The following is a 144,179-nucleotide window of genomic DNA, read 5'->3' on the forward strand; positions in this document are numbered from 1 at the left end:
ACTGATTCCCACCAGATGGCGCTCTAGCTGTGTGCACCATCCTCCTCGTCTCAGGAGCAGGGGATGCAGTGACCACTGATTCCCACCAGATGGCGCTCTAGCTGTGTGCACCATCCTCCTCGTCTCAGGAGCAGGGGATGCAGTGACCACTGATTCCCACCAGATGGTGGTCTAGGTTAAATCACAATCTTCCTCTTCTCTAGACCAGGGGATGCAGTGACCACTGATTCCCAGCAGATGGCGCTCTAGCTGTGTGCACCATCCTCTTCTCAGGAGCAGGGGATGAAGTGACCACTGATTTCCACCAGCTGGTGCTCTAGGTTTCCGCACCATCCTCCTCAGGACCCCGGGCCCTCCCACAAGTCCTCCCCTGGACCATTGCCTTCCATGCTCTTGTCCCTCCTTTCTGATCTGCCCCTCCACAGCCTTGGCTCTGGACAGCACACTTCTGTGCTTTTGCCCTGCCCCTGTGGTACACTGCTCCTCCTCCTAGCCTGTAGCTGAAACTACTTGTCTATGACAAAGGAAAAAATTTGAGGCCCTGAGGAAGCGCCCAATGCCTCAGCACCCTGAGACAGACTGGCCTCTGTGTGGTCCTGCTCCAACTTCAGTGCCCCAAGCCCAGAGCAGTCTCGTCCCAGCTCTCACTGAATTCTCACCGTGTCAGCTCAGATCAGCAGTCAGGGCCAGCAGTGATCTGCTGGGTGCCAGGGAGGAGGTGAGGCCTCAGAGGAGCCACGAGGTCAACAGGGAGGTAGAGGCAGGAACCTTGTAATGGGTTGCGTTCCCAAAATACATGTATGGACTCCCATCATCCGGTACCTGTGAATGTGAGCTTACATGGAAATGGACTCTTGGCAGGCGATCATCTTCAGTTCCTGTTGTAAGGGTCATCCCTAGCCCACTATTATTGTGCCGCTATAATCTTCATGGAAGGCTAGTATACTGAAAATAATTTTACCTATATTGACATTTGAAATCAGGGACTTGAATCTTTTACACCAGAGCTCTATGACCTGAGCCACACATCCAGCACTTAGAATAGCTAAAATTATACTGACCAAGAATAAAAAATGGAATGAAGCATTCTAATTAACTTCAAGGTTTACATGTAAAACTGTTACTGGCAGAGACAAACTTCCAATGGAGTAGAAGAAGCCCAGAAGCAGACTCATAAGCACAATCAACTTGATTTTGCAAGGCATGAAAGCAATAAAACCAAGACAGTAAACAAATGGTGCTGGGGACCACTGGTCATTCATAGGTAAAAACCTCAATGTCAACCTAAATTTCCAAACTCATACGAAAAGGAAACCATAGATAGGCTATGTGCAGTTCTTAGACATGTCTGCCAAAACACAAAAGAACAAAAAAAATCAATGTTTCATTGTAATTTAAAAAAACCCTTTCATTCTATGAAGACAAGCTTCAAATTGGGAGGAAAACATTTTCAAACCACGTATTTCACAAAGGACTAATATAAAAAACCCAATCAAGACAATGTTGAAAGATATGGACAGACATCTCACTAAGAAGATATACAGATGTCAAATAAGCACACAAACATACTCAACTTCATTGGCCACTGGAAAAATGCAAATAAAAACCTCAGTGGCATCGCAGACAATTCAGAGTTAAAAAATAAGCCAAGTGCAAGCCAAGCGCCAGTGGCTCATACCTGTATAATCCTAGCTGCTCAGAAGGCTGAAACCTGAAATCATGATTCAAATATAGCCCAGGCAGGAAAGCCTACAAGACTCTTATTTCCAATGAGCTGCTAAGAAAGCTGGAAGTGGAGTTGTGGCTCAAGGACACTACCCAGGCCCTAAGTTCAAACCCCAGGACCACACATACACATACATATACACATACACAGAGAGAGAGAGGAGAGGGAGGGAGAGAGGGAGAGGGAAGGAGAGGAGAGAGGGAGGGAGGGAGGAAGGGAGGGAGAAACAAGAGTGAGCGTCATCAAATACAGTTGCTTGGGCCTGCAATCCTAGCTACTTGCGGGTAGGAGGATCGTGGTTCGAGAGTAGCCCTGGCAGTAAAAAGTAAAAGCTGGGCATGCTGGCACCTGGCTTAGTGACATGTAAGTAGAGGTATGGTCCAGGCTGGCCTGGCATTAAGCAATACCATATTCAAACACCAATGAATGCGAAGATGGCTGGGGGTACGGCTGGGCCCTGAAGTTCAAACCCTAGGGCAGCAAAAAATTTTAAATATGACAACACAAAATTTAAAATCTTGTTCCACAAAGTCAAGCTAAAAACTGGAATATTTTCAAACCCACAAACTGGACAAAGGACAGGAATGTGTAACACCAGCATGTTACCTTGTTGCTATAGATAAGCCCACTGCTGAAGTCAATTTTCTAGGACTATCACAATACCAGAAACTACTAATAAACACCACCACCTTCATTTCCTCATTCTTGGGGAGGCTGGAAGTCTAAGGTTAAAGTGTGGTAAATTGTGGTTTGCTGAGGCTGTAACCCCAGGCTTGCCAGATTCTGTCCACTTTACAAGGTGGACTCTGCACAGGGAACGGCCCCACCCATGGCTTCATTCGATTAACACAGACAGAATCCAGGGATGCAGGATTCCGCCTGTAAAAAAAAGAAAAAAATCTAGGAAAACTTGGTTGTATTTTAGACTTCTACAATGCATTAATCAAGTATTCATATAAAATTATGCAGCCAGGCACAGGTGTTTCACACTTGTAATCCTAGCTACCCAGGAGGATGAGATCTGAGGATCAGGATCAGAAGGCAATCAAAGCATGAAATTCCTTGAGACTTGTCTCCAATTAATCCAAGTAGAGCTGTAGAACAAAGGCTCTACGATCCCCACCCCAACAAAAAAGCAGTTTTTTGGCAACGAAATCAGGCACATCTTGAATATTTGTGTTTGATTTTGCTTTTGACTATGCAGTACCTGAACTTGTTAAAACAATTTAGCCTAGGCTTCTAGCAGTACAGGTACTATATTTGGTGTTATTACTTTGGGGGAGAATAAAAAACTTATTTCCCCTAAACATACATAATGACCTACTCTAACCTCAATGGTTAAAAATCTAACAGGTAGAGAAACTCTTTAGTAATGAATTTTTCAAAGCACGCCATCTTCAGAATGCTCTATATAGCACAATAGCTAGGAATCTTATCACAATAACTTCCAAACAACAGTAATTAATTTAGTATAAACCTGTGTGGTTTTCATAATATAAATGATAGAAATCCTAGGATATTTTACCTATATCATCCAGCTTAAGCTACAGACTGTCATGCAATGCAGATATTGTTACTTCAAGTACTCAATTTCCCTTCACTGTCATTTTCTGTAAGTTTGGATTTAATGCAGTGATGTACAAAAGCCACAAGGTACTAGTTCTGAGTCACGCAGCTTGCTGTGATAGCTTATACAAAGTGCTCAACACTAGGCTTGTCTCTACTGCTGCGGAGACCATAAGTTGTAACCCCACAGGTATTCTTAGGAGATGTCCTGGTTTTTACCTAATGGAGATATGTCCAAGGAGCTGGTGGGCATGACTGAACTGGTGAAAATATCAGGTACTAGGTTCAAGTCCCAGTGTAGGACCAAAAAAAAAAAAAAAATTGGAAATGTGGCATGGTAGTATTGTCTAGCGTGCATGAAGCTCTGGGTTCCTCAGTAACACATAAACAAAAAAAGCTGGAAGTGGCACTGTGGCTCAAGTGGTAGAGTGCTAGCCTTGAGCAAAAGCAGCTCAGGGTGTCCAAAACTTCTACAGATGGCTTTTTCTTGGGGGGGAGGGCGGTCAGTTGTGGGGCTTGAACTCTGGGCCTGGGCACTGTCCCTCAGCTCTTCAGCTCAAGGTGAGCACTCTACCACATAAGCCACAGTGCCACTTCCGTTTTTTTTTTTTTTTTTTTTTTTTTTTTTGTCGGTAGTGGGGCTTGAACTCTGGGCCTGGGCGCTGTCCCTCAGCTCTTCAGCTGAAGGTGAGCACTCTACCACTTGAGCTACAGCGCCACTTCCCACTTATGGTTTTCTGAGTGGTTAATTGGAGATAAGAGTCTCATGGACTTTTCTGCCCAGGGTTGGCTTTGAACCACGATCCTCAGATCTCAGCCTCCTGAGTAGTTAGGATGACAGGTGTGAGCCACTGGCACCGGCTAGATGGCTTTAAAATAAATATTGAACCTTTCTTAAATACAAGAGAAGCTAAAAGACAAAAATGTACACATTTCTCTAGTACAGGATTAGCTGTTGATGGGACTTAAGAGAAACAGCTAATAGCTTTGGATCTACTATCCTCCATACTATTTCAGTCAACCAGAGGTCAAAAGACACAGATCTGGGTGGTAATGAAGATCAGAACAGTAGTCGGCTTTGTGTTCAATTCTTACCATCTCTCTCTCTCTCTCTCTCTCTCTCTCTCTCTCTCTCATACACATACACACACACACACACACACACACACACAAATACATAGATGCAATGTTTCTTACTCTAGTAATCTGGTATTCTCTAAAGAGAAGTCAGTAAAAGATTTTTTGACTATGCACTTTAGAAAACTAAAAACATTTTTAATTTGTAAAACCATGACAATTTCTTCACAGCTATGCAAAAGATGCCTACAGCACCTTGTCTTGAAGACTACTCTTAACATGTTAATCCTCAAGGAACAATAGACTAAAAGACTTTAAATACAAATCTTCACTTTCAGAACCTTCCGAGTGATAAATTTCAGAAGACAGGGAGATATGTGTTGCAATTTAGACAAAAATGTCATCTCTTTCACTGAAAGTAGCAAGGCTAGATCAGTTTCAAAACCTTTTTGCTTTAGAGCATTTAAGAAAATGAAACAATGAATCTTGTTAAGATTGGTTTACTACAAAACATAGAGGGTACCAGTCTGACCAAGACACGACGTATCCAGACGGACAAGCCGAAATGAAAGGGGGCTTATAACTGACACCAGTGATAAAGGTCTGAGGGTCAGATCAGAGGTTTTTTGAGGGGCGGGGTGCTGGTGGGGGCAGTCTTGGGGCTTGAACTCAGGGCCTGTGCTCAGTCGTCGCTGAGCACCTCTGTGCTCAACGTAACGCACTAACACTTGAGCCACAGTGCCAGTTCCATGAGATACACTTACATTATACCACTGTGTGGTACTATGTATTGAACAGTTTCATACATCTTAGGCACTAACACTAAGCCACATTCCCAGCCCAGTGGCTCATTTCTGTAATCCTTGCTATTCACAAGGCATCTGTTCATCATGGTTTGAAGCCAGGCAGGGAACGAAAGTTGGAGACTCTTATCTCCAATTAACTACCAAGAGCTGGATGCGGACCTGTAGCTCAAATGGTAGATGACAAGCCCTGAGCAAAACTCGGGGACTGAACAGAGGCCCTGAATTTATGCCTCAAGACCAGCACCAAAGGGGCAGGGGGAATGTGAGGGGGGAAAAAACCTGAATTCAGATGAATTATTTGCATCTTTCTTAGTTAATACCAATAGGTAAAAGCAGTATGATTTTCTTTGCTTTCTCTTTTTGGTCTGTAGTAATAGTGCTATCAGGTTGTAAATATTACTTGAATTAGGGCTATCAGTACAGTATGGATTTCAGGGTGTAAATGTATTTTGATTAACAAGTTTCCATGTGCTTTCTCAAACTAGCACAGTAAACTGTACAGTTGCCCTACAAACAAGTCAGGGTTAATTACATGTCTGTCTCTCTCTCTCTCTCATACACATACACACACACACACACACACACACACACACACACACACACACACACACACACACAAAGATATGTTACATATGTCATTTAAAAGCTTGTGAACAACTAATCCATTTCTATAACAAACTTTGATTTTATACAAGTTTTCAGACACAGATCCATTGTTCCAGCAGATTTTTCATTCGCAGTTCTAAATTCCAGCTTCTTCCGAAGTATATGACTTATCTCAGCTTATAGTTTGAAAAGTATTATTTCTCCCTCATCTAATGCTTGAAATAGTTGTGTGTGTATGTTCTTGGCTGCGTTTAACAATGTCTGAAGGTAATTAAACCTTTAAAAAAGAAATTATTTCTACTGAATTTCAAATCACACACACAAAATAAGTGAGAAATTCTTTTATCATATTTAGAATCAAAATATCCCTTAAAATATTTACATTTTACAGTAAAAAGGATAGCAAAACACAAGATCATGTACAAGCTTAAGAATTCAAGTTTCTGAAGAGCCAAGAAGAAAAAAGAAAAAAATGGTCTATCACAAAGCTGTAGTATATAGTAGTAAATGCCTTCAATGAGTACAGATTAAAGCATTTAATATGGGCTTCTGAGTCTCAAAATTGTTCAACTAAGTGATTAGTATGATTATGAAGTTGCTTAGCTTTTTGTTCCTCTAAAGTTCAAGAACAGTGACGGATGAAAGAAATATACAGAGCACATGTTTACTCTCAAATTAGTCATCATATAAAGCACATTCACTGGAGGCAGTAAATATATTCCACAATTAACCGTATTTACCGATTAAGGAATAAAACTAAAATTTCTAAGTCTTTATTGCATATTAATAAAACAAATCTTTGAATATACAGCCATGTAAAACTTTTAAAAAATATTAAATTCCTATAACTAGGGATAGTTGGTATGAAGGGCTGAAGAACACTGGTACAGGGCACTCTGCACCAACACAGAGAATTTATTATTCTGAAAACTACCAACAGTAAAAATTTAAAAGATGGCACACTCCTAGCAGGCAATTTCACGAGGATTCACAAACGACAGTTACAGAAGGGTGCTCTTGAAGCAGCCTGCGGGCTTCACCTTTTGCTCTTGGCTTTGTCGGCGTGGTCCCTGTCTTTGTAGTATCTGTCCCTGTCCTTCTCGCCTTCTCGGTGTTTGCTTTTCTCGCGCTCTTTGTCCTTTTCGTAGTCTTCACTTTTAGACTTGTCGGGCTTCTTCTCCGCATTCCTGCCGTCTCTGCTTGTGGTCCCTTTATCGCCATGTGACAGCCGGGCCCTCTCTTTGTCCTTGTGCCCTTCCTCCCTGCCTTTTCTGTCCCTGTCCTTGTCTTGGCTTCGGTCTCTGCGTCTGTGCCTTTCCGATTCTGGATCCCACTCCTTTTCGTGTCTCTCTCTCTTTACGTGGTGTGAATCACTATAGAATCTCTGGCGGTCCCCTTTTCCTCTACTGAAGGCCCTATCCAGTGGCTGATCTTGCCTACCCCAAGGATCACTGTGGCGCCTTTCTGGTCTCCGAATGTCCTTAGCTTGGTAAAAGTTCTGAGGACCCATATACCTTGATGCTTGGGAGAGGGGGCCCATCATTCGCTGTGGCTGGCCTGGGAGATGAACCACTGGTGGCCAGGGGACCATTGGATTTTGGGTAAAACCAAAGCCCGGAGGGGAAAGTAATGGAGGTGGTAAATGTGGTGGAAATCCAAACATGTTTTGTGGAGGAAAGTTAGGAGGTCCTGCAAATGGGAAGCCAGAAGAGCTAGACTTGAGGTGCTGAAGGCCAGGCTGCTGCAGCCTGATGGGTGGGAAGTTTGCACCTGTCCTGGGGCTGGTACTTCTGGAGGTGAAGTTGATGTTTTTAGAAGGAAATTCTGACTGGCATGAATTTCCAATCTCAAAATGAGATGCCGCTGCAGACGACTCTCTTCTAAATGGGTGCACCGTTTCAATATTTTGTGTTAAAATACCTTCCTTCAAAGGCTCTGCTTGCTCTGTTTGAGAAGAATCTAGGTTTTCTACTGATGATGAGCTTTGTGCGGCGTTTGGATTATCATTGCGCTCAACGGAGGTGCCTTTCTCTACGGCAGTTGGCGTTTCCTCCACACTGACTGGCTCCGGTAGGTGCTCTTTGCTGTGTGGCAGGCCAGACAACGCTGTTCTCTCTCCATCCCGGCCACTGTCTCCATCTCTGCTTTCTGAAGCCGCGGTCTGCAGGCTTCGCCCAGCCGCTTGCCTAGGGTCTCTTTTCAGGTTGATAAACTGTGGGGACCGTGCTGCATTCCCAACAAGGCTCTCACCTGTATTTGCAGTACCATCTACGTTTCCTCTTCCTGTATTAGACACACAAGGAGAACTACCTGATGTCAGATTATCTTGCAAATTATTCTCTTGTTCTTGGACCTGTTGTCTTTTTAAATTTTTGTCTTTACTCTCCACAGTCTCCTCTTGTTGTGATAGAACTGATAAATTGGTTAGGAATGCTTCTGTTGAAACATCTTGTGGTTTACCTCTGAGACTAAGACTGGTCAAAGGCCCTGGAGAAATGGTAGATGGTCCCACTAGTGGCGTTTCTTCTCTTCCTCCTGAGTTACCTATAGATTCCATAACGTTGTCTACTTTAACTTTTGTCTCACTTGCGTCACCATCAGTTGCTTCCACTTTATCCATTTTTTCTGCTGATAGACTAGGTAAGACTAGGTTGGTTTGCTCAGTTATAAATGGAATTTCTTTATGAGTATTTTGCTCAGTCACTGGCTGAGCCTGCGCATATGCTTGACCAGTGGTACCTAAAAGACTTTGAAGAATATCATCTACAGGAAGAGGTTTATTTGCTAAGTCTAAAGTTGAAGGTTGATTTTCCCAGCCAATTAATACCCCAGGAAGGAATCTTAGAGGCTTTGGTGGTTCCTGTTTAGCAACTTCCATTACAGGTTCGATTGCTGTTTGAAAATCTTCCTGCAGAGTCTGATGAGGCTTATTTCTCTGCTTGTGTAACACAGTAGAGAAGGAATTGAAGAAGTCATTTTCCTCCTCTGGCGCCTCATCTGTGGGAGTTTCTGTCTTGCTCTTCTTGTCAGGTGGCAAGGCTACTGGTACACTCAGAGAGGCCTCAACAGTGTGACCACTGGCACTGGCACTGTGCTGCCGCCGCAGCTTCTGACGGATAATTAGCCCCAACAATAGATTAGGTCTGTGTAGTTCAAGCCCTGTATAAAATAAACACATCGAGTCACTTTCAATCACAGCCTAAAAGTTCCTTTCAAGCTCTTAAGTGGGTTTCTAGCTCTGCTAAGCCATCTCAACAGAGGCTTGGGTCCTAATGAGCAGCCATTCTCTAGACTATGGTCCCGCCCTCAATCTTCAATCTTATCCCGCTACCAAAACTTATACCTACCAGGTCCATCAAAAGGCACAAGAGGGTGTGGAATTTTATCTGCAGCACCCAAAGGAATAAGGTACATATCTTTAACTTGCTTCATGTTGTTAGCAGCTACTCCATAGCGCTTTCTGCTACTGAAGTATGCAAACAGCAAAGTGTAGGAAATTTGATCTTCTTCAGTCACTGGTGTGAAGCGAACCACACAAATTTCCTATTCAGGGAAATAACAAGGAGTTTTGTAAAATGGTAACCTGAAAAATGGTTTTAAATAGTAATTCTTAAGTATTAGTAATTTGTTAAATTTTATAACTGCTCCCAAATAACACAGTTTAACAACTTAAATACAGACGAGCATGTTAAAAGGAAACTTTTGAGATCTTTGTTGATATAGTGATGAGTTTTTCAAAAGGCTTTCCAAAGAGTTCCAACATAACTAAGGAATTTGTTCAAGATGATACCACCTGTTATTGTCAGATGACACTGAAACCACAAATTTATTCTATGTATACTACATCTTGATTTCCAATGCTACATCTTCCAAAGTACCCATGTTCTTAGCATATGGTAAACTAATAATACCACCAACCACCCATGCATGTACTACATAGCAATCCTCCCTTCTCTGAGTGTTACATTCCAAGATTCCCAGTGCAAACTTGAAACTGACGGAACTAACCTACATTTTTTTTCTCCACATACATACCTATGACAGTTAAATTATAAATTAGGCACAGGAAAAGATGAACAATTAACTAAAAATAGAATAAATCAAGAAAATTACTATTTATAATCTTGTGGGTTCTTTTGCTCAAAACCAGCGCTCTACCACTTGAGCCACAGCATCACTTCCAGCCTTTTCTGAGTTGTTTATTGGAGGTAAGAGTCTCATGGTCTTCCCTGCCTGGACTGCCTTCCAACCGCAATCCTCAAATCTCAGCCTCCTGAGTAGCTAGGATTACAGGTGTGAGGCACGGGTGCCCAGCTAATCTTGTGTTTTGAGGCCACTATTAAATGAATGGAGGGTTATGTGAATATAAGCACTGACATTCTATGGCAATCAATATGATTAAAAAAGAGGGGACTGTTAAACAACTAATAAGTAGTATTAGTAATGTGTACAGTTATTTGCTGTATACATTGGACAGAGGTAACAACACACTGGTGGCCCTGGAAGGATACGTTAACTTTCATCATGCTACTTAGAATGGCACAGAAGTTTGAACTTATGAATTATTGCCAGAGATTGTCATTTGTTGACCAATCCATCCATCCTTCTATCCATCCATCCATCCATCTGCAGTGCTAGGGTTTAAGCTCAGGGTCCTGAATTTTGCTAGCCAAGTTCTCTAATATTTAAGAGATACTTCTAGCCCTTTTTCCATTTAATATTTTTGTGCCACAGGTAACTACAACCTTAGAAAGTAAAACTGCAGATGGAATGGACATAATGTACAAACAGAAATTTGATCATCTAGTTTATAGGTATTCTTCTGGAATAGCGGGGACTAGGTATCACTTGACCATCTCAAGAGCTTTGTTGCCTGTCTCTGGAGAGTCATAATTTGGTATTTATTTGGCAGTGTTAGAAAATAGATGTATCGGGGCTGGGAAGGTGGCTCAGTGGTAGAGTGCTTGCCTTGCATGCATGAGACCCTGGGTTCAATTCCTCAGCACCACATAAGCAAAAAGAAAAAAGCCGGAAGTGGCACTGTGGCTCAAGTGGTAGAGCGCTAGCCTTGAGCTGAAGAGCTGAGGGACAGCGCCCAGGCCCAGAGTTCAGGCCCCACAACCACCCCCCCCCAAAAAAAAAAAAAAAGAAAATAGATGTTTCTAGCCAGGCGCTGGTGGCTCATGCCTGTATTCCTAGCTACTCAGATCTGAGGATAGCAGTGTAAAGCCAGCCCGGAGAAAAAAGTCCATGAGACTCTTATCTCCAATAAACCACTAGCAAACCAGAAGTGGCACTGTGGCTCAAGTGGTAGAGTGCTCACCTTGAGCTGAAGAGCTGAGGGACACTGTGTAGGCCCAGAGTTCAAGCCTCATGACCAACAAAAAAAAGATGTTTCTTCATAAAGGTAAACAGTAAAAACTTGTAAGAATAGATTTACTACAAAACCTAAAACTGATGCAAGCTTCCGGAGGAAACACATGTGAATGAACTGAAACACATCACTCCATCTCAAAAAATGACTATCATGCTGGGTTCTAGCAGCTCATGCCTATAATCCCAGGAAGCTGAGATCTGAGGATGGAGGTTCAAAGCCAGCTGGGGCAGCAAAGTCTGTGAGACGTTTATCTCCAATTAACCATAAATAAAGGAAGTGGAATTCTGCCTCAAAGTGGTAGAGTGCTAGCCTTGAGCAAAAGCAGCTCAGGGACAGTGCCCAGGCTCAAGCCCCAAGACCAACAACAAAACATTTTTAAAAAGACTATCGTGTAATCCTAGCTACTCAGGAGGCTGAGATCTTAGGATTGTAGTTCAAAACCAGCGCAGGCAGAAACATCTGTGAGACTCTAACTGATCACAAAAAAAAAACAAAAAACAAAAAAAACAGAAGTGAAGTTGTGCCTCAGTAGGTAAGAGTGCTAGACTTGAGCAAAAGAATGTCAGGGAAGTTAAGCCTCAAGACAGGCACACGCACATGCACATGCACACACACATGCACACACACACGTGCTCATGCACACGTGCGCGCGCACACAAACACACACACACACACACACACACACACACACACGAGCACGCGCGCACTTATTCACAAAGAGCCCAGGCCCAGAGTTCAAGCTCCATGACTGAACAAAAAAAAAAGATACTATCCTGGAAGTAGGACCTTAATCAGTTATTTCTAATACATCTGTGCACATAGCCTGAAGATGATTTTCTGTAATGTTGTCAGGGGACTTGTGTTTTGGCTAGAACCAGTCACATATGGTGATTTTTACATGTTGGTGCCCAAAGTTTCAGAATGGGCACTTTGTGACTAAGTTCTTACTCATAGAAATGACAGGTAATGAGTGTAGTTTCTGGGTATTTTTGCTAATTGTATAAGCCATTTTCATTTATTTCCATTTAGTGCTCTAAGTCAGCTTTGACTATGCTTGCCTGATGAAATTAACACTCTTGGCAATAACAAAATGTCAAAGAAGAACAAGTCTGATTCCTAAATGATCCTGTATGGCCCAGAGTGAACATAGTAATCAATGAACAAGTAATCAAACAGGAACAGAAAAACAGCTTCTGTATTGTCTGAGCCATTATATTTTAGAGCTTCTTTGTTGCAAAAGCTTAAGTGTGCATGTCTATAACTGAAAGTTGATTTACAAGGCAAATTCCAACACTTAGTCTAAAACACTTCTTACAAAATTTTAACAGGAGCCAGAGGAAGCATACCAGAGAGGAAAATAAAAGGGAATGCTGGACAGTCCTGAGCCTTAGTGAACAGCCTTACTTTAGTTCTGTGATATTTTCTTCCCAGAAAACCACAACTCTGCATAAAAACGGAAAAGTTTTTTTCCTGTGAACATGTGACCATGATATTTTTCCTCACCTTGGTTCCCGATGCTTTTATTTTTTCCACATAATCCCAAACTGTCTGAGGTGATATCCTCCCACCTACTTGAATACTGTCTGGCAGATCCTGTAGTTTAAAAAAAATAATAATGAAGCATTCAATATGCATAAAATATCCTTAATGAAATACTAGAAATTCATATAAATTTAACTGATCAACTTAAAATGGTAAAAAAAAAAAAAAAAATAAGTAAGTAAATAGGACTAGGACACAGTTCAGTTGTAGGGTGCTTATTAGCATGCATGAAGCCCCAAACAGCAAGCAGCATATGCTATGGTACAGAAAGACAGCAATTAGGCTTTGTCTCTCATGACTCCAAATGTATGTCTAAGATACCATTACTAAGAAAGACGGAGGTCAGATGGGTGTGTGCACAGCAAAGGGAATCAATGTCCCCTAGCAGTCCAGAGAAGGGCAAATGTATTTCAAAAACATTCACATATCCCATCTGTTGTTTGGGCTTTTTAAATTTGTTTTGTTTAAGTGATAGCAGACAGAGAAATAAATTGTTTAATCATTCACAGTTTAGCTTCAGAAGTCAGCACATTTAATCACAGTACATGTTTTTTAATGAAGGTAACACTAAAGTAATTTAAGACTGTGTGTGTGTGTGTGTGTGTGTGTGTGTGTGTGTGTGTGTGTGTGTGTGTGTGTGTGTGTGTGTGTGTGTGTGTGTGTGTGTGTGTGTGTGTGTGTGTGTGTGTGTGTGTGTGTGTGTGTGTGTGTGTGTGCGCGCACATGCGCGCTCATGCACACCTGTCCTGGGGCCTGGCTCTGTCTCTGAGCTTTATCTCTAACAGTTAGCACTCTACCATTTGAGCCACAGCGCCACTTCTGGCTTTTTTTGTGGTTAGTGAGACTTTCCTGCCTGTGCTGGCTTTGAACCATGACCCTGAAAGCTCAGCCTCCTGGGATCTGAAGCTAAGATTAGACAGGATGAGCTACCAGTGCTGAAGCTAAGATCAGAGGGTGTGAGCTACCAGTGCTGAAGCTAAGATCAGAGGGTGTGAGCTACCAGTGCTGAAGCTAAGATCAGAGGGTGTGAGCTACCAGTGCCTGGCTCACAACAGACTTTTAAAAGACACTCTGAAAAATAACTATACATAAAATTATTTTTAATCATTTAAAATTTAATTCGGCATATTCATTTTTTTCCTAGAAAGATGAACTGAAATTATGTTAGTATAATTAACTGATATTAACCTAAGTTTATTTTTGCTTTAGATATCCAAATTATAAATAATTAGAAAAAGCGGAGCTCTAGAAAGTAAGCCATACGAAGTGTCTCTTTACATATAAAATTAGCATTCATGCTGCTTATTTTCACAGACACAGCAAACAAACCTACATTTAATGAGCACTAGTACATTAGGTTAATTTCAGTCTCATCCAAAGAAAACTTGGTTAGCTTACAAAGAGCAGGTATATGAGTTAGACATTTAGAAATACTGAAAAAAATAATGGAAAAACTAAGTTTGACTTTAGTCAGTAGTCTGAGACTGTATCAGAATTGTAAATGTCACATATAAACATAGTTATCTGTGTGTTTATAGATATATACTGATTCAGTTTCCTTCTGCAACTCACATAAAAATATTCTTTGTTCAAGTCATACTTTCTCACTATGTCTAAAATTTTGGTGGTACTGTTTTTTATTTTCCACACATCCTACAATTTCCCCCTATTCCCTAAGGTATAAAAAACAACTAAAGAGACTAGCACCAGTGGGTCATGCCTATAATCTCAGCTACGAATTAGGCTGAGATCTGATCTTGGATCACCTTTCCAGATGAAGTTCAAAGCCAGCCCAGGAAGGAAGGTCTATAAGACTCTTATGAACAATTAAGCAGCAAAAAGCCTGAAGTAGAGCTGTAGCAAAAGTGGTAGAATACAAGTCCTGAATGAAAAACTAAGGGATACTGAACAGGCCCCAAGTTCAAGCCCCAGCCCCAGCCCCAGAATTTAAAAAAAAAAAAGGAACTAAAACCAGCAAGGGTAGCACTATAACAATATCATGAGATTCTCAACTACCTATAAAGCTCAAGCTCCATGTAGACATCTTATTTTCAGAAATAGGTAAGAATTACAGTCATAAACTATAAGCAGTGAGAGAATTAGAAGACTAGTCTAACAATGGAAAATATTCACATGGGCTAGCACTGAATGCTATAAGGATGTCCAGCAATCTCTTTTGACAGGTAGTATTGAGCTCAGGTCTCACTCAGCTTTTCCCTCTGCCACTTGAGTCCTGTCTCAAGTTTCAGCTTTTTGCTAGTTATTAGAGATGAATCTCTTGACTTTGTCTGCCCAGCTGTCTTTGAGCCTGGATCCTAATAACCCAGCCTTCTGAGTAACACAGATTACAGACATGAGGTTTCAACATCTGGCTCAAGTATGTCTAACTGTATATATTTAAAACCAAGTTCAGATATTCACATAGACACACTCTGATTTTTATTTCTGACACACTATCTAAAGCTTTCAGATGATAGTTCTCTACAACCCTCAAATACATTTGTGAGTGTCTACTTTCATTGACTGAGCTGTGAAAAGAAAGTTATTAATAAACATTTTATTACTAGCTGTTCACCGTGCGTGCGTGCGTGCGTGTGTGTGTGTGTGTGTGTGTGTGTGTGTGTGTGTGTGTGTGTGTGTGTGTGTGTGTGTGTGTGTGTGTGTGTGTGTGTGTCTCTCTCTCTCTCTCTCTCTCTCTCTCTCTCTACTGTTTTCTGGAACACCTGGGCCAAAGGTCAAAGGGGCAGGAAAGCTGACAGTACCTCTGTTAGGTATTCAGGGGAACCAGATACCGGGTAAGCTTTGGTAACAAATTTTGCCACCGAAGGCATGTTGATGAAGCCTTTCCAGATGAAGTTCAAGCGAGCCAGGAAGGTAGACTCAACTTCAACAGTTCCAGGCATCTCTGGACTAGAAAATGACATTAAAAAGATATTACCTAAAGGCCCATGAAAAGTCATCTACCTTGAACTTTATCATCAGTTACTGCTATTTTAAAATGTCAAGAAGGACAGCATACAAGCAAATTGTAAAAAGTTAACTATCCCAAACCTCCTGGAAGGAGTATAACTGTGTTCTTTTTGTTGTTTTGTTTTGTCTGTTGATTGTGGAGCTTGAACTCTGGGCCTGGGCGCTGTCCCTCAGCTCTTTAGCTCAAGGCGAGCGCTCCACCACTTGAGCCACAGCACCACTTCAGTTTTCTGGTGTTTAATTGGAGATAAAAAGAGTCTCACAGACTTTCCTGGCTAGGCTGGCTTTGAACCTTGATCCTCAAATCTCAGCCTCCTGAGTAGCTAGTATTACAGGCGTGAGCCACAGGTTACTGCCTAACTTAACTGTTTTAAGTCATATCTGTATCTAAGAAAAAAATTAAATATCATAGTCTTATTTTTTTATCTCAATTAGAATGTATGAAGACAGAGTTTCTCAAAATTCCTAAGAAATACATCACTTTTCTGTTTTTGAAGACTCTCAAAATGTAGCAGAAATCTATGATGACTGCTATAGAAACTTTAACTGCAAGTACTGTACCGTGGAGCAGGAGAAAATGTTGCTTTTGGAGAATCTTGTTTCTCCTCTTCAAAGAACTCAGAAGCCAAAATATTTGAAGTTGAAGATAATGCATCTGCTATACTTTCAGCTTCATTGTCTGAGTGTTTACGAGCAACTCCAATAACAATTTTCACTTTTTTTGGAGAAAGATCATCTACCGGTGGTGCCATTCGACCTAAAGCCAGAAGACACCAACATAAACCATAACTTAATCCCCTTTTACTTTCTGAAGCTGTTGCATTTCTTTGATTCATACTCCATCCTTCCATTCTCATAATGAGTCTTATAACACCTATACTTAAGTGTTCTCCCCACTGCCAATCCTCTCACATGTATAGAGAACTGAACTAATCTGAAATGCAAGGTACAGCACACTGTGCAGAGTTCTATCTGTACTGTATTATTCCTTTAAACATTATATTCATATTACCTCCTAAATGTAACACATGAGTAAAATATATGAATGATTTCATGTAAAACGTATGATTTCATGTAAAGTATATCAGCAATTTCATGATGTAATTCCTCTCTTACTGATATGAAAATAGCTCACCTGGTAGTATTTAAGAAATGTTCTAAATAAATGCTGGTGAAGATATGGGAGAAAAGGAACCCTATTGCATGGTTGGTTGCAATGTAAACTAGTGCAACCACTCTGGAAGGCGGTTTGGAGGTTCTTCAAAAAACTAAACATAGCTGGGGCACTGGTGGCTCAAAACTGTAATCCTAACTATTCAAGAAGCTGAGATCTAAGGATTGTGGTCCAAAGCCATCCCAGGCAGGAAAATCTGTGAGATTAACCACGAGAGCTGTGGCTCACAGTAGTAGAGCACTAGCCTTGAACAAATTCAGGCATAGCAACCAGACCCTGAGTTCTAGTCCTAAAACCGATACCCCCAGCCCCCAACCTGAAAAACAAAACAAAAAAACTACATTAAACATAGAACTTCACTCTGAACGCTTGGCCATCTACCCACATCATTAAAAGTCAGGATATAGTGAAGGACACTTGTTCGTTTTCACTGCTGCACACACACACACACACACACACAATGGAATTTTCTCGTGCACTAGAAAGAATAAGGTTCTATCTTCTATAGGGAAATGATTGGACCTAGACTAAATCATGCAGAGAAAGGTAACCCAAACTCAAAAAGACAAACAGCACATGTTTTCTCTCATATGTGGAAGCTAGATCTAAAACTGAAATGCACATAATAACTTACTAGCATTCACACATAGACCAAAGGCACATAATAACTTACTAGCATTCACACACAGACCAAAGGCAATGCGAAACACCAAGGTGTAACTTCTCTGAAGATTTAAGAGTATTTATAAAACTGAATTCTAGAAAATGGAAACATGGGTTGTTATTGATGGCTGTTCATTTTGTTTTTGCTTTGGGCTTTTTTTCCTTATTGGGGGGGGGGGGGGTGGGGAATGAGAGGCCAGAAAGGGAGGGAGGAAGGGTGAACAAAACAACCATATTATTTAGTACACACTATGTAACCTATGTAACTTATTGGCAGGGATGGGACTGGAAAGTGAAGAGGTGACATTGTCCAAAAAAAGAAATGTACTCATTACCCAACTTATGAAACAACCTAACAATACAATTATAATTTAAAATAGAAATATTCCTATGTGCCACTGTTAAATTTATGTGCTTGTCTGTGTATACGAAGTAGAAATAAAGTTTCATAAAAATCATCACTTTCTTTTTTTATTTTGGTGGGCTCTGGGGCTTGAACTCTGGGCCTGGTTGCTGTCCCTCAGCTCTTCAGCTCAAGGCTAGCGCGCTACCACTTTGAGCTACAGTGCCACTTCTGTTTTCTGGTGGTTAATTGAAGATAAGAATCTCATGACTTTCCTGCCTCGGCTGGCTTTGAACCATATCCTCAGACCTCAGCCTACTGAGTAGCTAGTATTATAGGTATAAGCCACCAGTGCATGGCTAATCATCACTTTCAATTATGAAATTTAGTGACATTTTCTATTATGATTTTGTTTTAAAATGCTGTTCACTACTTATTAAACTAATTTCAATGGTAGTACAGAATCATAACTTCTAGACTCAAAATCAATGGCTATAAAATGTAAATGTAAATCAAAAAATGTAAATGTAACCCCTCTGAACAGTATTTTTACAATAAAAATATATACAAAAAATCTAAAAATGTATCTTGTAAACAGACATTCCAAATATCTGTTCAACAACATGGTATACCCTTCTCTTCTTGAATTTAAATTCTGAGATGTTCTTGTACTCTTTGTAGGAACCAATCTTGAACTTCATATCTTGATTACATAATTCTTCAGCCAGACATCCCAGTGTAGGCTATATCTTCTTGCCATCTACACTTATAAAAACTGTATTTCTATAACTTTAATAATCATTTGTCTGCATTCACCACTAAATTATAGTTTCTCCTACACTCTGGACAATATCAGACATTTTACCACTATATTCCCTACAACCAGCCAAGTACCTGACAAAAAGAGTTCAATAAATATTTACTGAATAAATAATCAAGGAAAATATAAGAGAAAAGGTAATTTCTGAGTGAAAGTTCAAGACTAACAAATAGAATACAGAAGATCAAAGTCAGAGTACTGAGATTATGCTTCAAGATTTACAACAGAGCTGAAGTAATCAAAACACCTTCCTATTGGCAGAATAGAGAAACAGATTAACAAAACAAAGAGTCTAGAAATAGACTCACACAAATAAGTCAAGTGATCATAACAACAATACACTAGAACAAATACACCTTTTACAACAAACGGTACAGAAAAAACTCAAAATGCACATGGGAAATAGACACAGACTTTCTAACCAATACACAAATTACTAAAATACACACATATAAAACACATAGAAGACAACATAGGAGAGGATATAGGTGACCCTGCAGATAGCAATGACTTTTTGGGGAAACATCAAAGGCAAGGATCTAGAAAGAAGTGATGAGCTGGTTATTCTGATTTAACCCACAGACTAGGAGAAAATATTTGCTAAATATCTATCTAATAAAGAACTTGTATTACATATATAGTAATTCTTATCTATTTTACTGAACTCTAAGAACTTGTGGAACTCTTAAAGAACTCTTAAAACTGAACAGTTAAAAAGGAAGAAGTGTGCCGGGCGCTGGTGGCTCACGCCTGTAATCCTAGCTACTCAGGAGGCTGAGATCCGAGGATCGCGGTTCAAAGCCAGCCCGGTCAGGAGAGACCGTGAGACTCCTATCTCCAATAAACCACCAGAAAACTGGAAGTGGCGCTGTAGCTCAAGTGGTAGAGCGCTCGCCTTGAGCTGAAGAGCTGAGGGACAGCGCCCAGGCCCAGAGTTCAAGCCCAACGACCAACAAAAAAAAAAAAAAAAAAAAAAAAAAGGAAGAAGTGTGAAGCTGGGCCCCAGTGGCTCAAGTCTATTATGATCCTAGCTACTCAAGAGGCTGACATCTGGCGCTAGGAAGGCGACTCTGTGGTAGAGTGTTTGCCTCGCATGCATGAGGCCCTAGGTTCGATTTCTCAGCACCACAGAAGCAGAAAAAGCCGGAAGTGGCACTGTGGCTTAAGTGGTAGAGCACTAGCCTTGAGCTGAAGAGCAGAGGGACAGCACCTAGGCCTAGAGTTCAGGCCCCACCACACACACACACACACACACACACACACACACACACACACACTCACACACACACACACTCACACACACACACACACACACACACACACACACACACACACACACACACACACACACACCCATCCAAAGGATCATGCTTTGAACCTAAGCCTGGACAGAAAAGTGAGGAAAACTCCACCAAAATTACCAGCAAGAAGCTAGGCTATGGTACATACACCACTAGCCAAACAAACAAGCCAAGCAAGTACAAGGCCCTGAGTTCAAGTCACAATACTGGCTTCAGTTTCATGATTTCTTACAAAATTAAATATATCTCATACAATTCAGTAGTTGTCTTTTTTTTTTTTTGGTCGGTCGTGGGGCTTGAACTCTGGGCCTGGGCGCTGTCCCTCAGCTCTTCAGCTCAAGGCGAGTGCTCTACCACTTGAGCTACAGCGCTACTTCCGGTTTTCTGGTGGTTTATTGGAGATAGGAGTCTCACGGTCTCTCCTGCCCGGGCTGGCTTTGAACCTCGATTCTTAGATCTCAGCCTGCTGAGTAGCTAGGATTACAGGCGTGAGCCACCAGCGCCGGGCTACAATTCAGTAGTTGTAAACCTCAGTATGTTTTTTTTCCTTTTCCGGTCGTGGGGCTTGAACCAAAGAAGTTCAGGGACAGCAACAAGGCCAGTTATTCACAAAATAACCAACCAAACAACAACAACAACAAAACCATAAGGAACCTTAAACTTGTGTTACTTACTAGTAAAAGAAACCAGTCAGAAAGTGCTACATTTACATATAATGAAAAAGGCAAAATCTTGGAGACAGTAAAGGTCAGAGACTGCTAGGATCTGATGAGAAAGGTAGACAGGGATGAGTGGGCAGAGCAGTTAATATATGCTCTGTGGGATAGTATTAATGATAGACATATCATTTTATATTTTCTAAAACCCAGTTTATATGACATCAAAAGAGAATCTTAAAGAAAACCATGTACTTTGGGTGAGTGAGATGTGTCAATGTATTATAATTATCTGTAGCAACTATACCACTCTGGTGAAAGATACTGAAAAGGAAAGAGATAATGAATATCTACATAGAAAATACACAGGAAATTTCCTTTGTACCTTTCCCTTAGTTCTGATTTGAACATAACTCTAAAAATAAAATCTTAAAACATAATTTCAGAATCATTTTGTTATGAACTTTAATACAACCAACTGTAGAGAATATGACAAAAAATATAATAGTCAAAACTATTATACTTCAACCCTGAAAAAAAAGTCATACAGAAATCTGCTTTGGCTCAAAGAAATTTGTGTACCACATCACTGAGAAAACAGTATAGAAGCAATGAATAGGAAGCAAAATTTCCAACCTATGCAAATTTTGCAGTTAAGGTCAAAAAGATGTTGTCTGTGTTGACTAGTAGTATCTTTAGACATGGAGTCAGTCTCTTCCTTCTGTTTCTCAGATCCTTCTGGTTTCTCCAATGACTTACTACCTGAGGGTTCCTAATATAAAAAAGTAAAAATTAGGTTTAGGTTTAGATGGTAAGCTCGTTGGGCTAATCAAGACAGTTATACACTAATACATTTTAAAAGTGTAACAAAGTTCTTATTTTTTAAAAAAAGCGATTACTTCTTAAAATAGACTCAAATTTCTTCTTCAAAGATTTTAATAATTTTTTTTGATATTTGAAAATAAGAAAGGTACAACTAGCTCTCAAATTATTCTCCTAAATACAACTACAGATTTCTATGCCTACATTATAACAAGTTTAATAGATGCCTATAATGCAGATAATTCACACAATCTCTAAAGAGAAAGAGTAAGTCTCAAAAAAATAAAAGCCATTGAGCCAATAAAGTAGGTTGTATAAGAATTTTTTTTTTTTTTTTACTTTAAGAGCATTAGATTACTCTTTTCTGAATCCTCATGTTTTCAGTTGTAAAAATATGGTATTATTGGGATGGGAAGGTGGCTCAGTGGTAGAGCGCTTGCCTTGCATGCCTGAGGCCCTGGGTTCGATTCCTCAGCACCACATAAGCAAAAAGAAAAAAGCCAGAAGTGGCACTGTGGCTCAAGTGGTAGAGCGCTAGCCTTGAGCTGAAGAGCTGAGGGACAGCGCCCAGGCCCAGAGTTCAGGCCCCATAACCGGACCCCCCGCCCACCCCCCCCCCCAAAAACAAAAGGTATTATCTATTGCCTTACCTGAATCTCCATGGCCGCTTCTTGTTCTTTCATTGGAGCATCACTCTCAATTTCTATCTCACCTTTATGAGTAATTTTTGTGATTGGTCGTCTTTCCACTTCTCTCTGTTCTTTCTCAATCATCTCTATGGTCTAACAGGAAATAGTTAAAAGGAAACTAACTTCAAATATATATTTCCAAATAAAAAATTCATTGTTGTGTGCTTGTGCTAGTACTGGGGCTTTCACTCAAGATTGGTGTTCTTACCCCTGGAGCTACAGCACCACTTCTGGCTTTTTGCTGTTTAATTGGACATTAAGCATCTCAGAAAGTTTTTTATTGCCAAGGCTGGCTTTGAACCACGATCCTCAGATCTCAGCCTCCTGAGTAGCTACCAATGCTCAGCTCTAAATATTAACTTTAAATAATGAGAGCTTACTAAAAAATAAGCAAATCATCATACATGATATGGTCTGTTGTGGGGCATTATCCCTGAGCATTTTTGCTCAATGTTACTGTTCTACCACTTTGAACCACAGGTCCACGTCTAGGTTTCTGGTGATTAACTGGAGATAAAAGTCTCACAGATTTTTCTGCCCAAGCTGGTTTTGAAATCTGATCTTCAAATCTCAGCCTCTAGCAAAGCTAGGATTATAGGCATGAGCACCCAGCTCATAAATGATTTTTAATCTTTAGGTAGTATCTCATACCAAAAATGTAACAGAGAATAATGAGCTATATTGTATATATCATTTTTCTCTGAGAATCTAACTGCTGAAATGCACCAATTAAGACTCCATATCTCACTTGTGAGAAGTTCACATGTAATTTTAATAGGAGGCAACTGAAGTACAATACAATTTGCAAAGTACTGAAGTTGATGTGTACAATTTAATGGAAGACAACTGATATTTACATGTGAAATCAGTTTGCAAATACTGTTTAGCAACTGCCACAGAGAACTTTAATTCTTTTTTTTTTTGAGAACTTTAATTCTTAAATTATCTTGGTGTTAAGATTCCTAATTTGAAACCCCATAAGAACAATTAATTCAAAGATCAAAACGAATTCAACAGTCCCCTATTAGTTGTCTCTTGACTGAGCATTCTCAGTAACACAATTCACAGTTGAACAAGCTCAGCAATGAAATGTATTATTTAGCCAGTAGAGAAAGAAGTAAAAAGCAGCGGGGAGAACAACAGAGTAAGGAAGGTAAAGGTAGGTCTGCTCATTTATGGTAACTGTAAATCATTCTTAAAAAAAAAAAAAAAAGAAAAGAAAAGAAAAAGAGGGAAGGGAAAGGGAAAGGATAGGTTCAAAGAGAGGGAGGTGGGGAAAGTGGAAGGGGAAAGGGAAGAAATCTAGCCAGACTCCAGTGGCTCACAGCTGTAATGCTAGCTACTCAGGAGGCTGAAACTGGAGGATCAGGATTCAAAGCTAGCATGGGCAGGAAAGACTATGAAACTCTCCAATAAATTATCCAAAAAGTTGGAATTAGAGCTGTGGCTCAAGTGGGAGAATGCTAGCTTTGAACAAAAGAAGCTCAGGGACAGTACCCAGAGCTGGCGTTCAAGCCCCAGGAACAGCAAAAAAAAAAAAAGGAAATAACAGTCTGATCTCCAGTGAAAATGACAACTATGTCCAGTTTCAAAGTATAAAAGAATCATGTACATGTTTGGAACATGGAGGAAAATAACATGTTAAGATTATCTTCAAAATAAAAGAGAAATCATACAAAGTAAAAGTGAAAAAAATGAATAAATACAACAGACTATCTTGACCTTCATAAATACAAGATCTGTCAAGATCTATATAGATACTTAGTGCCTAAAATGCAAGTATTATGAACAAAGAGTAAGATAAAACATTCATTTTTAAAAGAAGGATGGTGCATTTACTACACAATGCTCCAGTTGAATGTGAGGCAACACACACAATAGACAGTATTAATGTGAATATACACATGCACACATGACAATGAAGGTCAGCAGGTCAGCTTTTAACAAACTAGTTACTAGGGATAAACCTTATTATTATTTTTTGGTTGGTCGTGGGTCTTGAACTCTGAGCTTAGGCGCTGTCCCTGCGCCCTTCAGCTCAAGGTAAGTGCTCTACCGCTTGAGCCACAGCGCCACTTCCAGTTTCCTGGTGGTTTATTGGAGATAAGAGTGGCACAGACTTTCCTGCCGGGGCTGTCTTTGAACTGCGATCCTCAGATCTCAGCCTCCTGAGTAGCTAGGATTACAGGCGTGAGCCACCGGCGCCTGGCTAAACCTTAATTTTTAAAGCCTTTTCTATTCGAAACTTTAAGTCAGGGATTATAAAATCATACAATTTTGTTTTAATTTGGACAATTCATCTGGTCCTACAAATTGCCAATACTGACAGTAGTGTGGCTCAATTGATAAAGTGCAAGGATGTGAGTATAAGCCCTAGTACTAGCACAAGAAAATAAGTTAATGTTTATAATTCTCTCGGACAATGTTTATAAAAAGTATATATGTAATTAGGATTTAGTCTAACTTTTTTTTTTTTTTTTTGTCAGTCATGGAGCTTGAACTCTGGGCCTGGGAGCTGTCCCTGAGCACTTCAGATCAAGGCAAGCACTCTACCGCTGGAGCCACAGCGCCACTTCTGGTTTCCTGGTGGTTTATTGGAGATAAGAGTGGCACAGATTTTCCTGCTGGGGCTGGCGTTGAAACTCGATCCTCAGATCTCAGCCTCGTGAGTAGCTAGGATGACAGGCTTGGGCCATCAGTGCCTGGCTTCTCCCTAATTTTTTATAGGGCCATTGTCAAACCACAATCCTTTCCATCAAAGCCTGCCAAGTAGAACTTGGATTACAGGCATAAGCCACTGCACCTGTATAAAACAGTATTATTAAAAAAACAGAAGGGCTGGGAAGGTGGCTCAGTGGTAGAGTGCTTGCCTCGCATGCATGAGGCTCTGGGTTCGATTTCTCAGTACCACATAAGCGGAAAAAGCCAGAAGTGGCACTGTGGCTCAGTGGTAGAGTGCTTGCCTCACATGCATGAGGCTCTGGGTTCGATTTCTCAGCACCACATAAGCAGAAAAAGCCAGAAGTGGCACTGTAGCTCAAGTGGTAGAGCGCTTGCCTTGAGTTGAAGAGCTGAGGGACAGCGCCCAGGCCCAGAGTTCAGGCCCCATAACCAACAAAAAACAAACAAACAAACAAAAAAACAAGAGGAAATTGGGCATGGTGGCATATGTTAGTAGTCTCAGACACTAGAAAGCTGAAGTAGGAGGGTCACATCAGTCCAGTCCAGTCAAGGTTGGTCAACAAAAAAGAGGAAGAGGATGGGAAAGAAAAAGGGGAAGGGAAGAAAAAGAAGAAGGAAGGAATTAATCAGAAGAACAGAAGAGTCTCTTTTATTGTGCATTCTGTATTTGTTTGTTTTTTGTCAGTCATGGGGCATGAACTCAGGACCTGGGCGCTGTCCCGGAGCTTTTTTGCTCAAGGCTAACACTCTACTATGTTGAGCCACAGTGGCACTGACAGTTTTCCGGTGGTTTTTAACTGAAGATAAGAATTTCACTGACTTTCCTGCGTGGGCTGGCTTTGAACCTTGATCCTCAGAACTCAGCTCCTGAGTAGTTAGGATTACAGGTGTGAACTACAAGTGACTGGCGTACACTCTGTATCGATTTTTCTCCTACATGATTTTTCTTGTATGACTAAAAAATGTAAGTTTTGGTAGTGAAATACCCATTCATACATATTCTTACATGTCTGTTTTCTCTTCTTCTCCAAGCAGCTAACTCTTTAGAGGCAAGTTCTTCTGGACTCATTCGAATAAGATGATCAGGAGTTACTTCTCCTTTCAGTACTTTTTTAAATAGTATCTAAAAAGATTTTAAAACAAGAAAGAGACAAGTACTTGGCAATTACTCCAGTATAGTTAACTTTTTTAGTGGATGAATTCTGTATTGATACTTTAAACCAACAAGGAATCAATATAGAAAAAAACTGTATCTGCATTCAACATGTACAACTATGTACATAGCAGTATTGTCATTAGCCCTACAGATGATAAACTTCAGTAGTGCCTTCTGAAGCTCCCATCATTGGGTGATTTTGCCATTGTGCAAACAGTGCAGCATGTATATATATATATATATATATATATATATATATATACATGCACACACACTAAGATTCTCCTTCACTGGGCAATAAAGATGTATGAATCTACCATCCATGTATGTGGTCTATTATTGACTGAAATAATGTCACATGTCTAAGTTATATGTCTATATACAGGATGTATGCATCTGAGGAGTTTGGTATCTGGGGAGGGGAGGATCCTTAAAGGGGTGCTCTGTAGATACTTAGCAACTTATCTTACGGGATATTTTTTTTGAAGTATACTGATAGCTACACAAGAAAAATTGACATTGCATAGTATGCCTTTATGGGTCAGATATTTCTTGGAGCTTTTCTGTAGTGATTAAGATTTATTTCCTTTAGATTGTTTTTTTTCTTGGAATTGATTCTTTGTTTTGAGTCCCATTCAAGCTTCTTAGTATTGAAACATGTAAAAATCTGAAAATACATTGTTAGATACAGATCTTTTCTTTTCTTTTTTTTTTTTTTTTTGGGGGGGGTCCTTTCGTGGGGCCTGAACTCTGAACTCTGGGCGTTGTTCCTCAGCACTTCAACTCAAGGCTAGCGCTCTACCACTTGAGCCACAGTGCCAGTTCCAGCTTTTTCTGCTTATGTGGTGCTGAGGAATCGAACCTAGGTCCTCATGCATGCAAGGCAAGCACTCTACCACTGAGCCACCTTCTCAACCCTCAAGCCTTCTAAATGTAAACTGTGAAACTCTATTGTTCGATTTTAAATCAAAATACACCTGCTAAAGACATGTAGCTGTTCAGCAAAATTATAGAACACTATTTACGGAATTCATAAATCAAGAGCAAAAAATGTTATTAAAAACTACATATTCTGAAGCCAGGCACTGGTGGCTCACATCTGTAACCATAGCTACTCAGGAGGCTGAGGTCTGAGGATCACGATTCGAAGCCAGCCCAGGCAGAATAGTTAGTGAGACTCTTCTCTCCAATAAATAGTTCAGAAAAAGCTGGAAGTGGCACTATGGTTCAAGTGATACAGCACAAGTCTTGAGCACAAAGAAGGTGATTCAGGGACCGCACCTAGGACCTGAGTTCAAGTCCTAGAACTAGCAAAAAAAAAAAAAAAAAAAAAAATTCTGGGCTAGGGAAGGAGTTCACAGGTAGAACACATGTTTTGAACAGCCTAAAAGAGTTGTATATTCTAAGTGATTCTATAATCACAATCTAAATTAATAAATTGGAGATCTTTTGTATTACAATCTTAAGATTTCTATGTATTCAGGAAAGTTGGAAGCATGAAAATGCATAGAAACAAACAAAATATACTTACATTGTTTTTAGGATCTTTCAGATTGAACATCAAACTTCTATATTTATTTTTATATTTAGCATCTGTGTCCCGAAAAAAAGAGAAAAGCTCTTTTTCAATTTTTGTGGCAACTTTCGTTGCCTTTTCCTCAGGTACCTTCAAATTTGAATCCGTAAGCCTTAAAGTAAAAACAATTTAATTATTTTTCATAAACTGAAGAACATACTCAGTCTTCAGTAATAATATGTTCACTCTGGTTTTTCACCTTTTCATAAGAATGTCTTTGAGAGAATGCCTCACGCTCTGTCTGATTTGATCTGCAGATGGCTTGGAGACGGAAGCAGTAGGAGGATGCACACTAGAGACGCCCTTTTCAGCTTTCTTCTTCTTTATCTCTTGCTTCTCCTGAGTGCCTAATTTAAGCAGGTATGAAAACTCATTAATTTTTTAAAGAAACTTTTCCTTACAATGAATTATGTAAGTTTATAACCAAAATTGACTATTAAAAGCCACTACTTAGAAATACGGTCAGAAGCCAATTACCTATTAAAATACTCTTGTCATTAAAGTTATAATTAAAACTGATAGTATTTAAAAATAAGTCCACAAGTAAAAAGAAACATTACAGACATGAATGAAAGAAGCATTACATATCTCAATGAGGAAATGGAAGATGAAATTAATACCCTGAGAAGTGACATTAATAAAGAGGTAGGAGACATGAAAGGCTCCATCTCCCCACTGCAAAGCAGTTAGAAGCATCCGCAATAGAACCAGTGAGGTAGAAAACAGGGTATCAGGAGTTGAGGGTAAAGCAGAGGAATTAGAGCAAAAATTCAAGGACATGGAAAAAACAGAACATTAGCAAAGGGATATTCAAGAGTGGCCAGATTCCACCAAAAGATCAAATTTACACATAATCGGGAGCGATGAGGGAGAATAATTCAAAACCAAAGGCACTGAAACCCTATTTAACAAAATAGCAACAGAAAACTGCATCTCAAGAGAGAATCTCACCCACCTGACAGGCATACAGAACTCCTAGCAGACTGAATCCAAAAAGAAACATAAATTATAGTGAAAACCTGGCACAAGTAATTATTTTTAAATGAAGCAAAATAAAAGAGGGAACTATATTACAATGGAAAGAAGCTTAGAATTGCTGCAGATCTCTCAACACAAATCCTCAATGCAAGGGGAGCCTGGAGTGTATAATTCATGCTCTGAACAACTGACAAAACAAAGCGGTATACCCAGCAAAGCTAATATTTGTACTGATGTCAATACAAAAACCTTACATGACCAACAAAAACTAAAGGAATTCACTAACACTAAACCAATACTACAAAGGAGACTAAAGGGAAGCATTCACTCTGAAGAAAACAAAGGCAAGGAAACACAGCACTGGACAAAAATCAGTAGACTACTAAACACAAGAGAGGAAAGACGCACATACCGGAAAACAACAAAATGGCAGAAAACCTGACGTATTTCTCCATCATAATGTTAAACATCAACAGCCTCAACTTCCCAACAAAAAGACGGAGCAGAAGATTGGATCAAAATGCAAAATCCAACCAATTGTTGTCTCAAAACACAAGGAGCTCAAGAAATCAACCTAAAGCTAATAAAATAATCACGAAATGGGCAAAGGAGCAACTTCTAATAAGAAAGGGTAAGAATAGCAAAGAAGCACATGGGGTTATGCTCATCATTCCTGGCCATAAGGGACATGCAAATCAACTCTGAGATTCCATTTCACCCCGCTAGACTGGCAACACCATGAATTCCAACAAATATTGGCAGGGATATACACTGTTGGTGGGAAAGTAAATTAGTAGTATAATGACTCTATCAACAGTCTGGAAATTCATCAAAAAAGCTAACCATAGATCTTCCCTACGACCCAGCCAAACAGAACTCTTGCATATTTATCCAGAATATCACGAGCCAAGATACCAATTGACTATTAAAAGCCACTACTTAGAAATATGGTCAGAAGCCACATTACATATTAAAATACTCTTGTCATTAAAGTTGTAATTAAAACTGATAGTATTTAAAAATAAGTCCACAAGTAAAAAGAAACATTATATACATCAATGAAAGAAACATTACATCCACGTTCATTGCTGCCTTATCTACAATAGCCAAGTTGTGGAAACAGTCCAGATGCCCTTCAGATTCAAAAATGTGGTTCCAATACATAATTGAATTTTACACAGCCATTATAAAGAATGTTCTATCATTGGCAGGGAGATGGATGGCCCTACAACAAATCATGTTAAGTGAGGCAAGCATATGTGGAAGCTAGATCAAAAATACACTGAGACATGATAAATTATATAGGACTGTAGGCATCCACACACAGTGAGATCACAGGAAGACACTCTTAGCAGAAGAACAGAAAGGGACAATTCCTATGTGCATCTGATCAGAGAAAATAACAGTATCAAAATGAACTCCAGGAACTGGAAATAAGACGGTTTTCCTTTGTTGTTTTCATTTTCTTTTGGCAATTTTTGATCATTTATATGTCTTTGGGAGGGTAAGAGAAGGCACTGAAATGGAGGGACAAAAGGAAAACAAATCCAACAGTGGTATTCAGTTGACATTATGTTAAAAATGAACTATACAACTATTTGATGGGGATGGGAAGGAAAAACTGGGAAAGTAATCAATTTGGGATTAGATAGTACAATACTAACACCTAGATCTTGCATACTTCTTTATTCACCCAAGTGGCTCACAACAATAATCCTAGCTACTCAAGCTGAGAGTTGAGATTTGAAGCACGTGTAGGTAGACAACGCAGAGATAAATTCTAGAGACTTGATTAACTAGCAGCAAGACATTCTTATCTCCAATTAACTGCAAAGGTGTGGTTCAAGTGGTTGAGCACCAGCCTTGGATGGAAGATAATACTTTCTAGTCACTCCACACTGAATTTCTTACTTCTCAGAGGCCAAGTCTGATGCTAACTGGAAGCCTTCATTGGTGGTGCCCTTCACCCAGTCCCTTTCTCAGAAAAATGCATTCCTTCAAATCACACACTCGATCCTTTTTATCTGAAACATCAGCTCTCAGACACTTTCCCTGACCATTTTCCATTATGACACTTCTTCCTCACCGGCACTAAAGTAGCATAACATTTTCTCTCTGTGTGTTTTCCAGTGAGCTAGGGTCATGCATAGAGAGAGCACATCAAGCAACATCACTGGGTGGAGTACCTTCCCTTCCACTGACGATTTTAACAGGTGTAATTTTCAAGTATGAAAAAGTCCTTTTTTAGTGGAACTAATATTTTTAGTGGAATTTTTTAAACCTACAAATGTATATATCCTAAAGTCGCCATGCTTTACCTTAACCAAAGGAAACATATGGAATGTACGATTATGTATTCATATTATTTTTAATGTATGTAATAATCTGTAATATTTGTATATATCTACATCTGAGGCTGTCAACTTACTGTCTGCCTAGCCTTCTCCCACTAGTGTATAGCTGTCACAAAGGAAGGGGCCTCCGTTCGCTAGTGCCTTCTAGAATTTGGAGAACTATTTTTTTCTTTTCCGGTCATGGGGCTTGAACTCTGGGCCTGGGAGCAATCCCTCAACTCTTCAGCTCAAGACAAGTACTCTATTATTTAAGCCACAGCACCACTTCTGGTTTTCTAGTGGTTAATTGGCGATAAAGAGTCTCAAAGACTTTTCTGCCTGGGCTGGCTTTGAACTGTGATCCTCAGATCTCAGCTTGAGTAGCAAGGATTACAGGTATGAAACACCAGCGCCCGGCTGCAGCAATAAATTTTTACAAGTAAAAACCTTTTTTTTTTTTTACTCCCATGAAAAAAATTAAAATCTCTATAAATATATTAGTTGCATAGGAAATAACAGAAATATATTAGTACACAATAATTTCTGCATTTCTCACTACCTGGTTTTGAAGGTTTTTCTCCAGTACAAAAAACAGTTGTTGACTCCTTTGGTATTTTTTCATTCTTGTCTTCTGAAGATCTCCGAAGTAAAACTGGTTGTCCCATCTTTCGAAGAGGAGCTAGTTGCCATTTTTTAATTTCATTGTCTCTACAGTCTGATGAGTTCTTGCCTTCACTAGACTCCTAAAAAAAAGTAATACTTATTTTATTAAAATGGAACCTCAACAATTATGAAGAAGAGAAAAATTAAATGCAATTATTATTACAACCTATTTAGAAATCAAATTTGTTTTTCAGCCTTTAAAACATTTATATATGACTGATCATGGTTTGAGGCTAGTCCAAAAAACAAGAACTGACCCCAACAAACAAACAAGCCAGGTATGCTGGTACATAACAGTAAAATCCTACCAACTCAGAAGGCAGTGGCAGGAGATTGGCACTGGCAAAGATGCAAACGAAAAGAGAAAAGATCTAGGGGCATGCCTCAAATGGTAGAGAGCTCATATAGCAGTTATGAGGCCCTGAGTTCAAACTCCAGCACACCTAACTTTTTTTTTTTATTACCAGTCCTAGGGCCTGGGCACAGCCCGAGTCTCTTTGTGCTCAATGCTAATGCTCTACCAATTGAGCAACAGTGCCACTTCAAGCTTTTTCTGAGTATATATTGGAGACTTATTGGACATAAGAACACTATTTATTGGAGATAAGGGTCTCATGGATTTTTCTGCCCAGGCTGGCTTTGAACGGTGAGCCTCAGATCTCAGCCTCCTGAGTAGCTAGGATGACAGACCACGAGTGCCCGGCTTATACTTAACTATTTTTTAAAGATTTACAAAATTATGTCCATTACTAAAGATATTCTCTTTCATCCAAAACCCATTGTCTACTTTGTCCAGAGCATACAGTAGCCTATAAAGACTGAAGGAAGGGAATAGAGCATCTGGGTGCCAGTGGCTCATGCCTGTAATCCTACCTACTCAGAAGGCTGAGATCTGAGGTAAAAATTTTAGTTCAAAGCCAGACTGGGCAGGAAAGTACAAGAGACTCTTATCTCCAATTAAACACCAGAAAACTATTGTGGCGCAAAGAGGTGGAGCACTAGCTCTGAGAAGAGCTCAGGGACAGTGCCCAGGCCCACAGTTCAAACCTCAAGACTGACAAAAACAAACAAAAAAACATAAAGATCATCTCATTGATAACAGTAGAAAGAAAATTAGAATAAGGAAATAAAAGTTCTCAGTTGGCCGCAGATACAGAAAAAGAAGGAAGTATGGAGAAATGAGCATCTGTGTTTTTCACTGTATTTCTAAAGCAAATCATCTACAAAATTTGTCTAATGGCAATCTTAATTCCCATAAGGCAGGATAAACCATGGCAATCTTAATTCCCATAAGGCAGGATAAACCATCAGTGCACTTTCTACCCTGGTTCTAATTGTAACACACAAAGAATTACTGGCTAAGCTGGAATTCTGAGGTCCTTAATGGAAATCAATCACATTATAGTAATGTGATTTTAAAATAAACATATAAAAATACAAGTCTTAGGATAGAGTATATTCAAATATGAATGATTTTCTCTTCAACAGGTATTATTATCTAGCTTTTCATGTTGTACCTCTCCAACTAAAGTTCCTTGAGAAGACAGCCAAATACTAATGCTCACAACACAAAATAAGCTCAATAAAGCACTCAACACCTAGGGATATGAAGTGACATTTGAGAAAGTAAAATGGACTCCATTTAACTTCACAATAACTTGACAAACCGTAAATTTAGATTCAGCACATACAGCTACCTGAAATAACAGAGTTTGTATATCATGGAGGAGATTACAGATAGCATGAACAAGCTGCTTAATATGAATTCTATATCATGCTATAGAAAAATTATTTTTAACAGAAATGCTTCAAAAAACTAACTTTCATAAACAAAAACAAGCTCAAATTGAAGAATTCTAATGGTCTGAGCTAAATGGAGGTATGGCTCAAGAAGTAGAATGCAAGCCTTGATGAAAAAGTTAAGTTTGTAAGGTCCTGAGTGCAGGAACTAGTACCAGTGCATGCACACACATATGCTTGCACACACACAGACAGAATGAAAAAGAGGAAGTATTCCAAGGTTTTTAGAATAGAAACTAGATCTTTACTTCCTAGAGATACTGTACAGCATACAAATGAAAATGATTGAACTAAAACCTTCCAGCTTCTAAAATTATTTTGGTCTTCTGGATACTTGCCTACTTTGTGTGCCTGTCCTTGGCCTTGAATTCAGGAGCTGTGCACTGTCTCTGAGCTTTTTTTTTTTTTTGCACAAAGCTAATGCTCTGCATCTTGAGCCACAGCTCCACTTCCAGCTTTGTTTTTGTTTTAGTAGCTTATTGGACTTGAAGTCTCATTGTGGACTTTGTTGCCTGGGCTGGCTTCAAACCATGAACCTCAGTTCTCAGCCTCCGGAATAGCTAGTACTACAGGCGTGAGCCACCAGTGCCCGGCTATACTTGCCTAATTTTACAAAGTTATTGCAACTGTGTTTCTTCATCAGCAGTATTCAATAATAAATCACTGACCGCATAGAGTACAGGTAATAAAAATACTTAAGTTTAGTCAGAACATGGAACACAGTGCTGATGAATGTGCAATCTCACCACCAGGTAGGCTACTACTGCAGGAAGATGACCAATTAGAGAGGCCAGTCAAGCAATCTGAGCTCAAGGCCTGCCTGGATGGACTATATAGCAAGACCCTGACTGAGACAAAGAAAAAGAACCTGACAAAACACTACATATATATTTCACTTCTGAAAGACTATCTTTTTTTTTTTTTTTTTTTTTGCCAGTCATGGGGCCTGAACTCTGGGCCTGGGCGCTGTCCCTCAGCTCTTCAGCTCAAGGCAAGCGCTCTACCACTGGAGCCACAGCGCCACTTCCGGCTTTTTCTGTGTATGTGGTGCTGAGGAATCGAACCCAGGGCCTCATGCTTGCAAGGCATGCACTCTACCGCTGAGCCACCTTCCCAGCCCCAAGACTAAGTATCTTGAAGTATAATTAGAAAGACTTTTAGAAGACAGTTAAAAATATCAGACCTAGGGAAATAGCATTCTATGAATCTACATTGAGTTTAAAAAAATAAAGTGAGAATTAAAAATAAGGAAACAAAATTTTAAAAACTAAGGTTACTTTACAGAAAGAAAAGAATTCTTGCAAACTGAAAAAAGTGAGAAATAATCAGTAGATATTTAAAGAATGAAAGCTGTTCTAAAACTTAGTATGCACAATTTACACTCAGGACCACAAAACAGCACAAGTATTTTCTACCATATGAAATCCCCAGTATCAAACTACATCCAAGAAATAGCACTAAAAACTGGAATAAGGGCTGCATGTTCTAAAGATATTGTCTGGTTTCACCAAAATTGCACCTCCAAAACTAAATTAATTCATTCCTATGAGAAAATGAAAATGTACACTGGAACACTGAAACCTGAAAGGAAAACTTCACTACTCATAATAGGGTCAAAGAGCTTAACAAAAAAAGCATGCTCATGAAAAGCTTACCCGTTTTACAATTTTGACCTTGTTCTTCACTGTATCATCTATATGTTTGGTTTTGTCAAGCTTTTCATATTCCATTGTTTTATCTTCACTATGGACTTCAGTTGTAGTTTGATTTTCTAAACTGTCAGAGTCTAATACTTCAGTCTTTTTGTCTTCTTCAGCACAACATTTCACACATACATATTCTTTGTCCTCCTCTCCCATTTGCTGTGCTTGATAAAGACTTAACCCAACACAATCACCATGAAACCAGTCATCACATCTCCCACAGCCAACCATAAACCTAGAGGGGGAACAAAAGGGTGATTTATATGTAAATATTTTAGTGTAAAAAAATGAGACTAAGTTAAATGATCTGTATTTCATTTCCTGCTATTTTGATGTTCAACATGGACCAAGTTTTCAAAGTAAAAAATACAAGTAGGAAAATACTGGGGAACACCACAAAACACCGTGGGGAAGAAAACTGATCTGTCATTACAGAATAATGCACAGACTAACAGTGAACTTCTACGCTGAAAAGGGGTGAGAACTATGAGAACTGGATCACAATCCACCCAAGTTCAGCTGCACGACCAAAGATCTGAATTGCTTATTCAACAACATAAAAACAACAGTCTCTCAAACTGTTCCTTAACCACTTTGCATAACCTAAGCTCAAAGTGCTCCAGCTCATGGTTTCATATTGGTTCAGAAATAATTTTAATACACATTTTGGCATGAAGGATTTTGTTACTGCTCCTATTTCGGACATTAAACTTCTTTTCCTAAAGACCATAATATGATTTTAACATGAAGGTATTTAAAGTTTCAACTGTTTACAGTATTTTGGCTAATAACCAAGAACGTGAGAGTTCTCACTAGATAAATCTATCTAAAAACCTTCCATTTTCCTAATGTAAAAGGATATTTATAATTATGAATAAAACAGCAAATCAGATATAAAACAGTAACGTAGGGAAACATTCTCTTACACGGTTTTCAACCCATTAAGAAAGCTACCAAGTTCAGTTCAAATATTGTTTAACATTTTCCTGCCTCAAGCTAGTGGTTCCTAATGTTTGAAAGATTTAGGAAGCTCTTTTCTCATTAAAGGGCTCTGGCACTGCTGAGTTTGTTAACAGCAACATCTCAAACAGGGTCCTTTAACAACTTTCAATGGAATTGGAAGAGGAATGATAATGATATACTAGGTGGGACATTCATCTCTAATATATCAGAGATCCTGTTTTAATACAGGAACTATCCAAACATTCATATACTGTATACTAACTTTAGCAGGTGCTTTCAAGTCATGGCACATACCTCATTTCTCAATAACACTACTTTCACATCTCCTCATGTACCACTCGATCATGTACCGAATAGCCACTGTACTATGGACTTAACTGCATGTCACATAGCTATTATTTAACCTCAACAGTAGCTCCACCGCTAGTTCTCCCACCAAGTTACTCCACATCTACCCACCAATACAATTTGATTTGGAAAACTAAAATATACAATATTTTGGAATCTTAAGTCTAATAAGAAAAGTTTCAAACTATCTGTTTTCAAATAGCACTCCCAACCACTAGGGTTGAGATTAATGATATCACATTGAATGAACCAGACAGTCCAGGCAACAAGGGTTACAGAACAGGTTTGAAGAATACAAGTGCTTTAATGATATTCTATTTCTGGTTGCAAATGTAAAGGAATTAGTAGTCCTTGAACTATCTAATATAAATAGCTGTATAGTACTGGAGGAACGGCAGTGGTCAACTGCCATTACTTCCACACAGCTACATTAACATTTCTTCAAAGCAAGTCTGGAATAGTTTCAGTAAAACATAACTTTAAAAACTTAAGACTAGTCTTTGTCCAGCTTATTTTAGAAATGTTCCAAACTTGAGGCTCTAAAAGCCTATCTCCAATGCTATCCATAAATGTTTCCCTGTTTTATATTTAAAATCAGTTAAATAATGCTTTCAAAAAATTAGAAAAAATTGCCCTCATTCTCAGGAAAAATAAAATCAACTTTACTATGGAAACACTCAAGTCTGAAACTTGGAAGTACCATGAACTTAAGCTAACTTCTTAAAAGGTGGCTTCCCACGAGAATAGAACAGAGCACTGACGGCTCACACTTATAACCATAGCTATTCAGGATGACCTCTGGAGTTCAGTCAGCCTGCAAGACTCCATCTTAAAAGGTGTGGCTAAAGTAGCAAAGAGTCATCTGCAAACTAGAGTCAAGCAAGCACATGAGGTCCTGAGCTCAAATCCTGGTACAAAGAGGGGGAGGGAAGCATTGTGTGTCTGTGCGTTGTATACAATATAAATGAATTTATTTTGCTCCTTTCCTGGGCTACTGCTTTACTTGAAAAACTTCAGAGATGGGACAGCACGGTAAAGGAAAAGCAGCAGCAGCAGCAGCAGAAGTACCTATCAATCATGTTCCCATTTTGTGCACTGCCCAGGAACACAGCCTAGATGTTTACTCTTTAGGTTTAAAAACAGAAACAGAAACTATGTTTAGGTCTTAATTCAGTCATCTGACCAAGTCAGTCAGTATGAATCACATTACAATATTTAGCATTGTCTTCTACTGTTACATGTGCATATATGGAGTAAAAACAAAACTCAATGTTTAAGTACCCTGTAAAATAATTAAAAACAAATTAAAATTATCTTTTTGGCTTATGAGCCAAAGTTCTGAGAAAACCTCCTGTTTCAGCCAGGCTGGTTTCTGATGATTGTGACCAAGAGGCTGAAATGTGCCCAGCATGGGCAGGAAAAAATTCATAATCAGTAAAAGGCAGGACTGCAAGCCTAACCCAAGTGGTAGAACACTAGCAAGTGGGAAGCGTGGAGTTCAACCCCTAGTATTGCCAAAAAATAAAATCCAGGTTTCTTCAACATAAACTGGAGACAACACTGAGAACTCTTGCTCTTAAAAAGTTCATGGCACAAATTCACCATGGTAGGCATTACAGGATAGGAATTCAGTTTTGATAAGTATTTCCTTTGAGTGACAGTCTACACTATAGGAACCACTGTCCTTAGAATATGTACACACACCTTCCTAAGGTAAAAAGGCTATTTTCCACATAAACGTCATGTCATATTGTGAAAATGCTTGACAAAAATCAGGATCACTGCTTTTAGAAAGGAATTCACCTCTCCCATGATCTCAGATCTCAGCCTGCTGAGTAGCTAGGATTTCAGGCATGAGCCACCTGGCACCCAGCCAATTTTGCTGTTTTGGTCTTTTTCATCAAATACACAAAATATACAACTGGAGCAAGAGAGAGTAATGAAAAAAGCATCTTTCAAAGGAGGAATCAGAAACTACCAGGTAATAATAAAAAACACAAACTTCATTTCAAAAATATTCATTAACTTCTGTTGAAAAAAAATTCACATTTAAAAAAGAAAAAAAAGGATTAAGTAGCCTTTAAAAATAATATATATGGCATAAGTCTGGATAAGAAAAATAAACAGAAGCAAAAAAGGGTAGGTGAGTCTGATCAAGGTTTTGTATGCATATATGTACATTTGTCAAAATGAAACTCCCCATTCAACAAAAAAAAGCAGGGGGGAGAAACCACTGTCCTTAGAATATGTACAGAACTGCTTCATGTCAACTACCTCACCTGGCCGTGTCATGAATCTCCAACTGGATGCATACACAAGAAAGCTAACTCCAGTTGTAATATATGTAAAATGCTGAAGAATTCACAGTATTGGCATCACAAGTATCAGAAAATGTTTTCATAATAAATTTGTATTTTCATGTGTGGATTAAAATTAGAAAATTAAACCCTGTGCGAAAGGAAATTTTTTTGAGTAAATTCAATGTATGCAAGCAAAACAGAACAAAAGCAGCAGTGGAGGATAGTTAATATGTAAAGAAAAAGCAATCAATTACTTAGGCTTCTTTATTCACAGATCTGAAAGATTACTTCAGTAACCAGGAAAGCTGCTCCCATAACTGTTTACAGTGTTATTGTACATTCTCTCCAGGTTATTTACACAGGATGAACCCAAAATTCCTATAGGTTAACATTTTAAATGATTCACTAGACTGAAACTCTAAATTTTACTCAGTAGATCTAAAAACTGGCATTATGTTAAAAACAAAATGATGCATTTTACAGAAACTGTTGATGATGTAACAATTATTAAAAAAATGCCTGAGCATAGGTCCTGAAGACTGGGCGTTTCATAAAGGTCATGTGTAAAAAGGTACATGACTTAATATGCCCTCTAACTCTGTACTTCAGGTCTCCCTATTCCATTTCTCTGAACATGTATCAGAGCAATGATTTTTATGATTGTAGCAGAGATGAAAAGAGCAGTTAAGAGCACCATTGAACTCTTAAGTTCTCGTAAATCTGAAAAAAGTATGCTCCCTTTCACATACCTAAGATATTTGAAATGAAGAATATAAGTGGGTCAAATATAGCACTGTATCAAGTAAGTCAAAAAACTTAAAGAATGCATTATATAGTTCCAAGCCAGCCTCAGCTCTACCAAGACTGTCCAAAATTCAGTAAACAAGTCCCTGTGACATAAAACCTAAGAGAAAAACCCAACACTGTCCTCCCACTCCCCAACCAGTTCCTCTCCAACCACTCCTACCAAAATAACTTATTAAAACCTATCTTGTCTAATTGCAGTTGCATCTTTATGTGGCGTCATCGCACAGGGAAATGTCACTCTAACATGTACTAAAGAAGAAGTATAATAATGCTAGAATATACAGGTTATAATTTTTTTTATCATATCAGTGTTGATAGAAGTTCTAACAGCAATGTGACACTTGATCAGGAAAATCTTGGGCTGTAAGCTCCACGTCATGTCTTCTTTTATTTTTCTTTAAAAAGCTAGCAAATAAAAAGCACATTGAAAGCAGGGAGGCACCATTGTAATCTCCAAAAGATAGAAACCCAAAAAAGGGGAAAACCAGTGCTAAAATCAAACTCTAAAACTCTCAATGATTACAACTCAGTGGAAATTCTCAAAATCACTAAAACATTCCAGAATACATGCTTTCACTCTATTCCATGTAATACACAAAATTTATCTACATAATCTAACAGTTGCTTTAGCTATCAATATCAAATTTCATTCCAAAAGTTTGATTGTTTTGAGATGATAGTATTAGGCTGTTAATGTGCACCATTAAAAAAAAATACCTTCAAAAGAAAAACTGATTTTCCATTATGACCTTTATACTTTATTGCTAGTTTTCTCCAACCAAATAAAATCATGTAAGATTTACAGTCTCAGAGCAGCATAACAATTTTCTGATTAAGAAAATGGCTGTTGTCTTTTTTTTATCAGATGCATTGACTACAGTTTACAATGACAAAACATTTCCACATATATCAGCTACCATACTATGGTTCTTAAAATGTTCTAAAGTGATATAATTGTAAAATGAGTGGCTCCATCTATTATTTATCCAGGACTAATGTAGGGTTTTGGAAAAGTCTTTATATAGCTCCAAAAAAGTTCTCACCCTAAACTCAATCTGCTTTCCCCCCCACCCCAAATTTTCCCTTCAATATACATATCACTCACTCACACTCACACTCACACTCACACACACACACTCACACACCTGTTGCCATGTGGTTTTTTGCAAAACCCACATTGCTTGCTGGGAGTCCACATGTGTTTGCTTTCAAATGAGGAGTTATGGTCTGAACCTTCTCTTTTTACAGTGGCTATGTTGTCTGGAATGAATAATGGTGGCTCATCCAAAGAAAAACTTCTGCTGCTTCTTCTCTGACGAGGTTGTAAGTTCTTGTCAGTTTTTTTTAGTTTCAGTTTATCCTCCTCCTTAAAATGCTCAAGGACTGCATGTTCATGTTCCTCTTTCATATGACTAGTGATTCTCCCTGATGGTGCCTGTTGCTGAGGCTTATGGCACTGTTTCTGGCTGGAATGTACCAAGTGTCCAGAATGTACTTGATGATGAGGCTCCTTAGAACAACTAGGTTGACTATGAAGTTTATCACTAACAGAATGAGTTAAAGGTTTTGGAATTTGCACTAAGTTTTGATCCTGTGCAATATTTTTCCACATAGAATGTGTATGATTTTTTGCTGATTTAACTCCAGAGTTGGAACTTTGAGTCTTTGAATCCTTATCAACTTGCTTTTTCCTTACTTTGACAGGCCTCTGCTGAGATTCTACTTCATCTGCATTTCGTTTCCCATTTTTAACATTTTTTGTTTTGTTAAAAACTTCTTGTTTTGCTGACACTACTTTTCGTGGAGTCTCTGTAGTTGTGTTTTGCTTAGGATGAGTTACAGGTTTCATATGTTTAGATTTTAATTTTTTTGGCTCTAAGATGCTTCTATCATCCTGAAGGTTTGTGGTTTCATGTGATTCTATTTTAGTATTTTCTGTTATATTTAACTGTTTTGGATTTTGATCTGGCATATCACAAATACTATTTTTTAAAACATTGGTTACTGGCTCAAAAACACAGGTATTGACTTCTAAATCTGATTTATTAAACTCAGTGCTCTGTAACTGTGCATCATGAGACTCCATGTCTTCACAGTAATCCATTGATTCAGTTTTATTTCTTTGAAGGAACTTTTCAGTTTTATCACCACCACCCACAGTATTCTTCAATTCCAAATGATCCTCAGGTGCTTCATCCAAGGAACTAGACAAACCTAAGGCTTTTGTTTCTGTCTTATTTAAATCTGTACAAGCAGCATCACCAGAAATGTCAGAAGATTCAGGTTCTTCAATAATTTGGTCATCTGTACAGGATAATTTTACTATCTCCTTTGATTTTTGTTTAAGTTTTTCCTTTGCCTTCGCTTCTTCAATAGTCTCACCCATTTTACCCGAAACATTCTGTTCATCATCTTCTTTATCTGAAAACTTAAACAATGGGCCACTAACAGTCTCAATTTTACATTCCATCAGAGCTTCAGTTTTCTTTTCTTCAATATTAACACAAGTCTCTGAAAGAAGAGGACAATTTAATTCATGAGATGGCACATTTGCTTCTCCCTGATTATCACACTTATGTTTGGAATCTAATCCAACTTCATCCTTCATTTCAAGGCAAGATGACAATGAAGACTGACTCGAAGACAATGATACTTCCGGTACCACTTCAACTGGATTAATATATCGGTTGCTCCTTTTATTTTCCTTATGGTACTCGGATTTTAGTGGTGCTCCAACCTCTTCTTTAATCTGACACCGTTCTGGTTGTTTCACCCCTGCTTTGGGAGCAGTTATAGTCTTCCCAGATGCTTTTTTTGTGCTACTTAAAGATGCTGCATTGGAACGCTTGGCAATAGTGCTTTGTCGCAAACTTCTTCCTTTTTCTATCGTAAGGGGGAGAAAAAAAACAACTTAGCTTCTTTGCCATGTGCTCTTATTTCAATATAATTTAGAATATATCACTTTAACCTATGAAACTTACAGTGACCATTTCAATAAAAAACATACTAAGAGCCACAAAAAAAAAAGGATGAATGAATCTCAATTTCTGTTTTCAGTGGTTTTACATTTGCCATTTTAGAATTGTAACTATTCTTTTGTGTGTGTTTGCTGGTCTTGGGGCTTGAACTCAGGGCCTGGGCACTGTCCCTAAGCTTTTGTGCTCAAGGCTAGTACCCTACCACTTGAGCCATAGCTCCGCTTCCAGCTTTTTAGGTAGTTAATAGGAGGTAAAAGTCTCATGGACTTTCCTGCCCTGGCTTCTAACAAAATACTCAGATCTCAAGCCTCCTAGGTAGCTAGGATGAGCCAGGCATGAGCCACCAGTGCCTGGCTTCAAACTATCCTTAAGATAGTTTGAGCTCTTCAGCTCAAGGTAAGCACTCTACCACTTGAGCTACAGCACCACTTTTGGTTTTCTAGTGGTTTATTGGAGATAAGAATCTCATGGTCTTTCCTGCCAGGGCTGGCTTTGAACTGTGATCCTCAGATCTCAGCCTCCTGAGTAGTTAGGATTACAGGCGTGAACCACCAACGCCTGGCTTTCTGGCACATCTTCTAAAAGAAGAAAACACCAAACATTGGAAAGAGAGTGGGAAAAGAAATCACTGAATTAAAAAACAGCTGACAAATGAATATTAAAAATATGAAGCTACTTCCAAGCTAATGCTTGTAAACACACTATTTTCTTTTTTGGTATGGTACAAGGAGGTTGAACTCAGGGACTTGGAACTGCTGGGCAGGCAATCTACCACTTGATCCATGCCTACAGACCCCTTTTCCATTGGATATTGTCAAGGTAGGGTATCATTTTATTCTGAGCCGGGCATTAGGGATGTGTTCAATAATTCTGAAAAACTATGTAGTGTTGGATGTAGTTTGGTGGGTAAGTGCTTGCCTAGCAAATGTTAGCATCCTGGGTTCGGTCCCCAGTACCCTCCAAAAAGAAGACAAAAAACCCCACAAAACTCAGGAAAAATAGCCGGTGCTAATGGTGAGTGCTAATGGCTCACACCTGTAATCATACCTACTCAACAGGCTGAGATCTGGGAGTCACCGTTTGAAGCCTCTGAGACTCTTATTCTAACTTAACCATCAAAAATCTGGAAGAGGAGCTGTGCTCAGGCAGTAGTTATTAAACCTTGAGTGAAAAAGCACAGGGATAGCACCTAGACTACAAGTTCAAGCCCTAACACAACCAGACCGCGCACATACACATGCACACATGAACACACACACAATAGTATATTACCAATTCTTCGTCATATATTAAAATATATATATTTAAAATAATTAAAGCAAAAATTTTACTCAAATAATTTTTAAAGGTCTGAACTCTTGAAGTGAAGAACTTTTAAGACTGGTCATTTATTATCATTTAATACACTTTTAACCCCTTTGCTAAAAATGACAAAGGAATCAACTGTGAAGATATTAGATAAAATATTGTTTTGGCACAGTAAGTAATGTATTAAAGGATAAAGTTACTTGTCTTCTAAGTAAAAAGTGCCAGCAACCTGTAATCCTAGCTAGTATAGCTAAGTACACAGGAGGCTAAGATGTACAGACCAGTGTTTAAAGTCAGTCAGTCCTGTTAGGAAAGTCTTATCAGACTCTCATCACTAACTATTGGAAGTGGAACTGTAGCTCAAGTGGTAGATGCCCAGCCTTGGTAAAAAAAAAAAAAAAAAAAAAAAAAGGCTAAACAAGAGCATGAAATCCTGAGTGAAAGTCTTACTATCAACAGAAATGAAAGTGCCTTGATTTAAAGATTGGCTTAAATATACATTTGGAAATTAGAAATACTAAACTTGATAATACATACAGAAATATCAACAACCCAAGTTAAAAGGACAAATAGGGGGAGAAAAGTAAGCAAAATAAAGAAAATGAAAGGGCCAACCTATACCATTTGACACTGCATTACAAATAGCAATGCCTGTCACCTGTTCCCAGAAGGCAAAGTTTAAGAAGAAAATCAATGAAATAATTAAAGAAAAATGTCTGGAATTGAAAAAGTCTAAAAAATGTCCATTTCAATAGATAAAAATACACTTATGAAAGATATATTACCATGAAATATCAAAACACTAGAGCTGAATGAAGATGGAAGAGGATTCTGTAAATACAGTAAAAACTGGTAAAATGTCAAAATAATCAAAATAAGTTCAGTAACTCCCAAGTTAGAAAATTGAGCAATACTCTCAAAGTATATGGAGCATATCTTTCAAATTTCTGGGGAAAATGGGTTTAACCCTTAAATTCCATGTCCAGCCAAACCATGATTCCATCCAGGGTAAGGACAGATTCAATACATTTACAGACATTGAAGGTGTATACAAAAGAGATGTTTATACTCCCTTTTCTCAGAAAACTGCATAAGAGATACATCACAGAATGAAGGCAGTGAAAAACGAAGAATCAGCTACCATAATAAAGCACAAAGTATTGACTCCAGAAGAAATTAGATTCCTAGGTGTGTTGTATCATAGTTACAGGGCTAACACAAGTCTACCTAGAAACAGATCAGAAGACAATAAGAGATACTTCCTCAGTAAAATGAAATGGCAGAATACAGAAGGTGAACACATTTCTTTAGAGAAGATTTAGACAAATGGCAGAGTGGTTGGGGTACAAATGGAGGAAGGTCTATAGTAAACCAAGCAAGTGAAAATTGAAATCAATGAGAAGCAAAAGATAAAAATTTCTACAAAAGAAAAATAACCAGATTAAATATTCTAAAAAAAAAAATACATATTAGGTACAAGTTGTCATGTCGAAAACGAACTTTACAACTTTGGTGTGGGGGGGGGAGGATTGGGTGGGAGGGTAGGGGGAGGCTGGGAAGGGATGTGAAGGATAAACAAAGGAGGAGGCTGCAATGCTTGATAAGAAATGTACTCATTATCTTGCCCATGTAATTGTAACCCCTCTGTACAGTATGTTCACAATAAAAAATAAAAATTAAAAAAAAATTACATATTAGAAGAATTAGAAAATGCACTTTTTTGTCACGGAGATAAGAGTAAAGGAAATCTTTATCATCCAAAGTGGAGATCAATAGATGAGCACCAACATTAGAGTAATTTAAAAAATAAAAATATTGGGGCTGGGATGTGGCGTAGAGGTAAAGTGCTTGCCTAATGTGTGTAAAGCCCCCGTTTCCATTCCTCAGTACCACATCAACAGCAAAAGCTGGAAGTGGCACTGTGGTTCAAGTGGTAGAACGCTAGCTTTGAACAAAAGGAGCTCACAGACAGTGCCCAGGCCCTGAGTTTAAAACCCAGGACTGGTTAAAAACAAAACAAAATACACACACAAAAACAATATTTATGCATATTATTCAGTGACATGGAATTATATACCAAAAATAAAACTAACCAGAAGAGTTCGTTTCTTTTTGGCATAGGAAAATGGACAGCTAGGGTATATAACAAATTGGTACCATCTCAGGCTGATTACCAAGCATAATTCATACTAACAAAGTTTTTTTTTTTAATTTTATATCTGTTCACCAAGTTTACAACCTAACACACCTGTTCTTACAGCTCTCCTTTTCTAGGTAGACCTCTTTGGAGAGATTACCTTGTGCCATTAAACGAGGTGATTTTCTTGGTGATCTTACTGAATTGTCTTCTACTTTGTCCCTCAAATTTCTGTTAGGTAAAATCAATTCTTCTTCATCAATGGTATCATTACCACTTTCTTTAACAACTCCTTCATCCATAATATCGTCAAGACCAACAACTAGAAAAAAATAAGAACAACAAAAAATTAACTTTAAAATATATTGAAGTTTTAAGTATTTTAAAGGCAGTAAAAAATGAGTTTTAATACTGCACAGTCATAAAAATCTACATCTACTCTTAATGCAAGTGACATTACCACTACCGAGCTTTGATGAACTTCTACCTTTCGGGGTAATAAATAAAAGTACAACCGAAATCTTTCCTGATTTGACCTCAACTATTACTTATCAATTGCTATGCTCCTCCCTTGAGAATATGACAGCTGGAACATTTAATTATCCCAATTCTACTTTAAGGTAGTACATAAAAGAGTTCCATACCTTGAAAAGCTTCTGATTCTAAGTTCAGTCCTAAACCAAAGAGTCTTAATTCTACCTGGGATCAGACTACTGAAAGACTTTATGCTATATGCTTAAAAGGAGTACTAACGATGTATTTTTCAGTGGCACAGAAGAGAAAGAGAGGTGGGGATGAAGGTGAGAGAGAGGTGAGGGGAAGGAAGAGTGAAAACACAAGAACAAAAAGAAAGGGAGAAATTTTAGAAAATAATCATCTTAACTCCTCATTCATCCAAACGTAGGACAAACAGGTAGTTCATACAGCCACATACTTATATTATTCTAGCAGGGCATCAGTGACTCAGTCTGTAATCCTAGCTATATTCAGGAGGTTGAGATCTGAGTACTGAGGCTCAAAACCAGCCAGGGCAGACTAACATGAGACTCTTCTCCAATTACCCAGCAAAAAGCTGGCAGTGGACGAGTAAGTGATAAGACTGCCAGCCTTGAGCAAAAAAGCCAAGCAAAAGTGTTAGGCCCTGAGTTCAAGACCCACATCAAAACTATTTATTTGAAAACTGACATTAATAAAGACACAAAGTCATTAATTAGGGAGCGGAAAGGAAGAATGGAAAAGGATTGAAGGATACTGAGGAAAAAATAACTGCTAGTCATATCAGGTTTATTTCTATATAGAACAAATGCCACTTTACTAACCAACGTGTGTAAGTAATTAGAAATGTGCATTTGTAACAAAACATATATGAAAAATGTGATTATATAGAATGTGACTCAGAATCTTAGCTAAAACATGTAAACTTGATGGTCACTTACCCTATGAGTTTTATCTCTAAAATGAGAGTAGTATCTGTCCTACCTCACAGAACTGTTGTGAGGATCAAGTGAGATGATGAAAGAAAACACTCTGTAAACTTTAGAGCACTATACAAATATTAGTTATTATCTTCACCCTAGGGCTAGTCAACAAGTTATCTACTCCTCATCCAAGTAGAACTTCATTTAAAAGAGCTCATCAAGAGAGTGGTCTATCCTAAAATTTAAAGAGAACAAATTCTTCATAAATATACTTTCAAACAGTACGTAAATCTTTTAGAAAAGCATTTGATAACAAAAATGCTAGCCAGAGAACACTCTGAGCCTATTTGAAAATAATAAAATTCATGTGGTTTAACATTTAGATGGGGGGAAGATTAGCTGGAAATAGATAAAAATTCTAACAGTAAAGTAATAATTCATATCAGTAAAGAGTAAGAACACATTTTTTTTCTATTTTCCACATGACTTGTTATAAAGCATGTATTAGCCTTAAAAAACAGAGCCCAGGGCTGGGAAGGTGGATGAGTGGTAGAGTGCTTGCCTAGCAGGTATGAGGCCCTGGGTTTGATTCCTCAGCACCACATAAGCAGAAAAAGCCAGAAGTGGCGCTGTGGCTCAAGTGGTAGAGCGCTAGCCTTGAGCTGAAGAGCTGAGGGACTGCGCCCAGGCCCAGAGGTCAGGGCCCATGACTGGCAAAAACAAAACAAAAAAACAAACAGAGCCCATTTTTTTCTAACCACTATACTATCCTCACTATAGTTACGTTAATTAGAACTCACTTAAGATTGTCATTAGGGTTCAGAGATAGGAGAACTCCAGCTAGGCTGTGGTGGAATAGCCAGTTATTCCATGATGAAGTATTTATGCTGCCACAGATTTATGAAAAAATTTGAATTTGACAAGTATATTCATTAATAAGCAAACTAAGACTATTTTTCACCAGTTTTCTCTAACAGCTTAGAAATAATATATACATTTCACAAGTTCCTAAAAACTATAGGAAAAGTGTAATAGATTGCTATCAGTGATATCTCTAGTGACAAGGCAGATAAGGTATAATGTTACTATTATTGCTTTAGTTACTGTTGTTTTATCTAACTTTTTTCTTCTTCTTTTTTTGCTGTTCTCCAAGTTTTCTACAATAAGGAAGTATTTTAGTGTGTAATCAAGGAGAAAGAAAACAAAACTGTCTATGTTGAAAGGAATTGAAAGGGTATTTTACTAATTGTACAGCCACTCGTTAACTTGTGAAATATCATCCCTTCCCTTATCTAACTACCAGGCCCTTCTTTTCAATATCCTCTTCTTCAAGAAGTCTACCTAGCAGCAGACCCCAACAAGTTCAGTCCTCTCAGTCTTTACACTTACTCACTCACTCATCCCTAGGTAACCTCATGCAGGGACGGACTTCATAGGTAATTCCTCCAGCCCCAAATTCACATCTGACCTACTACAGAGGGTAAATGGACTGCCATTTGTTTGTATAACATGTTGAAAATTAAGAGTGATTCCATACGTATTCTCTGACTGACAAAAAAAACTGTTCTCTAAGGGTATTCCAAGCAAACAGAACCTCCATTCATTTAGTTCTGCTTGCTTAAAACTCTAGAACCATTTTTAGCTCCTCTCTTTATATCCAGGCAATCAGTACACGATCCAACAGGGGCAGGGTGTCAGTGCTCATGCCTGTAATCCTACCTTACTCAGGAGGCTGAGATCTAAGAATCAAGTTTTAAAGCCAGCCCAAGCAGGAAGTATCTCCAATTAATGACCAAATTAAAACAAAACATTAGAAGCATAGGTGTCATTCAAGTGGTTGAGCTCTACTTTGGGCACAAAAGTTCAGGGACAGTACCCAAGCCCCGACTGGCACAAAAAGAAAAAATTACAAATCATCTGACCATTTACTACTTTCAGCTTAAAACTATATTATAAATCACCATTCTTCCTCAGCAAGGCTATGATAATCTACTAGTGTCCTAGGCTCCACTACTGTGAATTCTCTCCCCACAAGTTTATTCTCAACAAAGTTATCCCTGATCCCTTTCTATTTTTCAAGACCCTCCAAAGCTTTCTTTACACATTTAAGTTTAAAATCCTAGTCAAGAGTCCAGAGAACCCTAGTCAAGAGTCCAGAGAACCCTACTCAATAGTCCCTACTTCTCAGACTTCAGCTCCCACCATTATGATTTTCTCTACTGTCATCTCTGGACAAGAATGAGTACATCTTGTCCCATGGTTTTTGCATTTGTTATTCCCTCAGGATGGAGGGTGTTTCTCTCAGATAACTATGTTACTTTACTCTCTTGCTATATTTTGATTTAAACCAAGTATAACCCATGACAAACCTTTGCTTAATCAACCTATGTAAAACAGTACATACTCCACCAGTGCTTATTGAGCCTTAACTATTTGACATTACAGTAAGTATTGAGTTCTTTTTCCATTTTAGTGTAAACTCTAAAAGCCAAAACGTAGACTAGTTAGTATACATAGAAGGGTCTCCTGAAGTATTTGGTACATAAAATAATTAGAAGGATATGTCAAAAAAATAAAATTATGATAAGAGAAAAATGTTTCCAATAACCTAATGAAAAAAATTAAGAGCACAAATTTTAGGCAAAAGTATCTGGGTAATACAAGAAAGAAGGGTAAAGATCAATTCCAGGAAATAAAGAGATCAAGAAGGTAAACTGTTAACGAGAAGAAAAACTAAAGAAATTCACTAGTTTGTTGCAAAACACACAAATCAGGTTATGAAATAAAGGAAGAAATGATAGCTATTACAGTAAGTAAAATTAATCTTATTTCCGCTGATTCAAATTATAAATATTGACAGACTAGGATAAACTGAAAGCTGAATCAATATTTGAAAACATTAACAACTATTTTTACATGTTTTAGACAGGATGTTATTGTCACTAATTTTTTTAAATAAAGAATTCTTTCAGAGATACACAACTAAAAGATAAAATCATGTTTGGTCTAAGCCCAAAAGTAATCTCCAGTGAAAAGAGGGTGTTAGAAAAGAGAGTGAGGTACAGATAAAAGTAAAACCAATTATTAAAAATGGATGCTATTATTCACAGTTTCATATTTCACTGATCAGATCCCAAGTAAGAACTTCATTCCATGTTTAGCTTACTTCACTAGAACTCAGATCTTAATGTCCTCCCTCCCACGGTGCACATTTTGCCTAGGACTCCAGAGAAGCCACTGGCAATTGGCAGAAGCCTCTAAGACACAGGGCCTAATCAAAGTCTTCAAGTCATTTGGAATGTGCTCTTGATGGGCAAGGCATCAGGCAGGGAACCTAGGCCTTCTCAGTCAGCAAACCAGCTCATACTCATACGACAATCTGCTACCCTCCTAGCTAACTGATAATGAATGGCTCGAAGCTTCAAAACTGTTTGCAAGCCGGGTGCTGGTGGCTCCCTATAACCCTAGCTGCTCAGGGAGCTGAGATCTGAGGATCATGGTTCTGGGCAGCAATGTCTGTCTATGAGACTCTCATTTCCAATTAGTCACAAGACACAGCTGGAAGTGGAGCTGTGCCTCAAATGCACAGTGGCCCAGGATCAACATCAACAACAACAACAAACCACACATGCATGCACGCACGCACGCATGAACGCACGCACGCACGCAAACACATACACACAACTGTTTGCCAAAATGAATCTTGTTTTGTTTTAGGTTAACCACCTCAGATGTTTGTTATAGTGACAGAAAAAACTGACACTTTCACTCAAATGGAATAAAAAAAGAAGAGATAATCAAGGCCAAGTCTAGAATTCTTGAGAGAATCCCATGTTTCAACCCTTAATCCCCCAGAGAATTACTCAAATAGTCTGTAGCAGCCCTGGAAAAAAGATTTTTAATGGTTACATATACATCATTCAATGGAATATAAACTACACAGAATCTGGAATTTGCCATTTTTTGCCTTCTGATATATCCTTGGTGCCTCAATATATCCCTTGTAGGAATATCCAATGAACAAATGCATGAATGGATAGAAAAACTTTATGAATCTCTAGTCTATCCTACAAGCTTAGAACTTTCATGTTCAACTATAATCAGTTAACCTTACTAACTAAAAGGGTTAGAAAAAAACTTCTCTACATCATAGTAGTATAGAATAAACCCTTGCAGAACTCAAAGAAAACTATTCATTTTTAAACTAATAGTTTAAAAACAGATTAAGCCTGGGAGCTTGTGGCTCACGCCTGTAATCCTACTCAAGAGGCTGAGATCTGAGAATCTCAGTTCGAAGCCAACCTGGGCAAGAAAGTCAATGAGATGCCTATCTCCAATTAAACACCAAAAAAGCCAGAAGTTGAGCTGTGCATCAAGTGATAGGGCTAGCCTTCAGCAACAAAGCTCAGAGACAACTTCCAGACCCTGTGTAAGCCCCAGGACCAACAACCCCAACCCCCTCCAAAAAAAAAAAAAAAAAGATTAGGAAGAGACATAAATACAAGAGGGTAAAAAGAGCTGATGACTGGGGCTGGGAATGTGGCTTAGTGGTATAGTGCTTGCTTAGCATGCATGAAGCCCTGGTTAGATTCCTCAGCAACCACATACACAGATAATGCAGGACTTAGCACAAGTGGTAGAGTGCTAGCCTTGAGCAAAAGAAGCTCAAGGACACTGCTCAGGCCCTGAGTTCAAGCCCTAGGACTGGCCAAAAAAAAAAAAAAAAAAAAAAGCTGTTAACTCACAAAAATACAATTAATAGATTCGAGAATACACTTACAAGGTAAAACTTAAGGAACTTTAAATAAGCCTATTTAAAAGACATGATAGAAAACAATGTTAAAATCTGTAAGAAAGTTGGAGCACATAGTTATTAGTCATGAACGGTAGCAAATGCCAGTACAAGGAAGACTCAGGTGAGAGGTCAGCACAGGCTATAAGATAGGTAATATATAACATAAATAATGGAGGAGGAGGGGAAGGGGAGAAAAGGAGGAAGGAGGGAAGGGGAGAAACTATCTCCGTTAATTCAGACTTGCCTGTTTATTACCTTAGCTTTACCTACAAGTATTAAGCAGTACCTGGTGATATCAGTAATAAAAGATACAATAATGTATTGCTTTCTTGTGTGTGTGTGTGTGTGTGTGCCATTCCTGGTCTTGCATTCAGGGCTTCAATGTTGACCTTGAGCTTTTGTACTCAGAACTAGCACTCTACCATTTGAACCATAGCTCAACTCCCAGGGCTTCTCTCCTCTTCTCTCTTTCTTCTAGTGTTTAATTGGAGATGACAACTTTTCTGCCTAGGCTGTTTTCTAACAGCCTCCAGAGTACCTAGGGTTACAGGCCTGAGCCACCACTGCCTGGCAATAATGTACTTCTTAAAACTAGATCAACAGCTAAAAGCTAAATTATATTTGTTTGTTTTAGTCAGTTGTGGTGCTTGAGAACTCTGGGCCTGGGCACTGTCCCTTAGCTCTTCAGCTCAAGGCAAGCACTCTACCACTTGAGCCACAGTGCCACTTCCAGTTTTCTGGTGGTCTACTGGAGATCAGGATCTCATGGACCTTCCTGCCGGAGCTGGTTTTGAACCATGATCCTCAGATCTCAGCCTCCTGAGTAGCTAGGACTACAGACGTGAGCCACCAGCACCTGTCTACTATCCTGTTTTTAAAGGAATAAAGAGCTCTTCTAAATTTTTTGATTGATTTTGTTTTTTAATGCTTTTTTTTGACAGTAGTAGGGATTGAACTTAGGGCTTTAAAAGTTTGCTAGGCATATACTCTAGCATTTGAGCCATGCCTCTAGCACTGATTTCTTCTGGTTATATTGAGAGATGGAGTTTAGCAACTTCTTCCATCTGGGCTGGCCTCAAGCCATAATTATCTACATTTCATTACATCTTACAGGTGAGAGCCATGGAACCTGGCATATTATACACCTCAGGCTAGCTTTTTTGTGATTAATTGGAGATGGAGACTTGGCTTTGAACCACTACCCTGGGGGTACACTATCCTGTGTACCCCCAGCACCCAGTATATTATATGTTTTAACAAACAGTTTCAAAAATTTAATTCATACACAATAATTATTTCCTAAATTCTCACAAGAGTATTTCTCACCATTACCCAGTACGGAGTATTGACCCCAGGGCCAAGAACTCTACCTAATACTTAAAATTATCTTAGCTATTCAGGAGGGCTGAGATTACAGTTCAAAGCCAGCCATGGCAGTAAAGTCCATAAGAATCTTACCTCCAAATAACCACCAGAAAACCAGAATTGGTACTGTGGCTCAAAATAGTAGAACGCTAGCCTTGAGTGAACAAACTCAGGGACAGTGCCCAGGCTCTTGAGTTCAAGTCCCCAAACCAACTAAAAAAACAAAACCCAAAACCCAAAAACACTATACAACTTGGGGGCGTGGGGTGGGAGGGAGCGGTCAGGAGGTTCCCCTGGGAGAAAATGAAGGAAGAGGCGACACTGTTCCAAAAGAAATGTACTCATGACCTGACTTATGTAACTCTAGTCACTCTATATATCACCTTTACAGTAATTACAAGAAAAAAAAGCCAACATGATTTTCCTATTACTCAGTTAACACTTCTCCTGTAACCCGTGTATCAAAATAATTTTCAACACTGAACCCAAACTAAGGAAAAAAAATTTCATCCAACCCTATCAACAAGTTAATTTCTAAGTTAACCTCTTTTTATGTGTTTAATGTACTTTTATGAACTGTATCAGGAATCTTTCACACGAGAAATGATTATAACTGAACATATAGGAGGAAAAATGGTTGAGGACTGAAAGAAATCACTATGTATTTTGTTACTTTGTAACAACAATCACAAACATACATTTAATATTTATTTGAAAGAAGTACTAGACCTTCCTGCCCACACTGCTGACTATATATAGGATAACTTGTATATAAAGAAAAAAGGCCAGGTGCTGATGCTCAGTTATAATCCTAGCAACTCAGGAGACTGAGAACTGAAGATCACAATTCAAAGCCAGCCCAGGGAAGGAAAGTTTATGAGACTCTGACTTCCAATTAAGGACCAAAAAAAAAGCCAGAAGTGGCACTGTGGCTCAAGTGTTAGAGCACTATCCTTGAGCAAAAAAACCCAGGGACAGTACCCAGGCCTTGTGTTCAAGTCCCAGGATGAGCACACACACACACTATCTGAGTAAACAGATGAAAACTGTGTTTTAGAGATAAAAGACAAACTTGAATCTGGATATTAGACAATATTATTAGGATATTGATGTCTGAGTGTAGTTATGATGTGGATAAATTTTTTATTTAGAAACACGGTAAAGTTCAACCAAATAGATAGACTAATGGATAAACTAAAAAAACTACACAAATAAATAGAGGAAAATACTAATAGTTGTTGAACCATGAAAATATATGTACATATACTATGCATATACCTTTGTATGTAACAATTTGAAAACAAAGTTAAATTAAAAAAATAAGTTAAAAGAAACTACCCATGGGCTGGGAAGGTGGCTCAGTGGTAGAGTGCTTGCCTCACAAGCATGAGGCCCTAGGTTCAACTACTCAGCACCACATATGCTGAAAAAGTCAGAAATGGCGCTGTGGCTCAAGTGGTAGAGCTGAGAGACAGTGCCAAGACCCAGAGTGCAGGCCCCACAAACAAACAAAAAAATCCACAATAAGAGATCAAAATAGCTGAGGAAGATGAGGCCAGAAGATCACAAGTTCAAGGCCAAGCTAGGCTACACAGTAAGCGCTCATATCTCAAATACACATACATACATACAACTGACTCTAGTGGCTAGGGGCTGATATCTAAGGATCATAATTGGAAGCTGAGTCAGGGCTGGTAAGTACTGTAACAGTCTTATCTCCAATTAAACAACAAAAAAGCCAGAAGTGAAGCTGTGGCGCATGCACGCACATGCACGCACACGCACACACACACACAAATTAGAGTGCTAGCTCTGAGACAAAACCCCTGGAAGAGTGTCCATAGAACACCCCCCCCCCAAAAAAACCCCATAAAACTGATGTTATAGCTCACCTTATCCTTAAAACATTTGAAGTGGCTTTTAAAGGAATACAAAGGTGCTATTTCTAAAAGGAAAAAATGTTTAACAATCTAAACAGAAGAAAAATAATAAGCTGGCCAGCTACCTGGGGCTTCATGTCTGTAATCCTAGCTATTCAGGAGGGTGAGGTCTCAGGATCATGGTTCAATGCAAGCCGTGGCAGAAAAGTCTATGAGACTGTAATGTTTAATTAACCACAAGTCAGTAGTAGAGCTGTGAATGGCAGAGGACCAGCCTTGAGCACAAAAGCTCCAGGCTCAGAGTTCAAGGCCCAGGACCAGCACCAAAGAGAGAGGGGAGGGAGGAGGGGAAGAGAGAGAGAAAGAGGGAGAGAGGAAGAGAGGGAAAGAAGGAGAGGGGGAGAGAGGGAGAGGGAGAGAGGGGGAGAGCCGATGCTCCTACAACAACAAATAACAGAAGTGGCACCGTGGCTCAAACCAGTAGATTGCTAGCCTTGAGTGAAAAAGTTCAAAGACAATGCCTATGACCTGAGTTCAAGCCCCATGATCAACCAAAAAATAAAAGTAATTAAAAACTGAAGATGTGCCAGGTGCAGATCTTGTAACTACTCAGAAGGGCTGAGATCTGAGGATGTAGATCAAAGCCAGTCAGGGCAGGAAAATCCGTGAGATTCTGATCTCCAACAGACCACCAGAAAACTGGAAGTGGCGCTGTGGCTCAAGTGGTAGAATGCTCACCTGAGCTGAAGAGCGCAGGGACAGCACCCAAGCTGAGTTCAAGCCCCACGACCCAGGGAAAAAAAAAAAAATCTATCCTGAGAGTAAGCTATACCATTCCATTATATTAGTCCTTGGAATACTTCTATACTTTGTATACAATGAGGTTTTTTGGTTTTAGTTTTGTTTTTTTTTAAAGCCCTATGCTTACTCAAAGTATGCTGTTAGGGTTTTACAAAACATTACCTGAGCCGTGCTCCAGTGGCTCACACCTGTAATCCTAGCTACTCAGGAGGCTGAGATCTGGGGATTGCGGTTCAATGCCAGCCCAGGCAAGAAAGTCCGTGAGACTCTTATCTCCAATGAACCACCAGAAAACTGGAAGTGGTACTTTGGCTCAAGAGGTAGAGCATTAGCCTTGAGCTGAAAACCTGAGGACAGCACCCAGGCCCAGAGTTCAAGCCCCAAATCGACAAAAACAAAACAAAACAAAAATATAACTTGATTAAACCATGACGGCTCTGCCCAGTGACTTGTGCCTATAAAGCTACCTACACTCAGAAGGCTGAGAAAATTAGGATTGTGGTTCAAAACCAGCCCTGCAAATAAATCATGTAGTTTCCACAAATCATTAAACATGGTAATATCAACAATTATGATGTGTCTGGGATTTTACCCTACTTGCAAACAAAGCAGAAAATTCTGGTTAGTGATTGCTGCTAGGACACACAAAGGTCTGCTGTTCACGACAAGAAAGCAGCAAGACCATGATGGCCTGTCAACTCCCCATCTCCAGTTCCACAGAGGCAGTACAGAGACGTGACTAGTTAGATGCCATGTTATGTCTATAACATGGGCTACACTACAGGGAAAGAGCAGAGCAGGAAATGTATTGTTTTTGTACTGACCAGTAAGCAAGCCTGCTCTTGAGGTGAGCAGGTGGGAGGAAAGAGAGCAGTGTTACTTCTTCCCTTAAGGTTGGCTGGCTTATAGTCACAAACCTGAGTGGCCAACCCTGCATTCTTGGTACATCAAAGAACAGGCAAAGTTGATAGCATAGCAACTATATCTTCCATTAACTGTATGCTAAATATACAATTTTTGCATTCTAGGTATAATGCATCCTTCAGGGGCAGAAAAAAAAATCATTTCTACATCAAAGTTTCATGGAAATGAAGACAAGTTTTATTTTCTTCAACATTGTATATATGATGCCTGGTATAAAACATGACACAAAACAGACATTCAACAAATGAATACAACCAGAGCTCATTAATGCTTCAAGCTGATTTTTGTAAATCAAGTTTTTTCAACATGAAAAGAAGAGCAAAATGTTTGAGATTATCTTTGCCTGTACTAAGTGATTAATTACATCCTTTTTGTTTTTCTGGTTGGTTGTAAGGCTTGAACTCTGGGACTGAGAGCTGTTCCTGAGCTCTTCAGCTCAAGGTGAACACTCTACCACTTGAGCCACAGGACCACTTCCAGTTTTCTAGTGGAGATAGAGTCTCATGGACTTTCCTGCCTGGGCTGGCTTTGAACTGTGATGCTCAGCCTCCTGTGTAGCTAGGATTATAGGTATGAGCCACCGGCACCCAACTACATCTTTTAATAATACTTAGGAGTTGCACACTTCTACCTGGTAACTTATTAAATACACATACTTTATATTTCAGATACATTTTTTAGAAAAGGAAAAGAGAACTATCCCTGTTCTTTTTAAAAATATCATCCTAATTTTCTTAGTAAGCTAAGTGAAATTTGGGAACCAGTTTACAGCCCTGATCTTAATGGTACTCATGTACTTAAAAGGCAAAAAACTTTCTTTTCTTCTTCCCTAACCCACATTAAAATGAGAACAAAAGAATAAAAGGTAAAACCCTGAAACAATAAAGAAAACTAAATAGGAGAGGTAAAAAAGTATGAAAAAAATTCACCTCAGAATCAAAGGTAGCTAAAATTTAAAAGAGAACAAGCCTGCACAATAAAATAATGGTTTCTAGAAATGGAAATACGGGGCTCAACTGAAGGCCTTTCGGTATTTATATATTAATAAGTGAACTCTTTCTGAACTTCAACATCTTTATCTAGCAAGGCCTACAACCAGGACTGGAAACCAAGCAAAAAAACTTTTTTTATCCCTAAATTAAAACTAAATGACTAGAGAAATAGGACAGTACTACCTAACAATAAGATGCCTGTCATTCTAGTGATTGAGACTCCTCAAACTAAACAGTAGGGAAAAATCACCTCTCACATAAAAACTTGACAGAATCAAATTTCCAACCACTTTAGGCATTAACAGAGAACGGAAAGAACACATTTAAGGAAAATACTCTGAAAAAGGACACAATAAGCTGAGTGGCAGCTGCACTCAGGAGGCTGAGATGAAGGGTGCAGGCTAGCCCAGGTGGGAAGTCTGTAGACTGTGGCTCCAGTGGTGGAGTGCTATCCTTGAGCAAAAGGAGCTCAGGGACAGCACCTGGCCCAGAGTTCAACCAGGGTGATGGGGTCAACAAAATAAACAGATAAATTGCCTCGTTTCCATGACTACTAAAACAGCATAAATAAAGAACCTAAGAGTTCTTAGAAACAGTAAATGAATTTTACAGTTAAATACACAGGGAAAATTTGGCAGTGAATCACTAAAAGCAAATCTCTAAAAAGAAAAGCAATAGAAAATTTGTAAGAAATAAGTAAGAAACATGGGCCAACATATACTAAGAGTATACAAGGATAATACAAGAAAATTCCTTGGAATTGCAAAGGTTCATTTATCAAGTACCCAGAAGAAAATAAGACTAAAGCTAGATATATTACTGACATTTCAGAACACCAAAAGTTGAGGAGATGATCTTGGAGCTAGAGTATGTATGAAAGGCCATCCCTTGTCAATAACAGATACTAGAGACAAGAAATGGTAGGCTCCATCCATCCATACTTTTTTTTTCTTTTAGTCTATACTGGGGTTTGAACTCATGCAACCAGCCTGACTTTTTGCATGTTATTTCTGGAAAGGATTCTCAAGAACATTTCTACCCAGGCTAGCCTTGAACTGAGATCCTTGAACTATGTAACTGAAATTATAGCCATCAAAACATCTTTTTCAGCTGGGAACCAGTGGCTCACGCCTGTAATCCTAGCTACTCAGGAGGCTGAGATGTAAGGATCATGGAACAATGCCAGCCTGGGCAGGAAAATCTGTGAGACTCTTTTATCTCCAATGAACCACCAGAAAACCGGAAGAGGCGCTGTGGCTCAACTGGTAGAGTGTTCATCTTGAGCTGAAGAGCTGAGGGACAGTGCACAGGCCCAGAGTTCAAGCCCCACAACCAACCCAAAAAACAAAAAAAAACCCACATCTTTTTTAAATATAACATAAGCCAGGGAATGTAGTAGACTACTTGCCTAGCATGCAAGAGGCCCTGGGTTCGAATCCTTGGCACAACATTAACAATAAAAACAATTAATAAAAGGGAAAAAAAGCCATTAAGATTAAACAAATGTACCATAAATCATTAAAATGAGATTATTGTTCCACCAGTAAAGAATCACAGCTTCAACCAAAGAGGAATAAATTTATTTATACAAGAAAGGATGAGGCCAGGCATATCTGTAATCCTAGCTACTAAAAAGGTAGAGATCTGAGAATGATGGTTCAAAGCCAGCGTGGGCAGTAAAGTCCGCAGGACTCTTACCTCTGACTAGCTAACAATAAAAAGAGCCAGATGTGGAACTGTGGATCGACTGGTAAAGTGTGTTGAGCAAACAAGCTCAGAGACCTGGTGCCAGGCTACACCAGAACCAGCACAGAAAGAAAAAAAAAAAGGACAAAACAAACATTTCTTCATGGAACTGGTAATATCAAGTCTGTCTCAATTATTTCCTCCAATGATATACATAACAATATTCAGCATTTTAAACTTATTACTTGGAAAACACTACTTTTAACTTAAGAATAAAATCAAAATTTGTTGGTTTTGTTTTTAAAGAATAGCGATAATTGATTTATGGAGATGAACTACTTCCCTGATACTTCATGTGTTTCCTTACCCAAAAGTTTTATGAAAAAAAAAGTACTGCTGGGCAGTACATTTAAAGCCATATGTAAACACTATCATCAGACATGGTAATACATCAAAATCAAAAGCATTTAAGAAACAGGATTAGAGCTCAACTGCCAGCTGCCTTTCAAAACCCACTAACACCTTGGCTTGATGCGGGGGCTGGGGCAGGGCTAAAAGTAACCTCCCTCTCTTACTTGTATAATTTTTCAAATTACCATATGATTTCTGGAGACAACTGACGTATAATGGAAGTCACTCAACTATGACAACAACTATTAACACTATTTAATCTTTAACAACACAGAAAACAGTCTGGTTCAGCAAAACAGAAAACAAGATGACAGTTAACTTATTTACTTAATTTAAAGCAGGATGAAAATAAAAGTTACAAAATATCCACAACCTGTAGCTTAGGCTGTCCTGAGAAATACAGATTAGGAACATTTCAAAATAACAAGAGTACTAATTAATCAAATCATAAAAAATTAGATACTTAAATGTTTTAAATCTTCTAATAAAAAATGGTTGCCAAAAACTGAAGACTTTTCACATCAATAAAAACTGTCATATCAACAGAAATCATTATAAAATCCTGTTACAAATATAAGGACTGCAAATAGGAATACTTGTATTACTATAGAGCCAGAAAGTCTAACAGGCTAGTACATGTTCTAGTTCCAGATTCATTATATTCTCAAAGGTATCTGTAATTCCAGCAACAAGAACACAAGTAATAAACAGCTGTTTTTCTGAACATGGACTAAACTACAAAACAGTATACAAACTGTCAGAAGTACATAACAATAAAGATAACTGTAATTACTGTACTGACATAAGCACAAAAGTAGAAACTTGAACAGTGAAAACATTAAACAAAATTTGCAAAGCTTTAAAACATTTAGTATAAACTACAACAAGAACATAAACCTATGCGATGACAATACAATATAATAATTCTGAGATACACCATCATTAGCAAGCAATTCAAAACATCTCAGTCTTAAGAAGTTGTTAAAATGAAAGATTCCTATTCAATTTAAAAATGAAAAATGTACTGAAAAACTACGCTTCAGGAGAGGTTTAGTCTTAGAGAAACAAACCATCATCACATAACACCATGAGGCTAACTTAGACTTGTGAAAGCCAGGTGCTTCCACCAGCTGTTTTACCTTTAGTTTACAGAAGAGTTGTTTTCCTAAAAACTGACGACTATTTTCTTTGCTTAATAAAAGAAAATATATTGGCTGTTTCTGTTTACATTTGCTATATTTTAACATAAATCCAAAGTAATTTATTCTCTCTCTCTGTTTCAAAAAATAGTCCATGGAGGCAAACCCAGGCTACCCTAAAGGTCCTCCTCTGCCTTGACCTGCCAGGGGCTGGGGAGAGGGAGGAGGCAGGGGCTACCAGCAGAGGAGACCCAAACCAATCCCAAAACAATTAAGAATTTGCCTTAAAAAAATACTATCTTTACTCTTTCAGCTATATAAATTACAGATCCTAGAGCAGTGCTGCCCAACACAAATATAACACAAGCCACATATGCTATTCCAAATTTTCATGTGTAATGTTTTCTTTAAAAAACAAAAACATAAAGGCCTGGTGAATAAATAGGGTCGCAGAGAGCTTGCCTGACATGTGCAAGGCACTGGGTTCAATCCCAAACACTACAAAAAAAAAAGGAAAATTAAAAAACAAAAAAACAAAAAATATGGGTGCTGGTGGCTTATGCCTATAATCCTAGCTACACAGGAGACTGAGATCTGAGGACTGCAGTTCAAAGCCAGCCCGGGTAGGAAAGTGTGTGAAACTCTTATCTCCAATTAACCGTCAAAAAGCCACAGGTGGAGCAGTGGCTCCAAAGTGGTAGAGAGCTAGCACTGAGTGAAAAAACTCAGGGACAGCACCCAGGCCCTGAGTTCGAGTCCCAGGGCTAGAACAGGCATGCACACGTGCCCACAGACATGTACAAAATGCAAAATAAGCCTTGCACAAAGATCCCAGCTTTTCAGGTGGTTTAAACTCAATAGTCTGAGGCTAGCCTGTACAACACAGTAAGCTGCAGGCTACAAATAAAAACCAAACAAAAACAAACCATGTAAAAAACAAATGAGTACAGAAGGGCACTGTTGGCTCATGCTGGTAAACTTGCTACTCAGAAGGCTGAGATCTGAAGATCATGGTTGGAAGCCAGCCCAGGCAAGAGACTCTTATTTCCAACTAACCAATAAAAGTCCAGAAGTGGAGCTGAGGCTGAAGGAGTAGAGCTCTACCCTTCAGCAAAAAAACTCAGGGACAGTGCCCAGGCCATGAGTTTGAAGCCCAGGATGGACACACACGCACGCACGCACGCACGCACGCACACACACACGCACACACATACCAATTGATTTTTAATACTTTGACAAAAAAGTAAAATGTCACATTAATACATGAGCAACATAAAAAATTTTACAAACATTTTATAATTTGTTTTTCAAGTAAAAAATTCTTACGTATGTGCACTTTATAGCACATAGCATTTCAGTGAAGACTATACTCATTTTAAGAGACTAATCGTTTTATGTGGCTAGAAATTACAGGACAGCACAGATCTAGAGTTCTTTCTCTAGAAAAACAAAATACAAAGGATCTATTATTGGATCAAAGCCTGTATTAAATCTGAAGGGCTTAAGGGACATCAGCAAAGATCCCTTCCCCCTGACGCCACAGGTCTAGGGTGACTTGCCCCAATTAGGCAAGCACTCACTCTTTACTAGTGAAAATCTCAATTCGCACCTGTCATAATGACATAACTATTATTATCGTCCTCTGTAATTCCAATGTTAGCTCATTTTGCTTGACAATATGGTCAATTCTACTTATATTCTTAATGTCCTTGAAAACTACTCTACACTCCTTGTAGGAAAATTTAGTTTAAATTCTATTTCTGATGCCCAGAAAGCTCTAAATTCAAAGGAAAGAACCCTAAATTAACTATCCTCATTTTTTTTTAAAAAATGCTATTGAAAATTTTTAGTTTAAATTGCAAGACTAAAAAAAAAAAAAAAAAAAAAAAAAAAAAAGTAAGTATTACCTGTTGAACAAGGCATCTGGAAATTGGGATCATTGCTATCCAAAACAGGCAAACAGAACTGGTTACTTGCAGATCCTAGCATAGGATCCTTATCGCTGAGCATGTTCTTCAGCGAGTCCTCTAAGACATTTTGACTTGTACTAAAATCCTCACAGACTTCATTCTCCAGGTTGGATCCTAGAAATAGGGCATCATCTAAGTGTTCAGTAGGAATTAAATGATTAAATGTATCAACTATATCCATGAAGACTTCTGTGTCTTTCAGCCCTATAGAAAGACAAAAAAAATACCATAAGAAATAAAGCTACCAACTGAAAATCACCTAATACCAAATTATTTTCATAGTTTTGAATCTAAAAACACACTTCTGAATTTTTGTTTTAAAAAAAAATTCTCCCTGGTTTTAGAAAACACATTTGGAAATGTGGAACAAATCTTTTCTGAGTAGTCTTTCTTTATCATGCAGGTAGAATATCATTTGACCAGAAATCCTATCAAATCTTTATTCCCTTTTTTGGGGGGGGAAAATTATGTATACAGTCCATTAAGTTAGAACATTTGAAAGAATTACAAAGCTTAAACCACAAAACCATGTTTTTACCTACAACCTTTACATAAAGAATCCAACAGTGCTTTCACAATTAGTCCATGTAAGAGTTAAAATAAAATTATTTAAATTATGACTCCAAATTAGAACTGCGAAAAAGCCTTGTTTTATTTATAAAACAATTAAATTATTTAAATGTAACATACAGACAAAAAGCTTCTGCTATGGGTGTATAGGAGGAAAGCAAAAAGAAACTTAACTAAACCAACAAATCAAAACTTTAAAAAACACATGCATGAAAAGATGTGCACACACACAATTCTTTTCTGAAATTTAAAAGAAAACACAATAAATGACAATAAACAATCATATCAATGTAATTAAACTTTTTGAGTGAGTTACATGTAATCTATACCATAGCAAGTTAATCTCCTTTTTCAACTGTACCTACATACAGGTATTATTCAGCAACTTATTTCAACATCCTCTTTATTAAAAGTTGATTTATTTTCAAATATTGATGTTAGATAAAAATAAACCAATATTTTTAGATATGGGAAGAGTAAACCAAAAAAATATTAATATTCTATTAGTCAGAACACCTCACCTCACTGATAAACCAGAGTATCTTGGGACCCAGTGTTTCAAAGTGGTTTTACAGCAGCTTCCAATATACCAAAACTATTTTGTATGTGTGTGCTGGTCTTGGGGCTTGAACTCAAGAGCCTGAGAGCTGTTCCTGAGCTTTTGTGTTCAAGGCTAGCACTATTACCACTTGAACCACAACACCGTTTCCAGCTTTTTTGAGTATTTTACTGGAGTTAAAAGTCTCACATTTTCTTGCTTGGCTGGCTTCCAACCATGATCCTCTGATCTCAGCCTCCTGAGAATTACATGACAGGTGTGAGCCACTGGTGCCTGGCCCAAAACTTTCTTAATCTAACTCTATTTATTCCCCTATAAAAATAAAGAAAGAGGGCTGGGAATGTGGCTCAGTGGTGGAGCATTTGCCTCACATCCATGAGGCCCTGGGTTAGATTCCTCAGCACCGCATACACAGAAAAAGCTGGAAGTGGCGCTGTGGTAGAGTGCTAGCCTTGAGCAAAAAGCAGCTCAGGGACAGTGCCCAGGCCTGAGTTCAAGCCATAGGACTGGCCAAAAAAAAAAAGAGAGAAAGAAGTTCACATATACTCCATCCTTTACTGGGTATATTACATGTGTATGTATAACACACATACCTAACTTTTATATTATATACTGATATTTTATCTACATGTATATAATTTAATCCCCAATAAATAGGATTTATTACTCTCCTTGTCTCACATAGAGAATACATTTAAATAATTTAAACAACTTCTCCAAATCATAAAACATATCAAATATAAGTTTCAGGCTCCACAGTACATGCCTAGTAACAATTAACATTCCATACTAAGCTAAGGAGTTGAAAAGATTTGACTTATGAAAGCTTTTTTCTATGTCTGTGATATAGCACAAAGGTAGAATGCTAGCATATACAAAGAAGCCCTGGGGAAAAGGAGGGGCGGGGTGTTTAAAAGCAATTTTAGAATTTTATGGCAAGTCAGTGGTTGCTTGAGTCTTCAAATAAAGACAAGATGAACTACAAAGAAATATGTGGAGACTTTGAAGTATGATGGAAATGTCCAAATCTCTTCAATTTTACTAGATAGAGGTTAACAGAAAAAAAGGAAAAAGAAAAAGCTAAACTGTCTTTGTTCTCACAAAGTTAATCCCTAGCTAGGCACTGGTGGCTAGCTAAGTAGAAGGCTAAAATTTGAGAGTTGTGGTTCAAAGCCACCCACAAGAAAAGTTCACAAGACTCCTGTCTCCAAATAACAATCAAAACAGCTAGAAGTAGAGCCTTGATCACAAAAGCTCAGATACTGAATTCAGACACTAGGACCTTCCCCCACTAGGACCAAGCAGGGCACTGGTGCCTCACACCTGTAATCCTAGCTACACAGGAGGCTGAGATCTGAGGCAAGAAAGTCCGTAAGACTCCCATCTCCAATTAATCACTAAAAAAGCCAGAAGTGGAACTGTGACTCAAAAAAAGGTCAGGGTAGCCAGGGGCTGGTAAATCACAGCTGCAATCCTAGCTACTCAGGAGGCTGAGATCTGAGGATCACAGTTGAAAGCCAGTGTGGGCAGGGTGTGAGACTCTTGTCTCCAATTATCCACCAGAAAATGACATCTCTGGCTCAAAGTAGCAGAAAGCCAGCCTTGGGAAAAAAAGCTCAGGGACAGCACCCAGACCCTGAGTTCAAGCCCAATTACTGATAACCAAAAAAAAAAAAAAAAGTCAGGAACAGTGCCACAAGCTGAGGTCAAGCCCCAGGACTGGTGTGAACACACTTTACAACAATAAAACTATCAATTTATGTGAGTATGCTGGAAATTTTACCCTAGGCCAAAACTACTTTCTCTTTAGAGCTGATTCCCAACTAGTAATCGTTTTTTTCTTTGATTAATCAAAAACAAAAAAGGTAATGCCAGCTCAAGAAACAAACTGGTAATTTTCCTTCTAAAAATAGTACTCTGGAAAAAGCATTAATTCCCATAGCATCACAAGGCTAGTAAATTCTAAACTTTTTCTACAGTCTTTCTGTTGTATTAGAGATACACTATTGTAGCAGGGACCTTTGGAGCATTTAGAAGTTATTACTCAGATTAAGGTCATAAAGCACCTTCAGAGTCTGTGACCTTATTTAATCTCAACAGTAGACAAGATTTGGTCTTAAAATATTAATCTATGTACTATACTTTACTATAAATATGTGAATCAAACTTTCTAGATTTTTTTTGTAAAAACAAGTATGACTTGTAAAGTGTGTCTTAGATTTAAACAGGCATTATCATGAAATAAGGATTCCATGATCAAACGTGGAGAAAGACCGACTTATGAAAGTTAGATTTTGGCCTGGGAATGTGGCTCAGTCGTAGAATGCTTGCCTAGCATGCATGAAGCCCTGGGTTCGATTCCTCAGTACAGAAAAGGCTGGAAGTGGTGCTGTGGCAAGTGGTAGGGTGCTAGCCTTGAACAAAAGGAGCTCAGGGACAGCGCCTAGGACCAGAGTTCAAGCCCCGGGACTGGCAAAAAAATTTTTAAAAAACAGAGTTACATTTTTCCGGGTGCTTGTGGCTCACTCCTGTAATCCTAGCTACTCAGGAAGCTGAGATGTGACAACTGTGTTGGAAGCCAGCTCAGGCAGCCAAGTCCATGAGACTCCAATATTACAGAAAAAGCCAGGAATGGCACTGTGGCTCAAATGGTGGAGTGCTAACCTTGAGCAAAAGGCGCTCAGCTCAAGCCCAGAGTTTAAGGACACGCACGAAAGAAAGAAAGAAAGAAAGAAAGAAAGAAAGAAAGAAAGAAAGAAAGAAAGAAAGAAAGAAAGAAAGAAAGAAAGAAAGAAAGAAAGAAAGAAAGAAAGAAAGAAAGAAAGAGAAAGAAAGAAGGAAGGGAGGAGAGGGAGAGAGGGAGAGAAAGAGAGAGAGAAGAAAGAAAGAAAGAAAGAAAGAAAGAAAGAAAGAAAGAAAGAAAGAAAGAAAGAAAGAAAGAAAGAAAAGAAAGAAAGTAAGTCACATTTCTTAGTCAGGCCCCTATGGCTCACGCCTGTCATCCCAGCTACTCAGGAGGCTGAGATCTGAGGATGGTGGTTTGAAGCTGCCTGAGAAGGGAAGTCCCCAAGACTTTGTTTCCATTTAATCGCAAAGAAAGCCAAAAGTGGAGCTATGGCTCAAGTGTTGGAACACTATTAGCTTTGAGCAAAAAGAGGATCAGGGAGCGTCCAGGCCCAGAGTTCCAGCCCCAGAAAAAACAAACAAACAAAAAATGTATAGCCAGGCATCAGTGGCTATGCCTATAATCTTAGCTACTCAGTGGCTGAGCTCTAAGGACTGCAGTTCAAAGCCAAAGACTTATACCTCCAATTAACCACCAAAAAGCTGGAAACAAGCTGGGAGCTAGTGGCTAATGCCTCTAATCCTAGCTACTAAGGAGACTGAGATGTGAGGATTGAAGTTTGAAGCCAGCTCAGGCAGGAAAGTCCGTGATACTCATATCTCCAATTAACTACCTAAAAGCCAGAAGCAGAGCTATGGCTCAAGTGGCAGAGCGCTACCCTTGAGCACAAAAGTTCTGGGACAGCAACCAGGCCCTGAGCTCAAGCCACAGGATCGGCAAATGGCACTTCCAGCTTCCAAGTGGTAGAGTGCTAGCCATAGTCAAAAAAGCTTAGGGACAGTGCTCAGGTCCTGAGTTCAAGCCCTGGGACCAAAGCTTTAAAAAAAAAGGGGGGGTGCTGGGAAGATGGCTCAGTGGTAGAGCGCTTTGCCTTGCATGCATAAGGCCCTGGGTTCAATTCCTCAGCACCACATAAGCAAAAAGAAAAAAGCCTGAAGTGGCGCTGTAGCTCAAGTGGTAGAGCGTTAGCCGAGGCCCAGAGTTCAGGCCCCATGACCAGATGCCCCCCCCCCGCAAAAAAGGGGTACACTATGGCTATAAGTGTGATTCAAGTGGTAGAGCACCATTCAAGCGTGAAACCTTGAGTTCAAATTCCAGTATACTCACTACTGTAGGTACACAAATAATGTCAAATTGAGAAAAATAATAGCTGCTCTCATATCTGGATTGATTATGCACACTGGCTGGCTTAACTTCCTCCTTCTTACACATTAATTTTACTTTAAAATGTAGCCATCCTACATTTGATAATTAAGAAAGTAACAAGCCCATCTGAAGTATATTTTACGTTACTAATATAGATACCTAATTGAATTAGCATCAAAAAAGTTAGCATCAAAAAATATACTTATTAAAACAGAAACAACAGCCAAATGCTGGTGGCTCACATCTGTAATCCTAGCTACTCAAGAGGCTAAGACCTGAGGATTGCACTTCAAAGCCAGCCTAGGCAGGCAAGTGTGAGACTTATCTCCAATTAACCACCAAGAAGCCAGAAGTGGAGCAGAGGCTCAAAAGTGGTAGAGATAGCCTTGTGTGTAAAAACTCAGTGACAGCACCCAGACCCTGAATTAAATGACAAAAAAGAAAGAAAAAACAGACAACTTCTGGATTGAGTCATACCTGCTGTTTACAGCCAGTAGAATACTCAGAGTTGATAATCTTACTTCAAAATTGTTCACATATTCATACACTTATACATCTCCAACATCTCCACAAAATATGAAGTTAAGAACTTCAGATAGTACCCCAAAGGAAGTAAAACTCAGGATACTAAAACTAAGATGATAATGTGAGCAAGATCCTGAAATTCCAAAGAATATTTCAGTGTAAAGAAATACTTATAATGTAAACACATTTAGTTTACAATAATAAAATCAAATTATATTGCTTCTGGATGTTTCAGATATTAGAATGAAAGAAGACTTAGCAACAAAAAGTACTAAGATGTGGCTGAAGTGGCAGTTTGCTTACCTAGCAAGAGCATGACCCCAGCACTTCCCTCTACCAAAAAAGTACCTAAGGAGGTAAATAAATTAGAATTCTACAACTCATTTTCTGTTTTTGGTTAAAAATGTGTCTCAAAAAAACAAAAACCACAAGCCCAACAATAAAAAGTTAGAGCTATCAAGGCTCTAAGAGACTATATGATGATGGAGTTATGTCTCATGCAGTATGTGTACACACAGCAAATATGAAGGGGGATGGTGTGGAGGAACAAAATACAGCAGGACTCTATAAAATCCATGAAAAAATAGTGATGAAGGGTCATTCTATGTGTAATTGCAAAGGAAGGTCTCACTAACAGGTTCACATTTTAGCCAAAATCTCAAGTGAAAGAGTGATTAAAAATACGTTAAGGGAAAAGACCTAGAAGCGCAAAGGTCTACTTGATGCCTTCCAACCCTTACATCATCAATTAAGCAATTTCATCAGATTCACTAAGTAAGAACAAATTTCTAATAAGTAGTATATTTAAAGAATTTAAAGTATCACTAAGAACATTGAAATGTAAATCAGTGTGCTTACATGTTTAATGCCAGCAATTCTTAATCAGAGGCAACTATAACCATCCAAAGGATATTTTGCCATGTTCAGAGACATCTGTCATCATCACAATTGGAAAAGATACTACAGGCATCTAGTAACTAAATGTATTATGATGCTAGAAACAGCCAAATGCTCAGCCAAAAAGGTCAATAGTATCAAGGCCAAGAAAAATCTATATATTTATTCTTATTTAATACAATAATCCTAATTATAATTCCAGTTATGTAAATTAAATAATTGGGATGACAGAGATGTAATACTAGCTGTTAAGGAGTCTAGTATTTGAAGATTGTGGTTCAAAGTCAGCCCAGACAGCAAAGTCCATGAAACTCATATCTCCAATTAACCACCAAAAAGATGAGGTAGAGTTGTAGCACTAGCCTAAGGACAGCACCCACACCCTGAGTTCAAACCCCAAAACTAGCAAAAAAAAAAAAAAATCCCATATATTTACCATTGTTTTATGATATAAAGTTAAACTAACTGAAGATTGTCTTTTTTATTATGCAGTACATTGTTCTACATGACTTCAATACATTATGCTAGTTAATATTCCACAATATCACAGATTTTTTTATTTTCAATTTGCAAGAAAATGGCAAACGTTTATATAATTTTACCTTTGAGCAGAGACTCAAATCTATTCTCAATGAAATCAGTCAGTTGTTAACCACTTATGGTATAAAAAAATTGAAGATGAAATCAGGTGCTGGTGGCTCACACCAGCTACTCAGGAGGCTGAGATCTGTGGATTGCAGTTTGAAGTCAGCTGGGGCAGAAAAGTCTAAGAGACTCTTAGCATCAATTAACCACCAGGAAACTGGAAGTGGAGTTGTCTCTCAAAGTAGCAGTGAGTTCTAGCCTTGGCCAAAAAACCACAGGGACAGCACCCAAACCCTGAGACCAGAACTTAAAAAAAGGGTACACTAAGGCTGGAAGCTCAAACCTCACAACCAACAAAAAATATAAATGTATCTTCTAAACTAGTGTCAAAGAAAAATATTTAACCATGAGGTATAACACAACCCTACAATTCTGCAAACCAAGGCAACCGAATTACCTGCTCTACATTACCCAGTTCAAATTTCTGGTCCTGTAATCCTAACTACTCAGCAGGCTGAAGATCACAGTTGGATCCCAGTCTGGGCAGAAACGTCCATATATAAAACTCTTATCTCCAATTAAACACCAAAAAGCTGAAAGTGGAGCTGTGGTTCACATGGTAGAATACTAGCCTTGAGTGAAAAAGCTAAAGGGTAATGCCCAGGCCATGAGTTCAAGTCCCAGTACCAGCACCAAAAAAAAAAAAAAAAGTGAAAGTCTGAATTAATCACTAACATACTAATATACTAGAACTAGCTCATCATTAAAACAATGGCATAAGTAGTAACAGTCGCTGGGTGCTAGTAGCTCACACCTGTAATCCTAGCTAGTCAAGAAGCTGCTATCTGATGATCTTGGTTTAAAGCCAGTCTGGGCAGACTCTAATCACAAAAAGCCAGAGGTGGTATTGTGGCTCAAGTAATAGATAGAGCACTAGCCTTGACAAAAGCCCAGGAACAGCACCTAGCTAGGCCGAGTTCAAGTGCCAGGACGGGTACAAAAACAGTAGTAACAACCAAGTCAAACTACAATCAGCACTTAAAATATACCAGGCCATACGCTGGACATATGTATACATTATCTTAGTAGACATGTAAAAGAACAACACATTGAGGCTCAAGCAATTACATGACTGTCACAGGATTGTGAGTCCAGGGTAATCAAGTGAGAACCAGGTAGTACGATTCCTAAACACATAATTCTAAACTACTTTACGTTCTCTAAGAAAAGTGACTAGAAAAGTAACAAAGCATCTTCCAAAGTAAAAGGGGAAACACGCATTTAGCTACCCTACACATTAAAAACAAAATGGCTATCTTCAATGTGTGTATAAACAAAAACTTTTGGAGGAAGAGCAAAGTTATCAGCTAAAACTTTTCAACGTGTATTATTATCAGCCTAAAGTTTTATGTTCTCATAGGTCCACCTCACATGAACTATTACTTATTATACTACTAAGTTTAGCTTTTCTGTATAACTTAGCATACCACTGAAAACTATTTAATAAAGTTAGGTATGCCAGCAGTTTAAAACTTCCCTGCAATACTTTGATATTTCAACTATTTCTTCACATCCCCTCCTCTCCATTGTATAAATGATAAAAACTTACATTCTAACCATTAAAAAAAGGTGTCTAGCAAGGCACCCATGGCTTATGCCAGCAATCCTAGGGACTCAGGAGGCCAAGATCTGAGAGCTGCAGTTGGAAGCCAGCCTGGGCAGGGCAATCTGAAACTCTATGTCTACCACCAAAAAGCTGGAAATAAGAGCTGTGGCTCAGGTGTCAGAGCACTAGCTTGACCAAAAAAGCTCAGGGACAGAGCCCAGGCCCTGAGTTCAAGCCCTAGGACCACCACCAAAAAGAAAAAAAAAGTCTAAATTAGAGACATAAACATGGTAAACTGTATGGCAACTTACGTGACTTTCATAACTCTTGAAAAAGCATTATGACTTTAAATCTTGTTCTAAAGCCTATACTATGTTTCTTATGCACAGAAACAGCATGTTGATCTTAAATATATCAAAAACTCTCAGTATCATTCCTCGTATAATCTAAAGGCAAAAACATATTTTTGTTTTCAAAACTGCAACTGTATCATAAATGTTCAACAGTGTAGAAAGTCATGTCCATAGTTTAAAAAAAAAAATCTATGCAGCCGGGCCCAGGTGGCTCACACCTGTAATCCTAGCTACTCAAGAGGCTGATATCTGAGGATCATGGTTCAAAGCCAGCCTGGGCAAGGAAAGTCCTTGAAACTCTTATCTCCAATAAGCTACTAGAAAACCAGAAGTGGCACTGTGGCTCAAGTGGTAGAGTGCTTGCCTTGAGCTGAAGAGCTGAGGAGCTGAGGAGCTGAGGGACAGCGCCCAAGCCCAGAGTTCAAGCCCAGAGTTCAAGCCCCACGACCGACCAAAAAAAAAAAAAAAGATCTATGCTTGTGAAAAAATGATTTCAAGATTCTCAGAGGATGCTTCAGGAATGCGAGACCAAGGTGCTCTGTTCCATAAAAGTACAAAACAAAACCAAAAAAATCTACCAAGCACTTGTCAAGAACACCTTCTGAAATGCAACTGAATGATAATATTTGGAAATCAGCATTCTTAAGAAACCTGAATTTTCTGATACTGTATAGTGAAGTAGTCATGGTTAATACAAAACCTGGATGTTAAGCTGGACACCACTGGCTCATGCTTGTACCCCAGCTACACAGGAGGCTGAGATCTGAGGATCACAGTTCAAAGCCAGCCTGGGCAGAAAAGACAGTGAGACTCTTACCTCTAATCATTCACACTCACTCACACACACACACACACACACACACATAACCACACATATTCACACAAGCTGTGGCTAAAGCGGCAGAGCACCAGCCTGGGGACAGCGCCCCAAGCCCTGAGTTCACACCCTTGAACCGGCACAAAAAATTTAATAATAAATTTTAAAACCTTGGATACTGATCAGTGAAGCTCCAGGACAAAAAATTAATGAAAGATTTTATGAGAAATTACAATGGAACTTAACTGCATTTCTTTTAAAGTGAACATTCAAGAACACAAACTAAGCTGGGCACCCGTGGCTCATACCTGTAATCGTTGCTACTCAGGAGGCTGAGATCTGAGGACCATAGTTCAAAGCCAGCCTGGGAAGGAGAGCTGTGAGACTTATCTCCAATAAATTACAAAAAAAAAACAGCTGGAAATGGAGCTGTGGCTCGAGTGGTAGAGTGATAGCTCTGAGCAAATCCCTTGCTCTTTCTACAGGATGAAAAGGCAGTATAAGCTATTTTTGTAATGCTCTTCAGTAAATGAACCTATAAAGTGAAGGAAAGAAAAAAACATCCGTGCCACCACGGACTCCTTTGTTATCACTTAGACAAGTCTTTTTCTTTTCTTTCCTTTTTTTTGGGGGGAGGGGCGGGTTTCTGGTTGTGGGGCCTGACCTCTGGGCCTGGGCGCTGTTCCTCAGCTCTTCAGCTCAAGGCTAGCGCTCTACCACTTGAGCCACAGCGCCACTTCCGGCTTTTTCTGTTTATGTGGTGCTGAGGAATCGAACCCAGGGCCTCAGGCATGCAAGGCAAGCGCTCTACCACTGAGCCACCTTCCCAGCCCAGACAAGTCTTTTTCAACTGCGTTGTCTTTTGTTGCTAAGGCATTGAATGAGTGCGTGCCTTCATCAAGGCAGTAGCAGCCCCTAACCCTCAGGTGCCCTTTAGTCCACTACAATCACCGGAAACTCCGTGTCCACTTACAAACAACAGCGATGGTGATTACGATGAGGGAAGACGGGACTGGTGAGGAGGAGAGAGGGAAGGAAACCGTCAAGAAAGGCCTAAGTGGTGGCCAGAAGGTAAGCACTGCTCCCTGACACAGCAATGCCCTTCGCTCCACGCTTCCTTCAAGCACACATTTTCACGCATGCAGCTTTCAAATTTCACCTAGTCTTACACAGTTCTTCACTCAAGAATACAAGTACCAGGCTGGGGTGCGGCTCGGCAGCGGGACCTGGTCCTGCCAGGTGGTCCACCCTCAGAGCCTCACAGGCCGAAGCAGGGAAAAGAGGTGGCAGGGTGGGGGGCGCGCTCGGAGTGCGCAGGGAGGGGAGTGTGGCACGGAGGGGAGTGCGCACGGAGGAGGGCGGATGTGGCACGGAGGCGGATGTGGCACGGAGGGGAGTGTGGCACGGAGGGGGAGTGTGGCACGGAGGGGAGTGTGGCACGGAGGGGAGTGTGGCACGGAGGGGAGTGTGGCACGGAGGCGGATGTGGCACGGAGGGGGAGTGTGGCACGGAGGGGGAGTGTGGCACGGAGGGGAGTGTGGCACGGAGGGGAGTGTGGCACGGAGGCGGATGTGGCACGGAGGGGGAGTGTGGCACGGAGGGGGATGTGGCACGGAGGGGGAGTGTGGCACGGAGGGGGAGTGTGGCACGGAGGGGGAGTGTGGCACGGAGGGGGAGTGTGGCACGGAGGGGGAGTGTGGCACGGAGGGGGAGTGTGGCACGGAGGGGGAGTGTGGCACGGAGGGGGAGTGTGGCACGGAGGGGAGTGTGGCACGGAGGGGAGTGTGGCACGGAGGCGGATGTGGCACGGAGGGGGAGTGTGGCACGGAGGCGGATGTGGCACGGAGGGGGAGTGTGGCACGGAGGCGGATGTGGCACGGAGGGGGAGTGTGGCACGGAGGAGGGGGATGTGGCACGGAGGGGGAGTGTGGCACGGAGGGGAGTGTGGCACGGAGGGGGAGTGTGGCACGGAGGGGAGTGTGGCACGGAGGGGAGTGTGGCACGGAGGGGGATGTGGCACGGAGGGGAGTGTGGCACGGAGGGGGATGTGGCACGGAGGGGAGTGTGGCACGGAGGGGGATGTGGCACGGAGGGGGATGTGGCACGGAGGGGAGTGTGGCACGGAGGGGGATGTGGCACGGAGGGGGATGTGGCACGGAGGGGAGTGTGGCACGGAGGGGGATGTGGCACGGAGGGGGAGCGGCCGACCGGCCTCTGGAAGACCTCGGCCGGCCCGACGAGCTCACCGTCTCGATCCGAAGCGTCCTGCGCCGCCCTCCCTCGACGCTGAGACCCCGCGAACCGGAGCGCGAGGGTAACGGGTACCGACGCGGGCGCCGAGGCGGAGCGGCCGGTCCCGCCGCGCCCGGCGGTCGTTACTCCGCTAAGTCCCACCCCCCGCCGCCCGGCTCCACCGGGGCTTCCCGCGTCCTCGTCGGCCGAGGGGCCGGCAGTTTGGGCCCGAGCACGGAAGCGCGCGCCACCCCAGGATGGACGGAGCCCCGACGGCCTCCGACGGCGGGGCCCGGCCGCCTCGCGCGGGCCGCCGCCGCCGCGTCCCGGCCCGCCAGGGCCCGGTGGGCCGGAGGCCGCCGGAGGCCGCGGGGCGCTTGAGTCCGGCCTGCGCTCCGCCTCCGGAGCGGCGCCCGCCGCGCTCCAGGCCTCGGCCCGCGCCGGGCCTCACGAGGGCCGGCCGGCGGCCGGAGCGGCCCGGGCGGCGAGGTGGGCCCGAGTAGGCCCGAGGCCCGGGCGGCGCTGGCTGGGCGCGGGCGGGCGGGCGGGAGGCCGCGGGCGCCGTGCGTGCACAGGGGGCCGGGAGGGGAGGGCCGGAGTCGGGCTCCCGGGCCGCCGCCGCCGCGGCCGCCGCACTCACCCAGCTCTGCCGGAGAGCGCTGCGCCTGGCAGCCAGAGGAAGATGGAGGCCGCCGCCGCCGCCGCCGCCGCCGCCGCCGCGCAGGAGGAGGGGGCCCGGCGGTGCCGCCGCGAGGGGGTACGCGCGGGACGTCGCGTCGCTGCCGGGGCGCCGGGCGCGGGGCCGGGCCGGGCCGCGGTCGCTGGGGACGCTACCCCTCGGGTCCGCGCCGCCCTCCTAACCCTCGCCGCAGCGCCTGGCGCCGTCGGCCCCGGGGTCGCTCGCCTCGTGGAGACCGTGCAGCGCCGCGAGACCCCGCAGCCATAGGCGTGCGTGCGGCGGCGGCGGCGACGACGCGGGAGCGACGGCGGGCCACGTCACGTGACGCCACTGTTTACCGTACGGGGCCCCGGCCTGCGCCGCCGCCGCGCCTGCGCACTGCAAGTCGGCTCGCGCGCCTCCGCGGGGCGGCGCCGGGCCCCTGGGGCCGGGCGGGGCGGGGCGGGGCGGGATGGGGCCGGCCGGGATGGGGCCGGGCGGGGCCTGAGGGCGCCCCCTGCCTTCCCGCGCCGCGACGGCACCGGGGGCCGAGCGTGCAGCCCGGGAGGGCCTGGCCGGCCGTGGCGAGGTGCGGCAGGGGCGCGGGCCGGGGCGGGCGGCCCCGGAGCACACCACGGCCCTCCCGCCGCGGGCGGCAGCGGGGACGCCGGGAGCCTTCGGACCGCCGCAGCCGGCGGCCGCTCGCGCCGTCCGGACCGGGCCACGGGGGTCGGGGACCCGAGCCCGCGGCGGTGTGGGGTGGAACTGGCGCGTCGACACGAGCGCGCGACGACGACGCCGAGCCGGCGGCCGTGGTCGCCGCGGCGGAGGGCCGGGGGCGGGGGTCTGCGGGCCGGACGGCGGGCTGCAGCCCCGAGGGCCGGCCCCCGCGTCTCCCCGCGAAGCCCCGGAAGGCGGAGGGGCGGCTGTGGCCGGCGGCCCGCGCTAGCGTTGCCCGGGCCGCAGCCACTTCCGGTTCCGGGCGGGCCTGGAGACCCGGGGCTCGGCCCTCGCGGCCGCGGGGAGGCCGGCTCCGCTCCGGACCTCGGTCGGTGTCGGGCGCGGATCCCGGGCGCTCCGGACGGACGGCCGGAGGCCTTTGAACCCGAGACTCGACAGGAACGAGTCCGGAGGGCGTCCTGTGTCCGGCCCCGACGGCCCGCCGCCAGCCAGCCTCGGCCTGCTGCCTCCCGTCCGGTAAAGTCGGCCCTAGGGCCGCAGGCGCGGCCTGCGCGGCCCGCGCGGCCCGGCCCCTCGGGATGGGGTCTGCGTCCAACGCCCCCGCCAGGCGCGGCCGTGAGGCCCTGGCCCAGGCCGCCCTCCACAGCCCGCCGTTGGCCCGAGGCCCGTGACTTGTTAGCTGTGAGCCCGCGCTGGGCACGCTCGCGTGCGGGGTTGGGCCCCGCGCCCGGTCCCCCACCCCCCCCCCGCCGCTTTGACCGTCTGGGACGATGGGGAGGCACTGGCGTGTAGCCACGACTCAGATCGCAGCCGGCGCCCACCCGCGCACACGTTCCTCTAACTCACCACGTCCACCGCATTAACCTGAACTGCTTTCTGGCCGGAAGACACGGTCTCCCGCGCGCCTGGCCTGGCCCTGTCCGCAGCCTTCCCTGCAGATCTCGGGGCCGATTCTGGGTCCCTCCGCCTCCGCGCGGCCCTCCCCGCGAACCCCTTCTCTTTGACCAGGAACTCTGCGCCCTCCTCGGTGGTTCTTTTTAGGAATGTTTCAACCCCTCTGATGGACCATTTGTCTCCTCCTGGGACGCTGACTACACGGCAGTGAAAAACTGTTCTTGGAAAGGTTCAGAATTCTTGGCACGCTTAGCGCTCTAAGTATTACAAAGCCAAGCTTATTCATGTCACCGTTGTTGTTTCTCAAAAGACACTTGGTTATAAACTTTTCCATAAAATGTTCGGAACCCCAGCTTAATGACCTTGGCGACTTTTTTTGGTGCTGGTCCTGGGGCTTGAACTTAGGGTCTGGTGTGTTGCCCCTGGGCTGCTTTTGCTCAGTCCCCAGGCTTTGTGGTGGTTAGTTGATCATGAGTCACAAGGACTTTGCAGCCGGGCTAGCTTTGAACTGCAGCCCTCAGATCTCAGCCTCTTGAGTCTCCAGACTACAGGCATGAGCCACCAGCACTTGGCCACACATTGTAGTGGGGTTTTCGTTTTTCAAAGAGCTTGTTATGTCCATGTCCTTACTGAGGTATACATAAGCCTAAAACTGCTTTGTCAGCACCATTTCCAATTGGCTGAGGTTTTTTTCCTTTTTGCTAGCACTCTACCACTTGAGCCACAGCGTGACTTCCAGCTTTTTCTGCTTATGTGGTGCTGAGGAATCGAACCCAGGGCCTCATGCATGCAAGGCAAGCACCACTGAGCCACATTCCCAGCCGTTTTCTTTTTAAAATGTAGTTGAGTGGCCTCAGTATCTTTTACTGATACCCAGATACTTATCTCCCCTCTTGTGCATCTTTTTACCATCTCTAGTCTTGACCAGAAACCACAACAGCACAGATAGCTTAAAATTAATACGTCAGATTAAAAGGAGTCAGGGGCCAGTGGCTCAGGCCTGTAATTCTAGCTACTCAGGAGGCTAAGATCTGAGGATTGCAGTTCAAAGCCAGCCCAGGCAGTACTCTCCGAAATTCTTCTCTCCTATTAACCACCAGAAAACCAGAAGTGGTGCTGTGGCTCAAGTGGTAGAGCACTCACCTTGAATTGACAGCGCCCAGGCTGAGTTCAAGCCCCATGATTATCTTAACAAGCACAAGCTTTGGTGCCTGAACTTCAGAATCAATTCCCTGGCAATCTGCATGTGTATTGCTGCAGATGCACTTAATAAATCTTGGCGCGGAAGTATGTAGTTCAGGCTTTTCAGTGTTGGTTCTATTTCCTTTGCTGGGTGGCTACTTGACCAGTCCGGGGTCCACAGGGTGTGTGATAGCTTAGTAAAACCACCTGAGACTCTCCAAAGCCATTTATCTTCAGTTGTAACCGAACTACGCATGGTGGCACAAGCCTGTAAATCACAGCCACTGAGAAGGGAGATAGTATCATGATTGGGACACAGCCAGGACAAAATGTTGAGACTCCATTTCAACAAGTGTCCCCAGCTACATGGGAATTATCTGCCAAGATACAAATGTGGAACTGTATCTGAGAAATAAAAGGACTAGAGATGTGCCTGCTTAGCAAGCACAATGCCTTGGCTAAACCCCAGGCTCGCCAAAATCCCAAATTAGGGCAAAGGCTGCAGCTCAGATGCAGAATGCTTGTCTTAACAGGCACGAGGCCTTGGGTCCCATCCCCAGTGTGCCACCATGCCACCCCAAAAATCAAAACCTCAAGTTCCTATTTCAGGGTTAATTACCACAATATTAATCTATTCTGACTTGACTTTCACAAAAAAGGTTTTGCTTCCAAAAATGGAATTTAAAAATGAATCTATAAAGTCTTCAGGATGATCATTATGTTCTTAAATGAAAATTATTTTAATAGGCAGGTAGTCTAGAACTCATAAGAACAATTGGTTTAAACCAGATCCAAGTGACTCATGACTAATCCCAGATACTGGGGAAGTTGAGATCTGAGGATCATGGTTCAAAGTCCACCCAAGGAGGAAACTCCATGAGACTCCTAATTGCCAAAAAGCTGGAAGTGGAGCTACTATGGCTAGTGGTATAGTGCCAGTCTTGAATGAAAAAACAAAAGGACAGTGCCTAGGTGGAGTTCAAGATCCAATACTGGTACATACTCAAATGGTTACATGAAATTAGGCAGTCACATAAACTGTAGCTTAGTAGACTCAAATCCTCTTAAACTATAAAGCTGAGACAACACAAAATTAAAGGAAATCAAATCACAAAAATTACTCGGCAATATGATTCACAATAAATGGTAGCTATCATAAAAGCAGTACTAGCTCGCTAGTTTGACAACATGTCCAGTTAACATTTATTGTCAATTCACCTCAATGTACATAACTGGCTTAAATGAACTAACCACAATATGTGGTTTAGAATGGTTACCCCAAAGGTAATGCAGAAACACTAAGTGTCAGACACTTTTAAACCAGTCTTTAATTTTTGATTAGTTGAAGGAGGCACATATACACTCACAAACAATAATTCAGAGTCAAGAATTGGGAGTATAAACATGTATACACTACTTTATGTATTTTTTAGAACTTAAAGGATGTTTATAGTTTACATGTAAAAGGAAAAAAATTAGTATCACATTTCCACTTCCACTTGAAGTATTCTTACCAAATTACATTTCCTCAAACTCCAGGAGAACGCACTCTCACTTATGACAGGGGGCAAGGGGACTTATTGAAAAGAACTTGCTACACAAACTTTAATGTTCTCTGCACTATCTTTAAAATGCCTGACATACAGTAGCTGAGTCAGATAGATATAATGACAACTAAGCTACATCCCTAGAGACTGAGATTCCAGCCAACCTGAGTTTTGGTTGGACTGCTTCGTGGTGTAGAGCTGTTAAGGTGGGAACAGAACACTGCTCCAAGATAAATGAGTGCTGACAAGTCAAAGTATGCAGTGTACTGAAAAAAATTACATAGGTGCCATATTGCCCTCCACTCAAAGATCATCACATTCCCCCCCCCCATTTTTGTCACATTACTTATGTCAGCTACATTATGATTTCTACAGAAAACCCTAGGCAACTAGTCACTATTTACATCAGGCCACTAAAGGTATCCAAACCAAAGTTTAGAACATCATCTGGGAACTTCTAATACTTTACATTCTCTCTAAACATAAAGGATGTTTTGGGATGTATCACAGGTGTCCCTATAATTAGCCATATTTACAAGATACAAAATATTTGGATAAAAAGCAAGTCTTATGTTTGTATACTGTACAGATTGTTTATAAAGTGATTTTTAGCACCATATTTACAATCATCACAGAAACTCAACTATCTCTTTCAATAAGCACAATGCTATTTATGGGCTGTGTAGTAAATAGTGTAACATTTAGTGTCAATCACACAAAATTATCTTCAAGAATTTAAGAAAAAATAAATTTAAAGAACCAAGGGCCAGTAGATCTATTCTCTTTTGCTCTGGCTAAACTTTAAGGATGGAATACATTGTTATACTGGCAAGAGATGGAAATACATTATGTAAAAGGGGGAATATCACTTTTAACTATAATTTTTTGAGTTCACATTTATAACTGCTGTTCAAAAGTAGCCAAGCTTCTTTTACATTAGCATAAATGCACAAAGTATTTCAGATTTAAAGAAGCTTAACAATCAAGTGTGTCAAATAATCGTTAAAATTATAAAGGCACTGCAATATCAAGTTGCAAATGAGAAAACCGATCTTCAAAGTTTAGGTTGCAGCAAATCACTAATAATTGAATCGAGTCTTAAAAACCAAGGCCTTTTTGAACTGTAAGGTTTTTCTATTCAGTATACAATGAATTGGTTCAAAATTTCATCTAGACCTTCTAAATAAGAGCAGGTTGTAATGAGAAGAGCTATTAAAAATTGTCAGGATGCAACAAACTATAAGCTTACTAAACAATCCTGATTTCACTTCATTCTTCACTTACAAGTTAACTAAGCAAAAACAATCTCAGTGATGATAAATGCATTTAATTATTTATTTAGGTGTTTAAGGTCTCGCACTAAGTTTTTACAAGCTGGTGAGCACTGACAAATTGTTTCTCCCACAGAACTATAACCACACACTCCCAGACAGTATAAATATATGGTTGAACTAACATTAATACACATCACCATTATATCAATTACATAATAGGACAAATTATCAAGTATCCAAATATTAAGTTACACAGCTCAAAGGCTTATAAAATATTAGATATCTGCTCAATTTCATTAGCAGAAACCTTTTTTTTTTTTTTTGCAAGAGAGGCTGGGAAGAGAAAAGGGGAAAAATCACAATTCAAACAAAAATAAGTTGGTAAACAACTAAGTATGGAAAAAAATACAATATCAGAAATTTTATGATTAAGAATTTTTGCTAAAACAAAGCATCTATACTTTAAAAATATTTACTAAAGAGCATACATACTCTGCACAAGACAAAGGCAACATTTTACTAAAGATACTCAAGAGCTCCCTCCCATTCTTTCAGGCCCTCCCTGTGAAGCTGCACCTCAGAGTGCCAACATTAAATTAACTGTAAGGCTTTTCTGTCTGGAGACATTATTAAAGACATGTGCTTCTGTAACAATGAAGACTTTCAAAATGGAGGTTTCCCATAACAGCATAAAGACATATAGAAAGACATTAAATAATCACCTTAAGACTTGGTACAAAAAAAATATCAATGGTTACACAAACCTGATGTATGAATGGGAGATGTAAACATAAAATAAACAGGCAAATAGCCAGAGGCCCTACAGTGTTTGAAATGACTGAAGGAAGAAACCAAACAGGTCTAGAGTTTCTGGAATTTCGCTTCTGAATGGTATTAAAAATATACAAGTATTGTGCTGGATATTTTGGCACCTAATCTTTCTAAATTTCTTATATATTGATAAAGATTCTGGCATGGGAATATATTTTAAAAATGTAACTCAATGATTTTAGGAAAGGTCAATTAATATGTGATAAGCACGTTTTTTAAATGCTGAACAGCAAGAATTTTGTGTTTTTTTTTCTTTTTTGCTAAGTGTCCAAATAGGTCAATCAAAACACAAATAAAAGTTGTGGTCAAGCTCGCAGCCTGAGAAACTGCTTTTCAATATTCCTATGGATGTTTCACTAGACTCATTCACCAAACCAATATTGTTATGACAAATTAGGTTCCACCTCAAATTCCACTTCTGAGGCAGTTTTATTGAATGCAACAGTTGTTTCTGTGACCGTTGGCGTCTTTAAAGCGTAGCCGCATTTTAGGTCGGTACTTTTCCAAATACAGAAGCTGCTTGCTGTTAAAAGCTCCACGCCGCTTTCTGGAAGGAAAACACAAGAACTAATTCATGAAGACAGAAGTCTTATGCAAGCCAGGCACTGATGGTTCACACCTGTAATCCTAGCTACTCAGGAGGCTGAGATCAGAGGATCACCCTTCAAAACCAGCCCAGGAAGAAAAGTCCACATGAGACTCTTATATTCAATTTTAACCACTCAAAAACTAGAAGTGGCACTATGCCTCAAGTAGTAGAGCTCTAGCCTTACGCACAAAGAGGCTCAGTGACAGAGCCCACACCCTAAGTTCAAGCCCCACAACTGACAAAAAAAAATTTTTATTACACATACCTCAACAAATACAAAATAACAAATTACATATTAAACCAATAATTTAAAGCAAAACAAGTATCAATTCAAATTATTTTAGATTACAACCCTAGTTACTTTTAAGCATGGAATGCAGAGAAGGTGAGTTTTTATTTCCTGGCTGGCTTTAATTCTAAAAATAGTAACAGATGTACAAAATTTAATGACATATAACAAAGAAAGACAGAAGACGACCCATTACTTACTGTCTTATGAACTGTACTGCATCTTCATATTTCATTCCACCTTCAATTAGTGCCAGGGCAACAAGCACTGGAGCTCTGGTGAGATATAGTTAATAGTCATTGAAAAAAAAACCTGGAAAACTGTTTAGTACAAACATTCCCTAATCCAAAAGTATATTTACTAGTTATCATCATATGTAAGTAATACCTATCATTTAACACCAACCTGTATAATAAATACTAAGAAATTTGTAAAATTAGTTTTTGAAAAGCTGGGTGCTAATCATTCACACCTGTAATCCTACTCAGGAGGCTGAGATCTGAGCATCACGGTTTTAAGCCAGCCCAAGCAGGAAAAGTCCTTCAGACTGTATCTCCAACTAACCACAACAAAAGCCTGAGTGGAGCTGTGGCTCAAGTGGTAAAGCGTTAGCTTTGAGCAGAACAGCTCAGGCCCTGTACCAGCCCAGGCAGAAAATGAGACTCATCTTCAATTAACCACTCAAAAACTGGAAGTGACACTATGGCTCAAGTGGTAGAGCCCTAAGCCTTGAAACAAAAAAGTTTATTTCATGTCAACTAGGATATTTATCTAGAACCAAAGAAACTTACAGCCAGGAGCCAGTGGCTAAATCCTGTAATCCTACCTACTCAGTAGGCTGAGGTCTGAGGACTGCTCAAAAACCGGGCGCTGGTGGCTGAGATCTGAGGATCGCGGTTCAAAGCCAGACCGGGCAGGAGAGACCGTGAGACTCCTATCTCCAATAAACCACCAGAAAACCGGAAGTGGCGCTGTAGCTCAAGTGGTAGAGCGCTCGCCTTGAGCTGAAGAGCTGAGGGACAGCTCCCAGGCCCAGAGTTCAAGCCCCACGACCGACAAAAAAAAAAAAAAAAAAAAAAAAACCCTGCTTACTATATTCTTATTTCCAATTAACCATCAAGAAGAAGAAAAAAAAAGCTAGAAGTAGAGCTATCAACTGGAAAAGCTCTAGCCTAGAGCTAAAAGTTCAGGGATAGTGCCTAGTACTGAATTCAAACCCCAGGACCTACAAAACAAGGAAACCTTTCTTACCTCCCAAGGCCTGCAACACAATGCACAGCAATACAGCAACCAGGTTCTTCACGAAACTTTATTTTTACAAGACTTAACCAGTCATCAACAATCTGGTTAGAGGGTGGTGCACCATCATCAAAAGGCCAATCCTAAGTAAAGATTTAAATTACCTTAATTTTCACACATTTCATCAAACCCTACTGTCAATGAAACATGATTAGTCAAACTTTCTGAATGTTTTTCATTGATATATTTGACTTAATTTATCTAACCTTTATTTTGAAATTGGAAATTTTGGTCACAGCTTCAAGTTTCTTGAGCTCTACAATTCATTTGAATAAACTTTTAAGAGACTCCCATCTCCAATGCAAAAAGGAGCTCAGGGACAGTGTCCCGGCCTAGAACCTGTAGCCCAAGCCATACAACCAACTGAATGATAATTATTTGTAGAAAATGTCCCTTGAGGTCCCACCTGCTGCATGAGTACTGGAGTTTTCATGACTATGATTTTATTAGAAATGTGACATCTTTCCAGAAGAAAGACTAAAGTTACAATTGCCCAGTGAATCACGCCCTTCTCCTTCAGACAGATCACCTATTGGATGGAGGGTACCCCAACTGACAATCCATACTCTTTGGGAGTATGTCAGCAGTCAGGGCCCACCTCCTGGGGGCGGCCTTGTGACAGGTAACTTCTTTCCAAGAGCCTCCACCTGAACCTGGCCTCCTCCTCCTTCAGCACACCGTACAACGCAGCCATCAACAGCCCCAGCATGCTGTACCATGCCAAGCTGCCCCTGCCAGCCAGGTAAGGCCTGGGGCCCCCACAGGGCCTGGCCTTCAGGGCAAACACCAGGTCAGACATGAAATCCATTGTGTTGTTGACACCTGTGCCTACCTTGCACTGAAGTTCCCTATGGATGCCTGCATCCGGGAACCTTCCAGAAAATAGGATCCTGGCTCTGTTTAGCTCTGTGCTGGAAATGACAGCTGGATCTGCAGACTGTCGAGCCCAGGCCTGGGGTGCTCATTATTTATGCTCCCCTTGACTGTTTGACATGGTTATAAAAAGCACGCAATGCATCTCAGGTATGCTTGAGCTTGATGCTGTGATAGGTGGGAACAAGTATAGAAGGCACTGGAAGCTTCTAATCCATAAGTAAAGCACCCCACTGGGAAAGCTGGGACTGTATGCTGAGTATGGGGGGAGAGGGGGAGTGGAGAATGACAGGTCTCCAGCATATACCACAACCACTGGGAAAGTGTCTCATTTCTATAATCCTATTTTACTTCGGAGGCTGAGATTGTAGGGATCACTGGTCAAAACCAGCTCAGGACAAAAAAAAAAAAAAAAAGTTTGCTAAATACCTTTGCAGTCAATAAGCTGGTGGTAGTCCAGACCTGTTATCTGAGCTTTGTTCCACATGCAGATAAAGGGGATTCTGACTCTAAACCAGCCTGAGACAAAAATGTAAGATCTCATCTGGGCCACCTCATCTGGGCTTGCCTTAGGCTTCTCATTATAGCTGGGATGACAGGTAGACAGACATCACCAGACCTGGCTTACCCTGTTGAGTGGTAATCTTGTAGACTTTTCTACCAGGGTTGGTCTAGAACTGTGATCCTCCCAATCTCAGCCTCTCACACAGCTGAGATAAGCACACTCCACTCATGCCCAAGTACTGGCTGGGAAGGGCTGTCTCTGCTCTCCCCCCAGTCGTCATCCCCCAGCCTTGGTGGACCCTCTCTGGGACATCTGAGGACGGTGGAATCTCATGGGCCACTCCTGGGCAATCAGGCCTCACCTACCTCGCCCACACCCCGAGTGGCCTTCGGTTTTGTGGACAGGTTTCTCCCCTTCCTGCTTCCCCTTACCCTCTCTGTCCCAGTTGGAAGCCTGGAGAGCCAGGGAGGGGAGAGGGGCCTGAAGAAGGAGCATGCAGAATTGCATCCTTGCATGATGGGAAGGAAGAAGCCCTTGTCCAATGACAGACACCTAGGTGAGGCCCCCAGAAGCCTGGATTTGTAGGAACCAGCAGTAAAGAAGGAGAGGCTCATAAGCTGCCCAGAGCCTATGATCCTCCTGATTTGCCAGGAAAAGCCTGCTGGACTGGAGCCACATGGCCTTGGGGTGGAGTAGGGGTGAAAGGAAGTTTAGCAAGGTGTGGGCCTTGGGTTAGAGACTCTGATAAGCAGCTCATCCCGAGCCCCGCCCCCGACAAATCAATCAAACTCTGATGACAGGGCCCACAACTCCAGGGTTTTGCAGCCCACAGCAGATGAACGAGCCAGGAATTTCCCATTCTTAACAAGGACCCAGCTCTCTCCGCTGTTGATCACAGGTCAAAGCCAAGCATAGGCAGGAAAGTCTGTGAGCTGTCTTAATTTCCAGTTAAGCTACTCCAGAAGTAGAGCTGTGGCTCAAATGGTAGAGCACCAGCCTTGAGTGAAAAAGCTAAAATGAATGAACCCCCAGTATCAGCATGTGCGTGTGTGTGCACACACACACCTAAGGATATAAAGTATCAATTGTCAGCTGGGCACTGGTGGCTCACACCTCTTATCCTAGCTACTCAGTAGGCTGAGATCTGAGGATCACAATGCATTCATTAGGCAGGGAAATCTGTGAGTCTCTTATCTCCAATTAACCACCAGAAAACCAGAAGTGAGTCTTGTCTTGAATACACTTTTGTAGCATATACCGTGATAAACACATACTAACAGTTAAATATGCATGTATGGGCATATCAAAATAAAACCGCTTTGTATAACTAAAACCACTTTGTATAACAAGTACACTAATAAAAAATGAGGAGCTGTTAAGTACATACGAGAACGTGAATGCCTTCCTTCTCCACCAGAGTAGTGTCGTAAGTTGCTTCGCATACTCTTACGATTGTGGTAACTCCATACTTCTTAAGTTCCTGGCAAAAAATTATACATCCAAAAAAAGATTTTTAAACCATATCACCATTGTCCAACATTATTTTGATCTTTTCACATCAGCAGGTATGCTGGTTAACAGAAAAGTAGGCAAAGAATGTTAGACTATGTATATCTACATATAACAATATAAATGAAAAACGAAGTTAAACATCACAATTTTTTTGTTGTTGTTGTTTAATCGTGGGGCTGGAACTCAGGGTCTAAGTGCTGTCCCTGAGCTTTCTTGCTTAAGGCTAGTGCTCAACCACATTGAACCACAATTCTACTTCTAGTTTTCTGGAAGTTAATTGGAGCTAAGAGTCTCACAGACTTTCCTTCCCAGGTTAAGTCTGAACCATGATCCTTAGATCTCAGCTTCCTGAGTGGCTAGGATTACAGGTGCGCTACCAGAACCTGGTCACATAATTTAAGTCTAAATATATGCATGGCACTCAGGTTATATAGTCATGGACTGGTTTGATTGGGTTGCAAACTAACACAAGGGCAAAATTAACAATTAGAAGGTAACCAAGAAATCCTAACCAGTTAGGTAAGTAACTTTACTCAATTATACTACCTCCTCTTACTCTTACTCATTTGATAATTTTCTTCCACGCCTTAGATGTATATTGAAAGGCTTTTAAAATGCAAGAAGACTTAAAACACACACACACACACACACACACACACACACACGATTACAGGCTTCTTTTAAATGATTGCATTATTATCAATTGTAACTTTCCTAATTTGCACACGCATGCACAACAATAAAAATAAAAGTAAAAAGCCTATTTGCTATTTCTGAACACCTACAACTACTTGAGAAATAAAATGTGCACATACAAATAAACTGCACATTACATTCCTTCTAACTCCTACTAAAAAGAGGTCAGCAAGTAGTGAGACAGCATTTGCTACAAGGTTAGGAAAAGGAAGCAGCAAACACAGTAACTGAAAACTGGATTTTAAGACATAGGCTTTTGTTTCTAATACTAGTAAACAGTGGTATTTAAGCTGGGTGTTAGTAGCTTACAACTATAATCCTACCCACTCAGGAGGCTGAGATTTGAGGATGGTGCTTCAAAGCCAGCCCTGGCAGGAAAGCCTGGACCCTCATCCAATTAACCACCAGAAAATTGAAAGTGGATTACTTACTGTAAGACATTAAAAAAAATTAAAACGTACCTCAATAAACTTGTTTAAGGTTGCATTGGTTGGATTGTGGGTAATAAGGAATCTCATGTTCTTGTAGGTGACTTCCACAGGAGCAGGACGGTTCATTCGAGCCATGGTAACTTACTCAAAACACTCAATAGGGTTATGAAAGAATTTAAAAATCGAATACAGGAATGATGCAAAGAAACTGAAGTCTACTTCAATATACTCCACTTAAAATTCTCAGTGCTTTATGAAACTGGGAGTAATGATAAATGAAATGAACCTCCTAATGGGAAGTAGCAACTCTTCAATCCAGTAATACTGAGGCAATAGAAAGCAAGTGCACTGAGGTTTACCCCATCCAGGTCAGAACTCTTGGAAAATGCTCTGCAGATTGCAATTCAACACTTCTGTGTCCAGGTTAACCACTCTTACGGGGGCTTCTTGGTGGAGTAGTAATGGATTTCTACAGTTCACTTGTCTGCATAGAGGTCGTGCTGTGCCTGGCAGTAATCTCCACTGCCCTTCAGAAACTCCATAAATGTGTGACCAAGAACACCACAGAACTGCTGTTTATAAGAAAAAGAAAGAGAAAAGTTATTTTCAAATTCAAAAGCAACATGTTATGTTTTATGGTATATAAGTGCATAACTTATCTTTTCAAATTAGGACACAGCTACCTTTTCACATTGTACTTGGACCACAAAATACAAGTAGGTGACTGCAGATTAAATTAACAAAACAAGAAGTCAAAAATCCATTTGAGGGGCTGGGAAGGTAGCTCAGTGGTAGAGCGCTTGCCTTGCATGCATGAGGCCCTGGGTTCGATTCCTCAGTACCACATAAGCAAAAATGAAAAAAGCCAGAAGTAGCGCTGTGGCTCAAGTGGTAGAGTGCTAGCCTTGAGCTGAAGAGCTGAGGGACAACGCCCAGGCCCAGAGAGTTCAGGCCCCATGACCGGACCTGCCCCCCCCAAAAATAAAATCCATTTGAGGAGCTGGGAGGGTGGGCTCAGTGGTAGACTGCTTGCTTTGCATGCATGAGCCTGGGTTCAATTCCTCAGCACCACTTAAGCAGAAAAAGCCTCAAGTGGTGTTGTGCCTCAAGTGGTAGAGCGCTAGCCTTGAGCTGAAGAGCTGAGGGACAGCGCCCAGGCCCAGAGTTCAGGCCCCATAACCAAAAAAAAAAAAAAAAAAAAAAAATCCATTTGAACTGATATTAATCCTCAAAGAAAAATCAGTGTCACATTTGGTGAAAATCCACCATGTATATTTACATATACAAATTATTCAATTCATTGCTTGTTTTCCATTTTATACCTTCATGTACAGATATTTTGAGTTGTTCAAAATTTTTGTACACATTAGTCAAAACTTCATGAAATTTTTAATACTTTAGTCCTCGCACAAATAAAAAATAGCTGTATGTTCCTTCCCAGTTTTATGCTTACAGTTATTGATAGTGGTGAGAAGGAGCTGTCAGTTAAGGCCATTTTACAGGTAACATTTCTTTTTTCTTTTCTTTCTTTTAATTTTTGGTGGTTGTGGGGCTTGAACTCAGGGCTTGAGCACTACCTGAGCCTTTGTGCCCAAGGCTAGCACTTTACCACTTGAAGCCACAGCTCCACTTCTGGTTTTCTGGTGACTCATTGGAGATAAGTCTCACAGACTTTCCTGCCCAGGCTGGCTTCAAACTGTGATCCTTAGATCTCAGTCTCCTGAGTAGCTAGAATTACAGGTGTGAGCCACCACTAGCACTTGGCTGTAACATTTCTTTATGTAGTTATTGCTCTGTAACTGCCCTTTCGATTTTAGTTTTTGAAAGGTTATCTTTAGCAAATATATCAGATAAACAGACTGGGTTTCAAACGTTCACATATGCCTCATTTATCCTCTATGAATCATTTAATTCCCTTTAATTCATTTGAAACAAACCCGTTAAAGTCTAAGGATATTCACTTATGAACTTAAAAGGAAATACTCTTATAATCATAAAAGATTTGTGTGTGCATGTGTGCTAGTACTGGGACTTGGACTCATGGGTCTCACTCTCACTTGGTCTTTTATGCTCAAAGCCAGCAAGCTACCATTCCAGCCACACTTCTACTTCCAGCTTTTGAGTGATTAACAGAAGGTATCTTTCTGCCTAACCTGGTTTGATCCTCAAGTCTCAGCCTTCCAAGGAGCTAGGATTACAAGCAGAAATTGCAGAAACCGTCAGTGCTAAGCAAAAATATTCAGGGTCTTGGGGGCTTTTCTTCCTGGCTTTTATCTGCAATCCTCAGATCCGTCTCTTAAGTAGCTAGGTTCACAGGTGTGAGCCACTGGTGCCTGGCAATGACCAATTTTTAAAGTATTTCACTTATCAGGCTTAAAACAAATCTAATTCAGACAAGGAAAAAGGTAACAGTGGTTGGTGATAGGAATTTCGACAATTGTTCCATAGATCTCAAAATTATGATTAATTCTGATACCAATAAACACGAATATATTTTTCCATAGTTTTTAAAGAATTAAAACGTATTTATGTCAATACCAGTAATTAAATATCCACAAGATATTCTCAGCATATATAAGGCATTTACGTTAATTTCCACCTAAAACCAGTCTTGGATACTTGAGAGGCAGTGAAGGAAGAAATTTTAGGGGCTAGGAGTGTGGCTTGGTACAGTGCTCGCCTCGCATGCATGAAGTCCTAGGTTCAATTCCTCAGTACCACATACACCCACAAAAAAAGCCAAAAGTGGCGCTGTGGCTCAAGTGGTAGAGCAAAGGAAGCGCAGGGACAGGGTGCAGACCCTGGGTTCAAGGACTGGCAACAAAAAAAAAAAAAAAAAAAAGAGAGAGAGAAAGTTTAGGGAACACTAACTGAGAGCCAGTCTTGTGATTCTATTTTCTAGAACAAATTATTTAGGCTGGGAATTCAATGATTCCACTACCATCCTCATTCTCTTTTCACGTTTAAATACAGAACTCAACACTCGTTTCTACAAGCGTGTTCAATTTCTAACACTCGTCTGATGATTCGCCGAATCACAAAACAAAAATCAAGGTCAGAAACGGTCTCTCTTATGGCAACACGGGGCCGCTGGTGCCCGCACCGAGCTGTACTCGGGTCTCCAGACCGGCTGGGCCCCAGAGCCCCGGCCGGCCGGCGGCCTTCGCGGGGAGCGGCGGGCCCGCGGCGTGGGCCGAGCCCGCGCGCAAGCCCCACCTCCGCCCGGCCCCGCGGGGCGTCACCGGCGTGCGGGCCGGCCGGCCGGGCGTCACGACGGGCTGCCGGGCGCGGCCCAGGCCGGCTGCCGCGAAGGGCGGCCCGGGCGCGGCGCGGGCGCGCGGTCCTCACCTGGCGGCGGCCCTGCGCGCCGCAGTCACGGGTTCGCGCCGCGCCTTCCGAGGGGCGCGGGCCCCGAGGCCATCTTGCCTGCGGCCGCGGGCCCGGGCCGGCCCCGAGGTCGCCGGGCCGCGGGCCGAGACCGTTACCAGCCGCCGGCCTCCGGCTCCGCGGGGGCCGCGCGGCCCGCGCCCCGCCCCGGGGCGGCCGCCGCCTTCGCCGAACAAAGGCCCGGACGCCGCGAGGCCCGGCGGGCCCGCCCGAGGGGCCGAGGCTGGGGACGGCGCCCCCGAGCGGCGTGGGGCCGCCCCGCCCCGCCCCGGCCCCGCGACCCCGGCCGGCCCGGGGACGCCGGCACCCCAGCGACCAACCGCCGCCCGCCGCCCTGGCCCCGGAGGCGGCCGCCCCTCCCGCGGCCCCGGAGCCGCACTTCCGCGGCGGGAGCGGGCGCCGGGCGCGGAACAAAGGCCGGGGCGGCGGCTACTCACAGGAATATGTCTACTCATTGAAGATTGTGGCCTAATCATACAGCCGGTCCCGAGGCGGCGGCGACACAGGCGGCGGCGGCGGCAGGGCAGGGGGTGGCGGTGGTCGTCGCGGGGCGGCGGCGGCGACGGCGAGGCGGGCGGCGGGGAGGCACCAGACTACCATGCAGTGAGCCGCTCCGCGGAGAGCGCGACGCCGAGCCGGCCGCAGCCCCAGGAGCCAATGCGCGCGCCGCGGCGCCCTTGCGTCACAAACCCCTCCTTTTATAGCCGGCGCGACGTGCGCACCCCGGCGGCCAATCGCGGCCGGGACGCGGGCTCGGCGCGCGGAGCGGGGGCGGAAGCCCGCCCCCTACGTCACAGCCCGGCGGCTGCCGCCGGCGCAAACCGGTTAATGAATCGCCCGGGCCTTCCCCGAGCGGGGGAGGAAGCCGGAAGCCCGGGGCCGGCCGCGCGGGTCGCGTCACGGGCCGTGTCCCGCGGGGCCGCCCCCAGCCTTCCCCCTGTGGTCTGTGTCTCGGCCCGACTCGCTCTGGGGCCAGCACTCTGGGTCAGATTGGACAGCCGTTTACCATGGCACCGGGGCCTCCGTCCTCTCAGGACACTGACGTCGAGCGGCCACGACGCCGGTGCCTCCGCCTCCTCGTCACCGCCCTAGGCTGAACCCGGGCGGACCCCCGCGGCCGGGGGAGGGGGACGGCCTCGCGGAGGGCATCGGGGCGCCGCGACCCCGTCCTTCCGGCCGCCGGGCCGCGCCCCCGCGCCACGCACGCGGTGGTCAGTCCGGTCGTCCCTGGCCACGCCCCCGCGCCACGCACGCGCCGGGCGGTTCTGCCGGCGTCCCTGGCCACGCCCCGCGCCGCTCGGTGCCGCCGCCGCCCGCGTGGTCACCGGGAGCGGAGGCGCCGTCGGAGGTGAGGCTGGCCTGACTCCTTCCCTCGGCTGGTTCCCGAGGCCCCGCGAGGCCGCCCGGCCGCCGGGACGCCCGCCTGGACCCCGCTCGCTCGGTCGTCTCAGCCGCGCCGCGGCGGGCCCGAGGCCGGCGCCCCCCCCCCCCCGCCTGGGCCGCAGCCACTTCCGGTTCCGGCGGGCCTTGGAGACCGGGGCTGGGCCCTCCCGCACGGCCGGCGCGAGGGCCTTTGAAAACGACTCACTTGGAAGGGTCCGGCCCAGGATCCGTGTGAGTCGAGGGAAGCTAGAAGTGGAGACCGCGGCTCAAGCTCGTGCGTCCCCCGGCGAGGTGGGCGCGCCCCGAGCCAGGCCCCGGAGGCCGGGAGCCATGGCGCCGCCGCCGCGCAGGCCCAGCGGGCGCTAAGCGGACGCCGGGGCCGGGCGAGGAGCTTGGCCCGCGTCCCCGAGTGCGGTCAGACACATCCAGTCAACCCCGTTCTCCAAAGCTGTGAGCGGAGGAATGACAGCTCACGGAGTGACTGGTGTGACATGAAGCCGGCAAGGGTAAACGCCGAAGTCAGTGTTGGCCACGCTTCTGATAGAACTTGTGATACAAGTTGTGATCCTGTAATCCGCAGATTGTGTAATTACAACCAGAAGTGCTGACGTGAAGTATTCAGTTAGGCTTATTGACCTCTAAAAGCTGGGCTCAAACCCAAGTGGATTACGAAGCTCCTGGAGGTCTTAGTCTGTTGGAGGTATCACTGTCTCCTACTTTGAAAAGGACTTATTTATAATAGAGGATCTGAAGTAGGGAATATGAAAAGAGTTAAAAAATAGAGCCTTTGGCTACTGAAAAAATTTTAAGCAAGATAATAACATTATTAGTGAAGCTCATTTCAAGCCTTGGAAATCCTTTTAATTCTTTTAATTCTCAATTATTTGGGATAGGTCTAGTATCAAATATTTGCCCCATTATCTAACTTGGTATTCTGTAATATGTGATTCAGATACGTAACCTAAAAATGAAAGATTCACATATTCTGGGGGTGAAATGGCACTCAGAATTTCAGTAACTTTGGCATGGCCACACAATGAGACAGTGATACTCCTGGAGTCGGGCAAGGCTCCTCTCATCTACACTGATTGGTCTCTCAGGATGTTAGTGCTGAGACGATGATGACAACGATGAGCTCCCCTGACAATGTTCCTTTTTCTTCTGCAGAGACTTGCTCCCACACCAGGAAGAACCTGAAAGGAGTGAGTCACAATTCCCAGCCGCACTGCCAGTTTATGTGCTGAGATTCTGACCACAAGTGGAATGATCAGGCCAGGGATTCAAATCTCTCAAATTTGAAAGACATCTACAGCCTCACAAGAAACTGAATAAGTTGTTGGTTTCAGGGCAGCCCTCATAGAATCCCTCACTAACCCTTCTCCCCAGCCAGAATCATGGCTGTGAAAGGAGTAATGAGGAAAATGGCTTCCTCATTTCTCTTTTCTTCCATTCAAAAGGCAGCGTACTTGCTTGGTCATCCAGTTCTGTACATCACAAAGACTGATGAGCCACTGAAATTCTTACAGGCCCACAACATTTCAAACACACTAGCAATACAGAGGGCCATAGGCAGGAAACCTGAGGATAATAAATAGAATTCCATTCTTATTCAGCTGTTTGGAAAATAAGGTCGATATATAGTAGTTTTATAGTATAGGATATACCATATAACATATAATTTAAGGATCTCTAGCTTCTCTGGAATTCCAAAAAAAAATAATAGTGAATACAGCGGTCCCTCACCTACGGGGGGGGGGGGGGGGGGGGGGGGAGGGGCGCGGCAAGGAGAGCATAGCTCTGGGAAGGAGCTCCCGAGATAGGTGAGGAACCACTATTTATTTTAACCTGCGATATAGTGAAACTAGAATACATGATATAGCAAGGGACAACTGTATACTCTACGTAGCATTTTGTAGCTAGAAGATTCTGATTGCAAGATGAATGTCACAGTAGAACAAATGTTAACTCTGATAATGCCTAATTTCTATAACTATTTTTAAATTGGTAGTAGGGCTTGAACTCAGGTCTGGCCGTTGTCACTGAGCTCATTGAAAATAAGAGTCTCATGGACTTTCCTGCCCAGGCTGTGATCCTCAATCTCAGCCTCTTAAGTAGGGAGGATTAAAGGTGTGAGCCACCAGTGCCCAGCTTTTATAACAAATAATATCTGGCAAACTGAAGCACAAGGGTTGACCTTTCTCCCTGATCCCTCTCTTGCCCTTTTCCTTACAACTGAACTTTTGTTAAATTCTCTATAATTTTCTTTCCCTTTTGTGGAGAAGCAAATTTAACTGCTTAAGAAATTGCTTTGTTGTATTTTATCCAGATCTTAGTTTGAATAATCAATTGTGCTTGCATAAAGTAAAAATTAGAAAATGAAAAATGTCATAACCAAAGAATGTAGGAGAGAATTGTGCATTTCATTGCATAGTCTGGTCTGTCCTTCTGAGCTCACCTAGAAAAAAAGAGCTAAGTTCAGTTTTTCTGAATAATCTCTCACGTACTTACATCCTCTTCCAGAAAAATATGTGTTTAACAAGGATGTGGAGAAACTATCAGAGAACTAAAGATTATTCATCATTATTTAAAATGTAACTACAGTTCTAAGTATGTTATTATTGCTATTGGAAAAAAAGATGTTTTGTCATAAGTGATTATGCAATTTGGCTTTTAATCATTATTTAGGCTCTTTTCTACAACTATGACAAAAGGAAAATTGGAATCATATTACTTGAGATAGCACAGTGAAAATAACAGTATGGATTCCTCCTAGGCACCAGTGGCTCACACCTGTAATCCCAGCTAGTCTGAACTTTGAGGATCACAAGTTAAAGCCAGCCCCAGGCAGGAAAGTTTATGCGACTCTGTGTCCAATTAACCACCAGAGAGCTGGACGTAGAAATGTGGCTCAAGTGGTAGAGCACTAATCTTGAGCACAAAAGCTCAGGGACAGCGCCCAGGCTCCAGCACCAAAAAATGGAAGGGGGTGGGGGGTACAGGGGAGATTCTTGAAAATGACCAGATTAAAAAAAAAAATCAATCTAAAAAAGAGGTAGAGGTCAAGTGGAAACCATGCAAATTGTGACCATGAAATAGAACCATTAAAATAGCTATGAGGCTAATTACTAAACACTTTTTCATCCTTTGGAGTCCGCAAATTATCCCAAGGTTAAAAAAAGGTGTAAGCGTGAGAGCTGTTGGACACAGCTAAGAGACAAAAGCTACCCTGAACAAAGACTGAAGGGGTGAGGATTGAATGTATATGCTGAAAGGCAGCCTGGAAGGTTTGCCCTGCCCTCTGTTTCCACATCTGTAGTTTAAATGGCTGGTCCAAGAAAATGCTCCTGTTACCTTGAATACAGACTCCCAGATACCATGGCTGGCCACCTGGAAGCTTTTGTGCTAGTCATAAAAATGACCGTGTGAAAGGAAACCCTGAATTTCCGATACATAAAGACTTCTGAGCTGACCGTCAGTTGCACAGAATAAATGGAAAAAAAGAGGAGGTTGGTTCAAGAACTCTTCTTCAAAACCAATCTATTTTTACTACTTTTAGATCCCTCTTTGCCCCTAGGGACTAAGCTCTGGGTATCGTTGCCTGAAATACTTGCTACAGTGTTAAGTACATTTCTAAATATTAGTTGCACTGACAAAAAGGTTCCTGAATCAGCCCTCCTCAGCTGTGGAGGGCTCTCTGTATAAGCATCTGTTTAATTTATAAGCTTGTAAAACACCATGTTTGACCATCTTAACACTATACAATCTGGGTAACTTGAGAACTCTCCTTGAAGTGTGGCCCCTCCCCTGTGGACCCCAAGTCCTGTGGACGCCTGTATAGCTGCTCATTTTCCCCTCAAAGCTGGTTTTCTTTGGAAGTGCTTTTGCAACTAAGAGCTAGCTTCTTGAAGCCATTTTGGTAATGCTTGAAAGCTTTTAAAATTCTCAAAGCTCAGGACCATCTCCTGACCATTTAAGTCAGAATCTCTGGGATAAGGTCTTGGCATCAACTTGGTTCAGTGCTCTTTCCCTCCCTCCCCTGCCTCCTGAAAAAAACCCTCTAACTTCTCTTCACCAAGATTAGTTGAATCCTGCAAATCTTTCTCAGTGAAAGGTTTTCCATACGTGGTTCGAAAAGCACAGGCTAAATACACACTACATAAGTCTACTGACTGTCAGTGAGTCAGAACCCAGGGGAAACAGGAACCCTATTGTCTAACTGGAGTTTGGGTTGTATGGAGGGTAGAGAATGGCCATCCTGACTCCAGACATATCAGAACATTCGACACCCAAGAATCTGGGGAAGGGCCATCATCCTAGTGAGGGAGAGGGCCCGAGAGCACTGGGACTACACAGTGGATCAGAGTGCACCTGTTCACAAACTGAAGGAAATTATAAGATCTACTTCCTAAGCCGGGGGCCGGTGGCTCATGCTGTAGTCCTAGCTACTCAGGAGGCTGAGATCTGAGCCAGCCCGTGCAGGAAACTCCATAAGACTCTTATCTCCAATAAATCACTAGAAAACCGGAAGTGGTGCTGTGGCTCAAGTGGTAGAGTGCTCACCTTGAGCTGAAGACCTGAGGGACAGTGCCCAGGGCCCAGAGTTCAAGCCCCATGACTGACCAAAAGAAAAAAAAAAAATCTGTTTCCTAGAGGTATTGATTGAATGAACAGACACATAAAAAAGGGCTGAGAATGGTACTTGGCAAACACCACATACTTGGGAAATGTGCTGCTTAGCAGGGTTTTAGTACATCCTTATGCTGCTTTTCTACAAAATGGCTTCTGTTTCTTTATCATGAAGTCTTTGACCATATTTTGTTTTTCCATGATTTAAAGCACAGCTTGTAGCACATGGAGAAAGCTGAAAAAATTTTTTACTTAGTTAATAAAAACAACATATTTTTGTGTTTTAGTTTTTTTTTTTTTTTTTTTAAGAGAGTCTCACTATGAAGCTAAGCTATCCTCAAAATTTCTGTTTTCCTGACTGTTTTCTCAGTACTGGGATTACAGGCATATGCCACTTCATCTGGCTTAATTATCTTTTAAAGGGTATAAAAAGGGTATAAACAGTTCACAAGATTTGAGGGCTTTAAAAACAAAACCTTTTAAAATAACTCATGGGCTCACACTGGGAAATCTACAAAATCTACAATAACAAATCCATAAATTCAGGACAAGTCTCTTCCTGCAATTACTGAAGGCATGAAGAAGATCATCAGAGATGGCCACCAGCTAGGGAGGTGGGTGTGCCATTCCTAGGGGTCAGGCTTCGGTGACCGGTGGTGTACTGAGGGTGGACCGCTGTGGAGGAGGGAGCCCACCAGAGGAGAAAGCACCTTCCCTCAAAGTGGTGGGCAAGTTCGTAAAAAAGATCCTCAGACCCCAGAGACCTAACATTCTGTCTGAGGAGTGGATCCACAGTGCTTTTGTAAAGACAGATTTAAGTTTTTGTAGGGCTTAATTTTTTTGTATTTTCCCATTAAATTATTTACAGTGGCTGGTGCTTCATCCCTGTAATCCTAGCCAGCGCAGGCAGGAAAGTCTGTAAAACTCATGCCTCTAATCAACCTCCAAAAAGTGAGAGCTGTGGCTGACATGATTGAGCACTAGCCTTGAGTAGAAAAAGCTTACAAACAGCACCCAGGTTGAGTTCAAAACCCAGGACAGGGTCCCACTGTGTTGTCTAGGCTGCCTCTGAGCACTCAGCCCCCTGCTTCAGCCTGGCCTGTAGCTGATGAAGCTGAAGCACTATAATAAAGATAAGGTTGAAATCATTTTGGTGAGGTGTCCAAGTATAACACCATAGATTCCACCAGGTATAAGACCAAAATTTGGTCTTTATCCTATAGAAAACAAGTAGTATTGGAAAACAAGAAGAATGCAAATATATTTTGAGGATTTTTTTCTGTGTCTATAGATTCATTAAGTGGTCCAACTCTGTAGAACCAGATTAGCTCTGAATCTTTAAAAGGTATGAAAGAATTCAACTTCTGTGTGTGTGCACACTTGACCTCAGGGTCTAGGCACTGGTCCTGACCTTGAACCCTCAGGCACTCTACCACTTGGGCACAACTCCACTTCTGGCGTTGTGGTTTTGTTTGTTTGTTTTGTGGGGCTTTTTGTCTGTAAAGGTGGTGTACAGAGGGATTACAGGTAAATAAGTACAGATCTTTTTGGACAACGTCACTCCTTCCCCTCCCATCCTCACAAGTTGAGTGTAGTACTTTTTCAACGGTGTCCAGTGAGTACAATTGCTGTTTGTTCACTCTTTGCCCTCCATTTCTGTGCCTCCCCATGTGCTCCCAACGATATATAAATGAGCATACAGAACAGAAAGCAAAAACAATAACAAAAACTTGTTCACTTCTTCCTTTTTACGGTTAATTGGAGATGAGTGTCATGAATTTCCTCAGATCTTACCCTCCTGAGTAGCTAGGATTACAGGCATGAGCCACTGGTGCCTGACAAGAGTTCTCTTTTCAATAATAGAGTTTCCAGTGTTGTGACCAGATCCTTCGGGACCCAGTGCTTTCTTAAATTTCCTAAGACAATGAAATATACTGGCTGGGTGAATTCCAAAGGGGAATTTTAACCATTGGTAATTGAGCTAGACTAAGGGCAATGTCTCTTTGATCCCCTAAATTGCTAGAGCATACACTAACATTTCTGGCAGGTCCTGATCAGGAAACAGACACATACAGCCGTTATCTCAGAGAATTTACACAGGGCTTAATTACACAGACATTGGAGGAGTGAAAGGAACAAACCTAGAGAGAGCAAGGACAGCTGTCAACACCAGGATGAAGGGGAATGGTAGTGGGCAGTTTGAGCCTCACTGCTTTAAGAAGGAAACCGTGCAGTTAGGGTCCGAACTTGTGATCTATGCAGCTGGAGTCCAGACTTGGGGAGCCCCTGGACACCACTGCTGAGGAACCCCAAGGAAAAGCCCAGTCTCAGAAGCTGCTGGTGCTTCTGAGAGGTCTATGGTACATCACAGACTTCGCTCTGAGAGATGGAAAACAAGTAGCCCTCGAAAGCAAGCTGCAGCCTCTGGGGTGGGAACTGGCTGGGCACAGTGGCAGAGCAGAGCAAAGGCAAAGGCCCCCTTCCCCACTCTCCAGCACACTGGGAGGCACAGTGCAGGAGCAGACCTGCTTGGAAGGGTGTACACTGCCTGCATTCACTGGCTACAGCGCTCTGCCATGAGTTAAGCAACTGCAGGTGACACTTGGCCGCACCCAGGCCCGGAAGCAAGGGAGCAGGACAACTATAAACTGAAATCTCTGAAGCCAGAGCCACAGCACGTCCTCAGTTAAATTGGTTCAGGAATTTGGTCCAAGGGATGAAAAATGACTAATAAAATTAGTGTGCCTGGCAACACCTTGGCTTGTTTTTTCTGAGTTGTAACCAGGCTTTCCATAATGAGAATTTTCCACTGCAAAGACATTTATTTGCTATCTGCTCCCCTCACTAGAATCTTTTTTAATAGATATGAGGTGATATCACTAGGTTATGGATATGATCCCTGGACCTCTTAGCCTTAGAAGTGTTGAAATTATCCAGCCAAATTCAAATAAAATAGCAGAAATTACCATTGAAATTTATAGTATAACTTTGAAATACTTTGGAGAAAATTGAATGTAAAATCTAATAAAGTCAGAAAAGCATACACAGCAGGTTGGGATACAGAAATGCAATCTGACATGAAACATGATCTGGAGGAGCCTCAGATTGCGGATGGGACTCGGGTACTGGTCTGGGCTCTGCCACCAAATAAGCATTTTGTCCTTAGACAAATTAGCACTCTGGCTAACAATGATTTCATTTGTAAAATGAAGTAATGAGATTCAGACGTTTTCTAAGATTCCTATTTCTCTAAGAGTCTATTAAGTGCTCCACAAAAAAGCCATGAAAATAAATTCACCTTTCCAGTTTAAGGAAAACTCGCTTTTCCATTTGATGGAACCCACCTGCCTTCGGTATCTGGGGCAAAGCAACAAGGTAAGCTTGAGTCCAGCTGAGCTACTATGGGGAAAAGAAGAGGCCTGTCATATCTATCTATTTCTCAATTTCTCAGGGAAAGCACTCATTTTTAAAATAGATGATACTAGTTTTCCAACAGTGCTCCATTAGGAGCTTAAGATACCTAAACTGGATTTAGTAACCCAAAAAGCCTTGATATTGTGCTCATTAGAAACAATAAAAACAATCCAATGTGTCCTGGCAGCAACAGAGCTATGGAAAATATAGTGAAAACATTTCCTATAGATAAGGACTACTTTTAAAGCCAGTTTTTATGTCTATCAATGATCATTTGAAAATAATTGGGTTGAATTGGTAAGGACATAACTCAAGGCTGATGGAACCCTTAACTCTCAGTTCTCTAACAACAGTCCTTGTATGAGCTGTCAGTTTATTTACTTTTTCAAGATTGTTTATTTTGTCCATACTGCTAATGTTATATATTGACATTACCATCTGGAGATCCTTCATTCAAAGGGTTGGCTTTATAGGTTATAACGTGCATGTGCCTTTATTTTCCATTTAAACTTAGTCATTGAAGGTCACTCTTGTACTGAGAGTACTTGGTGCAAGAAACTGTGTGGTATTTAGACCATAGCATTTTAACTAATAATAGTAACAATCATTGTCACCATTTATTGAATACTTACTCTGAGGGTGGCATAGGGTCTCATTTTATTCTCAAAATCTTTATTGGGTAGTAGTATCAGTTAAGACTGGGTTTGACATAGAAATAATTCAGTACTCCAAGTACTCTGCCAAGTAGTTCATTTGTCTTTCCTGTTCAAGAAGCCCAGAAGAGGAAGTAGAGCTGTGGCTCAAGTGGTAGAGGGCCAGACTTTTCAAAAAAAAAAAAAATAAGAAACAGTGCCAAGTTCCTGAGATCAAGTCTCAGTACTCTATCTGTCTCTCTCACACACACAGGTTCAAAAGCATCTGTTTAGGGTGATAGAGTGCATGACAAGGATTGTGTGTCTTTCCATCACCCTTGGCTGGTTGGAGTTGCCACCATCATACCCAAGTTCTAGATGGACAGAGGAGAAAGGGAGAACACTCATACTTTCCTTGTTAACTATAATTCCCAGAAATAGCAAATACCATTTTTCACATGAATCGCAGATTTAGACAGATGGCTTCATCTTATAAATTTTTTCCCAGTAATTTCTAGATAAAAAATAAGATTTTGTTGCTATGAAGGAAGGGGGAAATGAGTCAGTCCACAGCCTGCCAGTGCAAACTGCTATTGAATGCTATTATTAACTCTTTCTTAAAAATGAAGAAATTGAGTCATAAGACATTATTAAGAGCCTATAGACAGGACTCAAACCCAGGCTAGGCAAGCTTTAGAGCTCTACTCTGAAGTGCTTCTTTCCTAAAACAATGATTTCATGTACCAGATTGGTAGAAGGAAAACCTCAGTTGCTAAGTCAATGGACTGAAACAATGGAACCCTTTATTTTACCGCACATTCTCGGCAAAGGGTGTAGCTGTGTGTAGTGAAGCCTTTCATTATGCTGACCTTTTGGATAGGTGGATTCATGGAATTTACTGACAGGTTTAGAAAACTGGCTGGCAGACATTAAAGTTTTATTTTCAGTTTTTCTACTTGTTTGGGGTTATACCAGATTTAAACTTCATAGAAAATGCTTTATTGTCCTTGATGGTTTATACTGTCAGCAAGATAGTAAAGCTTTTGATAGGAACAAAGAGACTGACGTGCTAGGAAAAATATCACAGTATTACTATGATTTTTCTTCACAAGTTATAATTTAAAATAGTGATGGCACATTTTATAACAAATCAAGCTACTTCTAAGTCATTAAAAAATTACTGTAGTTGAGGAAATGGTGATCTCTAATACTCTTCTAAAGTACAAATCTCAATTGCTTAACATTTTCATTCCAAAAAGCTCATTTGTTTTTACTCAGACTATTTGTTTTTGTCAGACTATTGTCTCTGCATAGATCTTGAGTGTTTTTCATTTTCTGCATGCCAACCTTTTGCATGCCAACTAGAAAGCATTCCTTGCTTTCTAGTAGCAGGGGAGAAAAATGGAATGTGACTGATGACAATAAAAAAGTAAACATTGTGCCTTATAAAGGTGACGGAATAGGGATTTATATCACTACCTCTGTAAATTTATTACTTCTTTTCATAAATATGATTAGTTGATAAATGTCACCTACCCAGCCGTAGTAATGTGGGGACACTGAGTGCTAGTGACAGGGCTAGTGACAGGCTCACTCTGAGTCAGTCAGTAGGTATTTCCAGGAATGCGACAATTTAGAGAGACATTCTTCAGAGCCAGGAGGCAGATGATGACATAGGTTACTTCTCTCTTTGCCTGTGTATACCTGATAACTTTTCTTAATCTCTTGATGCTTCAGTTTCTTCGGATGATATGTTTAGTAATGTTTCACTTAATCCTTGCAACAATGATACAAAGGAGTAACAGTAAATCAGGAGTAGTATTCATCCTTGATTCTTTGATATTAGTTTTCAGCAAGTACTCGTTTGTGTTGGCTTGTATACGTTTAGACAGAGAAGGTGTTTGTGTGTAAATCTGACCTGAATTTGCATTTGGGATTTACAGGCTTTCTTGGGCTCATGCTTGGGCTATGGGCTGAAGAGCTGTGTGACCATAGAAACAGATACTTCTGTTAGACATTATCTGACTGTTTCTCCTTGAGCATAGCACTCAGATTTCCTGCTAAAATTGACCAGATTTATTGTCATCATTAAATTAGTGGTCTATCTAATTATAAATAAGTAGCTTATTGTGGGAAGAGAATACATTTCACTTCCTTATATTCTTAATTCTAAGGCTGTGCCTGGTACACAGTACATACTTGGAAGAAGTCGGGTAGTAGAGATTATGTTTCATGGAATAAAGTGTAGAGAAAAATAGTCAAAACTTGAATGTTAGGGAGTTAAGACTTAAAGAATTAAAAAAAAATTTAATGAAAGGCAATCAGATAATAGACTTGCTACCAAGTAAAACTTCTTAAGGGGGTAATTTGATGCTTCTTAAACTCTTCTTTGGAATCATGTGGTTATTTGTACAAATTGTTGGCTCTATATGGCACAGAAGTGGAGCTATAGTACAAATGAAGTGGAACTCAGAAACAGCCTGTCAAAACACAAGCGATTTACAGCAGCTGCCTCACACGGTCAGATGTTTATAGCACCGAAGGCAGCAGTGAACTGTACTGAGTCGCAGTCTGCATCTATGGAATTAGAGGAGGAAATCGAAACAGCTCTTCTGGCAGCTCAGGGCTGTTGTGTCTGTCTCTCCATTCCTTTAAAAAAACTCAAACGTAATGGAGTCATTACCTGACTTATAGAACTGTAACCCCTCTTTACATTACCTTTAAAATGACAATAAAAATTAAAATGAAAAAAGTTTCCTTCTTTTTTCTTTCTTCTTCTTTTTTGTTGGTTGTGGGGCTTGAACTCTGGGCCTAGGCGCTGTCCCTCAGCACTTCAGCTCAAGACTAGTGCTCTACCGCTTGAGCCACAGCGCCATTTCCAGTTTTCTGGTGGTTTATTGGAGATAAGAGTCTCATGGACTTTCCTGCCCGGGCTGGCTTTGAACCATGATCTTCAGATCTCAGCTTCCTGAGTAGCTAGGATGACAGGCATGAGCCCCTGGCGCCCGGCAATAGTTTCCTTCTTTAATCTTCACTGAATTAAGAAGACTCTAAAGGTATTTAATTAGAAAAGGCTTATCTAACTTCAGAATGTTTGTAAAAATAATTTCACCTTAAAAGGAGAGCCATAAAGAATAATACAGAGAGCTTTTTCAATAAGGAAATACATAAACAGTTATGATGTATGTTTTTAGAAAAGAGTAAAAGGGAGAAAGTGTGATTTGGGATAAAGCAGGACTTGGTAGAGTAATGTTCTCCTAATGATTTTTCCAAAATCGTAAAAGATTAAGACAAATAGCAGAAGGATCAAGAAAGTGGCTAAACATATAAATACATTATGTGTACTGGAGATGGAAGTTTATAATAGTCACATATGTAATTAATTTGGCTATAATTTAAAAAGCACAAACAACTTAGCGATCAAGATTTAGTGCACTGATGCCACAACCCTTAATTCCATGACTTAAAATATTTCATTTTCAGTAACATGTAAGAAATTGTCTTACAAGAGACATTCTGTGTTACCAGAGCAAAACTTGTTTTCTGGTGATTTTATCAGGCCTTTACTTGGGAAACAGATTCTTAATTAAATCAAAGTATATATCTATATAAAAGTCTTTATATTGGAGTAAGGAGACTGGTTCTAGGTAGGCTTCACCCAGTTGGGTGATGGGGGCTTTCTGCCCAGCTTCAAAGGCCTGGAGGTGAGACAAGCCATCCTTTGAATGTGGATCTTTAGCTCCAGGAGACCTTGGAGAGCTCTGCTTCAAAGACTATGCAGATGTCATGCTGTTTAGACCTAGGAAAGCTTTCATTACAGAGAATGATGGCCTTGGGTTCCCTAAATGGTTTGATTCACTTGCCTCTGAGGACCCCATAAGCCCCTATATGGAAAGTTTAAACTGAGCCCTGAGCTACTTACCTATGTGGTTTGGTTCTCTTGGATTTGCCTCACTTCAGAGGCCTCTGGGCTCATGGCTGGTGTCTCCTGTTTCTCTTCCAGTCACCATGGTCCACTTCAGCTCTCCACTGGGGTTGATCTGGTTTGTTGGTATTGTGTTTCTGCCCACCCTTTCCTCTTTTGCCCTCATGGCTCCGTTTTCTAACAGTGTTCAGTATGTTCAAGAGGCTGCAGGTCTTCGAGACAGGAGTCCACCTGCAGCTGCTGGCTTTCCAATGAAGACTCCCAATTCGACCTCTCAAAACGTGGCTTCTTGTGACTGAGTTCTCATACAATATTAAGTGACCAAATTGTAATTTAACAACCCTGGCAACATGTGCAGTATCTATGTAAGCTTTACTTAAATGGCATGCCAAATATTTTAGGATTAGAGGTCTGTAAGTTTAGTACATTCAAAATGAACTCCAAGTGCTCTCTCTCTCCTTCTCTCTCTTTCTCTGGCACTGGGGCTTGAACTCAGGGCCTGGATGCTGTCCCTTAGGGTTTCACTCATGGGTGACACTGTCCTCCGTGGAGGACAGCTCCACTCAAGGGTCTTATGGACTTTCCTGCCCAGGCTGGCTTTGAATGTGATGAGACAGAGAGACTCTCGTTTGTGCTATTAGACAAGGAGGGGCCCAAAGCTGGACCTGGGAAATGCTCAGCATCCTGGCATTAAAGGAAAAGCAAATCAGAACAACCAAGAGTCCATCTCTCCCCAGTTAGGATGGCCATCGTCAAGAAAACAGTAACAGTGGTTGGCAAGGATGTGGGAAAAGGAACCCTATTGCACTGTTGGTGGAAATGTACACTAGTATAATCACTCTTGAGAGCAGTATGGGGGTTCCTCGAAAAACCTGTGACCCAGCTGTAACTCTCCTGAGCATCTGCCCAAAACACCATCAGCCAAGAGACTGAAAAGACATTTGCACAACCATGGTTGCTGCTGCACAGCTCACAATAGCCAAGTTGTGGAAACAGCCCAGATGCCCTACAATAAGTGAGTGGACCCCAAAAATGCGGTGCCTTTATACAGCCTTTAGAAATAACAATATGTCATCTGCAGGGAGATGGATGGACCTAGAACAAATCATGTTAAGTGAGGGAAGTCAAGCTCTGAGAGTCCAATGGCACATGTTTTCTCTCACAGGCAGAAGCTAGATCTAAGGTAGACTTGACCATGATAAGCTATACAGGACGCTAGGCATTCACCCACAGTGAGACCAAAGGAGGACACTCTTAGGAGAAGAACAAGGCCTCTGCGCCTCTGATCCGATAGAATAATAGTTATCAGAGTGAATTCCAGGAAATGGGAGCAGTTTTCCTATTTTCTTTCTGTCTTGTTTGTTTGCCTTCTGGGTGTGACAAGGGAGGACACAGAGATGGAGAGAGAAAGAATGAACAAATGTAATAATGGTTCTCAGCAGACACTGTGTTGAAAATGAACTACACAACTTGGGGACAGGAGGGAAAAACAGAGAGCGAAGAGAGAAGTGACATTGTCCAAAAAGAAATGTACCCGTTACCTGGTTTAGGAAATGGCAAACCCTCTGCACATCACCTTTATAATAATAAACAAAAAGACAGCCTGCAGTCCCCATCAAGTCCTTAAAAGTGTGAATGTAGGGTGTTTTCCTCCATATTCAGGAAGACACCAACTTGGTAGAAACGTATAGAACATTCCTTTGCATATAAGAAGAGGGTTGTCTATACCAGGCCAGGCACTGAAATTAGAATTTATGCTATTCATTTCTTAGTAAACCTAATTCCTGTGAGACATAAAGGGCAACACAACCTTGTTGTTGTTGTTATTGTTGTTATTGTCCTCTTCCCCGGCTGGCCCTAAGTATTCTCCCCTAAAATGAAACCCAAGCCCTGCATACAAAGCCCAGTATTTATAAAGACTGGGTTATAACATGGGTTATAATCGTAATTTTGTTTTAAAGAGCTTATGGTTGGTAACCAGTCTATAATTTACAATCCAGAATTGTTCTTTGTAAATAGTAGATTATAAATTTAATTTTATTGTTGTAGAAGTTAATAGATAAAGAAAACCCTCTATAGTTAAAAATATAATACATGGTATTTTAACATTTGCTAAAACGAGACGGGAATCATCAGTCCTGAAGCTGGCTGTCAGCTTCAGCAGGTATAGCGTTTCAGAGCATTGTTCTTCTAGTGTCATCTAATTGAGTAGAGCTTCGTTTGTTACCGTACTCTAAATGAAACTCAAGATACCTTAGACAATATAATGTAGAAAACAACAGAAATAAAACGAAATAGTTTTGTGCTTATGACACACTTTTTCTTTAGCCGCAGAGAGATTTAAGAGCTTTCAAAGGCCGTTTCTCTTAGCAATGGTAGGATGTCAGTTCTTAAAGACTTTCAATGTGAATGTATAATTTTATTTATTTATTTATTTTTATTATTTTTTTTTTTTTGGTCGGCCGTGGGGCTTGAACTCTGGGCCTGGGCTCTGTCCTTCAGATCTTCAGCTCAAGGCGAGAGCTCTACCACTTGAGCTACAGCGCCACTTCCCGTTTTCTGGTGGTTTATTGGAGATAGGAGTCTCACGGTCTCTCCTGCCCGGTCTGGCTTTGAACCGTGATCCTCAGATCTCAGCCTCCTGAGTAGCTAGGATTACAGGCGTGAGCCACCAGCGCCTGGCGAATGTATAATTTTAAAATCCGAAGTTTAAGCCACAGGGATACAGGTTCCCAACATCGTCCACTATTTCTTTACTTCTAATTCTCATTACATACGTGTGCACATGTGCACATGTGTATGTGTCCCAGCCACTCTGCATGTTTGAGGCCGTGAGGGCCTATACTGACAGATGGCTGTAGGCTGCTGTTCTAGAACCCATGGATTCACAGAGATAGTTCTTCTCTCTTCTGATTACCAAACAGTCTCATAATACATGACTTTAATCTTTTCATAAAGTAATAGCCTATAAAACTTTAGAAATTATCCCCAGGAACCACTTAAAAACAAACCACCAAGGAACTAACAACCGAAATCAGGAGTGCTGATTTATGGGACTCAGTCCACCAGGCTCATGATTTCCCTTTCCAAGAGATGGTCACTGGCCACTGGTGGCTCACGCCTGTAACCCTCTACACTCCAGAGCCTGAGATGTGAGGATCACAGTTCAAAGCTAGTGTGGGTGGGAAAGGCTGTGAGACTCATCTCCAATTAACCACTAGAAAACCAGAAGTGCAGCTGTGGCTCAAAGTGGTAGAGTGCTAGCTTTGAGTGAAAGAGCTCAGGGACGGTGCCCAGGATTTGAGTTCAAGCCCCACAACTGACAAAAAAAAATAATTAATAAATTAATAAAAGAAAGAGAAGAGGGCTGGGAAGGTGGCTCAGTGGTAGAGCGCTTTGCCTTGCATGCCTGAGGCCCTGGGTTCGATTCCTCAGCACCACATAAGCAAAAAGAAAAAAGCCGGAAGTGGAGCTGTGGCTCAAGTGGTAGAGTGCTAGCCTTGAGCTGAAGAGCTGAGGGACAGCGCCCAGGCCCAGAGTTCAGGCCCCACGACCGGACCAAAAACAAAAAACAAAAAAAGAGAGAAGAGATGTCCTCAGGGGACATAGCTGGGCCATGAGGGACGTCTCCCTGCTTTGTGCAGGAGTGGAGGGCCTGAGCCCAGTGTGCACAGCGGCTCTCCCCAAAGGATGCCCAAACGGTTCCACACCTACATCAAATAAGAACTTCACTGTCAGACTGGAACCTTGGAACGTCTTGCAGAGGTAAATCTCCAAGTTCTCAGGGCTGCAATCTAAAGAATATTTTTCCAATTCAAAAACAGTTGGGGGGAAGGGAAGAAAACAGGCTTTGCAGCTTAAGATGTGGGTTATATTTCTGTTTGCATTTTGTTAAACTTGGATAAGAAATCTGTTTGTTATTTTCTATGCGTTTACATTTTCTTTACTTCCTAGTAGTTTTATGATGACAGAATTTTTTTAAAATCTTATTTTAAACCCATCGAAGATCTTTGTGACTTCACTCTCTTATTAGATAGAATGATTTCATTTAAAGCAATTAACCAAAGCTGACGTTCAGGGGGAAATAATGCAATAAACAAAGAAGCCTTTTTTTTTTTTTTCATCAGACCCAAAAGATTGAGGAAGAGGTTTGGAGAGAGATGAGGAGGAACCATAAGATGCTGAAAAATTGTCATTAAAGAGAACTCAGGGGCTGGGAAGGTGGCTCAGTGGTAGAGCGCTTGCCTAGCTAGCATGCATGAGGCCCTGAGTTCGATTCCTCAGCACCACATAAGCAAAAAGAAAAAAAAGCCAAAAGTGGCGCTGTGGCTCAAGTGGTAGAGCGCTAGCCTTGAGCTGAAGAGCTGAGGGACAGCACCCAGGCCCAGAGTTCAGGGCCCATAACCAAAAAAACCCCCAAAACCAAAAACTACTCAGGCTGTTCATGTTCACAAATATAACCCCAAGGAAGAATTTTTGTTTGTGCTGGCCCTGGGCCTTGACCTCAGGGCTTGGGCACTGTCCTGAGCCTCTCTGCTCAAGCCTAGCGCTCTACCACTTGAGCTACAGCGCCACTTCTGGCTTTTTCTGCTTATGTGGTGCTGAGGAATTGAACCCAGGATGGGCTTCATGAATGCTAGGCAAGCACTCTACCACTGAGCCACCTTCCCAGCCCAAGAAGAAAAATTTTAATGTGAAGTTTAAAACTAAACTAGCACTTCAGGCAAAAATGACTTTTTTTCTTGGTGTTATGAGACAGAATTCTGCAGGCTATATAACTTCAAACATCTTTAAAAGTGGAACCATTCCTTTGCAGTGCTCAGCCTGAATTGTGATTTTAAAGTTGTGTGAGACCAAAGCTCAAGTTACACCTGGTGTTTGCTTACTTTACTGGATGTATGTTTACTTGGCCACATTTGATACTGTCTTCCGCGGTACAGGCTGTGCTTGTCTGGGAAAGTGTGTTACCTTTGTGTAACTGCCGTAAAGGTCAAGGCTGTGTGGCAAGCCTCAGCTCCGCAGAGGCAGATGAAAACTCACAGCTTTAAAGAGCCAAGTCCTTTGGCTACAGAGTTGGAGCCCTGTGATCACAGCTCTCAGCAACAACAGCAAATCACACGTCGTGGGGAGATGCAAAATCACTGTGTAATTGCTGCAGTTTTCAAAGGAATTAGTACGTAGCTATTATATTCTAGTTGTGGAAACAATGTAATTAACTTGTCCTGGGTTAATAAAGGGAGTGTAAGTTCACATAACAGCTGCTGGAAAGAGAGACTCATTGCGATCTCTTTGAACTTATTAGCCTTCATTCTTAATGGGTGTACCTAGTTTTGGTAAAGATACTCACATGCCTATATTTACAAAGCTGGGTATGTCAGAAGTTTGAACAGACTTGACTAAGGGAGAGAGGCAATGTAAAATACAGACGTAGGAAAATAAAGTAAAATGATGCCAAATCATTGCATACTCATTAAAGAGAAGGACAATAAAACATGTGGATCTATGAGGCCATCCTAGCACATGAAACTTGCTGAAAGTCAATTTATAGGCAATTTATCAGGAACTCATCTATTGCAATTAAAAAGATGTCTCTGTATCATGTACCAGTAGTTCTAGATTAATTATGGTGGATTAAAATGCGTTTAAAGCCGGGTGCTCACGCCTGTAATACTAGCTACTCAGGAGGCTGAGATCTGAGGATCGAAGTTCAAAGCCAGCCCGGGCAGGAAAGTCCATGAAACTCTAATCTCCAATAAGCCACTAGAAAACTGGAAGTGGCGTTGTAGCTCAAGTGGTAGAGTGCTCAAGTTGAGCTGAAGAGCACAGGGACAGCTCCAGGCCCAGAGTTCAAGCCCCACGACAGACAAAAAACAAAACAAAACAACTTTACAGACTATGAGAGGAATCCCCAAAGTTATATTTCAAATAAGCCTTTCATTTCATGTTAGCCTCCAGTTCTTTCAATAATGCATCTAATTTTAGGTGTGGATTTTAAGTACTTATTGTTACCAGAAGGAAAGATGGTACAGCCATTTTGCCACGTTGAGAAAAACAGAACATTGTTTCATTCTACGTAAATGGCAAGAAACCAGAAACCTTTTTTTTTAAACATGCGAGCAAAACAAAGAACTTAGTGATGTGTTATTATGACGTAGAAGTAATTTGAGATTAACTATGCATAAGTGACAAAAAACAAGTGCACTCACACAGCCCATAACAAAGAAAATTCTTCTTCCTGTCTTTCCTGATTTCAAGCTTAAGAATTAAATATTGATTTGTAGTATTTCTTTAAGAAAGATGATCTGAAATTCTAAACTTTAACTAAAAAAACACTGTTCTTATCATGAATTGTGGATGAGAAATGCTATAAAACAAAGGATTGAATAACTGGAACACAAAAGCAAATGCATGGAAAAAGAAAGGTTAGTTTTCATACCGCTAGGCTTTACTACTAGGAAGGATTTCAATTAACTGGATTTCAATTAAAATCCATTCCAAGCCAGGCACAGCTACTCAGGAGGCTGAGATCTGAGGATCATGGTTCAAAGCCAGCCCAGGCAGGAAAGGCTCTGAGACTATTTGTCTCCAATAAACCACCAGAAGTGGTGCTGTGGCTCAAGTGGTAGAGCACTTGCATTGAGTTGAAGAGCTGAAGAGCACACAGGCCCAGAGTTCAAGCTCCAAGACCGACAAAAAAGAAAAAAAAAAAAGAGAAAAATCCATTCCAAATCTATAGGGGACAAGTAACAAAACTGGCAGAAGCAGCAACTATACAGGATTTATGGAAGAATTATGGAAGGTGGTGATAGTCCAAACTAGTAAAATGAGGAAGTGTGAAGTGTGTTCTTTTTTATTAGTGCTGTCATGGGCCAGGGCAGACTGTCCTTGCCTAAAGGACAGGGATGGTTTGATTTGTCTGGCAGGAGTCATTTGTCATTAAGTTAAGGAGGATACTATTCAATATCTTTTGTTGTTGTTGTTGTTTTGTTTTTTGCTGGTTCTGGGACTTGAACTCTGGGCCTAGACTCTGTCCCTGAGCTTCTTTTGCTCAAGGCTAGCGCTCTACACAGCGCCACTTCCAGATTTTTCTGAGTAATTCATTGGAGATCAGAGTCTCATGGACTTGCCTTCCTGGGCTGGCTTCCAACTGGGAGCCTCAGATCTCAGCCTCCTGAGCAGTGAATGAGTAGTGAGTGAGTGAGCCTGGTTTCAATATCTTTTTAAATGAGTAATAACTGGCCACAATCATAACTACGCACAACGGAGTCACCTTTAAGACAGTGAAAGCAGCACAATCCAACCTGATCAGAGCAGTCTCAAAAGCAGTGTTCTGTAAAGTTATCCAGGATAGCTAAATTACATTTCAAATAAAGGCTTTGACAAAACTTCCAAGGAACATGGTGGAGTGCTAATGAAGTGACTCTGTAGACACCTGGAACCCAGCTTCCTCCCATGAAGCGGGTGGTCTGGCCGATGAAGTCATGTCGGGAGAGGCTTTGTGTTAGGAAAGCAAAGCCTGACTCTGAGTCTACCGGTGCCTGGCAGGCACGCGGCCACGTGGAGCGGAGCCGATGGAGCAAGGGCTGGGAGGCCTGTGAGGGTCAGCAGGGGCCGCCAGAAGCGTTGACGCTGTCCGAGTCCCCTCAGCAGCTGACTAACCTGTGTGAGGGCTTCCACCTCGGATGGTACGCAAAACAGAATGGCTGTATACTGTGGAAGTTCTTCCTAGTTCTTCCTGTTTTTTTCAGACTGTGCTAACAATTCCTGTCACATCAGGCTTTGTATGATGAGGTTGCTGGATATTCAAGAGAAGAACCTTGTTTGAGATATAAACAAGCCATGTAATTATGGGGTAGGTACTATAACATCAAGGTGAACTTTTAATGGTTTTGTTGCTTAGGGACAAATCTCCTTAAGCCTGTCTTTTACGTCTTCATTACATCTAACAGTAAAAATTATGTAACGTGTCCTTTTTCTCCACTCTGCACTGATCTGCATTCTGGAAGGAGCCGTGTTGGACCTGCCTGAGGCTGGCTCCATCTCTCTCTCCTTTTCTTCTTCCTGGAAAGGGCCTCTTAGCCCACATTCCCGGACCACTGACTCCCAGCAGCCCTGCTTACAGGGCTTTAGATCAGACTGTTCTGAGCATGGCCTGCTGAAAGCATTTTGAGTCTGGCCTTGTTGCTGCTGTTCCCCCAAACACTCTACTCATCAGGGCTGTGGAGCTCACTGACTACCACTACCCAAGGTTAGGCCTGTGCTCCTGACAAGCCACCTTCCCAGGCCCTGGTTGGAATATGCCACCTCACGTCTAAAGCCTTGTTCAAGCCTCCTTTCCAATAGCTCTGCTTCAGGCCCAGGCAAGGGACAGAGTTAACCATCAACCTATTTGAAATATCCACTCACATACATTTCATATCCCACACTTTGTCCACATTTGGTTCCAGAAGCATTTGTGTGTATGTGTGTGCATGCCTGTGCGTGCATGGGGGGTACATGTGTGTGTGCATGCGTGCTTGTACATATGTGTGGGGGAGGTGTGTGTATGTATGTGTGTGTGTGCGTGTGGGGGGTGCGTGTGTGTGTGTGCACGTGCCTGTACATGCGTGTGGGGGAGGTGCATGTGTGTGTATGTGTGGGGGGTGCGTGTATGTGGGGGGTGCATCTGTGTGTGTGTATGTGTGTGTGCATGTGTGTGTGTGCGTGTGTGTGCGTGTGTGTATGCGTGTGCGCGTGTGCATGTGTGTATATGTGTGTGCATGCGTGTGGGTATGTGTGTGTGCATGTGCGTGTGCAGTACTGGGAGCTAAGTCCAGGACCTCATGCTTGTTAGGGAGGTATCTACCACGTGAACTGTTCTCCCAGCCCATCTGCTGCCTTGAGTTGTGGTGGTTGTGTGTTTTAGGTAGGGACTTGGACTTCTCCTTAGGCAGAGATTCTCCTGCTACTCCCTCTCAAGTAGCTAGGATCACATGTTTTTGTTTCTATGCCAAACCTATTTTGAGACAGGGCTTTCTTTTTTATGCTTAATTAAAAATATTAATAATGATTTTTATTCCATATATTGCTGCAGAAAGGGGTTTTCTTCCATGCTAATCAAGTTCATCTCCTCTGACTAAGATGGCCTTAAACTGTGTTCTTATCTCTGCTTCCTGAGCTGCTGAGATTAGAGCCATGCCTGGCTAAAGATAGTTCTTAAAATCTCAAAAATTATGCAAAAAATTAAATATATAAAAATATATAAGATATAGGATAATGAATTATAAATGGCCATTCTCCTGCTTCAATAATTATCAACTTCAGGACAATTTGTTTTCATCTACACTTCCTTTCCCAATTAGATTATTTTGAAGCAAATCCAAATCATTATTTATCTGTAAAGATAAAGGTGGGGAGACAGAGATGCAGAAAGTTTAAGAAGTTTTACAGTGCTATTGAGAATTGAGAATCTGAGATTTAGACTCATTTGTCTGATAATTCTCTCTTCTAGCAAAAGACAAAGACTCACTGTAGCAAGTATTTCCCAATCTAGATCTTCCACCATTCTCTTTAGAATTGTTATTTGTGAAATAATATCCATGAAATAAATGGTTTGGATGACTAGTTGCGTGTTCTCCTAAAACATACCTGAATATGTTTGTACAGAGTGAAGTAATAGGGGTATTCACTGCATTCTGTTGCATTCGCTCTCTTCTATCATGTATCTCACTCATACTGAGTTATGTTGAACAGGATGAAGTAAAATGGAGTGACGAAGGTATCAAAGTCTGAATGTATGGAAAGCATGCTGTACAGTTGTACTGACGGCTGTTGGACGCATGTGATAGAACAGTTAAGGAACTGCGTGGAGTCTTTGGAGGAGAGAGGAAAGCGTCTGTCCTCACCATTGCTGGAGCCAATGTCCAGTGACACTGTAGGGGCTTTAATGTGAGGCTTTTCTGGCTGAGTGGAACAGACCTGTCCTCCGGTTTAATAGCTTAACCGTTTCAAAGCCTCCTTCAACAACAGACAAAAACAGGACCTCAATGCTGGGGTCCTTTCTCTTCCAGACTCACCAACAAGGAGGTCCTCATGGATCTACGGCCAGGAACAGTTAAGACCCTCTGGCAAGATGGCAAAGGGAAAACCGGATGGCTCCTAATATTCTAGCAGGAAAAGTGGGGATCTGTGTCCTAACTGAAGGGCGTGGGCGTGAAGGTTGTACCTTCACCCTCAAAAGTGAAAGGTGCAGGGGCTGGGAAGGCGGCTCCATGGTAGAGGGCTCCCCTTGCACGCATAAGGCCCTGGGTTTGATTCCTCAGCACCACCTGAACAGACAAAGCCGGAAGTGGCGCTGTAGCTCAAGTGGTAGAGTGCCAGCCTTGAGCTGAGGAGCTGAGGGACAGCGCCCAGGCTGGAGTTGAAGTTGGAGTTGAACTCCAACTCTGGAGTTGAAGCCCCACAACTGACCAAAAAAAAAAAAAAAAAAAAGGTGCAGGCTAAAGGGTGTAGGATAGGTTTTTCCAAAAGATATTGCTGTTTCCTGACACCAAGTATACACCCAGATCGAGACACAACTCTTGTTCTCCTTCACAACCCACTAGGCAAGACTCTTCTGCAGAGACTCAAGCAATACAGTGTTAGAGAGGTTTTCATAAGGTGTTAAGTTTACAGAGTAAGAGAGGGAAATATGAGCGAGCAGGCTTGCTTAAAGCTTTTTGAAAAGAACTGGAAGAGAGAGAGAATGAAAGAGATTCTAGAGCTCACAGAGGAAAGGAAATGCATAATAACCTAGTAATATTACTCAGTTGTATACAGGAGAAAATAATGAAATCAAGTAACCTACACCAGCATGTGCAGACATTTTATACATTCTTAGATTCTTCTGCCCCAATAGCTCAAGCTCCCTTGACCACATTCTAACAGTTTTATACAGAAGTGTTGAAACTGGGGCCAGAGCTGTGTTTGTTCTGGGATTCAAACTGGTCTGGACATGTCTTGTGGAGACACAGAGGTTTCTGACACGAAGGCAATGTGATGTATTTATGACTCAGCTGCTCGAAGTACAAACCACTGCCAAGTAAAGAAGTCAAGTTCAGGACATTGAGGTCTAGACTTTTTCTGCCAGTCCTGGGGCTTGAACTCAAGGCCTGGGCACTGTCCCACTTCTGGCTTTTTTGGTTTATGTGGTGCTGAGGAATCGAACCCAGGGCCTCATCATGCCAGGTGAGCACTCTACCGTTGAGCCACATTTCCAGTCTACCATTTTCTTTTATGAAATGACTCTGTGAGTTAGAATTGGAAATACTTGTTGGTGCCTATAATTTTCCAATTCATTTTCTATAACTATGACAATGTTACTCTGTTTTTTTAAATAGCTTCCTTCTAAACACAAAATGAACAGTAATTCTCTGTAGTATCTTAGGAGGAATAGTGAACCTGAAGATCTTGGCTTTAGGACCAGTCGAAGTCAGAGGATTTTGTGAACGATACCAACACATTCTTAATCACTGTGACAGCGAAGGATTAGGCTGGGTGCTCACCAGAGACCTCATGAATTCCAAGTCCGAAAGGCCTTCAGAGAGCTGTGCTTTGGCAACCACTGACAGGTATGTACTTTCTGAAGTGTTAATGATTGCTAGGTTGTGTCACCGAGACTGGTAAACATGAATCAAATATTTACACATACCTCAGAGGCAGTGTGGTCTACATTATGGGAAGGTACTGAGCAATGGAAAATTTCTCAAATACTTTACTAGAAAAGACTAATTAGGCCTAGTTTTGTTACCATTTTATAAAGCTCATATAACAGCATTAATGACATGTGAAGTCTATAGACTAAAATATTACACCAAGAACTATTTAGTGAGTTATTTCAGACTAAGATGCTCATGATTTTCCCAAGAGTGGGCCGCTTCCCTTTCCACAGCATAATGCTTACCTAAAGCATACTGTTCTTAGTAATGCTAACAATTATAATTCAGAATGTCAATGATGTTGTCATTAATTACAGTCACTGTTTCTTGAAGTTGGCCTCATGTAGTAGCTGAAAATCTGGGCTCATATTCTAACTTCGGTCACCAATTTATAAGTCAGTAAAAAGTCAAACCACTTCAGTTATCACAGAAGATAGAAAAATAGGGGCTGGGAAGGTGGCTCAGTGGTAGAGCACTTGCCTTGCATGCATGAGGCCCTGGGTTTGATTCCTCAGCACCACATAAGCAAAAAGAAAAAAGCCGGAAGTGGCGCTGTGGCTCAAGTGGTAGAGCACTAGCCTTGAGCTGAAGAGCTGAGGGACAGCGCCCAGGCCCAGAGTTCAGGCCCCACAACCGGACCCGCCCCCCCCCCCAAAAAAAAAGAAGATAGAAAAATACCATTCAGCAAAGTACTTTGTTCTGTCTCAGAACCAGGAGAAATAATGTCAATTGTGCTGCAAGTCTTAATAGGGAAAACTTCAGAAAACTTTCCAGCTGCCTAAATGCCTAGTAAAGTACACTAGAAGTTGATTATCACACTTCCAATTTAAAATTTTCTACTTAAATTTGGATCTTGTTTATTCTTTCTGGACTAATTCCACATATATGTTCTTCATTTTTAAAAGTGGACCTTCCCTTCAATTATCTTGAACGGATGTTTTGGAAGCTTTGGTGATTACCTAGTAATGCTGGAGTTTAGGGATTTGGAGACCAACTTCATGTCCACTATCCACACCCTTCATTATGAAACAGTCTTTGGTCCTGTCTCCTTCTAGGTCTTTCCCTCACCTGAATCCTGTCTTTCAAAGTGTGCTCTTCCCCCCACTCTCTCCTCTCATTCTTTCTCTCTAGTTTTGTTGCCCCTCTTGGGGCTTGAACTCAGGGCCTGGGCATTGTCTCTAAGCTTTTCCACTCAAGCCTAGTGCTTTACCAGCTGAACCACAGCTTAGCTTCTGGATTTTTTGTGGTTATTTGGAGATAAGAATCTCACAGCTGTTCCTTCCCAAGCTGGCTTCAAGCCACAGTCCTCAGATTTCACCCTCCTGAGTAGCTAGGATTGCAGGTGTCCACTGCCAGCCACAGGCTCACATCTCTGTTTTCTACTCTTGAAGTTTCATTAACTTCAACTACTGATCTTCATTGAGTATGTTTCCTTAAAACACACCATAGGTTTTAGTCTAAGAGAAAACTGTGTTTTCTTTCAGCATTCCAACAACTTTCCTAATATTCAACATTTCACTTGTCTTGTATCAAAACAACACATCAGCAAACTCAATGGAAATTTCTATCTTTAAACTGACATCTCAAAATCTTTTACCTTTAAATGACACTTTCTGTCATGTGTTATTGGGTGCTATTACATTTCTCCATGCTAAATATTATTTGCCATGTCCTTGTATCCTGTGACTTTGCTGAGGTTTTCATCCATTCTAATAGTAAGAGACAAGATTATATCATCTATAAACAGCAATAATCTGATCATCTCTGTCCTATTGAATACCCTTTATTCATTACTCTTGTCTGATTGCCCTGGATAGAGCAGATCCTAAGGGACGTTCCCTTTTGTACTGAGTTTGTCATGCATAGCCGTTAGTATTTTGTTGAAATACCTTCTTTTTACTATGAAGGTTTCTCCTTTTCAATGTTGGCCTTTTATTCAGGGCCTTGTGTGCACTCAGCAACTTCTCTGTCACTGAGCAACGTTATTTTGTGGAATTTCTTTGAATGCGTTTCCTGTGTCTATTGAGAAGAGCATGCAGTCTTCTGCACTTCATTTGGTTGAGGTGGTGTGATGTCAAGTTTATTGTCTCACACTTGTAGAGCCCCGTGAAGAATCCTTTGGATTGGGCTCTCTGATATTGTATTGAGAACTTTTGGTATCTATATTCTTTAGGAATATTTGTTGTGTTGTCTTTTTTTTTTTTAGTTGAGTCTGTGGTTTTGATTTTGAGATGATGCTGGCCATATTGAAGGGTAATTATTCAGTCTCTCTTCTTCTAAGAATCATGTCAGTCCTAGAATTATTTTGCAACAGTAATAGGCTGAAACAGGAGCCTGGGAATTGTAGAAATCTTAGGATCATAGAGAACTGTGGGTTCTTATTGATCATAGAGTCAAGGCTTTGGCCTAGGAGGTTAAGACCTGTGGCCTGTCAGCCTCAGCATTCCAACAAACCTGCCCCTGATCACAGCCACACTCTCCTCCCGTCACCGCTGTCAGAAGCCGCACCTGTCCATTATTAATAGAGTCCCGAGGGTGTCAGTGTGTGTGTGCATGCACATGCATGTGTGTGTGCTTGCACACATGTGTGCAATAGGCCAGGGGAGGGAGGAAGGATGGTGGTCCCTCCAGAGGAAAACTAGGCCCTTCTTTTGATGGCTCCAGGACCCTGTCTACACAGCTTTTCCTAAAGGCCATCTTGTTACTCCACCCACCCTCCAATCTCTCCAGGAGACACCTCATTGCTTTTGATGCCCCTTCATGCACTGGCCTAAGTTTGGAGATGTAGTGGGGCATTCAGTATTTGTCCTCACAGAGTTTACATTGTAGTAAAGAGTCAGAGAGAGGTAAATAAGTGTATGACATTTCATTTCATCATGAACACTTTGAAGAAAACCAGAGTAGGGTAAAGGAAAAGCAGAAAGGTGGTCAGAAAAATCCTCTCAAGGAATATTATACTTGAGCCTGAAGAAAAATAAATAAATATCTTCTTCCTGCATTCTGAGGAGGGACTTCAGTTCTTTTGTACCTTGCGTGGACTAGGCTTGTCAGGTTGGATTTTGTGTCTGTGCTGAAATCGCAACTCCAGAGGACGGCCCTTGGCGTCAGCGTAAGGTTCCGCCTTCGCTTTCCATCCGGTTCTAGTGGCCATTGAGCCCAGAGGCAGAATTACCTCCAGGTATTCTTGCTTCTAGAGAGCTGAACCTGCCTTTGCTGCTTTCTACTGACATTGCTTGTTCCTTTGTGAATAAATGCTTTCTTAAACTTTCCCAGGCTGTTCACCCTGCTTCCTCCTGGTCTCCTAACTAGACACACAGAGGTTTTCTCAAAGAAGACTAAGTGGGAAAGTAGAACACTTTGGTGCTGAAGGTATTTCAAGCTGTTTAAGTATCAGAAATAATTTGTCTTATCAAAGCAAAGAAAGGCCTCTCGGTCCAGTTAGTCCATCCTTGGCCATCAACCCATGAATATGTGTGGCCTACATAGACCTAGTCAGAGAAGAATGATTTTGAGGAATGAGTGTTTATGCTAAGCATTAAATTGATTGCATTTGCTTATTATCAGGACTTGCATTAAGCAGAAGGTCAATTCCTTTATAAAATTCTGTGTGTTGGCAAAGATAGTGGTCAACTCTAACTGCATGAGAGATTTTTAGCTGTGAGACACAGTGAGTATTAGTTCAGGCGAATCACAAACACCCAGTGAGCAAGGGTACTGGTTGGTCAGATGCAGTGGTATCTAGAGAAGCCTTTGGAGCCAGACTTCCTGAGTTCAAATCCTTCCTTTGCTATTTACTAGTTAGGAGACTTTGGTCAAATTATCTTATATCCCTGTACCTTGATCCCCTTGTCTGAAGAAAAACAATAGTGTCTAGCTCATATCACTTATATGAGAATAAGTTAATTTGTGGAAAGCACTTACGATATTACCTAGTGAAAGGTGTTGTGACTGTTATTTGTATTGTGCTGGGAGTAAATGGGAGGCTTCTGGGACAGGGTCGGGCTCCTTCTGCCCTCCTTGGGAGTGGGACAGAGAGACTGACCCAGAGGGGAAGATGGTAGAGTGGAACCCACAGTTGGGAGCTCTAGAACTTTTAAAGAAATGAATGTGTCCTCATTGTTTGAGAAAAGAGACATTTTTACTCTTGTGGAAATAAATTTTCCTTGAGAAACAAGGTGAAAAATTATGGATTTTTATGCTCTAGAGTGTAAGTGACTCTTGGAAACAAGAAGCCACGTCTCAATTACAACTCTTGCAATGCCCCATGCCTGGGTCCCATCTTCTCCTAAGAGGAAACACATAGCTTTGGGGTATGTAAGTCTTGAACTATCTTTTTGGTCATCTTCTGGATCTCAATGTTGTCCTCTAATCCCAGTAAAAATTGGGCATGCCAGTCAGCCCCAGTTGGCAGAAAATATAAATAGGAAGATCACCATCCAGGCAAGTCCAAGCCTAAAGGTGAAATTCTATTTTATGATCCTGTTGGAAGCAGAGTCTGGGCCTCCGGAGGGACTGGGGACCCCGCTTCTGTGTCGCTTCCACACCTACTCTGGATTTTGTGCCCCAGCCCAGTCAGCCCTCCTCACCAGGCCTGACTTTGGAGTCAGAAAACTGGCTTTGGTTTCTAATTCTACCACTTAATAATTATGTGACCCGAGGCAGAGTAGCTATTCTCTCTGAGTTCTGGTTACTCATCTGTAAACAGGGATAAAATGCCCCTGTTCCCTTGCTCACAGGCTACGTGCAAACATCATATGAGGTAGTATGTGAGGACATGTTGTGGGCTGCAAAGCTTTCTCGAAAAGTGTTATCTACTCTCCAGCAGATGTGAATATTGCCAGACATTAAGATAGTTGAGGGCAATAAAAAGATGAGTAAGACATGATCACTCGGGTTGCTTTAAACACTTTTCTCCTATGTGGAAGTTAGACCTAATTTGTAAATGATTGAGGAAACACATATGGGGGGGTATGCAAGTGCATACACATGTATTAACCTGAGTATGGGATTTCCAGTGGGGGATTCAAGGGATATAATTTCTTAGAAAAACAGACTCAAAGTCCAACAAAAACAAGTATCAGGAAACCACTTGAAAGGTGTTGTGGGAGCTTAGGGGAGAGAAAGGGGAGAATACAGTCATAACCTTCCAAGTATATTCTGTGAAACAGAATTCTGAGAAGATGGGAGGTGTTGGGAAGGGGGTAGATGGTGAAGGGTGAGCAGGGCTCACCGTGCTCATAGCAGGACTGTACGGCTTTGTACAACTACTTAAGATGACTAAAACCAAACCAGGGAGAGAGAACCCTCATCTGTGCCGCTTCCATCAAAAAAGCCAGATTTTCTCAGCAATACTCGCACAGACTTCCTCCCATGTCTCTACTGTAGTGACACAGTGGCATGGATGAGCTCTTCTACCCGTTTCTCTCTGCAAATGACATAATATCACTCTTCCGAATAGAAGAATAAAATTCTAGTGTGTGTGCCACATTTTCTTGGCCATCCATGGAGGGTCACCAGGGCTGTTTCACACGTTGCTCGCTTTCATATCTGCTACGATAAACACATAACAGCAGAAGGCAGCCGCCACGGCTGCGAGGTGTGAGGATCCTGTGCCTGGGGCGTGGCTGAGCAGCGAACTCGTCCAAGAGCCCGTCCCCCTGCAGCGTGGGAGTCCCTGCGCTCTCAGCTGGGCCAGTTTCTATGTGACATGTAATAGTCCTCTCGTAGATACTGTTTGCAACAAATCTGAAAATATATAAAACATTAGCTTTAGTGACCGTCAGTGGCCGGTGCTGGGAGCTGAGAGTAGAATCATGGTTCAAAGCCTGGGCAGAAAGGCCGTGAAACTTATTTTTGTTTTGTCGGTCGTGGGGCTTGAACTCTGGGCCTGGACGCTGTCGCTAAGCTCTTCAGCTCAAGGCGAGTGTGCTACCATTTGAGCCACAGTGCCACTTCCAATTTCTGGTGGTTCATTGGAGATAAGAGTCTCATGGGCTTTTCTGCCCAGGCTGGCTTTGAACCACGATCCTCAGATCTCAGCCTCCTGAGTAGCTAGGATTACAGGCGTGAGCCACCGGTGCCATGAAACTTTTATCTTCAATTAATCACCAAAAAGCTTAAGTTGTAGAGCTCTAGTCTTGAACAAAAGTGCTCAGAACCTGTAGCTAGGCCCTGAGTTCAAGCCTCAGGACTTGTACAAAAAAAATTAACTGAAAGTAGTAGAGTTAAAGAAGTCTCATATCTAAGGAAGTGAAAATATGATATCTGTAGTCACATGATCAATATATATGTATATGTATACACTCATATATATACACATACATACAAATATATATGGAGAGAGAAAGTATGAGAGAGAGAGAGAGAGAGAGAGAGAGAGAGAGAGAGAGGGAGAGCACCTTGTATCCAAATACACTTTTTCGGTACTTGTATTACCTACTTAATATTCATCCTGTGATCTTAAGACCATGCCTTTCTGGGTGACTGAGTGACTCTGTGGCCTTACAGAGTGCCTAGCAAGGAGTTAGCTCCCAATAACTACTTATTGACTTAAAACCTAAGTGTCCAGGGCCCCCAAGTTAAACCTTAACCTTCATTATCAATGAAAAATATTCTTAGTCATAGCTTCCCACACAAAATGTTACCTTACAAGAATTGAAACCGATGATCAGAGCCTCCTATTTCTCTGAGGACATTCACTTCAGTATGAGCAAATGAATGGACACAGAGGTGTGCAGATCATTCTGGTCACATGACTGTGCATCTAGAAGCCTTCTACCTATGCAAAAGAATTATACCTCTATTTATTCATCTTTCCAGTCTTGTCGACTGGTAACTTCACAGCTAAGCTACAGAAAAGCAGATTTACTTAATTTAAGAAGGAGATGCGAGCTGAAATCCTAGTGCTTTTCACTGAGGGAAAAGGAGGGTGAGGGGTATGCTTGTACAAACACTTTATTTTTATACTGGGGTTATTTATAGAAGAGTGTGGTGGAGCACAAACACCAGAGCAGCCAGGGTGTTCTCAGCATGAGGAGACGCACCAGAATAGCGGCTTCATTTTTTAATAACTTGATTTTACAATCTAAATGCTATAATTTATGTTTATCATACGTATTTTATTACAAATTGAATTATAAATGATTATGCTAATATTATTGTTCAATTCTGTTGACCACTGGAGCCTGATAACAACTTTTATTTTTTAGTGATATGTTGAAGAAAATGAGCTTCCTATAGCCACTGTAGCTTGACTGGGATTGTCTTGTTTACATGTCATCTACCTAATGTATGTATCTTAGGTTTAGAGCTGAGCAGAGCCTTGAGGAAGCAGAGTGCATTTAACATTTGGTTATTAGATTAGGATATAGTTCTTTGTCATAGTGGTAAGAAGGCTGTATCCCTTCTCATAATCTTATTTCAACCAAGATCATCACAGGAGAAAAACGTATTTGCAATTATTAAAACTTTAAACCCCTCTGAATTTCTAGAAAAAGTATAAGAGAATATTGAAGAGAACTGGCTTGACTAGCCAGATACTGAAAACTGCTTCCCTCAGGTCCTGCTTGTTCACCTTTTGAATATTTCAATCGAGCATATTAAGTATTTGAGCATCTGTTTTGAGACACTGTAAATTATGAAGGAGGGTTGGGATCAGCGTAACTGCCCCTCTGTGACCCCAGGCCCTGCCTTTGCTTGTATTTTTAGTGTCTCAGTTCTTGTGGCTGTGGGTTGGTCCTCATCCTCATCCAGCTTCTGTGCACCCATGGAATAGGGTTCTTCATTTCCTACCATCCCCTTTCTAGCAGTAACAAAAGCTATCTGATTAGTGTAAATCGATACAACCTTCTTACTAAGGGAGAAATAGAGAAAAGAGATAAAGTGTAAAGCATGTATTTATCAATGACCTTAATTTGCAGGGATTGCTAGCAAAAATATTTTAATAAGAATTGTCAGAAATTCTAATACAAAAATAATTTTAAGTGTTCAAGTAGGCTGATACAGGCCTGAAATCCTAACACTCGATAGAAGAAGCCTGGAGTATCACCCATTCTAGCCCAACTAGCCCAACCTCAACTACAAGTAAAGCTGTCTCAAAAACAAAAATGAAGACTCCATTTCTTTTTTTTTTTTTTGGGGGGGGGGTCCGGTCGTGGGGCCTGAACTCTGGGCCTGGGTGCGGTCCCTCAGCTCTTTAGCTCAAGGCTAGCGCTCTACCACTTGAGCCACAGCGCCACTTCCGGCTATTTTCTTTTTGCTTATGTGGTGCTGAGGAATCGAACCCAGGGCCTCATGCATGCAAGGCAAGCACTCTACCCCTGAGCCACCTCCCCAGCCCCGAAGACTCCATTTCAAGACAATGTATTTCCCCAGCTTTGCATTTTCAAGTATTGGAATAAAGTACTGATTTTCTGTTCCACTAGCAAATTTTGATTCATAAAATAGGCATTTTTACTTGCTGTTTTACCTGCTCACTTTTTTTTTTTTTTTTTTGGGTCCGGTCATGGGGCCTGAACTCTGGGCCTGGGCGCTGTCCCCCAGCTCTTCAGCTCAAGGCTAGTAGTGCTCTACCACTTGAGCCACAGCGCCACTTCTGGCTTTTTTCTTTTTACTTATGTGATGCTGAGGAATCGAACCCAGGGCCTCATGCATGCAAGGCAAGCACTCTACCACTGAGCCACCTTCCCAGCCCCCTGCTCACTCTTGAAAAGTTAGTCTATAGCAGTTTCACCACCCAGGGTGAGAACCACAAAGGGTCATTGTTCAAAACATGGTTATGCTATCATTAGGGTTGAACTATACATTCTATCCACATTTCCCTATTCTCTTTCCTCTTTTCTCTATCAGACTGTGTTAAATGTTGCAACTGGGTCAAGGATAGAAGACAATGGGGCGTTTTTTACAGTAAAGCTGGTTTGTTCCAAATTGAGCTTATGTTTCATTTGCTTGTCTAAAAATAAACACAGAAAACAAGAAGTTAAGAAATAAATCACTGAATAGCCTTCCTTTCCTATTTGGAAATATAAGGTAAGTTTCCGTTGGTAACAAAATACAAGAATCTAAGAAGATAAAAGGTTTTAGGGTTTTGATGATTTGTTTGCATAGACATATTATTTATCCAAGCTTGTTCACTTACTGTGTGACCCTGGAAAGTTACTTATTTCTGTGATTCAGTTCCTCTTGTATTAACCGGGAGAAGTTGTTAGAATTAGGATAATATGTTCATGGGTTGTCTCTTTCTCCATTTTTTCTTTCTTATCCTGTTTGAATTTCATCCTTGCACACTAGATAGCAATGTGCTTACGTATATGCAGCCTGCGATTTCTGGATGAATGGTGTGGTCTGTGGAGTCAGAATCTTCTAGACTCTGCTCTACACCCCTCCCTCCTGGCTCTCCCTTCACAAGCAGCCGTGTCTGTGAGCACCACATCAGATTGACAGGACTCTTTCATTGTTTTCAAATGCTAGCCCAAGCCACTTCGCTCTGCTGTCATTTGTATTCTACACGTAGCCATTAGTTGTATGCTTGCGTCAGTCTGCTGACGGTCATTTCTGCCGAGGTGCCGAGGTCTCCCCACAGGGTTTGCAGATGCTGTCTTCTGGCTGTGCCGTTGTACCATCTTTGCTCTGTGAACTGGAGTTCAGTGCTGGGGTTATATTATAATGTATTTATGCTGTATTTATTTATAATTATATATTTAGGTTATGTGTTATAATCAAGAAATGTCGTGACAAAATGTCATTTTGTCTTCCTTGAGAGAACAGGTGCTTCTAACATTTTTTATTAGTTGCAAAATTTCCCAGCATTGCATAACAATTTCCTTTTCTAACAAAATCATATTGCACAGCACATTTCTAAGAGATGACTAAGACAGAGAAAGACCTATAATACCTAAGCTAATACAGAATAGGTAATAAAGAATGCTGTGTCAGCTAGAATGACAGATGGGCCAGCTGAATGAGAAGGCAGGGTGGGGTTTCCCCATGGGTTCATTTTGGACTTTGACTCTCAGAACTGTAACACAATGCCTTTGGGTTGTTAAGCCACGAAACTTGTGCTAATTTGCAGTTGAAGCAATAGAAATATAAGACTACGTAGTAAACTAGATGCTAGTAATCAGAGACTCACCATTGTCTTGAATTTGGTGTACAAGTTTGCATATACTAATGGAATTGTGTTCACAATTCTAAGACACATCTTCTCCATCCTTACTTCTTAAATCTGGGTGCATTTCAGATTCGATGACGTTTACCGTTATTGCTGCTAGGGATCAAGGGTGTCTGCCATACCACCTGCTCCTTTGGGACCGGCAGAACACATGTCATCAACCCTGCAAAAGAAAATAGATTAAAAAGCAGTGGAGGTCTAGCAAAGCAGCCTGGTTTTGAAAGAGTTTCATGCTCTCAGGAAGAATAAAGAATTGAGTAAAGTGTAGTGAGAACTTCTACTTCATAATTACTATGGTTCTCTGAAAGCATTTGTGGTAGGGTTATTTCTGGGGAGGAAGAGCCTCCCAGGATGCTCTGGCCTGTGGGGGTCCCGTGCTGGGAGGCCCTGCGTGGGCACTGCCCTTGCTGACCTCTGCGGTCACTCTGTGACCACTCTGACTTCTGAGAGATGTTTAGTAACCAACCTCATCATTCTGCAACATGAAAACACCTCCGGGTCTCAAAGGCCACGAGGACTTTGCCATTGTCTCCTAGAAGAGCCTCTGTTTTGAAGCTATCCCGGCGCCCTGCAGACGGAGCTGTGTGTTAGAGGCAGTGCGTCTGCAGTGCTCCAAACATGACTCTTACCTTGCCCTGACCATGGACATAACTTTTGCAATCTGCTGCTAACTCTGATAAATGAGGTTATGCTATGTCTTTTTTAAATTAAAATAAAACAGTCCATGGATCCATTACTCAATTCCTCCATCTAATTGAACAACCCTTTGTTCAGGAGTGTGTGAATAATGGAACATGACTCACAAATGAAACATTTTTTATTTTTAACAATTAGGTTCTAAAATAGAAAAATAAAGAATGTGTGCATAAATAAATATACCTTCTAATATGTGAGCTTTGGAAAGTCCCATATTTCATGAATCATTAGCTTGTTTTGTTTTGATGTTCTGCAGTCATTAAAAAAAAAAAGACTGTGCAGATGTTGCCACCTACTGTTTGCTGCTGTAATTCATCTGATGCTACAAAACTTAACACTTGATTGCCATTCTTTTATCATGATTTTGGAATGATTTATATCTGGCAGATATGGATGCATTTCCAGAGAATATTAATATACTTAAACCAATCCAGGAAGATATAAACCAATTAAATAGGCCCACAAGTAATGAAATTGAAATGGCAATAAAAGAACTCCCATCCAAGAAAAGCCCAGGTCGGATGGCTTTACAGCCAAATGCTATAAGACCTTTAAAGAAGAACTAACACGAATACTCTTCAAACTCTCAGGGAGGGATCGCTACGAAATCATTTTAATTAATTAATTAATTTGTCAGTCCTGGGGTTTGAACTCAGGGCCTGGGCACTGTCCCTGACCTCTTTTGCTCAAGGCCATTGCTCTACTATTCATCTCATATTCAATAAGGGAGCCAAAAACATAAGCTGGAAGAAACACAGGCTTTTCAACAAATGGCACTGGAAAAACTGGTTATCCACATGTAGAAAACTGAGACTAGATCCTCACATATCACTTTACACCAGCCCCAAATCAAAATAAATTGCTGTAAGATCTGAAACCATGAAACTATTATAGGAATAGATAGGGGACAAACTAGGTAGATGCTTTTGGAGTAAACACAACAAACCAAAGGAAGTCTTGATAAATGGGACTGTATCAAACTTAGAAGTTTCTCCAAAGCCAGGCATCAGTGGCTCACGCCTGTCATCCTAGCTACTCAGAAGGCTGAGATCTGAGGATGGCGGTTCAAAGCCAGCCTGGGCAGGAAACTCTGTGAGACTCTCATCTGCAATAAACCACTCAGAAAACCAGAAGTGGTGCTGTGGCTCAAGTGGTAGAGCGCTTGCCTTGAGCTGAAGAGCTGAGGGACAGTGCTCAGGCCCAGAGTTCAAGCCCCACAACTGACAAAAAAAGAAAAAAAGAAAAAAAGTTTCTCCATGGCAAAGAACATTGCTAATAAATTAAAAAGAAAGACCACAGAATGGGAGGTTGTTTACTCAACCATACATTAGATGAGGGCCTAATATCCAGAATATTCAGAGAGCTTAAAAAGTAAATCTCAAAGAACCAACAACCCGGTTAATAAATGGGCTAAGCCAGATGCTGTGGCTCACACCTGTCATCCTAGCAATTTAGGAGGCTGAGATCTGAGGATCATGGTTCAAAACTAGCCTGGGCAGGAAAGTCTGTGAGACTCTCATCTCCAATTATTACCAGAAAACCGAAAGTAGCACTGTGGCTCAAACTGGTAGAGTGCTATCCTTGAGCAAAAAGAGCTCAGGGACAGTACCTGGAACCTGAGTTCAAGCTCCCTGACTGACAAAAAAGGACTAAGGAGCTCAAGAGAGTCTTCTCAGAAGTAAAAATGGCCAGCAGACACACAGACACATGAAGAAATGCTTACCATCTCTGGCAGTAGACACACAGACACATGAAGAAATGCTTACCATCTCTGGCCATCAAGGAAATGCAAATCAAAACAACACTGAGATTTCACCTCACCCCACTTAGAATGGCCAGTATCAAGAAAACAATAACAGATGCTGCTGAGCATGCACTGTTGATAGGAAGACAAACTTGTTCAACCACTCAGGAAAGCAGTGTGGAGGTGCCTCAAAAAACGAACCATAGAACTATCCTATGTCCCAGCAATTCCACTCTTGGACATCTAGCCAAATGACCACAAACTGGGGCACAGCAAAACCACCAGCACAACCATGTTCAGTGCAGCCTTACTCACCCTAGCCAAGGTATAGAATCATTCAGATGCCCCCTAAATAGACAAAACAATAAAGAAAATGTGGCATATATATATACAACAGAATTTTACTCATCCAAAAGACTGATCTTGTGCCATTTATAAAGCAATGGAAAGACCTAGAAAAAATTATATTAAATGAAGTAAGTCAGGTCCATGAGCAAAGGATGCATGTTTTTCCTCATATGTGGGAGGTACAATTAGCTTATAACTTTCTAAGAAAACACATTTGGTGGTATGCAAGTGTTTACAAATGTACTAATTGAAATAAGGGCGATTCAAGGAGAACTCAAATAGCCTAATCCCTTTGAAAGGCAAAGCCAAAGCCCAACAAAATAAACACCCAGGAAACAAGTACTTGCAAGGGGTGGGATAGGGCCAAAGGGCGAGGGAGAGATGAATAAAGAGGAGAAGCTGGAGGCAGAATGCCATCCAGAATACAATTAGGAAAACGCAAGGGAAGGGGACAGGGGAGGAGGGCTGGGAACGTTGAAACCTTGATCAAGACGCACTGTACTCATAACCTGCTTTGTTAAGTGAGCCCCTTGTACAACTGGAGATAATAAAAAATTAGAACAAGATTAAGTACTTATTAGCTTATTGTTAGGTACTTTACCTACACGACCATTATAAGCAACTCTCTTACAGGCTGGAAAACCCTAGGGCAATGGCCTGATTGTCTTTAAATTTTCTTCTAGTAAGTTTTAGGTTTGAATAAACAGTATAGATGATTGAGATCCCATTAAAAAGATATATTTTCCAATCTAATTAAAAAGTCAAGATTACTAGATTGCTGCAAACTGCTAGCTTTAAGTTCAATGATGTTCTTTAGTTCTTGCCTAATATCCAGTGGCTAATTTATGCTGTATTTTAGTAGCTAAGGGACTTTGATTTTCAGTACCTGGAGAAAGAAATTTAAAAGAATTGCCAAGAGCTGGAGACTGGCTTAGTTTTCTACTTCATTTCTTCAATTGGCAGAGGCATTGCTTTTCCAGTATTCAGACGATCTCTCTGCAAGGCATCTCTGACTCATGGGCTCTGCTGTGTGTGACTCATAAGAGACTCGGAGAGTGTTTCAGATTCTTAATGAGTTACCATTCATTGAAACAAGCTTCCAAACAGGCTTAGTCCTTCAGTTTGCATGCTTTCACTTAATGGCTGATTGAACATAAGAGAAGATATTTATTTAGTAACTTGCCTAATTTTCAGAAAACCTTATCTTGGAAAAACCCATTATGGAAAAACAAAGGGCTGAATGAGTGAAGCTGAATGAACTGGTGGAGTAACGATGGAGGAAAGACAGGGAAGCAGGAAAAGACCACCTCAGCGTAGGACCAGCAGCACCTCCCTGCAGCGTGAGGGGTGAGCACACCGAGACAAGGTCTTACAACATCCAAGTTCATCTGTTATTTTGGATTTTCTGATATCTTTAGATGAATTCAATCCCAGCTGACACAGATGTAAGATTATACAATAAACATTGTTTACTATTTACAAAAAGCATAAAGAATAAAAAACTCTACTTTGCTAACTACCTGTAAAGAAGATAGAATCTCCAAGATATATATTTCTAAGTCTACAGTCCAGCTTCTATATTAAATATCAAATTTTTAAATAGGAAATGACTCTTAGGGAATAATGTTATAAGTTCCAAACTTTAGCCTATTTATTTATTTAGTTTAGAACATGGGCTATAATCTCTCTTTTCTTTCTCCTTCCTTCCTTCCTTCCTTCCTTCCTTCCTTCCTTCCTTTCTTTCTTTCTTTCTTTCTTTCTTTCTTTCTTTCTTTCTTTCTTTCTTTCTTTCTTTCTTTCTTTCTTTCTTTCTTTCTTTCTTTCTTTCTTTCTTTCTTCTTTCATTGGTCATGGGGCTTGAACTCAGGGCCTGGGTGCTGCCCCTGAGCTTTTTTGTTCAAGGCTGGTGCTCCCCCACTTGAGTTACAGCCACTTCCAGTTTTCTGGTGGTTAGCTGGGGTTAAGGGTCTTACAGATTTTCCTACTCAGGCTGGCTTTGAACCTCAGTCCTCGGATCTCAGCCTCCTGAGTAGTGAGGATTACAGGCGTGCGGCACCAGCGCCCAGCTTGTAATCTGTTTTAAACTCTCAATCTGTATGTTTATTTTTAAAGTCAGTGTCAGTTATGCGACAGACTGATAGATTGCTCTTGACTCTGGTGCCATTTACCAGGGCTTGGATAACTGTGCTTCTGGTGTACATTTAAGTAACACTTGGTGGTGCTCTCTGACTGCCGGTAACTGTTAAGAAATCTTATTCGGTCTTCATAGCTAGCCTTTGCAGTTGTCAATATTACACCAACAAGAACGTGGAGGCAGAGAGAATGGTCAAGTGAGTAGGCAAAGGCAGACTGTAAAAGGAAAGGGATGGCTTCCATGTGCGGGGCTGAGCCGCTTTGCTCCGTTACCTTCCTGCAACGCTCACCTTTGCAAGCCAGTGTGCCGACCATGTGCCTGACTCCAGCTGTGCTGTAGATATTTGCACTTGGTTTGTGGCAGGAGAATGGATTCCAGTTTCCGTTTTGCAGTGAACAGTGTGGCGTGGCGTCTAGAGTGTCCCTCTGAGGGTCGGTGGAGGCAAGTCAGCCTGACCGTTACCCAGCTCCAAAGGTTTGGAATTTGCAGCTGTCTCGACAGCCTTGAGGAAGGGCTGGGGAAGGTGCGAGTGGTGGAGCTCTTGCAGCACGCGCAAAGCCTTCGGGCACCCCCCAGCCTTGAGAATGGCATTTGCTCACGTTTCTAGTCTAACAAGGGATCAGGCAGCACAGATTTCCTCAATCTTAGGCACTCCTTTTTGGAGTATTTTTATTACCTGTAAGTAGTTGTACAAAGCAGTTGCCGCTCATTGAAGCCGCTCACGAATATAGCACATCCTGATCCATGTCACCCTTTCCTCCTGCTTATCTACCCTCCCCGCCCCCCCTCGCCCCCCTCCCCCCTCCCCCCTCCCCCCCTCCCCCCCTTGCCCCCTCGCCCCCCTCCCACCCTCGCCCCCCTCGCCCCCCCTCGCCCCCCTCCCCCCCTCACCCCCTCACCCCCTTGCCCCCTCGCCCCCCTCCCACCCTCGCCCCCCTCGCCCCCCTCGCCCCCTCACCCCCTCACCCCCTTGCCCCCTCGCCCCCTCCCCCCTCCCCCCCTCCCCCCTCCCCCCCTCCTCCCCTCGCCCCCCTTGCCCCCCTTGCCCCCTCGCCCCCCTCCCCCCCTCGCCCCCCTCGCCCCCCCTCACCCCCCTTGCCCCCTCCCCCCTCGCCCCCCTCTCTCCCGTCCCCCCTCGCCCCCCTCGCCCCCCTCACCCCCTCACCCCCTCACCCCCTCACCCCCTCACCCCCCTTGCCCCCTCCCCCCTCGCCCCCCCTCATCCCCCCTCGCCCCCTCCCCCCTCGCCCCCCTCGCCCCCCTCTCTCCCGTCCCCCCTCGCCCCCCTCGCCCCCCTCCCCCCCTCACCCCCTCACCCCCTTGCCCCCTCGCCCCCCTCCCACCCTCGCCCCCCTCGCCCCCCTCGCCCCCCCTCGCCCCCCTCACCCCCTCACCCCCTTGCCCCCTCGCCCCCTCCCCCCTCGCCCCCCCTCCCCCCTCCCCCCCTCCTCCCCTCACCCCCTTGCCCCCTCGCCCCCTCCCACCCTCGCCCCCCCTCCCCCCTCCCCCCCTCACCCCCCTTGCCCCCCTTGCCCCCTCGCCCCCCTCCCCCCCTCGCCCCCCTCGCCCCCCCTCACCCCCCTTGCCCCCTCCCCCCTCGCCCCCCCTCATCCCCCCTCGCCCCCTCCCCCCTCGCCCCCCTCGCCCCCCTCTCTCCCGTCCCCCCTCGCCCCCCTCGCCCCCCTCCCCCCCTCACCCCCTCACCCCCTCACCCCCTCACCCCCCTTGCCCCCTCGCCCCCTCCCCCCTCGCCCCCCTCGCCCCCCTCGCCCCCCTCCCCCCCTCACCCCCTCACCCCCTCACCCCCCTTGCCCCCTCGCCCCCTCCCCCCTCGCCCCCCTCGCCCCCCCTCGCCCCCTCACCCCCTCACCCCCTTGCCCCCTCGCCCCCCTCCCACCCTCACCCCCCTCGCCCCCCCTCATCCCCCCTCGCCCCCTCCCCCCTCGCCCCCCTCGCCCCCTGTCTCCCGCCCCCCTCGCCCCCCTCCCACCCTCGCCCCCCTCGCCCCCCCTCGCCCCCTCCCCCCCTCGCCCCCTCATCCCCCCTCGCCCCCTCGCGCCCTCCCCCCCCTCGCCCCCTCTCTCCCGCCCCCCTCGCCCCCTCTCTCCCGCCCCCCTCACCCCCCTCCCACCCTCGCCCCCCTCGCCCCCTCCCCCCTCGCCCCCCTCGCCCCCTGTCTCCCGCCCCCCTCGCCCCCCTCCCACCCTCGCCCCCCTCGCCCCCCCTCGCCCCCTCCCCCCCTCGCCCCCCTCATCCCCCCTCGCCCCCTCGCGCCCTCCCCCCCCTCGCCCCCTCTCTCCCGCCCCCCTCGCCCCCTCTCTCCCGCCCCCCCTCGCCCCCCCTCTCCCCCCTCGCCCCCCTCCCCCCTCGCCCCCCCTCCCTTTACTTGTTTTAACTTTAGGTTACATATTGAACTTCTTGCCATTTAACAAAGACACTGTGCATCTTGGTCTGTATTCTGTCATTCTTGAAAAGCACTTGTTTGCCAATTTAAACAGTTTTAAATCTGACAGTGACTCAGATTTCTTAGGTTCAGATGTCATTTCAAAGCTATGAAACCTCTCTGGCAAAGAAGCAACAACAAAACGTTAGTAAATAAACAGAAATTACCTCCAATTATCTAGGAACTTTCAATGTAGTAATTAGTACTTAGTTCAAGAAGCGTCTCAAGTTTTTGGTGATCGTCACCTGTATACAGGTTCATAGTGCCAGTACTGTCCAATCAGGCAAATATACCCTGCTTTCCATAAGCAGAGAGGCTTTCCGTAGCTACCTGCCTATGATATTGAATCCTGGAGCCAGGGATGTTCATTTAACTCATTCCTAACTAATAAGCAGACTCTGAGAGGGCTAGCGATGATGTTCTTGGGAACATGACAAGGGGGGGAGAGAGGGAGGTTCGGAGGTGAGGGCAGGCACCCCCGGCCGTGCCCACGGACGCACTGCTCACTGGCTTTCCCCTCAGCTCCTCAAGCGCTCTCCTGACTGAGAAGCATTCTGTATTTCACAGACCACACAGCGACAGCGCCTACATTTGACCCACCTCCACTTGCTTCTGGAATGAAACATTAAACATGAGACGGCCAACACACAGCTTGCGTTCGTGGGAGTTGAAGCACCAGACTTGCATGCGTGCTCAGGTCCGGGAGCAGCCCTGCCCAGACTTCCAAGCGAGCATATGCAGTTATGATTGAATGCAATCTCGTGACCATTAGCAAGAAAATGCTCCTAATTACACACCCTTATCCATGCAATCTTCAGAGCAATTCAAGCGGGAAGCCAGCCATTTATTTTGCCTTTTTGCTTGCCCCTCCACAAACACATTATTGCTCCGGGGAGCTGAGCACACATTCTCAGCTCTTGCACAGCAATCCCTCTACTCAATGGAAGTACAACCTAATTAAGACTGGTAATTTTAGCCCTTCTGCCTTGACTCATTTCCCTATACAGAAGTATCTTTTCCCTTCTTACTGCAATTATGAAGATTATATTTTATTTGACATGAGAAAATCGCAACAGAAGACCCAAGAGTGAATGTGAAAGGAAAAAATGATTAAATAGCAAACATTTACTAGATGAAATACACTCCCTTTCAGTTGTAATTCAGATTAGAAAATTCTCCATTATTGTTTGATGACTCAATGAATAATAACTTCTTCTTCTTCTTTTTTTTTTTTTTTTTTTTGGTCCAGTCGTGGGGCCTGAACTCTGGGCCTGGGCACTGTCCCTCAGCTCTTCAGCTCAAGGCTAGCGCTCTACCACTTGAGCCACAGTGCCACTTCCGGCTTTTTTCTTTTTGCTTATGTGGTGCTGAGGAATCGAACCCAGGGCCTCAGGCATGCAAGGCAAGCGCTCTACCACTGAGCCACCTTCCTAGCCCTGAATAATAACTTCTTAAAACAGTGATCTCAAGAAACATTGTATTTTGTGATACGTTTTGAGACTTCAGATCTTTTTTTGTTCTGTTCATGTCATGTGCTTATTTGAATGATTAATTTGTTGGGATACTTAAACATGAAGGGTTAGAAAGAGTACTTTCCTAAGTACTATTTAAGAAAGTATAGAAGTTAATCATCCTATGAGTTGAACTATGTTTAACATGTTATAGCTTTTTTCACTTTAATATTGATTTGTGTTATGTTGGGAAAATGAGGCATTTTCAAGACATGTTTTGAAGGATTCCAAGGAATTCTTTGGACTTGCCTATAGATACTGTTTTCATTCAATCTAGAACACAGTGGTTAACTCTGATAATAAAATGTAAAATGTACTTAGGATAGATCCAGAAAAGAGTTCACATGAATCTCTTTCAATCAGTAAGGAAATACAGTTGTCCCTGGCTGGAGGTTTTGCTATTTAGTGTTTGCCGTATTATAATCATGTGTCCCAGGAATGGCATCTAAAAGCTACGTACTTAGAATGTTACTCCCGTTCTTCAATGCACATTCTTACAAAATACAGCATAACCGGATGCTGGAGTGGCTGGAGTTGGTTTAATTCATATAAAGATTTTTTTGTGCATTTTCTGTTTGAGACTGCTGCTGAGAAGAGCTTCTGTTTTCTTGCCCAGCATCTCACGAATGAATTAAGGTTGGGAAGGCTTGGATCATCACGGGACTTTGGCTACAAAGCACCAAGGATTCTTTCAGCAGTTTCCCATCAGCTCACACATCCACTCCCTTCCTTGGCTCTATGTGTCTTATGTAAGCGCATGCTCATGCACATACACGTGTGCATACACACATGTAAGCACGCACGTAAGCACACACACAGACATGCATGTTTGTCTTCAAAGCCTGAAATGAAGCGGTTTTCCCTCTTCATTAGGAGAAGGTGGTGTGGGTGTCTCAGGCCGGCCTTGGCTCTGGGCGCTGGCCGGCCTCCAGGGCCTGGGCAGGAGGTCCGGTGCTGGAGGCAGGCTCTGGGAGACCTTCGTCTCCCAGAAATATGAGTTAGAAAACAAGCAAGCGAATGTGAGAGGAAGAATTTCCTGTCCTATTTAAGTTAGATTCTGGAAGGTTCGCATGAACGCTCTCGTGTGAGAACCGCTGCCCTCAGCAAACCCATTTCTGAGCCCCTGACGCCGCCGGGCCTGGAGGTGGCTTTTTCTCCAGAGAAGGTTCTAGGCCTTTCAGAACAGGGTAATCCTGAGACGACCCTGAAGTTCAGCATCCTTGGGAGCAAGTTAGAAACCTGCTGGCTGTTCTCCCTAGGCTCAAAAGGAGACTTTTTGGTTTGGTTCTCGTAGATGGTGAGAGCACTAGCACTAGAACCGGGCTCTGTTCTTAGGGAAATGTCTAACACTGAGCAGCTTACGTGTGAATGTCGGCTCTGTTGTTCACTAATTGCTGTTCCCTTCCCTGGAGCAAAGCAGGTCTGAGAGACTAGGCGGCAGAAGGCAGGGTGGGGGTGGGAGGAGGGGTACGTCCCACTCAGGGACCCCTACCGCTTGTCAGCTGTTGCTGCTTTTTATTCTCAGTAATAAGACCTCAATGTGGCCGTTGAGAAGACACGGACTTCTGAGCCTCCTGTGGCCAAACACAGTCAGGGTACCAGGTCCAAGTCAAAGAGATGAAGTGGAAGGTGTCTGGGAAGCTCCCGGAAGCTTCTCCTGGAGGCCGATGAGCCCTGCCGTGCCCGGCCTGTCCCTTGTGCCACTTTTGCCCTGGTGGAAGGCTGGAAGACTTCCCCAGGTGGGTGCCAAGGTGGAGCCCGGGCTGAAGCTAGCTTCCGCATGCAAGACACCCGCTAATCCTTTGAAGCACAGAAACCTAGACACCTTTCCTTCTTGTGTGAGATAGAAGGGCCCTGGGGGACATGTGGGGAGCAGGCACGGGAGCGTCCCAGACAACAGCGTGTGCAGGGCGTGCGCGGGCGTGGCAGCCACGCAGATCCCCGTCCCGCGGTCCGCAAGGTCAGCCAGAGGGGCCCTGGGCACAGCGAACCCACTCTGTTGTGCAGGGGACTTTCTCCTGATACCCCTGGGCTGCGCGGAGAGCCCCAGCCTGCTGTTGTGTGTCCAGCTTCTGCCATTGTCCCAGGACCAAGACAAAGACAACATGGAGACACCAAAAGAGTCCCAGGCCTGTGCGTGTTCAGCGGAGCAGAAGGAGCTTTTGTAGGCCTGATGTTGAAAACACCCTGAGAAGGCTGCTTTGTGGCCTGAGACGCGTGCTTTTTGAATCTCTGCAGAAATTACCTTCTTATTTTCATTTGCCATAATTGTTCTAATCAAAGCTTAGGGGAAAATGTGATTACTGGATCTAAAGTTGGTTATTAAATGAGTGTACATAGAAATGTAAATTAAAACAATAATGTTTTAAGACTGGAAACTAAAACCGTATCATAGTATGAAGTTGCTATTTTCGAGGACATCTTATAAGCTAAAATTTCATTTTATGGTGTCTGAATAACAATAAAGCTTGAAGTGATTATTCTGAAGGTAATGAAGATCCAAAAACTTTCTTATAAATACAACTTGAAAGTGTATGATAAAACCTGAATCTTCCCGCAGCAAGGGCAGGCCTTCAGAGTCTCCGCTGTGTGTTTAGCGATGCACACTCACAGCAGCAGGTGAGTCTAAGCACAGGTATGTGTATAGTATCTTCCGTCCTGGGTTTCTATTAGGGTGCTGCTGTCACTAGGATCACCTGGGCTTCGGCTCCTTCCTCACGGCCTGCGTGGGGCTGCAGGAGGAGCAGAGGTCGCGCCCACCCTTCCATCTGCATGGATTATTCTCCAGTGAGAGCTCACGGCCCACGCAGACCTCAGCGCTATGCTGGTGCAGCACGGCACACGCCTCACACACCCAGAAAGTGGGAAAAGGAGCTCTGACAGCGGGTGGTGTTCTTTGATCCTAAAATTTCTGATGGATATCTTCAGGTTTTCTGTTCCTAGAAGCTCTGGGAGAAGGGCTGTGGTCCTGCTGAGCTTGGAGCAAGGCGCGTGCTCCACCGCACTGCGCCACGCGCGCCTGGTGCTTCCAAATTCCGCCGTGCTCTGAAGAAGCTCTTGTGGAGGAGTGGCCGCCCGCACTCGGCTCGTCCTGCTCACGCCCAGCGTTTGAGGGCTGGGACGGGAGGCCTCCCGAACGTTGGCGCTGGCCTTGAATTATGATCCTCCAAATCTTGGCCTCCTTAGTTGGGATCACGGGAATAATGAGGCGATAAAGTCATGTGGTCAGCTTGATGGGGTCACAGAGGACAGCGGTGTGCTCTTGATTCTGGCTGTGGGGCCTTTCACGACCTGTAGAGGCTTCCCCGGTGCGCTGCTTTCAGACCCTGCCTTTCCAGGTCCTCTCGCAGCCAAGATGGAAGAGCAGAGCGAACACCAGAGAGAAGAAGCAGCCCAGTGGACTAGGTGGGTAAGTGGCGGTGAGGCAGGGTGGGTGGAGGTGAGGCGGGGGGGGGGGGGGTGGGGGTGGAGGTGAGGCAGGGGTGGGGGTGGAGGTGAGGCGGGGGTGGGGGTGGAGGTGAGGCGGGGGTGGGGGTGGAGGTGAGGCGGGGGTGGGGGTGGAGGTGAGGCGGGGGTGGGGGTGGAGGTGAGGCGGGGGTGGGGGTGGAGGTGAGGCGGGGGTGGGGGTGGAGGTGAGGCGGGGGTGGGTGGAGGTGAGGCGGGGGTGGGGGTGGAGGTGAGGCGGGGGTGGGGGTGGAGGTGAGGCGGGGGTGGGGGTGGAGGTGAGGCGGGGGTGGGGGTGGAGGTGAGGCGGGGGTGGGTGGAGGTGAGGCGGGGGTGGGTGGAGGTGAGGCGGGGGTGGGGGTGGAGGTGAGGCGGGGGTGGGTGGAGGTGAGGCGGGGGTGGGGGGTGGAGGTGAGGCGGGGGTGGGGGTGGAGGTGAGGCAGGGGTGGGGGTGGAGGTGAGGCTGGGGTGGGGGTGGAGGTGAGGCGGGGGTGGGGGTGGAGGTGAGGCGGGGGTGGGGGTGGAGGTGAGGCGGGGGTGGGGGTGGAGGTGAGGCGGGGGTGGGGGTGGAGGTGAGACGGGGGTGGGGGTGGAGGTGAGACGGGGGTGGGGGTGGAGGTGAGGCGGGGGTGGGGGTGGAGGTGAGGCGGGGGTGGGGGTGGAGGTGAGGCGGGGGTGGGTGGAGGTGAGGCGGGGGTGGGGTGGAGGTGAGGCGGGGGTGGGTGGAGGTGAGGTGGGGGTGGGTGGAGGTGAGGCAGGGGTGGGAGTGGAGGTGAGGCGGGGGTGGGTGGAGGTGAGGCGGGGGTGGGGGTGGAGGTGAGGCAGGGGTGGGTGGAGGTGAGGCGGGGGTGGGGGTGGAGGTGAGGGGGGTGGGGGTGGAGGTGAGGCGGGGGTGGGTGGAGGTGAGGCAGGGGTGGGAGTGGAGGTGAGGCAGGGGTGGGTGGAGGTGAGGCGGGGGTGGGGGTGGAGGTGAGGCGGGGGTGGGGGTGGAGGTGAGGCGGGGGTGGGAGTGGAGGTGAGGCGGGGGTGGGTGGAGGTGAGGCAGGGGTGGGAGTGGAGGTGAGGCGGGGGTGGGTGGAGGTGAGGCGGGGGTGGGGGTGGAGGTGAGGCAGGGGTGGGTGGAGGTGAGGCGGGGGTGGGTGGAGGTGAGGCGGGGGTGGGGGTGGAGGTGAGGCGGGGGTGGGTGGAGGTGAGGCGGGGGTGGGGGTGGAGGTGAGGCGGGGGTGGGTGGAGGTGAGACGGGGGTGGGGGTGGAGGTGAGACGGGGGTGGGGGTGGAGGTGAGGCGGGGGTGGGGGTGGAGGTGAGGCAGGGGTGGGTGGAGGTGAGGCAGGGGTGGGAGTGGAGGTGAGGCGGGGGTGGGTGGAGGTGAGGCAGGGGTGGGGGTGGAGGTGAGGCGGGGGTGGGTGGAGGTGAGGCGGGGGTGGGTGGAGGTGAGGCGGGGGTGGGGATGGAGGTGAGGCGGGGGTGGGGGTGGAGGTGAGGTGGGGGTGGGAGTGGAGGTGAGGCAGGGGTGGGTGGAGGTGAGGCAGGGGCGGGGGGTGCTCAGGCCTTGAGTACCTCCTTGAATACTAGTGGTACTATGACTCAAAGTGGTTCAGTGCTAGCCTTGAGCAGAAGTGCTCAGGGACAGTGCCCAGGCCTTGAGTTCAAATCTTGAATACCAACTGGGACAAGCCATCCCAGCAAGGAGCACCTAGACTCAGCCAGTCTGGGGAACAAGGGAACATGGAAAGGAGTAAGAGGAGATGATGTCACATCAGCTACTTTGTGCCTGCCCTATCAAAGTTAACCAGAGCCGGGAGGTCAGTGGAAGTAAGAAGCCTGCCCTCCAATGTCTATACCTGCCTACCTATTAACAACAGGAATTTATCTTCTTGTCTTTGTCACCTGACTTCTCTACCTAGTCGCCAGATGTCAGAAGTAGCTAGGGACATTTCTACCAACATTTTCAGCCCAAGTCCTTCCTCTTGCCATTTATTTGCTGTCTAGTATTTTTTTCCAGCCCCTCAATGCTCATGAGACTTCTCCAGACTTCATCGAAGGACTCAACACCCAAGTGACAGCTGCAGCCTGCCGCCTTCTCCCAGCATGGACCACATCCCAGCCCTTTACCCCCACGACGCCCCTTGCCAGCAGGAAGTAGCCAGGGAGAGTCTTAACCCTTTTTCATGATTATCAAAAGGCTGGAATGTAAGGTCCATTCCTGGACGGCAAACAGACCTCGCCCAGTACCTGCGTTACCTAGGCAACTGGGACACCTGGAAGAGGTCACATCCGCATCTGCTGAGGTCACATCTTAGCCTGATGTGGCCACACCTTTCTCCCACCTGATCCCACCTCTCACCTGGTCCCACTTCCCTTTACCTGGACACACCCTTCCCCGCCCCCTACCCTATATAAGGCCTAACCCGGGGCCAGACGCTCCTTTTCTTTTTTGCCAGCCGCGTGGAGTGCCAACCTTGCCTGGTCCCAGCAGGTCTACTGAATAAACCTACCCCTTACCTGAATACCACGTGCGTGGTGCAGTTCTTACTCGGCTGCCTCTTTTTAAAAACCTAACAGTGAGGAGCACCTGCACTTCCTGCAGTAAATCAATAGCATTTTACAAGCGCTGCATTGGACGCTTCCCTGAGCTTTGCTCCAAACCCATGGAGATTCTCAGTATCATCCTCCCTTCAGCTTTATGAATTGCATGGTAAGTCAGTCTTTATTCAGTTTAAAACTCGATAGTTATAATCACATTAGACAATAAAACTCTAAGCATGCCATTTATGATAAGAATGAAGTCCTCTAACCAAGACTTGCCTCAAGATAGCTCACGCATTTCTCAGAATAACATGGAAGACAAGTTTATGACACACAGACTCTGCTCTGGGGCAGGAGGGCGGAGGGAACAGGTTCAAAGCAGACCAGGAAGCTGCAGAGGGGAGGCTCCAGCGTGAAGCAGCCTTCTTGACGGAAGTAAGTAGTTCCTGATTCCTTGGTCATTCATTAAAATGTATTTTGGAAACAGCTTAAAGAACAAACACTCCTGAAATAGTTTACCAACCTTGAAATGTCCTTTCAGTTCTTGGAAACTTCCTGCTTTTCCGTATAGCATTAACTACTTACATAAAAGTTCAGGATGTTTTTCAGTTTATCTAAGAACAGCAAAGATTAAATCTGATTTTAAAACAATTTAATTTAGGAGTTAATCAAATGTTTATAGCTTTCAGAGCATTCAAAGCACCACATTTCTTTGTAGATATGTAGCCAAACATTCAGGGAACGCAGAAGATACTTCCTTCTAGTAAGAAGACCCGAGGGCCCAGGAAGTTTATCTACGCTCTGGAGTGATGGGTAGAGCCAAAGCTCCATCAGAATCTGCAGAATTCTGGCTTGGCATTTTCAGAATCAGGTAGGACCACGTCAGCTTTCTACTCACCCAAACTCAAATAGAATCTTTGTCCTGTCACAGAAGAAAATGATGTAAAAACTCTCACCCCTGAGCATGCCCGTTTACTTGCATTTTGCTATGTTTTAAAGTGACTTGGTGTGTTGCCTAAAGGGATTTTGAATTAACCTGCTTTTTAGGCTCCAAATTTGCTTTAAAACTCATTTTGAATTTGCGTATAAAACAGGTCCTGCATGAGTTTAGACTCTTCCCCAGATTTAAATGGACTTGGACATAAACTTGAGGTAATTGTCCCTTTTCTCTTCGACCCAGTTTCTGGTCAGACTCTGTCACCCGTGACAGAGCTGGGAGGGGGTCTGGCCCTCGAGGGAACCCTGGGGCCCCAGGACCCTGTTCTAGCTCAGCCAGAGTAAAGTGTGTACAGACCACTCCAGAAGCGTGCGCCAGCCTTCCTGGCCGCGGCCCCTCCCGCGCGGTTGCCGTCTCCTGCTGGCCCTGGGGCCTCCCGGGCCTCCGGGGCCTCCCCCGCCAGCTCTGCTGCTGGCTTCTTCTTTCCTCCAGGTACCTGGACCCACCTCCAGCAGACTTGGTGACCCTGGCCAAATG

General features: G+C 42.7%; 2 protein-coding genes and 2 long non-coding RNA genes across 11 annotated transcripts in view; 1 reads left to right on the plus strand and 3 right to left on the minus strand.

Annotated features, from left to right (window-relative positions):
• Positions 1–6,107: 6,107 nt before the first annotated feature.
• Phf3 (PHD finger protein 3) lies at positions 6,108–77,093 on the minus strand. Of its 6 annotated transcripts, XM_070017217.1 has the most exons (16): positions 77,089–77,093; positions 63,189–63,455; positions 46,031–46,192; positions 40,593–42,330; positions 34,982–35,264; positions 31,423–31,606; positions 27,752–27,899; positions 27,508–27,664; positions 25,827–25,943; positions 22,100–22,231; positions 21,264–21,399; positions 16,232–16,427; positions 15,463–15,610; positions 12,662–12,751; positions 9,129–9,324; positions 6,108–8,940 (listed from the first exon to the last, which is right to left on the minus strand). In XM_070017217.1, exons 2-16 carry the CDS (start codon positions 63,430–63,432, stop codon positions 6,818–6,820), a joined length of 6,054 nt encoding a protein of 2,017 aa, XP_069873318.1. In that variant the 5' UTR covers positions 63,433–63,455; positions 77,089–77,093; the 3' UTR covers positions 6,108–6,817. The 6 variants fall into 6 exon arrangements, with proteins under 6 accessions (XP_069873318.1, XP_069873320.1, XP_069873322.1 ...); XM_070017219.1 differs by lacking the exons at positions 63,189–63,455; positions 77,089–77,093 and adding an exon at positions 76,027–76,085; XM_070017221.1 differs by lacking the exons at positions 63,189–63,455; positions 77,089–77,093 and adding an exon at positions 75,401–75,513.
• A 4,562-nt stretch (positions 77,094–81,655) lies between these two features.
• Positions 81,656–89,127, minus strand: Ptp4a1 (protein tyrosine phosphatase 4A1). Of its 2 annotated transcripts, none has more exons than XM_070017224.1 (5): positions 88,678–89,127; positions 87,396–87,488; positions 84,583–84,713; positions 83,532–83,606; positions 81,656–82,996 (listed from the first exon to the last, which is right to left on the minus strand). In XM_070017224.1, the coding sequence occupies exons 1-5, from the start codon at positions 88,780–88,782 to the stop codon at positions 82,837–82,839; spliced, it is 564 nt and encodes a 187-aa protein (XP_069873325.1). In that variant the 5' UTR covers positions 88,783–89,127; the 3' UTR covers positions 81,656–82,836. The 2 variants fall into 2 exon arrangements, with proteins under 2 accessions (XP_069873325.1, XP_069873324.1); XM_070017223.1 differs by having other exon boundaries at positions 81,656–83,000.
• Positions 89,128–142,821: 53,694 nt separating this feature from the next.
• LOC138823704 (uncharacterized) overlaps positions 142,822–144,179 on the plus strand; it is a 6,546-nt gene continuing 5,188 nt past the window's right edge. Inside the window, exons 1-4 of one of the 2 annotated variants that reach the window (XR_011370883.1) lie at positions 142,822–142,874; positions 143,424–143,576; positions 143,800–143,857; positions 144,135–144,179. The exon at positions 144,135–144,179 is cut by the window's right edge and continues 31 nt beyond it. This is a non-coding gene — a long non-coding RNA (uncharacterized lncRNA). Of the gene's footprint in view, positions 142,875–143,335; positions 143,577–143,799; positions 143,858–144,134 lie in introns of those variants that run through there. The other variant, XR_011370882.1, reaches the window with a different exon arrangement.
• LOC138823705 (uncharacterized) overlaps positions 143,439–144,179 on the minus strand; it is a 15,577-nt gene continuing 14,836 nt past the window's right edge. The window contains exons 4-5 of the long non-coding RNA XR_011370884.1: positions 144,000–144,168; positions 143,439–143,627 (exon numbers count right to left, since the gene is read on the minus strand). This is a non-coding gene — a long non-coding RNA (uncharacterized lncRNA). The remainder of the gene's footprint in view (positions 143,628–143,999; positions 144,169–144,179) is intronic.

Source organism: Dipodomys merriami, unplaced genomic scaffold (assembly GCF_024711535.1).
Source record: "Dipodomys merriami isolate MVZ:Mamm:240054 unplaced genomic scaffold, mDipMer1.0.p SCAF_122, whole genome shotgun sequence".
NCBI classification, from domain to species: domain Eukaryota; kingdom Metazoa; phylum Chordata; class Mammalia; order Rodentia; family Heteromyidae; genus Dipodomys; species Dipodomys merriami.

Coding starts and splice junctions, on each gene's coding strand:
- Ptp4a1 (XM_070017224.1), bottom strand. CDS start 88,782: ATGGCTCGAATGAACCGTCCTGCTCCTGTGGAAGTCACCTACAAGAAC. Junction 83,607..84,582: donor TGTGTTGCAGGCCTTGGGAG/GTAAGAAAGGTT, acceptor ATATCTCACCAG/AGCTCCAGTGCTTGTTGCCC. Junction 82,997..83,531: donor GCAGTACAGTTCATAAGACA/GTAAGTAATGGG, acceptor CCTTCCAGAAAG/CGGCGTGGAGCTTTTAACAG.
- Phf3 (XM_070017217.1), bottom strand. CDS start 63,432: ATGGATATAGTTGATACATTTAATCATTTAATTCCTACTGAACACTTA. Junction 22,232..25,826: donor GAAGAAGAGAAAACAGACAT/GTAAGAATATGT, acceptor ATTTCCTGTTAG/ACCATAGAGATGATTGAGAA. Junction 12,752..15,462: donor CCCCTGAATACCTAACAGAG/GTACTGTCAGCT, acceptor TTTAAACTACAG/GATCTGCCAGACAGTATTCA.